Genomic DNA, 143,128 nt, shown 5'->3' on the forward strand with positions numbered 1-143,128 from the left:
ACAGCTGCCTTTAAACAGCTGATGTATTTCAAGACCTACCTTCAAACCCAGTGCCTCTATGCTTGACAACATGGGACAATCAAAAGAAACTGCCAAGACCTCAGAAACAAAATTGTAGACCTCCACAAATCTGGTTCATCCTTGGGAGCAATTTCCAAACGCCTGAAGGTGCTACGTTCATCTGTACAAAGAATAGTATGCAAGTATAAACGCCACAGGACCACGCAGCCGTAATATCGCTCAGGAAGGAGACACGTTCTGTCTCCTAGAGATGAATGTACTTTGGTGCGAAAAGTGCAAATCAATCCCAGAGCAACAGCAAAGGACCCTGTGAAGATGCTGGAGGAAACAGGTACAAAAGTATCTGGATACGGAGTAAGGCTCACTCTTCAACCTACCATCTCCCTTTTTTCTGACATCTTCAACAGATTCACCCTCTGCCCCCCTCGCTCTCTTCAACCTCCACCTCTCTCTCTTTCCCAACATTCTTCCTCTGTATTCCAAGTATACGTCTCCTTTGTAATAATATTGTATTTCTCCTAACATACATTGCGTTCTTGCCCTCTGAAGGGACACAATTTCCTCCTCCCTCGATCAATCGGAACTTGGTCGCTAATGATAGCTAGCCAGGCCAGCTAGCTTTATTTTCAGTGTTGGCCACAGTGGTGGACTGGGACACAAATTCAACCCTGGCATTTTGGCCACACCAGCCCACATCACTGTGTACGCAGACGGCAACATTCAAACCTGTCCAGTATTGCCATAATTTCATTTGTTTTATGTACTGGTCTATCTGGAGTGCTCAAAGAGTAGATTAAAGAAGTGATGTAGACAAACTGCCAGTGTTTTGAAGTTCTATGAAATGAGTCTGTGTAGTTGCTAACCCTTGTGTTGTGGCAGGTCCTTTTCTTTAACCGCCGCCCACTTTTAGAATAGTTTTATTCCCCCGTTGTACTGCACAGTACGTGTATAAGTCATATGTACACAGTGTACACAAAATTAGGAACACCTTCCTAATATGGAGTTGCACACCTTTTTGCCCTCAGAAGAGCATCAATTCTTCGGGGCATGGACTTTACAAGGTGTTGAAAAAGTTCAACAGGGCTGCTGGCCCATGTTGACTTCAATACTTCTCAGTGTCAAGTTGGCTGGATGTCCTTCGGGTGGTGGACCATTCTTGATACACACAGGAAACACCCCCCTGTCCACATCGATGGAACAGTAGTGGAGAGGGTAGCAAGTTTTAAGTTCCTCGGCATACACATCACAGACAAACTGAATTGGTCCACTCACACTGACAGCGTCGTGAAGAAGGCGCAGCAGCGCCTCTTCAACCTCAGGAGGCTGAAGAAATTTGGCTTGTCACCAAAAGCACTCACAAACTTCTACAGATGCACAATCGAGAGCATCCTGGCAGGCTGTATCACCGCCTGGTACGGCAACTGCTACGCCCTCAACCGTAAGGCTCTCCAGAGGGTAGTGAGGACTGCACAACGCATCACCGGGGGCAAACTACCTGCCCTCCAGGACACCTACACCACCCGATGTTACAGGAAGGCCATAAAGATCATCAAGGACATCAACCACCCGAGCCACTGCCTGTTCACCCCGCTATCATCCAGAAGGCGAGGTCAGTACAGGTGCATCAAAGCTGGGACCGAGAGACTGAAAAACAGCTTCTATCTCAAGGCCATCAGACTGTTAAACAGCCACCACTAACATTGAGTGGCTGCTGCCAACACACTGTCATTGACACTGACCCAACTCCAGCCACTTTAATAATGGGAATTGATGGGAAATTATGTAAATATATCACTAGCCACTTTAAACAATGCTACCTTATATAATGTTACTTACCCTACATTATTCATCTCATACAGGGCTCCGGGCAGCCGAGCGGAAATGGAGGAAAACTCGCCTCCCTGCGGACCTGGCATCCTTTCACTCCCTCCTCTCTACATTCTCCTCCTCTGTCTCTGCTGCTAAAGCCACTTTCTACCACTCTAAATTCCAAGCATCTGCCTCTAACCCTAGGAAGCTCTTTGCCACCTTCTCCTCCCTCCTGAATCCTTCTCCCCCTCCCCCCCTCCCTCTCTGCAGATGACTTCGTCAACCATTTTGAAAAGAAGGTCGACATCTGAAAAGAAGGACGACATCCGATCCTCGTTTGCTAAGTCAAACGACACCGCTGGTTCTGCTCACACTGCCCTACCCTGTGCTCTGACCTCTTTCTCCCCTCTCTCTCCAGATGAAATCTCGCGTCTTGTGACGGCCGGCCGCCCAACAACCTGCCCGCTTGACCCTATCCCCTCCTCTCTTCTCCAGACCATTTCCGGAGACCTTCTCCCTTACCTCACCTCGCTCATCAACTCATCCCTGACCGCTGGCTACGTCCCTTCCGTCTTCAAGAGAGCGAGAGTTGCACCCTTCTGAAAAAACCTACACTCGATCCCTCCGATGTCAACAACTACAGACCAGTATCCCTTCTTTCTTTTCTCTCCAAAACTCTTGAACGTGCCGTCCTTGGCCAGCTCTCCCGCTATCTCTCTCAGAATGACCTTCTTGATCCAAATCAGTCAGGTTTCAAGACTAGTCATTCAACTGAGACTGCTCTTCTCTGTATCACGGAGGCGCTACGCACTGCTAAAGCTAACTCTCTCTCCTCTGCTCTCATCCTTCTAGACCTATCGGCTGCCTTCGATACTGTGAACCATCAGATCCTCCTCTCCACCCTCTCCGAGTTGGGGCATCTCCGGCGCGGCCCACGCTTGGATTGCGTCCTACCTGACAGGTTGCTCCTACCAGGTGGCGTGGCGAGAATCTGTCTCCTCACCACGCGCTCTCACCACTGGTGTCCCCCAGGGCTCTGTTCTAGGCCCTCTCCTATTCTCGCTATACACCAAGTCACTTGGCTCTGTCATAACCTCACATGGTCTCTCCTATCATTGCTATGCAGACGACACACAATTAATCTTCTCCTTTCCCCCTTCTGATGACCAGGTGGCGAATCGCATCTCTGCATGTCTGGCAGATATATCAGTGTGGATGACGGATCACCACCTCAAGCTGAACCTCGGCAAGACGGAGCTGCTCTTCCTCCCGGGGAAGGACTGCCCGTTCCATGATCTCGCCATCACGGTTGACAACTCCATTGTGTCCTCCTCCCAGAGCGCTAAGAACCTTGGCGTGATCCTGGACAACACCCTGTCGTTCTCAACTAACATCAAGGCGGTGGCCCGTTCCTGTAGGTTCATGCTCTACAACATCCGCAGAGTACGACCCTGCCTCACACAGGAAGCGGCGCAGGTCCTAATCCAGGCACTTGTCATCTCCCGTCTGGATTACTGCAACTCGCTGTTGGCTGGGCTCCCTGCCTGTGCCATTAAACCCCTACAACTCATCCAGAACGCCGCAGCCCTTCTGGTGTTAAACCTTCCCAAGTTCTCTCACGTCACCCCGCTCCTCCGCTCTCTCCACTGGCTTCCAGTTGAAGCTCGCATCCGCTACAAGACCATGGTGCTTGCCTACGGAGCTGTGAGGGGAACGGCACCTCAGTACCTCCAGGCTCTGATCAGGCCCTACACCCAAACAAGGGCACTGCGTTCATCCACCTCTGGCCTGCTCGCCTCCCTACCACTGAGGAAGTACAGTTCCCGCTCAGCCCAGTCAAAACTGTTCGCTGCTCTGGCCCCCAATGGTGGAACAAACTCCCTCACGACGCCAGGACAGCGGAGTCAATCACCACCTTCCGGAGACACCTGAAACCCCACCTCTTTAAGGAATACCTAGGATAGGATAAGTAATCCTTCTCACCCCCCTAAAAGATTTAGATGCACTATTGTAAAGTGGCTGTTCCACTGGATGTCATAAGGTGAATGCACCAATTTGTAAGTCGCTCTGGATAAGAGCGTCTGCTAAATGACTTAAATGTATATGCATACGTATATACTGTACTCTACATCATCGACTGCATCCTTATGTAATACATGTATCACTAGCCACTTTAACTATGTCACTTTGTTTACTTTGTCTACACACTCATCTCATATGTAGATACTGTACTCGATACCATCTACTGTATGCTGCTCTGTACCATCACTCATTCATATATCCTTATGTACATATTCCTTATCCCCTTACACTGTGTATAAGACAGTAGTTTTGGAATTGTTAGTTAGATTACTTGTTGGTTATCACTGCATTGTCGGAACTAGAAGCACAAGCATTTCGCTACACTCGCATTAACATCTGCTAACCATGTGTATGTGACAAATAAAATTTGATTTGATTTTGATTTTGAAACTGTTGAGCGTGAAAAACCCAGCAACGTTGGGTTTGACACACTCAAACCTACTACCATACCCCGTTCAAAGGCATTTAAATATTTTGTCTTGCCCATTCACCCTCTGAATGACACACAATACAAAATTTGTCTCAAGGCTTAAAAAGAATGATTTAACCGGTCTCCTCCACTAAATCTACACTGATCGAGGTGGATTTAACAGGTCACATCAATAAGGGATCGTAGCTTTCATCTGGATTCACCTGGTCAGTCTGTCATGGAAAGAGCGGGTGTTCCTAATGTTTTGTACACTGTGTATATCACACCAACTGACTCTGTTCTTTGGATGCTGTTCACACAGGAGGCCGTGTTGAGACACACTATGGTAATCCTATTGTTTGTTTCTCACTGTGAGAGAACTGTGCAGAAGAAAGGGAGCATTATAGATTGTTAGCCTCTTTACTCCACTGATCAGTGTGTTTTGTTAGCTTATATTGCAAAGACGTTTACATTTCCTTGGATTGGCCCTTAAGGTTGAATACCCTCTGAGGCTTCACACATTAGAAATAAGTAGACCAGAGATAGCTGTTATTGGGCAGTTTCCCATTGAAGAAAATTGTCATGGTTCCTGTCTGCGTAAGTGGGCATTCTCTCTCTCACGTGACCATCTTGAGCATGCTTTCCCATGTCAGAGCACAGCTCACTCAAAAGAGGGAACGCATACTTACACAGACAGGAACCTTGACCATTTCTTTCATTGGGGAAAAAAAACATTTATGCAACATCTTCATTTATTCACCATCTTTGATATACAGTGCATTCGGAAAGTATTCAAACCCCTGGACTTTTTACACATTTTGTTACATTGCAGCCTCGATCTAAAATGGATGAAGTTGTTTTTCCCCTCATCAACCGACACACAATACCCCATAATGTTGAAGCAAAGACAGGTTTAGACATGTGCAAATTTATACAAAAATAAAACATTGATAACACATTTACGCAAGTATTCAGACCTTTTACTCAGTACTTTGTTGAAGCATATTTGGCAGCGATTACAGCGTCGAGTCTTCTTGGGTATGACGCTACAAGCTTGGCACACCTGTATTTGGAGAGTTTCTCCCATTCTTCTCTGCAGATCCTCTCAAGCTCTGTCAGGTTGAATGGGGAGCTTCGCTGCACAGCTATTTTCAAATCAAATGAAATTTTATTGGTCACATACATGTGATTAGCAGATGTTATTGCGGGTGTAGCGAAATGCTTGTACTTCTAGCTCCGACAGTGCAGAAATATCGAACAAATGACAAACACCCAACCCACACAATTCTAAGTAGGAATGAATTAAGACTATATACATATGGACGAGCGATGTCAGAGCGGAACTGACTAAGATACAGTAGAATAGTATAGAAAACAGTAGATACATATATGAGCAATGCAAGATCACTTAGTGAGCTGATAAAATATGCTGCTAGTGAATTAGATCAAAATAAAGAAAGAAAACACTTCAAACAACATGGGTTGATTAGGATTCCAACCTTCTCTCAGACAGCTAGTTAGTTCCAAGCCACAGCAGGTACAAGCTGCAGCTAGCACTGACTTGTACGTCATTCTGCCTTTGAGCTCGTCTGTGGGTGCGTCCCAAGTGTCACCCTATTAAAAAGTAGTGCACGACAATGAAGGGAATTACGGTGCCGTTTGAGGTACACCCCTGTACCTCTGTTTTAGCTGCCATGTCGTCACAGAGAGACCATCAACACCAGATATCAGGGATATCTAGATGGGTATCAGACCAGGGTTCAAATACATGTGCATGTAAGGATTTGTTATTTAAATACATATGTGCTGTGTATTTGAGAATGTTCTGTTCATTTATTTAACCTTTATTTAACCAGGTAGGCAAGTTGAGAACAAGTTCTCATTTGCAATTGCGACCTGGCCAAGATAAAGCAAAGCAGTTCGACACAGAGTTACACATGGAGTAAAACAAACATACAGTCAATCATACAGTAGAAACAAGTCTATATACGATGTGAGCAAATGAGGTGAGATAAGGGAGGTAAAGGGGATAAAAAAAAAATTTAAAGGCCATGGTGGCAAAGTAAATACAATATAGCCAGTAAAACACTGGAATGGTACATTTGCAGTGGAAGAATGTGCAAAGTAGAGATAAAAATAATGGGGTGCAAAGGAGCAAAATAAATCAAATAAATACAGTAGGGAAAGAGGTAGTTGTTTGGGCTAAATTATAGGTGGGCTATGTACAGGTGCAGTAATATGTGAGCTGCTCTGACAGCTGGTGCTTGAAGCTAGTGAGGGAGATAAGTGTTTCCAGTTTCAGAGATTTTTATAGTTCACAGAGAACTGGAAGGAGAGGCGGCCAAAGAAATAATTGGTTTTGGGGGTGACCAGAGATATACCTGCTGGAGCGCGTGCTACAGGTGGGTGATGCTATGGTGACCAGCGAGCTGAGATAAGGGGGGACTTTACCTAGCAGGGTCTTGTAGATGACATTGAGCCAGTGGGTTTGGCGACGAGTATGAAGCGAGTGCCAGCCAACAAGAGCGTACAGGTAGCAATGGTGGGTAGTATATGGGGCTTTGGTGACAAAACGGATGGCACTGTGATAGACTGCATCCAATTTATTGAGTAGGGTATGGAGGCCATTTTGTAAATGACATCGCCGAAGTCAAGGATTGGTAGGATGGTCAGTTTTACAAGGGTATGTTTGGCAGCATGAGTGAAGGATGCTTTGTTGCAAAATAGGAAGCCAATTCTAGATTTAACTTTGGATTGGAGATGTTTGATGTGGGTCTGGAAGGAGAGTTTACAGTCTAACCAGACACCCAGGTATTTGTAGTTTTCCACGTATTTTAAGTCAGAGCCGTTCAGACTAGTGATGTTGGACAGGCGGGCAGGTGCAGGCAGCAATCGGTTGAAGAGCATGCATTTAGTTTTACTTGTATTTAAGATCAATTGGAGGCCACGGAAGGAGAGTTGTATGGCATTGAAGCTTGCCTGGAGGGTTGTTAACACAGTGTCCAAAGAAGGGCCAGAAGTATACTGAATGGTGTCGTCTGCGTAGAGGTGGATCAGAGACTCACCAGCAGCAAGAGCAACATCATTGATGTATATAGAGAAGAGAGTCGGTCCAAGATTTGAACCCTGTGGCACCCCCATAAAGACTGCAAGAGGTCTGGACAGCAGACCCTCCGATTTGACACACTGAACTCTCAGAGAAGTAGTTGGTGAACCAGACGAGGCAATCATTTGAGAAACTAAGGCTGTCGAGTCTGCTGATGAGGATGTGGTGATTGACAGAGTCGAAAGCTTTGGCCAGATCAATGAATACGGCTGCACGGTAATGTTTCTTATCGATGGCGGTTAAGATATCGTTTAGGACCTTGAGCGTGGCTGAGGTGCACTCACCCATGACCAGCTCTGAAACCAGATTGCATAGCGGAGAAGGTATGGTGGGATTCGAAATGGTCGGTAATCTGTTTGTTGATTTGGCTTTCGAAGACCGTAGAAAGACAGGGTAGGATAGATATAGGTCTGAAGCAGTTTGGGTCTAGAGTGTCCCCCCCTTTGAAGAGGGGGATGACCGCAGCTGCTTTCCAATCTTTGGGAATCTCAGACGACACGAAAGAGAGGTTGAACAGGCTAGTAATAGGGGTGGCAACAATTTCGGCAGATGATTCGGCAGCCTTGCATTAAATTAACTACTTCTATAGAAGTGTTTGAAAATATTTTTTAACATTTCCTTTAAATAGCCTATGATTTGAAAATATTTTGAAATACTTCTTCTAAAAACATCACTTCAAATAACCCTAGAACTGAACAGACCTGGGGCAAATGCACGGGATTGAAGTGCCTTTGAATGGGGTACAGTAGGTGACAGGCATTTCTGTGTCAAGAACTGCAACGCTGCTGGGTTTTTCACTCTCAACAGCTTCCCATGTGTGTCAAGAATGTTCCACAACCCAAACGACATCCAGCCAACTCGACAACTGCGGGAAGATTTGGAGTCAACATGGGCCAGCATCCCTGTGGAACGCATTCTACACATTGTTGAGTTCTTGCCCTGACGAATCGAAGCCGTTTTGAGGGCAAAAATGGGGTTTTGTGCACTGTATGCGTGCATACATCCCCTCTTATGTCAACATGAAGCAATTTGACACGAGGTCCAGCTGGCTTGCAATCTTGTTTCTTCAGTACTCAAACCTTCAAAATGTAGAAGCTAGAAATGATTCACTCCCTCTTGAACACCTATGCACATTCACACATTTTGAAGTGAAATAAAGCTAGCCAGGTTTTCGTGTACAAATCTTTAATGGCTTAACACAAAACCATCGCCATTTGCCTTGGCTCTGATAAATATAACACGTATGTTTGTGAGAGAAAAACAAACTGCAGTGATGAATCTGAGGGATAAAAACATGCTTTGTGTGTGGACGACTCGACTGTTATCAATACCGTTCAGATAAATCAGTCATTCAATGATTACAGTGACAACAGTGATGATATGTGAGTTACATCCGGATCCTATCAATTTAATGCAACAATTAGATGGAATACCTCTCTTCCAGGACAACAGAGCTCCTGACAAACAGTTTAGCTCAGACCCAAGACAATCTCTCCCCCCGAACACTATTCTTATCAATACTTTTAATGTATACATTTCTTGTTAGTACTGACATGTCAATATAAATCTGTCTGTGTGACTGTTGCGAACAGCTATTGTATTAACACAACCCCCTGGCCGCTAGGTTCACTGATTGTAAAAAAAAAAAAAGGGCAGAGAGGATATATTCCTGTTTCAAGACATCAAGTAGAGGTCAATCAAGAGCATCTCAGCCTGTTCATAGAAAACCACTATGACTAAGAGGATAATAGCCATCCAAGTTCATTTGGACTTATTTATACAGCCTAACACACAAAACCATGCACTTAACATGGAGAAATTGTACATTGCACAGTTTGGGGGTTAGTGTTAACCCTCACAGTGTCGTCAAATAGGTACAAACAATACTACTGCAATACAACCTTACTCCTTATAGCGTTACATCCTTACTAAGTTGACACCTTTACTAACTCATATTACACACAGATAATAATTTTAGAAGAGTCAGTAGGGTACAGGGGTTGCCAATTGGAGCCCACTAGGGTACAGGAGACCCGACCTCCAGCGGGTCATCATAGTAGGTTGGCTGAATCTACAGAGACCAACAGAGAGGGGGACGTGTCCACCAGCTGCCAGTCTCTGTCCTACAAGGTCTTCCCCTCTGATGGGCGTCTTCATTTCCCCCAGTGGCAGTAAAGCCCCCCCTTCTCCTCCCTGGAACAGAAATGCAGCAGGATGCACAGATGTCACATTTATTATGCTCCCCGTCTGTGTTACGCTTTCCTTTTATTTATATCCTAAGGGACACGTGGTAAAGGGAGTTCACAGCACCTTAATACCCATTAATATGGCTACATAAGTGAAAGACAAATACCGGTGGAAAGAATTATAACAGTATGAACTAATATTTCCGTATAACACTGAACTAGAAACACTGGTTTTATTCTCAAATATTACTATTTGCCCATCAATGTTTTATATATATTAAATATACACACACACACACACAAACGAAAGATTCAATTATCTTCTCAATGTTAAATCTATAATTCAATAACTACAGAGCATTAGAGGCCGACTTCTTGCAATACAGAATTCTTAGTATAAAAAGGTTTTAATCTGTGTGCGCTGTTTACCATTGTCAGCGATGGGTACCGCGGATGCAGGAGAGGCTCGCCATATCCCCGGCCCGTCCACCGGCTGGGACCAAAATCCGGACACACATCATAACATGTAAATGATGTAGGATAGGAAAACGAGTCCCATGATGGCGAAAAACATCAACACTAAAATGTCCAACATGATGAGAATGCCAGAAAAACGGAGGATGCTGATGTATCGCTAGAATACACGACGACGAAATAGGCAGCCTCAACACCGGCGCAGATCGGCGGATTCCGAAAATAGCCGGACCAGAATAATCGCTTCCCTACATGAAACCCCTCCCGTCAGATACGTTGTATAATATTTCCCGCGTGGAAGCATACCCGTAGACATTAAAACCAGGGTGTGAAGTAGCGTAAAACAAGGGACATTTATTTTTTCCAAGGGCCCAGTCCCATATACGTTTAATACATGCAATCTGCGTTCAGCAAACTCGTAGTCATATAGCCAAGTAATCACACCGAATGAGGAAGCATTCACATCGAATGAGGAAGCATTTTACACCGAAGGAAGCAAATAATACTGGACGCTGAGTAAAAATGACATTTTATTGAATCTGTAGAATGTTTAAGTACAATTCGAAGTGCTGTAACAGGGCAACATTATGCTTTTCTCAGGTCTTTAAATTAAAACTGGAGTCTGTTTTTTTTTAAAGAATGTCAATATATGCATGTTAAAAAGTAGTAATAACAAAAATGCTATCAAAACAAAATCATTTTTTTTGATGGAATGCACAACATCGGTCTGAATGCTAGGTCAGTGTTTGGTTGATGCGATTTATATACCAGTATCATACAAAAGCAGGGAAGGATTGATTCATCAGAAGCATAGGACATAGGAGTCTATAATTGGGGAAGAAGGTTTGAGGACTCTTGGCCATAGGACTGATAGGACCATATACATTGGGGGAGGAGAACAAGGTGATGATATGATATGTGATACAGCAGAGTTTAGGAGTGATACCAAAGCAGAGGAGCATATTGGTCTCCTGGCAGATTCAAAGTCTTACCTTGCACCCCCTCTCTCAGGTTTGGGGGGGGGTATAGTAGTATGTGTTAACAGCATCTCTCTCTCCCCTAGCCCCATCCAACCCAATACAGACTATAACATGGTACAGTACATGTCCATGCCTTGCCACTGTGGTCTATCATCACTCCAGTCACACAAAAACACCATTATCTTGTCGTTGGCCACTTTGGATTTGTTTCCCACCAATCAACGATCACAGTCATTCACCTCCCTCCTAAATCTACCTAAAACAACTAAAACAAATCCACATCACCTCGAAGGAAAGCTGCGGCAGCCAACGTGGGCTTGGTTCATCCCCCATCTGTAAAAACACACCAAAGCCTCCAAGTAGCCAAGGCAATTTTCTTTTGAGAGGCATTGACTGCAGATACTGTGCAAGGCAATTCAAATTCATACAAACTCCAAGAACACTCCATTCACTTCAAGCCAAACCGCCTCCTCACTCTTTATTCGGTTACTGAAGCAAAGCAACGAGACTTCAATAGCTCGGGCCCAAAACTGCCCTTCATACAATGTGAGAGTTTAAAAATGTCCAGTTGTCAAGTAGAGAGGTCTTGGATGCTATAAATGCAGGCCTAGACTTACCTTTTCATCTGCATGGCAATCTGATTATCTAGTCAGGTTGAGGTGTGTGTTGTGTTCATTCTAGTTCAATTTAAAACATAGCATTATAAAAGTTGAAGCCAGAATTATTGTCCAACACGTTCCACCACACTGGTATTAAAGTGGGTACCGTTTACCCTTCATACAGCCCCTCACCTCATTAAATCAAATCATTCCACACTACATCTTTAGTCTACAGGCAAAGCCCCTTGCCCAGCCCCATGACCTATAACCTAAAACAACTGTACAATATCATCAAACTACGTGGTGAGCGTATTGTTTTCATAAAGCTGAACATGATTTTTAATCCCATGTTGTCGTCCCCCCTCCCCTCCTCGTCTGTGACCTGTCACAGTGAAGAGAAATAAACAGTAGGGTGGCAAAGAGAGAAGTAACAGAGGTCCAGGAGGAGAAAGAGTTCACCTCGACTGAAACCACGTCCCTCTCCAAGCCTCACGCGGTCCCGTAGGACATGGAATGTACAACGATCGTCGTCACTGGAATTATCTGCCCACGATGGGACAGCCAGACGGATCTCGTAGCTACCACTACGAAAGTTTAATTAAGTCATTGTTGCATAACATTTCTCAGATTTTCCCGTGCCAACAAAGGAACACAGGTTTGCCACTATATTTGGTAGGGAATGTCCGACCCATAGACTGTCAGAAATATCTATAACGCAGGCGAGAGGGCGGGGCCTAATGTTACTATGAGCCATGACAACTGCTCATTAATGAGCATGTGAATATTCATGAGCCAGTGGCACTCCAGAACATTGCTGTCCACTTCTCAAGAGTTTCAAGGACAAGAGAACTGGGTGAGATAGACCAGTCACGAGTTGGCACAATAAAACAGGAAAATTGGCTTGACGATTATCAGGCAATTACATAACCCAGGAGGTTGATGCTTGATTTACCCCATGGATCTAAATCTGTGGGATTGCTAACTCAGCATATGCACACGTCTAGACAAACTAGCGTGCTTTATTGGTTCATAAATCGAGTTGCCGTTTTATTTCTGAAATGTATTTGATACATTGACATTTTTAGAATAAGCCTCTTACAATACCAAAAAAAAAAGCAAAAGGAAAATAAAAACAGCATGATATGACGTAGAAACAATAACATTTACCACAGCCTGGATTTCTGACCTCAGTTCCACACTTCTCATGAGGATTGGAATGTTAAACAACCAAAACAAATGAGAAAAAAAAAAATGGACAATACAGAATTGTTTTGAGATTTGCGTTTGACCTTCGCGCTTACGATCTATCAACTCGGATGTTGGTCATCTTGGAATAGGGGGCAGGGCCTGATCCCCGCCCCCTCTCTCCTCCCCAAACCCCCCCACTCCAACCATAACCACCATCACGTCACTCATCTTTCTGTAAGACTGTCGGAAGGCATTTGAGTCTGCGGGCGGGAGACAGCAAGAATGAGGAATATCTTCACACTCACTGACTGAGGTGATGACATGATTGTAAGATGATTGTAACCACGTCCCCTAACTAACTCGTCCCTGATCCCTCCTGTACTTCAAATGCCTGAACTTGAGGTACAAGGCATGGGCAGGAGGTGTTCTTCAGTTAAGATAGGATTCCAGTTTAGTTTCAGAACAATACCCACAATGCAGTGCAGGACAGGGTAAGACAGGTGAGGGAACAGATAAGTAATATTGATAAATGCGCACGTGTGGTAATAGAAATATATAAGACCTCTCTGGTAAGACTGATACTGCTCACTGACTGGCTGATGCGACAACAATGGGGTATTGATAGGTTAATGGAATGTACACAAGTCAAATATTCAAGCTTAGTTCTAACTGCCCAGATACAGTAATATTCTTCACTGAGCTTCCAGTCAGGCCAATTTCAGACAGTTTCAAAAATGGAAGAAAAAAAGAAAGAAGAAAAGAACAAAACCTTCTGAAGATGCCACACCCACATTCTCGTGACCACATTGGCCTCAGTTCTCTGCTGTCATGGCAACTTGATTGACGAGGTGGGGGGAAGGGTTCATATCGTTTTTGCATCATAGTTTGCTGGAATATGAAGTGCTGTAGCTAGGATAGTGGTCATACACTGTATGACCCCTGACGTGTGTGTATAGCCTGTAAGATGGAGGTATGATACTTCTGTAAGACTTAAATTCCACTTGGGACAGCGCTTTTAGTGGACCGAAGAATTGGGACAGAGACCGGCAGACAGACGACAGCACAGACAGAGACAGACAAGGCAGACAGACAGAGACATTCAGACAGAGGGAGGGAGTCTGTCGTTGGAGGAAAGCAGACCAGGGGTATACCGGGGGAGGTTGAAAGGAGAGATGGGGGAGGAAGAGGGGGTCTTACAGGACAGATCAGAGAATGAGTGAAAGAAATAGAAAGCGGCATTAAGATGAGATGGCACTGGGCTTTTCACTTGCTTCTCTCACCCCCCGCCCCCCAACTCCCTCTTTCTCAGATCAGATGGCCTCTACATAGTTAGCAGGCAGCATGCCCTGCTGGCCAGTGCGCTCCACACGGCCGTACATCCAGCCCTCGTCGATCACCTGCGCGTCTACGATCACGTCTCCCTCCAGGAAGCCCACCTCGTCCTCGTCGGCTGCAGCATAGTCATACACCGCCTGGTACCGCTTCTACACACAGAAAGAGGGAGGTGGGGGGGTAAAGGGAATAGGAGGGAAGGGAGAGAAAGAGAACACCACATTCAACAGAGACAGTAAGAGTCTCTGCTAACGAGACAAAGCTACAAGGGCGGGTCATGTGGATACTGCCAGGCACAGTGGAGAGAACAGACCGTGCAGAGAGAGCAGTGCATCCCAAATGGAGAGAACAGTGCGTCCCAAATGAAACCCTATTCCCTATATAGTGCACTACATTTGACCAGACCCCAATGGGCCCTGGTCAAAAGCAGTGCTTTAAAGTAGGGAATCGGGTGCCGTTTGGGACAGACCCTAACACAGTAGTGAGGAGGGTCTCTCTGCCTCACCCCGGAGCTGGGAGGGGGGCGGCGGCCGCCTGGCGGACTGGTCCAGGAGCCGCAGCCGGCTCATAGTTGTAGTTCTTAGATGCAGCAGGGGGCTGGTGGGGAAGCTGCTGCTGGAACACTGGTGAGAGAGGGGAGGGGGGAGGAGAGAGAGAGAAGGAAGGAGGGGGGAGGAGAGAGAGAGAGAGCGAGAAGGAGAGAGTAATGTGAGAGAGGGAAGGAGAGAGAGAGAGAGAGGAGAGTAATGTGAGAGAGGGGAGAAGGGGAGAGGAGAGAGAGCGAGAGAGAAGGAGAGAGTAATGTGAGAGAGGGAGAGATTGAATGATTGAATCAGAGTGAAAGATAGACATTTCTGGCTATTCAGTCTGACAAACGGATCCCCCAGTCCCTGGCACTCTGAAAACAACCCCACCTGTCTCTCATCTCCTCCTGCTGTATTCCCCTCTATCTAACTGGCATCCTATTGGTCAGCCCCAGGGCTCTGAATTCCACAGCTGAGCAAGTCAAAACTTGCAGCCATCATTTAGCGCCTTTCAGTTAACTATTGGCGCCTTTCAGTTAATTATAACAATGACTATGTTTGTGATATTGAAAGGTGATAACATGTACACAGTGAATGCACAGGTTAACCACTGGCTCACAATCATAGTGTGCTGAAAACAGGAGCTGTCCACAGAGCAGAAAGATCAAACACATTTTATGACCAGGGATAATGTAACCATTTGTCTACTCACTGGTGTTAAAACAGCAAAATGTAACAGAATTCATAACAACATGTGAGTTATAGATTTGTCATTCTCATTAAAAGCAAGTCTAAGTGGATGATCTGTTCTATGTGCGCTATTTCTATGCTTCCCGTTATTCTGTCGAGCTGAAAACACAATATTCTTTGTTGTGAAAAATATATTTTAGATGGTACAATGATTCAACACTACTTGCTTGTGGAATGAGGCAAACTATTCGAATTTTAGCGACCAAGAAAATGGCATAGTGAATTTTTAATAAACGCATAGTCATAGTGTGTGTGTGTGTGTGTGTGTGTGTGTGTGTGTGTGTGTGTGTCTCAGTGTACCTGGATTGGGGCTGTTGGGCTGGGGAGATGGGATTTCTCCTCCCATCCTGTTCTTCTCAAACTCCTCATGGTACTTAATCTGTACAGACAAAACACACGTGCGAAAATAAGACACTTTATACTCTCATTGTGACACTTCGCTCATAGAGTGACTAGATATATCACCCAGATATCATGTATGGCGCTGCTTTGTTTGATAAGAAAACCCCGATTGCATCCTGTCGACTCTTCAGTCCAGCAGATAGCCAGTTAGAGAAGCAAAATAAAATACAGTTCCTGTTGTGTCCAGTAGGTGTCTCCAGATCCCTCCCCAGGCAGGCAGGCAGGCTGTGTGTAATAGGTGGGGGCGCTACAGTGCTAGGCTACACGCTGCTGTTTTTCTACAATAGGGCTGCTGACACAGAGGAAATGACATCGCAGCCAGGAAGTTGGGTGACCTCAGCGCTGCCTAACAACCCTCGCTGACACATGAGGAACGAACACGAGAGAGACCCAAAGCAAGTGGGTGAGAATGGCTCCTTGTTTATTCAGGTAAATCAAAGCGGCATCAACACCAGCCCTAACATAATAACCCAGCCAACATCACAGAGAGAGACAAGGACAGCATTCATCTCCAAATGACCACCAGCCCATAAAACCCGAGACAGATCCGTTACTGCAGCATAAGAGCCCTACTCACGTTCCCAGCCTGACTGACTGATAAAACTGACACACACACAGCCTAGATTCTGCCCCCTCCCTCCCTCCCTCCCGGCTGGGTGAAAGAGGCCTGTGTGTTCAGGGTGTTAGAGAAGAGTGTATTCACAGACTGACTGGAGTAGATGCCAGTGTTACGTGTGAGCGAGGACATTGCGTTTGGCGACGGAGAGACAGAGCGAGCAATGTGTTTCAATATGCTATGCGAGAGAGGCGCGTCTGACTTGACTTCTGTTTGTCTGGAAGGCGAAGGTCGCTCACAGATGGCGTGTGAGTGCGTGAGGCTGAACAGGAAGAGCCCAGCCCTTGCCAGACCCAGTCCAGGACACAAAAGAGCCCCCACCCCTCTTAACCTTCACTACATGAATCAGGAGAAAGTAAAAGGAGGTAGGAAGGAAGGGAAAGAGAGGGATGGAGGAAAACAAATAAAAGTTCAAAATAAAATAAATGTCAATTAGAGTCATATGACAGAGAGATAAGAAGAAGAAAGAAAGAAAGAAAGAGAGAGAAAGAGAGAGAGAGAAAGAGGGACTAGAAAGACAAGTCCAGACAGACCGCTGCGAACGAGAGGGGGCTGGAGTTGGAAATCTCACATTTCAAAGGTAGCTGGACAGGCTGACATGTCCGTCTCTCGCCGGACTACTGAGCGTGTGTGCAGCCGAGGTGGGACAGAAAGTGGGGGAAAGGAGGAGGGAGAGAAAGTTGGGGAAAAGGAGGAGGGAGAGAAAGACTGAGATAATCAACCGCGCCCCTTGGCTTGGTCTGTCCACACATACTCTTAACAGCTGGGACGGTTGCTACGGACTTCTCAAAACACGCCATGGTGTTTCTCTTCTCGCTGCATTTGCCTGGGGTTGTAGAAGTGTTGATGTGTGTGACACACAGAATCTGTTCCATGTAGGAAAGCAGTAATTAACCATCACCCTCCACACACTCATTAAGTCATTAGAGAAGACCGAGCAGGGCAGCTGTGTGCTGTGATGTCAGGGGGTGTGTCCTTGGTCTGCCAGCGCAAGCAAGGCCCTGGGCAGCGGCCTTCTGCAACAGAGGATCACAGAGGGAGGTAGTAACGTAACCCCGTGCCCAGGCTTCACTCAGCCTAGATAGATACACTGTACTTCTGGACTGAGAGACAATCTGCACATCAATAGAGTGGTAAGGACACACTATTTCAGCCACACCCATTGCTGACACCATGCGCAATAGTGCCATTACTCTAGAGCAGTGGAAACGCCTTCTCTGGAGTGATGAATCTCACCTACCTGCCCGAACATATAGTGTCAATTGTCAAGTTTGGTGGAGAAGGACTAACGGTCTGGGGCTGTTTTCATGGTTCGGGCCCCTTAGTTCCAGTGAAGGGAAATCGTAACGCTACTGCATACAATAACATTCTAGACGATTCTGTGCTTCCAACTTTGTGGCAACAGTTTGGGGAAGGCCCTTTCCTGATTCAGCATGACAATGCCCCCGTAAAGGCCTCCCGGGTGGCGCAGTGGTCTGCTGCATCGCAGCGTTCGAGCCCTCTGGGTTCGAGCCCAGGCTCTGCCGTAACCGGCCGCGACCAGGAGGTCCATGGGGCGACGCACAATTGGCCTAGCGGCGTCCGGGTTAGGGAGGGTTTGGCCAGTAGGGATATCCTTGTCTCATCGCGCATTAGCGACTCCTGTAACTGGCCGGGCGCAGTGCACGCTAACCAGGTCGCCAGGTGCACGGTGTTTCCTCCGACACATTGGTGTGGCTGGCTTCCAGGTTGGATGGGCGCTGTGTGAAGAAGCTATGTGGCTTGGTTGGTTTGTGTTTCGGAGGACGCATGGCTTTCGACCTTCGTCTCTCCCAAGCCCTCCACGTGCCTGTATGACCTCCCTACAACGCCTGGGCATGCTCCTGATGAGGTGGCGGATAGTCTCCTGAGGGATCTCCTCCCAGACCTGGACTAAAGCATCCGCCAACTCCTGAACAGTCTGTGGTGCAACGTGGCGTTGGTGGATGGAGCGAGACATGATGTCCCAGATGTGCTCAATTGGATTCAGGTCTGGGGAACGGGCGGGCCGGTCCATAGCATCAATGCCTTCCTCTTGCAGGAACTGCTGACACACTCCAGCCACATGAGGTCAAGCATTGTCTTGCATTAGGAGGAACCCAGGGCCAACCGCTCCAGCATATGGTCTCACAAGGGGTCTGAGGATCTCATCTCGGTACCTAATGGCAGTCAGGCTACCTCTGGCGAGCACATGGAGGGCTGTGCGGCCCCCAAAAGAAATGCCTCCCCACACCATGATTAACCCACCTCCAAACTGGTCATGCTGGAGGATGTTGCATGCGTTCTCCATGGCATCTCCAGACGGTCACGTCTGTCACATGTGCTCAGTGTGAACCGGCTTTCATCTGTGAAGAGCACAGGGCGCCAGTGGCGAATTTGCCAATCTTGGTGTTCTCTGGCAAATGAAAAACGTCCTGCACGGTGTTGGGCTGTAAGCACAACCCCCTCCTGTGGACGTCGGGCCCTCATACCACCCTCATGGAGTCTGTTTCTGACCGTTTGAGCAGACACATGCACATTTGTGGCCTGCTGGAGGTCATTTTGCAGGGCTCTGGCAGTCTTCCTCCTGCTCCTCCTTGCACAGAGGCGGAGGTAGCGGTCCTGCTGCTGGGTTGTTGCCCTCTTACAGCCTCCTCCACGTCTCCTGATGTACTGGCCTGTCTCCTGGTAGCGCCTCCATGCTCTGGACACTACGCTGACAGACACAGCAAACCTTCTTGCCACAGCTTGCATTGATGTGCCATCCTGGATGAGCTGCACTACCTGAGCCACTTGTGTGGGTTGTAGACTCCGTCTCATGCTACCACTAGAGTGAAAGCACCGCCAGCATTCAAAAGTGACCAAAACATCAGCCAGGAAGCATAGGAACTGAGAAGTGGTCTGTGGTCCCCACCTGCAGAACCACTCCTTTATTGGGGGCGTCTTGCTAATTGCCTATAATTTCCACCTGTTGTCTATTCCATTTGCACAACAGCATGTGAAATTTATTGTCAATCAGTGTTGCTTCCTAAGTGGACAGTGGGATTTCACAGAAGTGTGATTGACTCGGAGTTACATTGTGTTGTTTAAGTGATGTGTGTGAGTGAGTGAGTGAGTGAGTGAGTGAGTGAGTGAGTGATCTGCAGTGCTGGCTCCTTTCAGGCATACCCCAGTACACAAAGGCTGGGCACTTGTGATGATTGGCACCCACTCAGAATATGAAGTGGATGGGCAGTGTCGGGCTGAGTCCCAAATGGCACACTGTTCCCGATAGTGGACTACTTTGACCAGGGTACCATTTGAGACAACCTGAGAGGGAGGGGGAGGGGGAGAGAGATGGACTGGTTGTTGATCCCGTTCTGTGATAGGTACGGTGTGTGTGTGTGTTGACAGATAGACGTACGTTGCTGATATGGTCCTGTGTTTTCTTGATTCTCTGCATCTCTGGCGTGTCGGCCACAGCACTGAAACCTTTCCCTTTGTTCTTCTCAAACTCCTCCTTGTACTGCACCTGGAACACACAATCACACCCGGTAAGACCACACTGTATAGTCATAGTAAATCGTAACACACACACACCAAGAGTCAAAAAAGAACAGTGAAATGCTTCCTTACGGTAACACAATGAGTAACGACAGCGTGGCTATACGGGGTAATTGAGAGAGCCATGTACATATAACTAGACACAAATGAAATTTAAAAAAATATATATAGAGATAGAGAGAGCGAGACTTCCTGTTGCCAGGGCAGTGAGACCATACACACAGGATGTGCTGACATAGCCTTATAAGGTCACACCAAGAGATGTGTGCACAACAGAGAGGGTGTGTATTAATGCACATGGATATATGGTATATGCATAGCAGGGATTCCATTAGGAAAACGTGGCACTGGACATTTGACCAGCAGCCTTTTAGTTCTACTGGACATTTGATTCTACTGGACAATGGACTGGACCCATATGCATTGGTAGCGTAACCTGGTCAGAATGCCAGATATCCCATTTTAGATGGTAATTCATACAAACAGAACATGCAAGTTGGGGATGCAACGACGTGCACAGTCCCCTTCTTGACGAATTGTGATCTACAGTCGTGGCCAAAAGTTTTGAGAACGACACAAATATTAATTTCCACAAAGTTTGCTGCTTCAGTGTCTTTAGATATTTTTGTCAGATGTTACTATGGAATACTGAAGTATAATTACAAGCATTTCATAAAAAGGTGTCAAAAGCTTTTATTGACAATTACATGAAGTTGATGCAAAGAGTCAATATTTGCAGTGTTGACCCTACTTTTTCAAGACCTCTGCAATCCGACCCTGGCATGCTGTCAATGAACTTCTGGGCCACATCCTGACTGAAGGCAGCCCAGTGTTGCATAATCAATGCTTCGAGTTTGTCAGAATTTGTGGGATTTTGTTTGTCCACCAGCCTCTTGAGGATTGACCACAAATTCTCAATGGTATTAAGGTCAGGTTTGCTGCCCTTCTTGACACCCTGCCATCCTCCAAAAGTCTTTGTCTCACTGTGCATGCAGATGCACTCACACCTGCCTGCTGCCATTCCTGAGGAAGCTCTGTACTGGTGATGCCCCGATCCCGCAGCTGGCACTTCATGGACTTTCTTGGGCACCCTGGAGCCTTCTTCACAATAATTGAACTGCTATCCTTGAAGTTCTTGATGATCCGATAAATGGTTGATTTAGGTGCAATCTTACTGGCAGCAATATCCTTGCCTGTGATGCCCTTTTTGTGCAAAGCTACGATGACGGCACGTGTTTCCTTGCAGCTAACCATGATTGACAGAGGAAGAACAATGATTCCAAGCACCACCCTCCTTTTGAAGCTTCCAGTCTGTTATTCGAACTCAATCAGCATGACAGAGTGATCTCCAGCCTTGTCCTCGTCAACACTCACACCTGTGTTAACGAGAGAGTCACTGACATGATGTCAGCTGGTCCTTTTGTGGCAGGGCTGAAATGCAGTGGAAATGTTTTTGGGGGATTCAGTTCATTTGCATGGCAAAGAGGGTCTTTGCAATGAATTGCAATTCCTCTGATCACTCTTCATAACATTCTGGAGTATATGCAAATTGCCATCATACAAACTGAGGCAGCAGACTTTGAAAATTAATATTTGTGTCATTCTCAAAACTTTGCCACGACTGTACTATCCCCCAAAGTAAAAACAAAGTTGACCTATTCTATTGGTCAGTTTGTTGAGAAAGAAATGGCCTATTCCAAACAGATTCTGGGACAGTTGCGGGATGATAGATCCCAAATTCATACAACCAGTAGGTCAATTTGTTAAAAAGCAAATGAGTCTGGTGAAACAGATCAGAACATTTAGCTTAACATGTTGATACTATTCCTTCTTCACATTATAAAATGGCAGCAATGCACACAAGGCAGAAGGATACGCACGAATGTTCGTTCCATAATGCAATTTGCGGGAAAACACAACATGCGCATGCGAGCGGTTTCATGTGAAAGATGAAAACAGCCGTTAAGACATTTAGAAAGGGGGAGATCTAATATGCAACAGCTAGGATGGGTTGTTAATGACTCAAATTGTGCCTTTGGATACTGGATCATTTAAGTTAATTTAAAATAATTGCATGATGTTGTCTAGGCTACTTTGAAAACAAGGTAAGACACGCCTCATAATATGTAGTAAAACGTTCAGCTTTCAAACAATGAAGTATATTTTTTCCAGCTCATTGCAAAGTGGTGTGTGACACGCTGATGAAGCCTGCCTTCCACTGCTTATTGCCGCGTTCAGAACAACTGGGAAATATCGGACTTCAGTGCGTTCGAGTCAACTGGGAACACTGGGAGGGAGGGATGGGGATAAAATTAGAAACTAGCTCCGACTGGGGAAACTAGTTTTGAACAGTCATCCAACTCGGGAATTCCAAGTCTGGAACTCGGCCTCTTTCTAGAGGTCCGACTTTCCGACCTGAAGTTCCATGTTTTGAAAGCATCATATCATATCAAAAAGCATTTGAAAGCATCATAATTGCATTATTTCGCAATTCGATTTTTTTTCTTCCCCCGGACAATTGGCCGGGTGCCAATTTTATTAAATCGACGTTCCTATTTATATTGCAAAACAAAAGAAAAATTAAAGCCAAAAGCCAGCTATTTACCGGAAACCCTGATGCATAGGTCTGTCTGTGTGTGTGTGTGTGCTTACCCATCCCTTCCCTGTGTGACCCTCAGTATGACAGGAAGTGACCAGCCCATGTAATCAGATGGGTATCACTCTAATGACAATACAGCAGTCACACACAGCTGGCCTACTGTACCGATGATGCAACACTTGTGGATTCATACACACATTCATACACACAAAGTATCAACCCATACACACACAGAAGTACATACACACTCAGGTTCCCTATGAAACACAATACAGGCCCGGTGACAGGTCAAAAATGACAATCACTTCCCTCCCTCTCTGGTGCTAGACTGCACCAATAAACTAATATCCGTCTGCCTGCCCACCCCTGGAAGAGCCTGCTGCCATAATCCATTGCCAAGCAGCACCCCATCCAGTCTCACACTCAGAAATACAATATCTAGATTAGGATAGATATTGGAATTTCTATGACTACACTCCTCTCCTCTGACAGCCAGCCAGCCTGACTGTTGTTTTAAGGATTGGGCAGTACCACACCCTACGTGTTTGATTGGTTTATTGGTCGACAGGAAAGTGGAGAGAAGACCGGAAAGTAGGGAGAGGTGCACTCTGGGCCAGAATGGAACCCATGCTGACTCATGTTGGTCGGGGTCTGTGGCTCTAAACGCTCCTTGACCACAGGTCACCTGACTGCTGTTTGACTGACAAAGCTCTACAGAGTGCTGACCTGTCCTCTACCCCACACACATTGTGAGGATAGGCAGGAGATGACTGGGCCATAATTCACAATATGTGTGTGTGACGTGTGTGTCCCATTTGTGTGAGTCTTAAATTTAGCACTAACTCTTTTCAACAACATTTGATCTTTCTGGTTCCACCCATGTTTAAGATAAAGACAGAAAAAGTACATCATTTTTTAAATTTCTGGCCATACAGTGCATTTGGAAGGTATTCAAACTCAAATCACTTTTTCAAAATTGTTATATTACAGCCTTATTCTAAAATGGATGAAATCATTTCAGTCAATCGACACACAATACCCGATAATTACAAAGAGCAGACAGGTTGGGGAAATCGTTGCACATTTATTAAAAATAAAAAAAACAGAAAGAAATTACTTGCCGAAGTATTCAGACTAGAGGTCGACAGATTATGATTTTAACGCAGATACCGATTATTGGAGGACCCCAAAAAAGCCGATACCGATTAATCGGCAGATAAAAAAACATGTTTTTATAATAATGACAATTACAACAATACTGAATAAACACTTATTTTATCTTAATATAATACATCAGTAAAATTAATTTAGCATCAAACAAAATGAAACATGTTCAATTTGGTTTAAATAATGCAAAAACAAAGTGTTGGAGAAGAAAGTAAAAGTGCAATATGTGCCATGTAAATAAGCTAACTCTATATACATTGTGTGCAAAAGGCATGAGGAGGTAGGCGATTAATTACAATTTTGCAGATTAACAATGGAGTGATAAATGATCAGATGAACATGTGCAGGTAGAGATACTGGTGTGCAAAAGAGCAGAAAAGTAAATAAATAAAAACAGTATGGGGATGAGGTTGGGTGAGCTATTTACCTATAGACTATGTACAGCTGCAGCGATCAGTTAGCTGCTCAGATAGCAGTGGTTTAAAGTTGGTGAGGGAGATAAGTCTCCAACTTCAGCGATTTTTGCAATTCGTTCCAGTCACAGGCAGCAGAGAACTGGAAGGAAAGGCGGCCAAATGAGGTGTTGGCTTTAGGGATGATCAGTGAGATACACCTGCTGGAGCGCGTGTTACGGGTGGGTGTTGCCATGGTGACCAGTGAATGGAGATAAGGCGGTGCTTTACCTAACATGGACTTGTAGATGACCTGGAGCCAGTGGGTCTGGCGGCGAATATGTAGCGAGGGCCAGCCGACTAGAGCATACAAGTCGCAGTGGTGGGTGGTATAAGGTGCTTTAGTAACAAAACGGATGGCACTGTGATAAACTGCATCCAGTTTGCTGAGTAGAGTATTGGAAGCTATTTTGTAGATGACATCGCCGAAGTCGAGGATCGGTAGGATAGTCAGTTTTACTAGGGTAAGTTCGGCGGCGTGAGTGAAGGAGGCTTTGTTGCGGAGTAGAAAGCCGACTCTAGATTTGATTTTAGATTGGAGATGTTTGATATGAGTCTGGAAGGAGAGTTTACAGTCTAGCCAGACACCTAGGTACTTATAGATGTCCACATATTCTAGGTCAGAACCATCCAGGGTGGTGATGCTAGTCGGGCGTGCGGTTGCAGGCAGCGAACGGTTGAAAAGCATGCATTTGGTTTTACTAGCATTTAAGAGCAGTTGGAGGCCACGGAAGGAGTGCTGTATGGCATTGAAGCTCGTTTGGAGGTTAGATAGCACAGTGACCAAGGAAGGACCAGAAGTATACAGAATGGCGTCGTCTGCGTAGAGGTGGATCAGGGCATCACCCGCAGCAAGAGCAACATCATTGATATATACAGAGAAAAGAGTCGGCCCGAGAATTGAACCCTGTGGCACCCCCATAGAGACTGCCAGAGGACCGGACAACATGCCCTTCGATTTGACACACTGAACTCTATCAGAGAAGTAGTTGGTGAACCAGGCAAGGCAGTCATTAGGAAAACCGAGGCTACGGAGTCTGCCGATAAGAATATGGTGATTGACAGAGTCGAAAGCCTTGACCAGGTCGATGAACAACTCCAAGTCTCAGAGCGAGTGACGTTTGAAACACTATTAGCGTGCAGCCCGCTAACTAGCTAGCCATTTCATATCAGTTACACCAGCCTAATCTCGGGAGTTGATAGGCTTGAAGTCATAAACAGCTCACTGCTTGAAGCACTGCCGGCAAAGCGCACCAAAGTGCTGTTTGAATGAATGCTTACTGGTGCCTACCATCGCTCAGTCAGACTGCTCTATCAAATCAGACTTAATTATAACATAATAACACACAGAAATACGAGTCTTTGGTCATTATTAATATGGTCGAATCCGGAAACTATCATCTCGAAAACAAGATGTTTATTCTTTCAGTGAAATACGGAACCATTCTGTATTTTATCTAACGGGTGGCATCCACAAGTCTAAATATTCCTGTTACATTGCAACCTTCAATGTTATGTCATAATTACGTACAATTCTGGCAAATTAGGCGGCCCAAACTGTTGCATATACACTGACTCTGCGTGCAATGAACGTAAGAGAAGTGACAATTTCACCTGGTTAATATTGCCTGCTAACCTGAATTTCTTTTAGCAAAATATGCAGGTTTAAAAATATATACTTCTGTGTACTGATTTTAAAAAGGCATTGATGTTTAGGTACACATTGCTTTTTTTGCAAATGCAAGACAGTCCTTTGTTAGGAAGAAATAGTTTTCGCGAGCCAATACGCACCGATTATATGCTTTTAAGAAAGGCGTACACAGGACACACTAGATAAACTAGTAATATCATCAACCATGTGTAGTTAACTAGTGATTATGATTGATTGATTGTTTCTTTTATAAGATACGTTTAATGCTAGCTAGCAACTTACCTCGGCTTCTTACTGCATTCGCGTAACAGGCAGGCTCCTCGTGGAGTGCAATGTAATCAGGTGGTTAGAGCGTTGGACTAGTTTTATTTTATTTTTATTTTTTATTTCACCTTTATTTAACCAGGTAGGCTAGTTGAGAACAGGTTCTCATTTGCAACTGCGACCTGGCCAAGATAAAGCATAGCAGTGTGAACAGACAACACAGAGTTACACATGGAGTAAACAATTAACAAGTCAATAACACAGAGAAAAAATGGGTAGTCTATATACAATGTGTGCAAAAGGCATGAGGAGGTAGGCGAATAATTACAATATTGCAGATTAACACTGGAGTGATAAATGATCAGATGATCATGTACAGGTAGAGATATTGGTGTGCAAAAGAGCAGAAAAGTAAATAAATAAAAACTGTGGGGATGAGGTAGGTGAAAATGGATGTGCTATTTACCAATAGATTATGTACAGCTGCAGCGATCGGTTAGCTGCTCAGCTAGCTGATGTTTGAAGTTGGTGAGGGAGATAAAAGTCTCCAACTTCAGCGATTTTTGCAATTCGTTCCAGTCACAGGCAGCAGAGTACTGGAACGAAAGGCGGCCGAATGAGGTGTTGGCTTTAGGGATGATCAATGAGATACACCTGCTGGAGCGCGTGCTACGGATGGGTGTTGCCATCCGTAGCACGTAAGGTTTAACTGTAAGGTTTGCACGATTGAATCCCCGAGCTGACAAGGTAAAAATCTGTCATTCTGCCCCTGAACAAGGCAGTTAACCCACCGTTCCTAGGCAGTCATTGAAAATAAGAACGTGTTCATAACTGACTTGCCTAATTAAAAATCGGTCGACCTCTTAATTCAGACCCTTTGCTACACAACAAGAAATTGAGCTCAGGTGCACATCCTGTTTCCATTGATCATCCTTGAGATGTTTCTACAACTTGGGAGTCCACCTGCGGTAAATTCAATTGATTGGACAGGATTTGGAAAGGCACACGCCTGTCTATATAAAAAGGCCGCACAGCTGACAGTGGATGTCAGAGACAAAAACCAAACCATGAGGTTGAATGAATTGTCCGTAGAGCTCCGAGACGGGATTGTGTCGACGCACAGATCTGAGGAAGGGTACAACAACAACAACAAAGTCTGCAGCAGTGAAGGTCCCCAAGAACACAGTGGCCTCCATTATTCTTAAAATGGAAGACGTTTGGAACCACCAAGACTGACAGAACTCCAGAGTTCCTCTGTTGAGATTAGAGAACCTTCCTGAAGGACAACAATCTCTGCAGGACTCCACCAATCAGGCCTTTATGGTAGAGTGGCCAGACAGAAGCTAATCCTCAGTAAAAATGCATGTCAAGCCTGCATGTAGTTTGCAAAAGGTCACCTAAAGGAAAGGACTCAGACCATGAGAAAACAATATTCTCTAGTCTCGTGAAATCAAGATTGAACTCTTTGGCCTGAATGCCAACAGGAGGAAACCTGGCACCATCCCTACGGTGAAGCAGGGTGATGGCAGCATCCTGCTGTGGGGATGTTTTCCAGAGGCAGGGACTGGGAGACTAGTCAGGATCAAGGCAAAGATTAACAGAGCAAAGCAGAGATCCTTGATGAAAACCTGCTCTAGAGAGCTCAGGACCTCAGACTGGGGCGAAGGTTCACCTTCCAACAGGACAACGACCCTAAGCACACAGCCAAGACAATGCAGGAACGGCTTTGGGACAAGTCTCTGAATGTCCTAGAGTGGCCCAGCCAGAGCCCGAACACGATCAAACATCTCTGGAAAGACGTGAAAATAGCTGTGCAGTGACGCTCCCCATCCAACCTGACAGAGCTTGAGAGGATCTGCAGAGAAGAATGGGAGAAACTCCCCAAATACAGGTGTGCCAAGCTTGTAGCATCATACCCAAGAAGACTCGACGCTGTAATTGCTGCCAAAAAGGTGCTTCAACAAAGTACTGAGTAAAGAGTCTGAATACTTATGGAAATGTGATATTTAAATAAATACACTACCGTTCAAAAGTTTGAGGATCACTTAGAAATGTCCTTGTTTTTGAAAGAAAAGCAACATTTTTGTCCATTAAAATAACATCAAATTGATCAGAAATACAGTGTAGACATTGTTAATGTTGTAAATGTCTTGTAGCTGGAAACGGCTGATACTTTATGGAATATCTAGATAGGTGTACAGAGGCCCATTATCAGCAACCATCACGCCTGTGTTCCAGTGGCACGTTGTGTTAGCCAATCCAGGTTTATCATTTTAAAAGGCTAATTGATCAGTAGAAGACCCATTGCAATTATGTCAGCACAGCTGAAAACTGTTGTCCTGATTAAAGCAGCAATAAAACTGGCATTCTTTAGACTAGTTGAGTATCTGGAGCGTCAGCATTTGTAGGTTTGATTACAGGCTCAAAATGTCCAGAAACAAAGAACTTTCTTCTGAAACTTGTCAGTCTATAATTGCCAAGAAACTGAAGATCTCGTACAATGCTGTGTACTACTCCCTTCACAGAGCAGCACAAACTGGCTCTAATTAGAATAGAAGGAGTGGGAGGCCCAGGTGCAGGTTTCTCTAGTTTGAGAAACAGACGCCTCACAAGTCCACAACTGGCAGCTTCCTTAAATAGTACCCGCAAAACAACAGACTCAACGTCAATAGTGAAGAGGCGACTACGGGATGCTGTCCTTCCAGGTAGCTGGGAATAAAATCTGCCGTTTCCAGCTACAATAGTCATTTACCACATAAACAATGGTCTACACTGTATTTCTTATCAATTTGATGCCATTTTAAAAATGGACAAAAACAAGGACTTTTCTAAGTGACCCCAAACTTTTGAACGGTAGTGTACATACATTTGCAAACATTTCTCAAAACTTGTTTCTGCTTTGTCATATTGGGATATTGTGTGTAGATTGACGAGGGGGAAAAAACTATTTAATTCATTTTAGAATAAGGCTCTAATGTAACAAAATGTGGAATAAGTCAAGGGGTCTGAATACTTCCCGAGTGCACTTTATGTGATCATTAGTCGGGAAACCAAATGGTTTTACTGACGACTGCCTTTCAGATCTTCTACTGTGTACATCCCCACTCTCCTGTTCTAGCAGTATGACAAACCAATGTATTTTCCAGACAGTTTTATTAGGGCCAACTGGCTCTCATAACCTTTCACCACCAGTCTAAACACTCCCAGCCCCCCCACACCCCAAATCCATGTCCAGATCTCCCAGCAGCCCCCAGGCCTCAGACCCTGGCCAATAGAAATCAGCCTTCCATCACAGGATGTACCAGAATAACAGTCTATTTGGAGAGGGGAGAAAGAAAAAAAACGGACCAAAACTGGGTCACCTGTTATTGCTATAATAAAGATGAGATTTGAGATATGCTCTCTGCACACTAAAGAGTTGGTGGTGTGTGTGTCCATTTTAGAACTACTGCATGTTGTCATATGATGTAGGCTGTGTGTGTTGTTTACACGTAGCAGAGATGTGGAGCTGGTTGATCTTCTCTGTAGGTTGCTGCTGGAGATACTAGGCTCCAGCATCTGTCAGTGGTCTCATTAGCCTCCTCTGAGAATGTGTGTGTGGCTGGACTCTTATCTCCATGTGGCCATGTCGCCTCGGTCTGTTTGTTTACTGGTCTTCTAGGATCCTCCCAGTCCTCTTGGAGGCCCCTGGGAGCTGGTGGACAGACTACATACACTGAGACTGTCAGTCAGTATGGCTGCTAATCCACAGCTAACCCCAACACACACACACACACACACACACACACACACACACACACACACACCCCCTCCCCTCTGCATGTAATCCGGATTGGCGGTGGTGCTATTAACGAGCATGGGTCCGGACTGTGATGGCCATTTCTCCAACTCTAGTCTTCTAGTCATCCTCTCACTTTATACAGAGAAAGAGATGACACGAGAGAGACCAGTGAGGGGGCATCAGACTACAGTTTCCAGTCCACATGACTCTTGTGGCAACAAAAAAAGAAAGAAGAGCTGTTGGGAGAGATCAGAGAGAAAGACGGGCACAGATGGTGTTGTCTGCATGGGGTGTGTTAAGTCTGCTCAACCCACAACAACTAATAACCAGTCCTCCGAAATACATATCATAGTCACACATATGAGAACATGCTTATTAATATATACTAAAGGATGTATGTATTTTTTAAATGTAGCCGTGTGCGAGTTGTGTAAGTGTGTGTGTGGGGAATACCCCATGTAATTGTGGCTGACTAGGGGCCTTTGTGAGCATCCCATAGATGTTTCCTGAATATACTGTGTGTGTGTGGCCGGAGCACAGAGGCCCTGTCATAGATTATTGGAGGAGAAGACAGGAAATAGGCTCGGAGTCAAACTCTCCGTGTGTCTCGGAAACCGTCAACATCCAAGTGTGTGTGTGTGTGTGTCTGTCTAACTAGCTACTGTACATCCGTGTCCATGCTAGCTCATCATTTGAGTGTGTGCGAGCGGCGAATGGAAGTTGAGGGTGCGTGTGGGGAACTGGGGCCGCTTCTCCTCTGTCCCCCTCACCACTGCCTGCAGTGTTGCCACGGGAACCCTATTGCTATGGTAGCAGGGTAGGGAGGTCCGTCACACCTCATTACAATAGTTTACGAGAGGGAGAGAGGAGAGAAAGGAAGGCACTGACACAGGAAGAGGGAGGAGGGTGGTCGAAGGAGGAAGAGATAAGTGAAATCTGAAGAGGAAGGAAATGAGAGGAATGCAAAAAAAGAGAGAAGCGGAGACAGAGGATCTTCGTCATAAAGAGGGGGGCGCTCTATTGGCCTGGGGGGTACTTTCTGTCTGGAGGAGGTCAAATATGAATGAACAAAAGAGAGGAGAACAGTGGGAGGGGAAAACACCGAAGAGGAGGAAAAGGAGAACCATGAGTAGAGGAGAATCAGCGATGACACAGGCAGAGAACAGAGCAGGAAGATGGAGAAAAATGGAGGATGACTATACGCAAACATGTGGGAGAGGGAGAGAATGCACATAAATCCTCGCAGTTTAAAAGGAGTGTCTCCACAAATAGGCCCGAGCGACATAGGTCATTAGAGCGTCATAGGTCATTAGAGCCAGAGCATCATAGAGACATTTCAATATGAGGATCAGTGATGAGGCTTCGTAAGAATCTGTAATTACTTCCACACTGACGGCGTTATGAGACCTGTGGACCGGGATTATCTGTGTTCTGGTGAGTAGGTAGGTACCTGGCTCTGCATCTTGCTCTGCTGTTTGAGGCGGAGGTTCTCAGGAGTGTCGGCCACGCAGGTAAAGTTTGTCTTGGGGTAGTGTCTGTAAAAAAAAAAAAACACACAGGAGAGGAAAACATTAGCACAGGGCATTCACACCATCTAGAACTGTGGTTCACACACACACACACACACACACCTTTTAACCCGCTGTAATTACAGCCATAAAATGGTGATGCATTTTCAGTGTAGACTTTTTGTTTGGTAGATTGTACTTTAAGCACAGAAACAAACAAGAGTTCTAAGCCTGCGTTTTGAACTGAAAGTCATTCACGTTAGCAGCCAATATGAACGAGAGGTATCAGGTGACTTCCCTGGAGTCCAGGCCAAGCAGGATCATACAGCCTACACGTATGCAGGGGGGGGGTTACAGGATCAGATGGAAATCAAAGTCAGTCTGTCGCCTCGCTCTTCCTCACAAATATCATCATTCATTTGCCAGAATGTTACACCATCGCATAAGGATGGATGGTTGTGTGATGTAACAGCTAGATTTACACATACAGCCAATACCACCTAGTAAGGTACAGTGGGGCAAAAAAGTATTTAGTCAGCCACCAATTGTGCAAGTTCTCCCACTTAAAAAGATGAGGCCTGTAAACTATGACAGAAAAAAAGAAATCCAGAAAATCACATTGTAGGATTTTTAATGAATTTATTTGCAAATAATGGTGGAAAATAAGTATTTGGTCACCTACAAACAAGCAAGATTTCTGGCTCTCACAGACCTGTAACAACTTCTTTAAGAGGCTCCTCCGTCCTCCACTCATTACCTGTATTAATGGCACCTGTTTGAACTTGTTATCAGTATAAAAGACACCTGTCCACAACCTCAAACAGTCACACTCCAAACTCCACTATGGCCAAGAACAAAGAGCTGTCAAAGGACACCAGAAACAAAATTGTAGACCTGCACCAGGCTGGGAAGACTGAATCTGCAATAGGTAAGCAGCTTGGTTTGAATAAATCAACTGTGGGAGCTATTATTAGGAAATGGAAGACATACAAAACCACTGATAATCTTCCTCGATCTGGGGCTCTACGCAAGATGTTACCCCGTGGGGTCAAAATGATCACAAGAACGGTGAGCAAAATCCCAGACCCACACGGGGGGACCTAGTGAATGACCTGCAGAGAGCTGGGACCAAAGTAACAAAGCCTACCATCAGTAACGCACTACGCCGCCAGGGGCTCAAATCCTGCGGCGCCAGACGTGTCCCCCTGCTTAAGCCAGTACACGGCCAGGCCCGTCTGAAGTTTGCTAGAGAGCATTTGGATGATCCAGAAGACTATTGGGAGAATGTCATATGGTCAGATGAAACCAAAATCTAACTTTTTGGTAAAAACTCAACTCGTCGTGTTTGGAGGACAAAGAATGCCTACTGTGAAGCATGGGGGTGGAAACATCATGTTTTGGGGCTGTTTTTCTGCAAAGGGACCAGGACGACTGATCCGTGTAAAGGAAAGAATGAATGGGACCATGTATCGTGAGATTTTGAGTGAAAACCTCATTCCATCAGCAAGGGCATTGAAGATGAAACGTGGCTGGGTCTTTCAGCATGACAATGATCCCAAACACACCGCCCGGGCAACGAAGGAGTAGCTTCGTAAGAAGCATTTCAAGGTCCTCGAGTGGCCTAGCCAGTCTCCAGATCTCAACCCCATAGAAAATCTTTGGAGGGAGTTGACAGTCTGTTGCCCAGCAACAGCCCCAAAACGTCACTGCTCTAGAGGAGATCTGCATGGAGGAATGGGCCAAAATACCAGCAACAGTGTGTGAAAACCTTGTGAAGATTTACAGAAAACATTTGACCTCTGTCATTGCCAACAAAGGGTATATAACAAAATTACAGGCCTCTCATCTTTTTAAGTGGGAGAACTTGCACAATTGGTGGCTGACTAAATACTTTTTTGCCCCACTGTATAAAATGACAACCCACCCAAACTAGGCCTATCTGAAATAGGAAAATGATCAATGAAATCACCTAGGAGCCTTATTGCCGTGGTAGATTGCTAAACTGTATTTTAAATGTGGATAATACACACTACCGATTAAATGTTTTTGAACACCTACTCAATCCAGGGTTCTCTTTATTTTTTACTATTTTCTACATTGTAGAATAATAGTGAAGACATCACAGCTATGAAATAACACATATGGAATCATGTAGTTACCAATAAAAAGTGTTAAACAAATAAAAATATATTTGCCTTGATGACAGCTTTGCACACTTGGCATTCTCTCAACCAGCTTCATGAGGTAGTCGCCTGGAATGCATTTCAATTCAATTAATTTGTGGAATTTCTTTCCTTCTTCATGCATTTGAGCCAATCAGTTGTGTTGTGACAAGGTACGGGTGGTATATAGAAGATAGCCCTATTTGGTAAAACACCAAGTCCATATTATGGCAAGAACAGCTCAAATAGCAAAGAAACAACAGTCCACCATTACTTTAAGACATGAAGGTCAGTCAATACAGAACATTTCAAGAACTTTGAAAGTTTCTTCAAGGGCAGTCGCAAAACCCAACAAGCACTGATTAAACTGGCTCTCATGAGGAACGCTATAGGAATGGAAGACCCAGAGTTACCTCTGCTGCAGAGGATAAGTTCATTAGAGTTTACCAGTCTCAGAAATTGCAGCCCAAATAAATGTTTTGCAGAGTTCAAGTAACAGACACATCTCAACATCAACTGTTCAGAGGAGACACCACTACTAGACATAAATAAGAAGAGACTTGATTGGGCCAAGTAACACAAGCAATGGACATTAGACAGGTGGAAATGTGTCCTTTGGTCTGGAGTCCAAATGAGTGATTTTTGGTTCCAACCACAGTGTCCTTGTGATACGCAGTGTGGGTGAACGGATGATCTCCGCATGTGTATTTCCCACCATGAAGCATGGAGGTGGTGGTGTTATGGTGTGGGCGCTGCTTTGCTGGTGACACTGTCAGTGATTTATTTAGAATTCAAGGCAAACTTAACCAGCATGGGTACCACAGCATTCTGCAGCGATACGCCATCCCATCTGGTTTGTGCTTAGTGGGACTATCATGTTTTTCAACAGGATAATGACCCAACACACCTCCAGGCTGTGTAAGGGCTATTTTACCAAGAAGGAAAGTGATGGCGTATCCCCCGACCTCAATCAAATTGAAATGGTTTGGGATGGGTCAGCTCCGCAGAGTGAAAGAAAAACAGCCAACAAGTGCTCAGTATGTGGGAACTCCTTACAAGACTGTTGGAAAAGCATTACAGGTGAAGCTGGTTGAGGGAAGGCCAAGAGTGTGCAAAGCTGTCAAGGCAAATGGTGGCTATTTGAATAATCTCAAGTATAACATTTATTTTGATTTGTTTAACACTTTTTTTGTTTACTACAGGATTCCATCGTGTGAAGGTTTGATAGTGAAGGTTTGATGCCTTCACTATTATTCTACATGTAGAACATAGTAATAATAAAAACAGTCCCTGGTGAGAGGGGAATTCTTTTTAAAAAGCAATGGAGCTGGCTTCGAGGTCCAGATTTGACTTTCAGGGGGCTAGGATTTTAAGGAAAGCAAGGCAGTTCAAATAACCCTCAGCCATTTTTTAAGAGTTTGTCTCCAGTGTGAATTAGGAACCCCTGCAGACAGATGACATCTCTAACAGAACACAAAAAGTCTGTTTCTATGGGGCCCCTGTCACCGTCAACAGAGGTAGGGGGGTATGGATTGTGGGGAGCTGTTTCTTTCAAGGTTACTAAATGCCTGTCCTGTCCCCCCCCCATGGAGGACAACTGGAAGAGTAACAGAATGCAACACAGGGAGAGAGAGAGGGCCAGGGAGAAACACAATCACAGGGAAAATTGTCATGGTTTTCTCCTCCACCAGAGCATGAAAACAAAGCTCTTCTTGAATGGGTTTTTGGGGGATTTCTGGTCTGGTCAACCACACACACAGAACCGAGCCAGCCAGTCCCACCTCCCACTGCCCTTGAAAAACGCTCTGCCTCAAAAGCATGCTTCACAGACCAAAACACATTCTACATACACACCGGGCACAATTCCAAAAGCCCCGTACTGCAGACTTGCTTGCTTGATTCCTGATCTGTGTAAGCGATGCGTACAAGTATGTTTTTATACACCAGAGCTTTTCCTGCTAAACTCAGCTGCACTCCTCCTTATGCTGCCTGCCAGTTCACTCAGTTGTCCTGAAGGCAACGAGAAGCACAACGAGGTTCAGGTCAACACAGAGAGGGGAAAAAAAAAAAAACTGAATCTAGCTGCTCATATGGACTCCACTACCCAGCATGCCCCAGGGGGTGGGACGACCACAATCTCCCCCCTCTCCATGCCTCGGGGTATCCCAGTTAGGTAATATGTTTTGTGTTTCCTTGACGACCTGGTAAACACATTGAATTTCCATTTCAACTTATGTAGAGAGATGGACGAGCTCTAAGCCTCAAACGACGAAGGCCTTCTGAAGAACGCGGTGCAATTATCTACTACCAGGAATGAGAAACTAATTAACAAGCACTTTTAAACCCACACACAGCTCAAACAGCAGAGGGGAAGTGTGAGCCCATAGTACTGTGAAAGTGCTGAACAGAGCACTTTACAGGCTCTGTGTGATATTAAGACTACTTTCCTGGTCAATTACACACGAGGACCAACCAAAATGTGACTTCTGCTTTTAACCCAACCCCTCCGAAAGACACACACACACAGGTTTTTGGAGAGGTGTGGGGGGCTGCCACACCAAGCTGTTGTTATGTGGGGGTCGAGGGCCTTGCTCAAGGGCACAACGGCAGGCAAAGGCATCTAGGATTTGACACCAGCAACCTTCTGGTTGCCAGCTCACGTCCTGGGCGATTTTTCCTGTCGGACCCGGGATTCGAACTGGAAACCCTCTAACGGCTAGGCTACGTGCAACCCTCCTTGCACTCGAGCACGCAAGCGCACACACAGCACAGTATGCTCAAACACACGTTCCTGAAGAGGCAGAGAGGGTGCTGCTCTCAGATCCCATTCAAATGTGGCGGTTGGCCGTGCTAGTGGCAGCTTCGATCAGGCTGAGAGAGCTGAAGCCTCAGTTTGCCATCGTCATGCGGTACGTTTGGTAGCAGCATCCTGTGGTAGCCTGCGGCGCTGTTCCTTAGCGCACGAGGAGTGTGACCGGGCGGCTCGGATAAACCGATTGTTTGTAGGTTTTGTTTGGGGACACGGGTGTGTCTGGTTGGTTTGTGGCGGTGGCCAGCGTGTGCTCTACAGAGCACCTTTGTGCTTTAGGCTGCTGCAGCGTGGAACAGAGACAAGTGTGCAGCTGGCACACAGATACCCGATACCCATTGTGTGTTTGAGCTTGTATTGGTGTGCAGTTTGTGTGTGGACGAGTTTAACTATACTCGTTTGTCCCAGAAGTCCCCACAAGAATAGTAAACAAATAAAACGGGAACATTTTGTTTGTCCCCACAAGGTGAAATGCTATTTCTAGGGGGTTTGGGGTGAAAGGTTAGAACTAGTGTTAGAATTAGGGTTAAGAGCTAGGTTTGGGGTTAAGGAAGACAGGATTTTGAATGGGACTGAATTGTGTGTCCCCACAAAGTTAGACATACAAGAACGTGTGTCCCGCGCGCACGAAGGCTATGTAATGCCTGTACATGCGTGAGTCTGGAGTCAGTAGCCGACAACACTCCTCTGTCAGGCTGCAGTGTAACGAGGTTAGGAGTCACACACGGCCTCCCCCTGCTCATCAATGACAGCCACAAACACACACTACTGCTCTGTAACAGTCAACATGATGGAACAGGAACTAACCCACTGCCCAGGAGAGAGTGAGGGCTTTTAGCATAGTGGAACTAGGAGCGGGCGGAAAAATAACTTTCTGGAAGGCCACACCCACTCCTGTCCATAGGGGGCACTGAAGGACAAAGTAGCTGATCTTGGATCAGTTTACCCCCCAATGCTAAATTAATTAGCCTAACCCTTAAAATGGGATGAGAAAACCTGATGTGACCCTGGATCACGGTTAGGCAAAACGTCAAATGGCAGCTACTCTGAGGTAGGTTGGGGCAGAGTACGATAGAGTAGATCTCTGGTAGTAAAACTCTGGTTTTTAAATCGGTGGGACTGAGCTGGTGTAGACAGCTCTGTGTTCTGCTAAGACCGAGCCGTTGCGAATTCTCGTCTGACTGACGTCCACACAGGGAGACCGACAGAAGCCATTAGACCGAGTCTAAAATGCTAAAACATGTCTCTTGGCTGAGATGTTTTCACTGACTGGGTTCTTATCCAACTCCGTTTCTATCAACACCTGCCACTGAGCACTTGGGCAAACTGTGGAAAGTACCCTGTGCTGCGACAACACTGGGATTATGTTATTCTCTCTGAACGAATGGCTGGTGTTGACTTCTGTTAAATCATTAACTATGCAGTTGCACACAATTTGAAAGTAAAACTACTGTGTGACTAGAGAACAGGGCTCTTCAAATCTGAGCCTGGAGGTCCGGAGTACTGCTGGGTTTCTGTTCTGCCCCTCCTGATAATTCATTGCACCCAAATGGTGTCGCAGTCAAAGATAAAGAGGGGGAGATTGATAATCAGCCGTAGTACTTTGACTCAAAGTAGCGATTTGTAAATATAAAATAATAATACAAACGGGTGGAGTTAGCTAGTGCTACTCGGCTGTACCTGCGCCAAAATGCCGGTCACTCTCATCCAATACCTTGTTCTCCATCTTTTTAAACAGTGAGCCAAGATGTTTTCAGCACTGACTTCCATGACGGATCAAAACTCATTTCCCCCCCCACACACTCTCTCTCTCGTCTCTCTGCAGCAGACATACAGAGCAATCTTTTTGGAACATAAAAAAATCGGTATTGAATCGCAATGCATATCGTACAGGCACCTAAGTACAGTGATAACATCGTATGGTGAGATCCCTGGCAGTTCCCGGGCTTAAAACAACAGTGGAACGGACTTGGGAGGTCCAGATTTGAATTTGCCTGCTATAGAACATGGTGAGACTGGTCACGGTGAAACTGCCTCTATAAACACTATTGATTCCATTAAAGGTTTGGTTTGCAGCGTCCATGAATCCAGGGGTCATGAGAACAACAGCGGTATGACAGTAGCTTGCCCAAGGCGCGCTCTCTCTCTCTCTCTCTCTCCCCTCTCATACTCCATTGAAACAAATCGGCAATCTGTCCGTCCTCCTAAATCTCCCGCAATCCCCCTTGTGAGCTGGCCGACTAATCAGGGTACAGGGATTCTCAGCCCAGCTGTGGGTGGGAAGCGTTCAGTGAAAACAAACAGGCGTCTATCAGCTGCTGACAGACATAAAGCTCTGATGATAGCATAGTTTACCACAGTAAAACCACAACACAGCGCGAGTGGAGTTAGAGCCAGCATTCCTTCCCTGGAGAGGGAGTCTCCTCCACGGGTAGGGGTTTACTCTTGACGGGTAGGGGTTTACTCTTGACGGGTAGGGGTTTACAGAAATGGAAAGAAGAGCAATACACAGTCTGGAGGGGCCTTGTTCCTGAAGGAGGGATAGCGAGAACGGAGGTCTGAGGAGAGAATAGAGATGATCCTGCCAAAGGCAAAGCCGCATGATCTCTCTGAAAGATCGGGATCTAAGAGCGACTGGAGAAGTAGGAAATTCGTGGGAAAATCCCTACTCTCCAGTATTCAAAATGAACGTGTGTGTGTGTGTGTGTGTCTGGTTGCATTCTGGGCAGAAGGACAAGCATATTGAGAAGCGGAGGAGAAGTTTGCAAGGGTGTAACATTAGTAAAATATAGTTTGTGTTTTTCCTGGCATGTATATATTAAGTGCATGCATGTAACTAACTGTGAGTACGTGAGAGAAGGGGGGGACGGACGACTAACTGTGAGTACGTGAGGGAAGGGGACGGACGACTAACTGTGAGTACGTGAGGGAAGGGGGGGGACGGACGACTAACTGTGAGTACGTGAGGGAAGGGGAGGACGACTAACTGTGAGTACGTGAGGGAAGGGGGGACGGACGACTAACTGTGAGTACGTGAGGGAAGGGGACGGACGGACGACTAACTGTGAGTACGTGAGGGAAGGGGGGGACGGACTAACTGTGTGCACGTGAGGGAAGGGAGAGAACTAACTGTGTGCACGTGAGGGAAGGGAGAGAACTAACTGTGTGCACGTGAGGGAAGGGAGAGAACTAACTGTGTGCACGTGAGGGAAGGGAGGGAACTAACTGTGTGCACGTGAGGGAAGGGAGGGAACTAACTGTGTGCACGTGAGGGAAGGGAGGGAACTAACTGTGTGCACGTGAGGGAAGGGGGGGGACTAACTGTGTGCACGTGAGGGAAGGAGGGAACTAACTGTGTGCACGTGAGGGAAGGGAGGGAACTAACTGTGTGCACGTGAGGGAAGGGGGGGGACTAACTGTGTGTACGTGAGGGAAGGGGGGACTAACTGTGTGTACGTGAGGGAAGGGGGGACTAACTGTGTTTACGTGAGGGAAGGGGGGACTAACTGTGTGTACGTGAGGGAAGGGGGGTACTAACTGTGTGTACGTGAGGGAAGGGGGTACTAACTGTGTGTACGTGAGGGAAGGGGGGTACTAACTGTGTGTACGTGAGGGAAGGGGGACCAACTGTGTGTACGTGAGGGAAGGGGGGACTAACTGTGTGTACGTGAGGGAAGGGGGACTAACTGTGTGTACGTGAGGGAAGGGGGGGGTACTAACTGTGTGTACGTGAGGGAAGGGGGGTACTAACTGTGTGTACGTGAGGGAAGGGGGTACTAACTGTGTGTATATGAACAGAACATGAAGACACGTCTTCTTTCCCCAAACACACACAGTGAAGAAGAGGCAAAAATGAGAGGGGGATTCCAAGGATTCCTAACCAGCCGTGGGAGCGTGGGCTTGAGTGGGAGTGTGTGTGTGAAGCGTGAGTTGGCTGGTGTGCGTCGCTGCTGAGGAATTTCTGGAATTTCTCTTGTTGACCCAACAGAGAAGGAGGGGGGGGTGTAAAGCGTGCTCTTTTCCACACCACACGCAGCCCTTCTCTTTGGTGAGCCAAAGACACAAATGGAGGCAAGGAGATAAGGAAGGGAGCCTCCACACTGCTCTAAAGTACACACAGTAGGGTCTGTAACATCACACACACAACCTTGGGTCAGTCTCTGAACCAGTCTTCTGCAATAGGCTAAATCGGCCAATTCTGTTTGGTATGAGGGATGAGCACCTGAGCCTTTTGTGAACATCTATTACCTTTCTCAAACATACACACTTGGGGACAACTTACGCATTGCAGTATGGTCTCTTTTCAAAGCCTTTGTAATTCTTCATGTTTAGAGTCATTTTGCAGATCTCGCAGCTGAAGCATCCTTTGTGCCAGTACTGAGAGAGAGGGAGAGGGAGAGAGAGAGAAAAATTAGACATTTGTTTCACTGTTCTCAATGCTACCATGGAGGACCTAAACCACACAGCATATTCACACCAGGAAGTGACATATTTGGATGAATAAGGCCATAACCATTTTAGCTGGAGGAAAGAGGGAGAACGGAGAGAGAGAGGTCTGTTTGTCGAGGCGCAAAGGGGTTAAGGGTCACCAGACCACTTACTCTGGACCTCTCTACACGGTGGTTATTTATAAGCCATGTCAGGGGGACGTGTGGCAGTGTGCGGAAAGCGAGCGAGAGAGACTGAGGCGAGCATGTTTGCAAAAACCCATGCGTGAAGCCCAGCGGCTGACTAGACACCGTTTAGAGCACAGAGCCACGTCCACTTTTAGAGAGAACTGCCAACTCCCACCGTGGCACCCCACCCGCCGGCTCAGCACCCATCTTCGGTAAAAGTTAACTCCCTCATAGAACAAAGCAGCATTGAGGATCCCTGAACAGTTTCGATGGCGTTTTAGTGATGAAACCTGCTCGTTTGAGCAGCCTGTAAGAAAGCCATGCCGGGGTGGATGGCGAGGCCGCTGTTTGCAGTTGGAAAGTCATTCCAACTGACCCAGGCATCCAGCACACCTCCATATTCCATTAACGCCACTCGGGAAAAAACGGTCAGCCAGGTTTCACAATGATGCGAGCGGCTGAGGATAAACACGGTGTTAAATTAAGAGCCAAATGTCCCGGAAAAAGGTTGTTTAACCTATTTGGCAGCATAATAAGGGCTTCAAAGTCACGACCCCTTGATATTCCTGGCCTTGTGTGGAGATCTAACGTTACTCAGAAATACGCACGGGTCACACACACATCTAGTGACTGAACCAGTTTCCCTGCCCTGCCCCTATTCACCCATAGCCATACGCAACACTGCCAACAGAGCACATTGAGCTCCCCTGATTGGACGACTACTGGAGAAGACCCGTGTTCAGTTTGATTTGACCCTCTCTTTCTCTTCCTGTCTGTCCATCTGTTCATCTCTGGAAGCCTGGGTCTGCTTCTCTCCCTCTAACCATATTCACAACAGCCCTATCCTTCTTAGTCTCACACCCCCCCCACCCCCTCTCTCTCTCTCTCGACAGCAGGCTGATCTGTGGCCTAAGGGTTCAGAGGGGGACCGAGGGAGGCTGGAGGGAAAGAGGAAGGAGCATGAAAGGAGGGAGAGGGCGAAGGGAAGGAGAGAGGGGTGGATGAGAGCAACGCCAGGGAGTGAGGGAATGATCTGGCCCGTTCCTGCCATCAAGGGAAGGCAAAAGACGGAGGGAGGAAGAAAGAGGAAGATACCGTCCTTATTAACACGGCTCAGGGGTATTCTCTACTCAGCCACCCCCCGTTTCTCCCTATTCCTGTCTTTCTTTCACTGAACATTCTCCACGCACAAATAAGTCAGTGCACTGAAGCAGACACACAGAAAACAGAACCATTCAAACACACACAGTAAAATCGTGCAGTGTCCCTGTCGTGTGAAAAGGGCATTACGGCTGGGGGTATCCATCAGGTCCCTGTGTGTTCTACAGAGATACAGGCTGGGGGTATCCATCAGGTCCCTGTGTGTTCTACAGAGATACAGGCTGGGGGTCTCCATCAGGTCCCTGTGTGTTCTACAGTGATACAGGCTGGGGGTCTCCATTAGGTCCCTGTGTGTTCTACAGTGATACAGGCTGGGAGTCTTCATTAGGTCCCTGTGTGTTCTACAGTGATACAGGCTGGGGGGTCTTCATTAGGTCCCTGTGTGTTCTACAGTGATACAGGCTGGGGGTCTTCATTAGGTCCCTGTGTGTTCTACAGTGATACAGGCTGGGGGTCTTCATTAGGTCCCTGTGTGTTCTACAGTGATACAAGCTGGGGGTCTTCATTAGGTCCCTGTGTGTTCTACAGTGATACAGGCTGGGGGTCTTCATTAGGTCCCTGTGTGTTCTACAGTGATACAGGCTGGGGGTATCCATCAGGTCCATGTGTGTTCTACAGTGATACAGGCTGGGGGTCTCCATTAGGTCCCTGTGTGTTCTACAGTGATACAGGCTGGGGGTCTCCATTAGGTCCCTGTGTGTTCTACAGTGATACAGGCTGGGGGTCTTCATTAGGTCCCTGTGTGTTCTACAGTGATACAGGCTGGGGGGGTCCCTGTGTGTTCTACAGTGATACAAGCTGGGGTCTTCATTAGGTCCCTGTGTGTTCTACAGTGATACAGGCTGGGGGGTCTGTGTGTTCTACAGTGATACAGGCTGGGGGTCCCTGTGTGTTCTACAGTGATACAGGCTGGGGGTCTCCATTAGGTCCCTGTGTGTTCTACAGTGATACAGGCTGGAGGTCTCCATTAGGTCCCTGTGTGTTCTACAGTGATACAGGCTGGGGGTCTCCATTAGGTCTCTGTGTGTTCTACAGTGATACAGGCTGGGGGTCTCCATTAGGTCCCTGTGTGTTCTACAGTGATACAGGCTGGGGGTCTCCATTAGGTCCCTGTGTGTTCTACAGTGATACAGGCTGGGGGTCTTCATTAGGTCCCTGTGTGTTCTACAGTGATACAGGCTGGGGGTCTCCATTAGGTCCCTGTGTGTTCTACAGTGATACAGGCTGGGGGTCTCCATTAGGTCCCTGTGTGTTCTACAGTGATACAGGCTGGGGGTCTCCATTAGGTCCCTGTGTGTTCTACAGTGATACAGGCTGGGGGGGGTCCCTGTGTGTTCTACAGTGATACAGGCTGGGGGTCTTCATTAGGTCCCTGTGTGTTCTACAGTGATACAGGCTGGGGGTCTCCATTAGGTCCCTGTGTGTTCTACAGTGATACAGGCTGGGGGTCTCCATTAGGTCCCTGTGTGTTCTACAGTGATACAGGCTGGGGGTCTCCATTAGGTCCCTGTGTGTTCTACAGTGATACAGGCTGGGGGTCTTCATTAGGTCCCTGTGTGTTCTACAGTGATACAGGCTGGGGGTCTCCATTAGGTCCCTGTGTGTTCTACAGTGATACAAGCTGGGGGTCTTCATTAGGTCCCTGTGTGTTCTACAGTGATACAGGCTGGGGGTCTCCATTAGGTCCGTGTGTTCTACAGTGATACAGGCTGGGGGTCTCCATTAGGTCCCTGTGTGTTCTACAGTGATACAGGCTGGGGGTCTCCATTAGGTCCCTGTGTGTTCTACAGTGATACAGGCTGGGGGTCTCCATTAGGTCCCTGTGTGTTCTACAGTGATACAGGCTGGGGGTCTTCATTAGGTCCCTGTGTGTTCTACAGTGATACAGGCTGGGGGTCTCCATTAGGTCCCTGTGTGTTCTACAGTGATACAGGCTGGGGGTATCCATCAGGTCCCTGTGTGTTCTACAGTGATACAGGCTGGGGGTCTTCATTAGGTCCCTGTGTGTTCTACAGTGATACAGGCTGGGGGTCTCCATTAGGTCCCTGTGTGTTCTACAGTGATACAGGCTGGGGGTCTCCATTAGGTCCCTGTGTGTTCTACAGTGATACAGGCTGGGGGTCTTCATTAGGTCCCTGTGTGTTCTACAGTGATACAGGCTGGGGGTCTCCATTAGGTCCCTGTGTGTTCTACAGTGATACAAGCTGGGGGTCTTCATTAGGTCCCTGTGTGTTCTACAGTGATACAGGCTGGGGGTCTCCATTAGGTCCCTGTGTGTTCTACAGTGATACAGGCTGGGGGTCTCCATCAGGTCCCTGTGTGTTCTACAGTGATACAGGCTGGGGGTCTCCATCAGGTCCCTGTGTGTTCTACAGTGATACAGGCTGGGGGTCTCCATTAGGTCCCTGTGTGTTCTACAGTGATACAGGCTGGGGGTCTTCATTAGGTCCCTGTGTGTTCTACAGTGATACAGGCTGGGGGTCTCCATTAGGTCCCTGTGTGTTCTACAGTGATACAGGCTGGGGGTCTTCATTAGGTCCCTGTGTGTTCTACAGTGATACAGGCTGGGGGTCTCCATCAGGTCCCTGTGTGTTCTACAGTGATACAGGCTGGGGGTCTCCATCAGGTCCCTGTGTGCTCTACGGTGACAGGCTGGGGGGTAAGTCAAATCATGCAGCACACTACTAATTATTATTAGTAATATTATAATATTGATATTGCACACTATAAATCGTCTTCTCTCCTCACTGTCCTGAGAGGGTCAGGATATCCACCACGACAGCCGGGGATACACATTAAAAACACTATAGAACAGAGAAGACAACCACAGTGACGAGGGGAGGATTGCTAAACCAGGAGTGTTTCCAGAACATATAGCAGGGTTTCCTGGAAGCAGTTAATCCACTACAGGACAAAGGCATTTGGCTTAAATCCATGACCCCTATTCACTCTGATACCTTTTCAGAATTCTAGTCTGGTCTGGTGTGTTCTCACACTGGCCTTTACGGACGGACCACCCAGGGCTGTGTGCGTGTGCGTGTGTGTGTGTGTGTGAAGCTGCTGACCAGCAGAGCCGGGCTGAGGCAGACAAAGGAGTGGGGGCTCATTCTGGACACCGGCACTGAGCCCTGGTCAATGGAGCTCTGATCCAGAGCCAGCCAGCAACACTGGGCCAAACCTACACCCCAACCACACTACCCTCTCTGTGGCTGTGCCATGTCAAATCCCTGACAGTTTAAACATAACTACCCGCACAGGGGATTCCATTTCTACTAAATCTAAGCCTCAGCTGTTTCCGGATGCGGCGGCCATTTTTAGTCTGTCCACCTGTCTACATATTCATCCCGATCTGATGTCTAAACTCCCGTCTCTCTCTGTTACCATACTCTTGACATTCCCTCTGGGCATCGCCCCTAATCTGTAATCCCAATGTGTGTTATGGAGTAGTGCTGGATAAACAAATGGAACAGAGGGAGGGCTGACAGAGGGGTGTGCGACTGCGGGTCCTAATGCCTTCAAGCGGAGGGGTAAAGGTGAGCTGAATGGCAGCAGTGGACTTTGATCCTGTGTTTACCAGGGTAAACGCAATATTGACCTTGGGCGAATCCCAGCGCCATAGAGAACAGGCTTGGATTGCAGCAGTGTCAAAAAATATTATACCCGGCCTTCACCCAACCTGCTAACCCACATACCACCAGGTCAGAACCACAGCACTCGCTAAAGTATGCACTTAACACTCATCCACAGACCACTTGGTATGGTGTGTGTGTGGATCTGCTGTAGTGTGCTTAGACACCGCCTGCCCGGCACCAAACCATTCTAAAATCCCTGACTGTGGAGAGCCGAGACAGCCCCTTTCCCCACGTCGCCCGAACGGCCCCTTTCCCCACGTCGCCCGAACGGCCCCTTTCCCCACGTCGCCCGAACGGCCCCTTTCCCCACGTCGCCCGAAAGGTCCCTTTCCCACAGTCTCATCCTAAATCCTCCATCTCACACACAGAGAACAGGAGAAACAAAATCGCTCTGTACTCCTATTAATAGAGCCATAGTATTGAGAGCAACGGGTGTCCCAGTTCCATAGACACATACAGAGCACAGAACCTCAGGTGACTGACTTTACCATGGACCCTGCCCCTGATCTGAGTCACAATTGGAGGCGACTGGCTGGAGGGGAAGGGGGGGGGGGGTGCTCACCCTTCGGACAACATGAATCAGCTTTTAAATATAATCCACCCACATTTTGCCAGCCCGTTTCAAAAGGCCTAATCTCATTTCAGTAGGAAACCATTTCTAGACACTACCAGTGAATTACACGACTCGTTTGTCTGATCAGACAGTATCAGAAAGGCCTATTTGAATAAGATCAACTGACAGATCATCAGTGTTAGCCATTGACGCAGTGTATTTGAATGAGCCTGTTATAAACAGTGTCTGTAGAAAGGTCCGGTCAGTGCTGGCAGGCAGTAGGCAGACTAGCGTGCAGAGAGTTGGCACTGTTGATCCTGATGAGATCGCCAGGAGGGGGCTATTTGGGGGGGGTTGCATATGATGAGGCTTGTGCCTGTGGGCGTGTGACTGGACATGATTCAGTTTACATGGGAGTCGGGTTTGACCTCTCAGCTTTTCTTAAAAAGATGGTGGTATCTCTGTTGGTTCAGAGTCAGGTTGCATTCTGACCTTTGACCTAACTAAGACTGTTGTGCACTGTGTACCATGCAGAGATGTTTCTGGATCAAAAGGGGTTTAAGGTGGTGGGTGTGTCAGGGGGTGCAGAAGATTGTTGAGACCTCCCCCATTACATTTTAGAGGTCCCCCATCTTGGCGGCATATAAAGTAATTTAGCATTCTTAGCGAATCTCCTGAAATTCTACACGTCCATAATCTTTTCTACATACTTTATACATTTGCTTTTACTTGTTTCAGTTGACACCGAAAGCGTTTTCCCCAATTTAATGATTATTATTTATTTTTCTTTACAGTTTGGACTTAGGCAACCCGAAGAAAACAAAATGACCCAACGCAAGGATTTCAATGAGCGAAAGGAAAAAAAAACAGTCATGGATTAATACAATACACTGGTCATTACAGATGAGACACTCCTCTCTGTTCCTGAAAGGTCATATCATAAGTGTTTACTAGATAGAACACAGAGCATCAGACAGCTGTGCTGGAGCCACACAAATCTTAATCGTATCCTCCAGGGCTCTATTTTATAATAATATCTGTGATTAGACCTAACCAATACCATATATATATATTTTTTTTTTTTTCTTCTTCAAATGTATGAAAAGGCACACAATTTGATCATCTAAAAACACACCTTGAAGGCACCTCACTGATGAGGTGAGCCTTCCTTCGCCTGTTTATGCATATACTTTACATGGCTGCATTTTGTCCAGTCTTGTTCATTTCAATCCTCTGCCCTGAATTTACACAGGAGCAAAATAAGCTACAGCTTGTATCTAGAAAAATCTGTCAAACTGAAAGTCCTAAACCAAAAATCCAAGGCTGTGACTTTTTATGATCTTAAAAAAAAAAAAGAATAATACATTAATCGAGTTAGCTTATCGACGCGTCCCGACATGTTACCTTGCATGCTAAGAGACGATATTTGAGCCGGGACAGGGGGGGGGCTGCTTTTCAAGGAGGAGGGGAACTTATCTGTGAGCTTCTTCCCTCCCTTCCCCTGGGCTGCTCTCACACACATTGGAAGCCACAGAGCAGACGTACAGTGGTATGCATGTCACAATAAAATAACGAAATATTGATAAAGCAGAGTCCTTGCAGAACGGGTTGCGGATAGAGAGAGAGAACGTCCATCAAAATTAAATATTTTTTTTAAAAAGTATAGGTACAAGTAACAGACACACACAAAGGCACAGTGTAGAATATTGAGTACGTGATTACCTGTATACAGAATCTCCCACACGGGAAAATCATTCCATCAATGTAACAGAGACTCTCAGAACACAGAACCAATCATCATCTGTCTAGTACTTGCACGCAGTCAAACAAGTTCAGTCTTTCAAATAGGAATACACGCACACAGCCATGTATCCAGGCTTGGTTAAACCAGTTTTGCATATGGTGGACAGTCCGGCACTCTGGTTATGAATAAACCTACTATCTGGCAAAATCCCACCTCCTGCAGTTAACTTAACCCTTACAGTGAGGCTCCAGATGCTCAACAGCACACATCTGCTTCGATAGCTAGGAGGACTTGTCAAAAAACCTCTGAAGCACAGTACTGCATTACTAACAGGCAACGTCCACATATTGAAGGCAAGACAGATGAGTATGCCTACTCTCTTTCGTCTCACATAACATTCACTTCCTGACTTTACCCCTCATCCTCAGGTGCCCCCTTCCTCCTGCAGATCCCCGTCCCACTATAATGAAATGCAGAGCGGCAGACAAACTAGCGTCTGTGGCCCAGCTTCTCCACAGCACAGCCCCCATATAAATTACACCAGAAGACAGTTTGTCAGGTAAGCAAGTATTCAGCGGTCGCCGAGGAAACCGCACGCTGCAGCCTTGACTACCTTCGCCTGAACCAGACTGGGGAAAACTGCCGCCCTTCGCCGGTCGGCCTCGTCTGGTTTAAACAAACGAGAAGGGCAGCCGGTGCCCAGGAGGGGAATAGGGAGGTTGTTTTCGTGTGTCTGAGGAGGAGAGCGCTGATGCGGAATAGCAGCTAAGACAGACGCTCCCTGGGCTCAGAGCCTGTGTGTAGCTCAGAGGGGGAGGCAGGCAGCACAGCAGGCCTCTGACAGAGCACATTTTTATGAGAGTGTCTGTCTGCAGGAATGTGCGCTGCTTTCGGCATGATTTTCCAGAGAACACGGTTGCGGTCCGGCTTGTGTTCAGTTCACCTGATATCTAGCCACAACACCCAGAAATAGTTCACATGAATGTGTAAGGTATTGTTTTATTTTGAGCTCTACATTTTAATCCAAGGCAAGGGTTGTCAATTTCATCTCCATCCTGTTGGACAACAATAACAAGGGCCTTCTACTTGCACAACAGAGAGTATGATGAGTTCAAACCCATTGGCTTGCAGTGTACACAAGTATTGTCTCTTTCTGATAATGTGCTCCATCGTCTCTCACCAGACGCTCCCATCTATCGACCCAAACGGATAACACCCACTTACAGCGATCGGCTCCACAAGGCCTTCCCAATACCCATTAGACAAATTATAAGCTCGGCCCCGGCATCACTAGACTAGAGTGTGTAGGAAATGCCAATGCATCCTTCTCTCACCACAAGAGGTGACCCCGCCCACATCCTCCACTAGAGTCATGCAATGTGCTCAGTGCGCTCTGGCAGCAAAAGTAACGGACGTTCAAATTACAAAAAGAGGGACCACGTGAGAATATATGATTATTATAGCCCTGGTCTACCCAGTGGGCAAAAAGAAGTGGCGACAGGGATTGTGTGGTTCAGCCTGATTGACGTGCCATAAAGGTAGTGTTGTTTCAGTTGGCAGCAGAACAACATGCTGCAGAACGTGTTACTGCAGTACTGAGTGGCAAGAGACTAAACAGACAAGACCACGATAGCACAGTGACTGTTTTCTAATACACTCGCTAGCCTACGCATTCACACAAAGCCCACACAGATGGATGTTGTGATAGACATTGTGTGGACTTTAATTTTTTGTTTTTGTTTTAAGAAGTTAATTTCACTGAACGTGGGAAGCATGGCTCTGTTCCCTTGGTGTTTTTCTTCTTCCACACCCTGGTAGATTACACTTCCTTATCCGGGGTAGCTTGTGTGAGCTGCTAGCAAACACTGGATTTTGATAAGGCACTACTGCAACTGAACAACCCCAAATTATTGTTTAAACTTTTAAACAGCATCCTGAAAAACCAAGATGTTTAGCTTGAGTCAAATTGACACTGATTTAAATTACACAATGAAGCTTTGGCTATGAAATTGGCGATGGGAAGTCATCACACATGTTAATTTCTGGATTTGGGGAGAACTGAAACTGACTTTAGCTAAATAACTTTGAAAGCACGAACATTCTATTTAATCTCTCCATCTTGCTTGGTAACGTTACGTTAACTGAAATCATCAATTTGGACTAACCTCGTAAGGTGGATTTTACAATGCAATGTAGTAGACGTTAATCTTTAGTGACCAGCAAACTAGTTAATCATAATTGCTCGTTGTATGCCACCAATCACAATCTGATACCGACTACTCTGATGTTTCGGCTGATGGAAATGCTAACCACATTCCTGTCTTTGATAACGTTAGCTAAGCTAGCCCATACGTTAACGCAGCGAGTTAAAACTGGCTTGTTTGTGGTGAAAACAGGAAACGCTTCGTTCAAGAATTCAAATCTGTTTAAATCCAACGTGGCAAATGTAAGATTAAAAATCAGATCATTTAAAAAGACTAGTTATCTAGCAAACCTAAGTAGCTAGCTAGCTAAACGTTCAACAAATCAAAAAAGAGAAAACTAGCTAACGTTAGTCTTTCACAATCACATCCACACAGGCAGGTAACGTCTAGTGAATGTTAGCCTACCTGCCCGGGCATCACAAATCATTAACAAACACACTAAAGAAAATTCTATTGATAACGGGATGTATAATACACAAACAGAAGCAGGTGACTGCCAATTCAAATGCCTGGTTGCAATTTTTTTTTTCCTTACCTTGTCCAGACAATTCACTTTTTCCGTCGGGTACACGATTGTGCCACATCTGCCACACGACGGATTCATGTTTGAGGAATGCTGGATAAATTAGACGATTAAAAAAATAAGTAAGTAAACGTGTTCTTCCCAAACAATACGGGGTCGAGTTTGACGGCTGGATTGATCAAAACCCAGAGATTGTTGTCGTTCTAATCGCACAGCTGGCTGTCAGTACACGAACCAGAGACGTAAAGCGCGGGCACGGCGCCTCTCTTTCCAATAACGCGCTCCCGAGGAGAAAGGAAAGGGGGCGGTCTCATAAAGAGACGCTTGATTTCAAAGGCGGCGTTTATAATTGAATAAATCCTGTGATCAGATATCAATCCATGGAGATCGATCAGCGTGTACTATATTTGATAGAGAAATCCATCACTAATAGCAATACTCAATGCTTTTTTAAGTTGGTTGATTCCATGGAATGCGGAACTAGATTTATCACACCACCATCACTGGTCGTCACTAGTTACCACAGCCACACAATCTTAAACCCCGCCCATTTCGGCATTTTATCTTCATAAAATGTGATTTTAAACCTAACCCAAACATTAACCACACTGCAAAACGTATGTCTAGCCCTAATATTAAATTAAGACCAAAAATAAAATGTACGTTTTTGTTAGTTTTTTCGATAGAGACTATTTATTTTGTGGCTGTGCTATCTAGTGGAAACCACAATTACCGTGGAAGAAGCGCATATCAAAATCGTGTATATGACATATAGAAAATGTATCTAGAATACACGCCAACCCTTTTTATTCCGCATGATGATCATGCCATCTGCTACAATCTGTATGTAGGCTACTGTGAAGGCCTACATGGAATAAAGTTGCAAATATATTTGGTTTGGGTGACATCTGCTGTCGCAAATCAGAATTGGTTTCACTGGTCAGGGTGCAGAAATCATGGGCCCACTATAATTAAATTACATTTTATGGTTGACATTACAACTAAACATTATTCATTCAAATGCCTTTATTCTTTGAAAGTACTGTATTTCAAAACATGATCCTCCATCTGGGTTTAATTTGTAAGGTCAAAGTCTTGTATGAAGAGCACTCTGCTGTTTTGAAGTCATTGAATTGCCTCTGATCAATTTATGAAATACATTCTTGGCATGTACAGTACCAGTCAAAAGTTTGGACACACCTACTCATTCAACAGCTTTTCTTTACTTTTACTATTTTCTACATTGTAGAATAATAGTGAAGACCTCAACACTATGAAATAACACATATAGAATCATGTAGTAACCAAAAAAAGTGTTAAACAAATCAAAATATATTTTATATTTGAGATTCTTCAAAGTAGCCACCCTTTGCCTTGATGGCAGTTTTGCACACTCTTGACATTCTCTCAACCAGCTTCATGAGGTAGTCACCTGGAATGCATTTCACTTAATAGGTGTGCCTTGTTAAAATGTGTGGAATTTATTTCCTTCTTAATGCATTTGAGCCAATCGGTTGTGTTGTGAAAAGGTAGGCGTGGTATACAGAAGATAGACCTATTTGGTAAAAGACCAAGTCCACACGAGCAATAGACATTAGACTGTTGGAAATCTGTCCTGGTCTGATGAGTCCAAATTTGAGCTATTTGGTTCCAACCACCATGTCTTTGTGAGACGCAGAGTAGGTGAACAGATAATCTCAGCATGTGCGGTTCCGACCATGAAGCATAGAGGTGGAGGTGTGAAAGTATGAGGGTGCTTTGCTGGTGGCACTGTCTGTGATTTATTTAGAATTCAAGGCAAACTTAACCAGCATGGCTACCACAGCATTCTGCAGCGATACGCCATCCCATCTGGTTTGCGCTTAGTGGGACTATCATTTGTTTTTCAACAGGACAATGACTCAACACACCTCCAGGCTGTGTAAGGGCTATTTGACCAATAAGGAGAATGATGGGGTGCAGCATTAGATGACCTGGCCTCCACAATTACCCGACCTCAACACAATTGAAATGGTATGGGATGAGTTGAACCTCAGAGTGAAGGAAAAGCAGCCAACAAGTACTCAGCATATGTGGGAACTCCTTCAAGACTGTTGGAAAAACATTCCAGGTGAAGCTGGTTGAGAGAATGCCAAGAGTGTGCAAAGCTGTCATCAAGGCAACGGGTAGCTACTTTGAAGAATCTAAAATATTGATTTGTTTAACACTTTTTGGGTTACTATATGATTCCATATGTGTTATTTCATAGTGTTGATGTCTTCACTATTATTCTACAATGTAGAACATAGTAAAAATAAAGAAAAACTGTTGAATGAGTTGGTGTGTCCAAACTTTTGACTGGTACTGTACATTAAAAAAAGCAATACAGGAACAAAACATTAAAACATTAACTATACAATAAAAAAGAAGTTGCAGAGATGATCATTGAAGAACATCCACAGCTGGTCTTTGTTCTTGTCATGGAAGTGCAGGGATACAGAATCCTTTATAGTGTTTTTTCCATGGTTGTTGATAGTCATAATGTATCTCAGTTTATTCCAGTTACACACACATCCCATGGAGGTGTGTGGTAAATGGTGAGAAACTTGGAACTCATCCACACCCATACTGAACAAAGAAATTCTAGCAAAGCCTAAAAGTGGCCTCTTCCCATTTGTCCCGTTCCCTAAAACCTGAGTAGCGGACGTTTAAAAGAAGAGTAGAAGACTTTGTCCGCCAAAAATTATATAAAATGCCACCCACTTTTTAGCCAATAAAGACAGGGACTATATTGAGGTGATTATTGAAAAATGAATGAACAGAAAAACATTATTTGTGTAATGGAGTAAGGGATGTGTGTGTAGCTCTAAGCTCACTCCATCCTCTCCTGCAAACTCATTTTTATCTCCTCATCATCCAGTTGCTCCTCAGTCCGGTCAGCACTGGCCAGCTTCCATGATTCCCTCCTTCTCATGACCTTCGACCTCCACCTCTGCGTAGCTGGAGTGGAATCCCTGCTTCCTGAACTTCATGGATGGCCAGTAGCTGTTGCGTCGCTATTGAAATTAGATTGTTTTGAAAAGGTTAAAGAGAATGGGAGGAGATGTCTACATTTAACAGGACAGGGCTGGTTGAATGTGAGCCCTGATAGTGTTTCTAACCTGTAAGAAGTTGAGGGGTGAAGCAGCAGAAGGAGGAGAGTTGACGTAAAGAGCCAGCAGTGTCAGAGCCAGCAGTAGCACCAATGCAGCTACTACACCTGCTATAACTCCTGTGTGAGCTGACCCGTCGTGTTGTCTCGGGGGGCCTGTCTTCACGTCTAACCAGGAAAGAGAGACCATGTACAATCAAAATCCTGTAAACATGGCTCCATACACACAATTCAAAGTGAATCAAGATCCATCTGGAGGAAGCTCAAATGTAGGATCAGTTTGAATATTGAGCAGTTAGGACTCAAACTGCTTCCATTGTTATTTTCCTGAACTTAATTTCCGTGCAATTTCTTTGCATGTTCTAAGAACACTCAGATTACTGTAGGCACCGGCTAAAGACAGACACTGAGCTCTAGAGCATTACTATGCAGGGCCTTCTAGCTCTGTTTAACGCTGCTGCATGCACAGTTGAACTCTGATACTCCGATATAAACCCTCCCAGGCACACTCATTTACACACTTGACTTACTCTCCGTGGCAGGGCCTTCTAGTAGGGGCCCAAGGGGAGTGGTGACCTCAGAGTCTGAGGGAACTGAAGGGTCAATGGAGCTGTCTGGTCTCCCCATGGAATAATCCTCACATCTAACATCTTTGGCCTGTCCATATAATGGATGGGAATTGTGGTTTTAACAGAGGAAGCTGAGACTGTGATTTACATTTGATGTACAGTACATGTAAAGTATGTGAACGTTCATTGACATTGCCCAATTCTACCTCTTCTGAACAGGCGTAGTCCAGCCACTCCTGCCTGTGTCTGTCCATTCCGTCTGAGCACCTGAAACAGACACAGATGTCAAACACAAAGGAACAAGGACTCCTTTATTCAGATAGCGACCTACACTCCTCTCCTGCTCACCTCTGGAGGATGTTGCACCAGGTACAGCCAGAGGTTAGGTTGGATGAGAGGCAGAGTTCACAGCTGTCATGCTGCAGACAGGCTGGACAGAGGGAGGGAGAGACAGAGAGACCTGGGTTTTGATTCTGCAGCGACATGATTGGCATTGGCATTAACATCATACTAAGCTGTGCCTGTGACTGGTTATTGAGGATGAAATGTCTGAGAGGACTGTATGAGGGATAGAGATTAGCTGCTTACTAGGCAATGCAGTGAACTCAAAGGCAGAGTTGTTGGTGATCTTAGTTGTATCGATGTCCAACCGATGGTACTCGTAGAGCCGACGTTGGGCATCTATGTGAGAGATATCATTTCAGATCATTTTAGCAAAAGTTTTTCACATCAAAGATTTGCCAAACTGGATAACTGTGGGTTAGGGTTAGGGAACCCTTTGGTGCTAACCTGAGGATTGAGGGGATTGCAGGTTTACCATGAATGCATCTGACAACCCTGCCTTCACTTGGTGCTCAGCAGAACTTATCACCTCCACTGGCAAAGGTATCTGAAAGAGCAAGATTGACAGGTAGAGAAAAATGGACAGAGAAACCGAAAAGTGTGACTGTGTTAAGATGGAGTACATTAAAATCAAAGACGTGTTGAACAAGGTTCATAAGTGTGCATGTTGTAAGTCCCACTCACATCTCTGTAGCTGAAGGTGATGGTCCCCGTGAGGTGCAGGGCAGCCTGGAAGGTGTATGCCCCCTCTGCTTCCCTCCCATGGAGTCTCACCCGCTCCCACTGCACCACAAACACCTCACCTGTGGTCAGTACAGGACAGGTCACACAGAGGTCAACCAAGGGTCAAAAGTCAAATAACAAGCGCTGTCTGAATGTTACTCTATGGCTCACCATTGTCCAGGTACTGCACAATAGACTCTTTGGAGAAGCTGGGGTCAAAGTTGGCCATGAGGGGGGCGATGTACTGTGTTGCTGTCAGCATGCGGTGTGTGACCTCTCCCATGAAAATAAACCCTGGGGAAGGTCAGAGGTCAGGGTTCTATGGAGATGCATGGCAAGTAGCAACTGGTAGTTACAATAGTTCATTCATTCTAGGCTTAACGTAAGTAACAGGGAGGGAGTAGAAAGGAAGCATTATGATAAGTGGCTCCATCTGAGTTTGAACAACTTGCCATGTGTCGGAAGAATAATGAAATATACCTCCTGTTGCTATGGTAATCTGCCTCAAATAATGTCCGTAGAAGGGGAAGTCAAATGAGAGGGCGACCTTCTGGAATACGAGGAAGAGAGAGAGGGAGGGAAATGAGATGCGCGTGCACGTGCGCGCGAGCGTGTGTGTGTGTGTAACTGTGTGTATGACTCACCGCAGCCTGTCTGTGTGTGTTGGACAAAATGCCATGCATTCTGACTTGGCCATGCTCTAGGTCGTTTAGATCTACCCAGAGTTCATCTGTGCGCTGGTCATCAGGGCCAAAACTACGCCACGAGTAATACTTACCAGCGTCCTCCTGTTATAGAAACAGTAGAGGTGAGTGCAAGAGGAGAAGTTGAGGGATGAGATGGGAGAGATGGAATAATGGTGTGAGAAGGGGCGGAGGGGAGATGTTATAATGAACAACAGCAACAAGCAGCATTTGAATGCAGGACCACATAAACAAACAAACAAACAAACAAACACACACTCTACATTGAGTTCCAGTCTCCAGTTTATTACATAGTATTACAAGAGAGGGATACTAAATATAAAGAATGCAGGTTGCATACTACATAAGCTAAAGGGATACGCTTTTAGAAACCTTAGGTTATCCTTGAATGTCTTGGACTGTACATTTCAGCAGCGAGGTTAAAATGATTCACTGCAATTTGATTGGATCTGCGTTGTTCAACTCTTTTCAATATACTCTCTGCAGTCTAGTGCAGAGGGTATGTTTTGTCTAAGGCCAGCAGGGAGCAGTATTCTACCACCACAACTGGAACAACTAGAACAAGCGAATCTCGCATCTTGCCCACACTAGTGTGTTGTTGGACCATTGACCCAGCGCCACTCACCACTAAGTGTGTCATGTTGTCTGGTAGGGTGTAAATGGTCAGTCCTCCTCCCTGTACTTCCCTGGCCACCCTGGCGTCACCCAGCCACGGCTCTCTGGGGGTCCTGTGTGATGGCTTCTCATGCTGCTGTCCATTCACATGATACCGCATCTCTGTCCAAAACACAGTGAGTCAGTGACACAGATCAAGTCAGTGTCAGTCAGAAGATTCATGTTTGAACCCACTCGGTCAAATTACAAACAAATCAGGCATTTGTTTTAGGCAGAGTTGGGGAAGTTTCTCTGAAAATATTTAACCCAGAAACCAATTACTTCTCACTGGTAGAAGTTAAGATACACTCAAGCTAGCCTTAAGAAAAATATAGCTTACTTAACTAAAGTTACTTTGAAAAAGTAGTTCACTACATCAACACTACTTTGTGAAAAATCGCTCTGGAGTCAGATGTCAACAGAATGTGTAATTTAGCACATTAACACAAATCAGTTTAAAGTGAGAATTAGGCAGGTCTAATGCTGAAAAAAGAAAGGACATTCTTGCCTACATCACCCAGATGTTCTTTTTGCTAAAAAAAAAGTAGTGTGTAGTTCAGTAGTTAGCTACACCCATGGCAGAAAAAAAGTTATTAACTACTGAAAACACTACCAAGATTAGAATTGAGTTCAACTACCACAAAGCTACTGCAAAATGTAGTTAGAGTACTAGTTGAACTACATGTAGTTCACTACTCCCCAACACTGGCTTTAGGTTACTGCATAGCCCTGAACCGAGTGTGTATTTCTCAATGCAATGGTTTGGATACTGTGGGCTGAAAGTGAACATAGCATTAACATATCTCTGGCCATGAGGGAATGCTGACATGCATTTCAACCTCTGAACAGGTGCAGGAGTTCCTACACCTGCACCTGCACCTGCATACACCCACGCATGCACCTGCACACACACACACACACACACACACACACACACACACACACACACACACACACACACACACACACACACACACACACACACACACACACACACACATAAAAATGTGTGATGGCTGGACCACAGTCTAATCACAATACAACAAACTAGAAAGGCCTTGGGGATTTCTTGTTTGTCTGCCACTTTACTTTTCTCTCCTCCTCCTCCGCCTCCTCCTCCTCCTCCTCCTCCTCTCCTTGTCTTGCATATCCCACGGACTGCAATGTTCTGTCTCTCGGAGCCAAAGTTGTGAGCAGTTCCCAAAGCAACTTACAATGCAGCATATGTTCCACAACATTCTGCTAAAACATTATCCAAACTAATAACTCAATGTGGATTTGAGATCATCTGGGATTAGGAGAGACAAATCTCTGAGGACCTCCGTTGTTATCAGATAACACACGTCCCCACAGCATTCTGCTTGAGGCCACAACGCATCTGGTTATACTGCTTCTCAGGCCGCAGCCACATAGGGATTTTCTGTCCGGAAATGACCGAAATCACTGACTCAACAAGAATGCATATAGGACCCCCCCCCATATTTCTTCTAAAGTACTTCGAGCAGGGGGCGGGAAGCAGGGAGTGTTTTGTTCAGTTTGGGACACTTCTCAGTGCAGTGCAGTTGCTGTCATTTTTGTTTTTGTTTGTTTATTCTGGCTCTGCATGGCAATTGCTTGTGAGTTATTGAGATGGTTAGTTGCCAGTTCATCTAGCTAAGTCAGGAGGTGTTTGACATGAGTGGTGTTGGAGAGGTTGTCAATGTGTGGCGCTGGGGATGTTGTTGTCTATGCTCGCTACATTCCATTGCTAATTCTGCTGGCCTTTCGCCATCCAGTGTCATAAAGATGCTGGCTAGCAATGTTTGCAACATCCAAGCCTTCTCGTTTATGTCAGCAGTGTTGTGTTTTATGTGCACAGAGCATTGTACGTGCATTCTATCTTTTATAGTGCACTTCTGTATAGAATATAGTTGCGAGATAACGTTGTATATCAAGCTCTATCTTGAAAACTTGACTGCTGATATTTTGGGGGGATTGTATTCATTGCACTAATGACCAAAAATATACGTTTTGAGTGAACTATACCTTTACAGCTAGAATCCTTAGTTGCTACATAAATTCATGGACAAATGAATGATATATAGCCATTATATCCTGAAGAATATAATTTATAAATACCTCATGAGTATAGTTCAACTGTTGTACCCCATCAGAACCTAATACAAGCGTGTTTTACTCCAATCGTTGTACATAATGGAAATGGAAACCACCAACAACTATACTTTTGATATCATGGATGGACAGTCCTTGCATCCATAGCTCTGACTATGAATTTGAGAGTGGTTACATTTCTCTAGGCCCATTCCTCAGCCTTCAGAAAAAAAAACATGTGGCAAGGTCAACTTTAAATAGGCTCGGTAAAAAAAAGAAACGCCCTCTCACTGTCAACTGCGTTTATTTTCAGCAAACTTAATAATAATAATAATATATGCCATTTAGCAGACGCTTTTATCCAAAGCGACTTACAGTCATGTGTGCATACATTCTACGTATGGGTGGTCCCGGGAATCGAACCCACTACCCTGGCGTTACAAGCGCCATGCTCTACCAACTGAGCTTAACATGTGTAAATATTTGTATGAAAATAACAAGATTCAACAACTGACACATAAACTGAACAAGTTCCACAGACACGTGACTAACACAAATGGAATAATGTGTCCCTGAACAAAGGGGGGTCAAAATCAAAATGGACAGTCAGTATCTGCTGTGGCCACCAGCTATATTAAGTAATGCACCAGATTTGGACTGCACCAGATTTGCCAGTTCTTGCTGTGAGGTGTTACCCCACTCTGCCACCAAGGCACCTACAAGATCCCAAATATTTATGGGGGGAATGGCCCTAGCCCTCACCCTCCGATCCAACAGGTCCCAGACGTGCTCAATGGGATTGAGATCCAGGCTCTTCGCTGGCCATGGCAGAACACTGACATTCCTGTCTTGCAGGAAATCACGCACAGAATGAGCAGTATTGTCACGTTCTGACCTTAGTTCCTTTGTTTTTGTCTTTGTTTTAGTATGGTCAGGGCGTGAGTTGGGGTGAGCAGTCTATGTTTGTTTTTCTACGTTGGTTTTTGAGTTCGGCCTAGTATGGTTCTCAATCAGAGGCAGCTGTCAGTTGTTGTCCCTGATTGAGAATCATACGTAGGTAGCCTGGGTTTCACTTTTGGTTTGTGGGTGTTTGTTTCCATGTGAGTGTTTGGGCCACACGGTACTGTTTTGTTTTGTTCACATCGTTTATTGTTTTGTTCCAGTGTTCAGTTTGTTTATTAAAAAGACATGAACACTTACCACGCTGCACCTTGGTCCTCCTCTCTATCTCCAGACGACATCCGTTACAAGTATGGCTGGTGGCATTGTCATACTGGTCATGTCAGGATGAGCCTGCAGGAAGGGTACCACATGAGAGAGGAGGATGTCTTCCCTGTAATGCACAGCATTGAGATTGCCTGCAATGACAACAAGCTCAATCCGATGATGCTGTGACCCACCGCCCCAGACCATGACGGACCCTCCACCTCCAAATCAATCCCGCTCCAGAGTACAGGCCTCGGTGTAACGCTCATTCCTTCAACGATAAACGCAAATCCGACCATCATCCCTGGTGAGACAAAGCCACGACTCGTAAGTGAAGAGCACTTTTTGCCAGTCCTGTTTTGTCCAGCGGCGGTGGGTTTGTATAGGCGACGTTGTTGCCTGGTGAGGACCTGCCTTACAACATGCCTACAAGCCCTCAGTCCAGCCTCTCTCAGCCTATTGTGGACAGTCTGAGCACTGATGGAGGAATTGTGCGTTCCTGGTGTAACTCGGGCAGTTGTTGTTGCCAACCAGTACCTGTCCCGCAGGTGTGATGCTCTGTGTAACAGTATAGCTTCCATCCCTCTCCTCGCCCCAACCTGGGCTCGAACCAGGGACCCTCTGCACACAGACAGCAGTCACCCTCGAAGCATCGTTACCCATCGCTCCACAAAAGCCGAGGCTCTTGCAGAGCAAGGGGAACCACTACTTCAAGGTCTCAAAGCGTGTGACGTCACTGATTGAAACGCTATTAGCGCGCACCACCGCTAACTAGCTAGCCATTTCACATGGTTACACTCCGATGTACCAATCCTGTGCAGGTGTTGTTACGCGTTGTCTGCCTGTCTGTTCTTTCTCCCTGTAGCGCTATCTTAGGCGTCTCACAGTACGGACATTGCAATTTATTGCCCTGGCCACATCTGCAGTCCCCATGCCTCCTTGCAGCATACCTAAGGCACATTCACACAGATTAGCAGGGACCCTGAGCATCTTTCTTTTGGTGTTTTTCAGAGTCAGTAGAAAGGCCTCTTTAGTGTCCTAAGTTTTCATAACTGTGACCTTAATTGCCTACCGTCTGGATTTGGATTTTTACGAATTATCTTTGAAAGACAGGGTCCTGAAAAATGGACGTTTCTTTTTTTGCTGAGTTTACTAACATGTTTTTTGTTTTGTTATCTGCATTGGACTATTTTGCTTTATCATACAGTACATCTCAGTTATTATCTGCGTCATCATTACATTATTCGTTTTTTTCTGGTGAACCTGTCTGCCTGATCCAGACAGCTTCAATGTTGCGCAACTTTTAGGAATATTTCGTCCTTCTCAAAGATGGGGTGTGTTCATGACGTCACACGTACTATATAAATCTCACCGCACGTGTTTTTTTTTTCGAACAGAGACTTTCTTCTAACCCTACATTTATGCGCTTTCCTGTACTACATGTTTACTGTTTTGTCTCTTGCTTTCAGTAGACGACAGGAAGTTTTCGAATATCGGTAGGCATATGGCAAACAAAAAAGCAAAGAAATTCACTCTGTGACGCTCATTCTTCCCAGTGGCATCACCATGAACATGCCGTGGTCAGTATGGCTGCCGCGAAGAGTTCGTCTCTGCTGCTCTGGTGATTTTCTCTGGAAACAACTTGTTGAGCAGATCAAACTGAGCTGGGTAACAGGCGGAACTAAATTATGATTCTGGTCGAAAGCCCGTGCTCAAACATTTTCTATATTTTACCAGTTATAAAATGTGCAGTCTGTTCGCGTTTGAATGTGCTTGCTAGGTCAGAGGGATCGAGATGTTCGTTATTTTCGGATACAGGATGTGATAGAACTCCGACTCAGAACACGGCATTCTTTTGTTACTAGATTTTGTTGCACTAACTGGGTGGAATCAACCCTGACTGGCACAGGCATGAATGTTATATTACCAGTGCCCTTACTGAATCAAATCACTTCATTCATGTTAACTCTTCAGAATGTTTAGGTATATTTAACCCTAAATTGAAGATTGCTGTGTCACATCCGGCCGTGATTGGGTGTCCCATACGGCTGCGCACAATTGGCCCAGGCTGGGTAGGGCGTAATTGTAAATAAGAATTTGTTCCTTACTGACTTGACCTGATTAAGTAAAAATAATCTGGTGCTTGACTAACACTAGCCAACAGTTTGTACATGTGGCTTGTTTCTGACATCTGAAAAGAAGCCTTTGTTTAGCATATAAACAGAAACCTAAACCAAACACTGAAATAACCTGCAAGTGGAATGTGTAGAGGGAGCTAAGGGGTGTAGGGAGCAGGGCTGTAGTTGGCCGGCTCTGATCAAGTTAAGTGGTCTAGAATAAAACCCTCAAGGCCATCGGTACTTAAATCACTGGCTAATCAACAAGACAAGAGGAGCCTGCCTGTCTACAGGACTTGAGAGGATGGCAGGAGGTGGAGGAAGAGATATCACTTCCTAATAGTAAAGGACTGTTGTGGTAAAGAGCCACGCTTCCATCCAGACTGTTTTGCATGTCCTACGCTAGTAGGATGATTGTTGGGAGCAGGGAGTGAAGAGGGTTTACATGCAGTTAAGGTTCACCCCCCATATCTCAAATAGACTCAGGAAACCAAGGGTTTATCATTCCATCATATTTGTAAATCATAAATGTCTTATTTTATCGCCATTATCACTTGACATTCCTACATGGTACACTCTGGTCTATTTCAAATGAAATGTGCAGTGTAGTACATGTTTGTTTCTGCACTGTCCAACTGGATGTATATAACTGATATCGAACCTATAAGTCACTGTTAAATTCCTATGCATTCTATAGCCTGGTCCCAGATCTGTTTGTGCTTTTGCCCTGCTCCGTTGTCAAGACAAACTTATATGTTTGGTAGTCAGCTCGTGTATTTGAACCAGCAACCTTGTAGTTAGTTACTGTCCCAACACTCTTAACTGGTAGGCTACTTACTGCCTGCTTGGCCATTTCTTTCAGCTGGTCAGCTCGGGTATTTGAACCAGCGACCTTTTCAGTTGCTGTCCCAACTCTCTTAACTGGTAGGCTACCTACTGCGAGCAGAAACAAACCGACGAGCACCACGGCTAGTAATTATATGGAATAACCCTACAGACTATTATACCCAGAGCAGGGGGAGACTAATTAAATACACCAAGAGGCTTCAAGTTGAGATGAGTATATAGAGGGGCTGTGAAGGGGGAGATAGGAAATGGAGGGGGACTAAAGGACAACTAAAATGCTAAAAGAGTGTGAGAGGCCAATGATAGTGGGTAGTGTCAGGAGGGAGATTTGGTCCTAGATTTGTTTTGTATCCTTGCTCTTTTTGAGGTTATGTACAGGGATGGTCTGCAAAATAAAATGAAAAAAGTCTAATTGGATCTTTGGTGTCACGCTTTCCTCATAGACGTACATTGCAGCGTGTCTCTGGGGAAATGAGGTGTGGTATGGTCAGTGATGTGAAACATATCGGACCGTTCTATTTCTATGGCTACAACTTCCAATTCTCTTGTGAACTCAGTTTCAGCACAGTACTACAATCCAGGGTCATCTCCCCAGATGGGAGAGAGAACACAGAACGAGTCTGAAGAATCAGGCATGTGTGACTATGGTGTTCGAGAAGGTCTGTTTTTAAAATCAACAGGCGGAGGTGATATATCATGTATTGCAGTGGCTCCCAAACTTTTTCACTCTGCCCCCCCCCCCTTCCATCATTGGTGAATGTCCTGTTGTTTGTTCATGTGGTCTCTGAGTGACTCAAACATTACAACAAAATCAATGGGCAAAAAAATCTACCTAAACAACGTTAGCTAACATGGGCTAGTTGATCTGGACATTTCTGACAAGTTATAATAAATATCTCTCTACGGTCTGCGATGACTGACACTGCAGGAGGAAAACTGCAAATACACTACCCAATTTGGTGTGTTCTGCTATTACAACTTTTAAAAGTAAGTTGAAAGCCTAACTGACCCCTTGGCCCCACAGTCTGGGAACCACTGATGTATTGGAATGCCTGATGACAGAGGACAAATAGGATATGACAAGTGAGAATACCATTATAACATAAACACCTCTTCTGTTAGAATATAAGGCTCACACAGACTGTCTGGCCTTTATCACAGGCAACTGTCACTTAGTCACAGACCTCAGGCATTCATTTGATATGAATTGTCTAAAACAATTGGAGTCCAGGTATGCTAAAATACTATTTTAAATTACCAAAAGGATAGAACTAGAGGCCAAACTAATTTAACGGGAGGGTCATCTGCCCCCACCCTCTCTCAGGCATAAACAAGGTAAAGTTTAAGCTACCGCTCATAGGCAGATAGACAGTCAGTCTTCTGGCCTGAGCACTAAAGTCACCCTGATGCTATGAAACCACTCAGCCCATATTTCCAGGCCTGTTTCTGTGAGTGGTCAGTCAGACCGGGAGGCAAGAGGGCACACCCTTTCCTGCATGGGAGAGGCTGATAAGGCTGGCTCAGGATCAGCCGGATGGCACATTACTTCCACAGCTCAACTCAATGTGGCTGATCATATGAACATGAGTACCTTCTTTTTTCTTTTTGTTTTGCACTGTCTCCATGCACACTCACAGAACTCTACACACTCACAGAATTCTTCACACTCACAGAACTCTACACACTCACAGAATTCTTCACACTCACAGAACTCTGCACACTCACAGAACTCTGCACACTCACAGAACTCTACACACTCACAGAATTCTTCACACTCACAGAACTCTGCACACTCACAGAACTCTACACACTCACAGAATTCTGCACACTCACAGAACTCTGCACACTCACTCACACTGACATTCCAGCACACACACACATTCATATTGACTACACACTCACATACAATGATCATATGCACTGCTGTTACTCTGTTTATCATATATCTTGATATACCTCTATCACTCCAGTATCCCTGCACATTGTAAATATGATATAGACACTGACCCTTTATATAGCATACTTACTTTCTCGTGCTCTTGTTTCTATTTCTTGTGTTTTTGTTCTACTTTATTTTATAGCACTGCAATGATATTGATTAGGAAAGGCAATTCACTGTAATTGTGCACGTGACAATAAGAACTTGAAACTACAGACCCACGGCAAATTATCATCGATACCTAAATTATAATGTGAACTATTGATCTAATATGGGAAAAACATAGTTTTGTTTTTGAAATATTGCTAAATAAAAAAAATTCCAGACATTCTTATGATGAATTATTGTAATGTATGGTCAGTATTAGGCTTTGTGTCCAGGTCAATGGCATTGCCTTTCAAGATTTTCTATTCTGAAAATACACCAAGATCTCTTCTATGAAAACAAGAGAGCAGTGATGACCTCACACTTCCTCTGTTATGGTGAAACCCAATCTCTCAGTGGATGAGGTAAAGGAATTAATTCTGGTTTTCATTGTATGATTAGACAAAGCCCATAACTAACTCAGTCAGGCATCTCAATGAAGATCAGGGCTGAACCATGTCTTATTCCCCAATGCCAACATCACGCCTCGTCATCCAAGAAATCACTTTCTTTCATTCGAACAAAGAATCGAAGGGCAATTCCACCACTCTTCACCCTCATTCTCATTATTTCCAGAACAATAGCGTTGTCTACATATGTCAAAACGGCGCATTTATACACTTTGTAGAAGAAAAATGTCATGAGGGTTTTAAAAATCCCTGTTTTATTTTGTTTCTTTTAATCCTATATCAAAGAGAAGCACATTTTAGGACATTTCTTCTTATCTCTTTAACCCCAGATCATAGAAACGTGACGATAACACGTATGTGCCCACTGGTACGTTGCTGGAGATAATGAATATATCAATTTGTAAGTCGCTCTGGATAAGAGCGTCTGCTAAATGACTTAAATGTAAATGTAATGAATATGCGGTTGAAAAGTGGCAGAATTGCACTTTAGGATTGTAGGTTCTTTGTCTCCCTCCCTGCCTCTCTGTCCCTACTTCACGGATCCTTCTGTTCTCTTGGAACTTGCCAGAAGTGTCTGTATAGATGTCACAATGACCCTTGCTGTTGCCGATCCAAATCTCCACGACAGCGAAATCACATCTATGGATGTCATCCACACAGATATTTACTATATCCAGATTTATCCTTTCCATTTTTATTCTGTTCAGGCTTGGCCCCAGTATGGCTGGACCAGACATAAGTCGTTTGTTAAATGAAATTCTCAAAAGGACAAAGAACAGAGCCAAGCTCTGAGGTCAGCAGCCTCACAATTCATTTTCATCCCTCAAGCTGTGTTTTCCTAATCTGCGTTAGCTGCTGCAGATAGCTCTCAAGGGGTAGCTCTATTTCAAACAGCTTTTTTACGCTGCATGTAAAAAAATAAAATCATCTAATTTTATTCTGTGTAAGATAAACACGAAAAGCAATTAATTTAGCTCAGTGAAGAGCTGTTGCTGTTTTGAAGGTGGTAGGTAGTATCAGGGAAGAGCTGTTGCTGTTTTGAAGGTGGTAGATAGTATCAGGGAAGAGCTGTTGCTGTTTTGAAGGTGGTAGATAGTATCAGGGAAGAGCTGTTGCTGTTTTGAAGGTGGTAGATAGTAATCAGGGTAGAGCTGTTGCTGTTTTGAAGGTGGTAGATAATATCAGGGAAGAGCTGTTGCTGTTTTGAAGGTGGTAGATAGTATCAGGGAAGAGCTGTTGCTGTTTTGAAGGTGGTAGATAGTATCGGGGAAGAGCTGTTGCTGTTTTGAAGGTGGCAGATAGTATCAGGGAAGAGCTGTTGCTGTTTTGAAGGTGGTAGATAGTATCAGGGAAGAGCTGTTGCTGTTTTGAAGGTGGTAGATAGTATCAGGGAAGAGCTGTTGCTGTTTTGAAGGTGGTAGATAGTAATCAGGGTAGAGCTGTTGCTGTTTTGAAGGTGGTAGATAGTATCAGGGAAGGAGAATGGGATACATCTTCCTTTCTCGTCTGAATATTGGAGCAAACCAAAGGTCACGAGGGGAATACACTCAGCAAAGAGTACTAGGTGAAGGGAAATCAAATGTGAATTTGGGAGCAGAGATTTGGCTAATAAGGCTTACAGGATTTATTGAGAAGTGAGGAGGTCATAGAGGAGTGCAGAGGTGGGACAGGGGGTAGTGACAAATCTAAGTACTCAATCTCTGATAAAAGGCTTTATATGGCTAGGAGAAACACATCGCGATGCATCCCCCTCCATCGGTCCACCAGCATTCCTGTCACACTCCAAGCCCTCAGAAATGCATACACTTTTTCAACACACGTACAGACAAACACACATGTAATATGTCATTGTTGTACGGTATGTGTGTCTACAGTTTTGGTCAATGTTGTGTTTGTGTATGTAAGTTGTTTTGTCTGAAGCTTTGTTCCTCCTGATGCTGTTGGACCAGGTATCTCTTGAATTTTTTTTTTTTTATCTCGATGAAAAAAAAATAGATTACATTTTTAAAAAAAACATGATTCATCAAGCTACCACCTTTTTGCCTACATTCCTCGATCGTTTTGTTCTCTCTGTCTTGTCCCCTCTTCTTTCCCACTCTGGACTGCCCTACTTTTAGGCCTAGCAGAGTGGCAGGGAGAAACGTGTCCAAATCTAATTTTAGACAGAAGTAATGCTGTTTTGTGGGTTGTTGTTCTGAGTCATTCTGGAACATGGTGTTTCTTTATGGTTACACTTTCATTGCAAACTAGGTCACTAACCTTTCTGCACAAACAAAAAGTATAAGGGTTTGCCCATTTCCAAACACAGTCATGAACCTGCACCGTTTTCCATATATAAGTAAATTAGTTTTTAAAAAAAAACAGTCTTCAAAGACATCTCTACGTAGTTCATTGAAACCATGAGATATCAAAAAAAAGAGTGCCATGACACACACACATCTTTTTTATGTTAAATACAAAAGTTATTATTCCATGTGATCATAAATTGCTGTGACTGACGTGTTAGGATGGAAGCATGCGAGAGAGAGAGGTGGACAGATGTAAATGGAATATATTATGTAAATAAAGGATGATTCTGGGATTTCTTTTTTAAGTAGAGAAGAGTCTGGATGAGGTTACTATTGTACGTCAGAAAGTACAACACCTGATTGACCTGAAGAGAAGCTGTGTGAAGCTGTGTGAAGCATTGGAAGCTGCTGAAGGGAAGACGGCTCATAATAATGGCGCGAATGGAATGGCATCAAACACATTGAAACCATGTGTTTGATACCAGTCCACTAGCTCCACTCCAGCCATTACGACAAGCCCGTCCTCCCCAATTTAGGTGAGACCAACCACCAGTGTAATGGAGAGAGTGATCCATGGGGGGGACATGAGGAGAGAGGAGACAACAGGTGAAAAAAGGTGATGAAGTACAGTGAGAAAAGAGAATCAGGATGGAAAACACAGGAGAGGTAGGGGAGAAAGAAAAGCTTACCTGTTTGTTCTTGAGCCCAAACTCTCCCCAACTCTGCCTGGGAGAGACAGATGAGTAGCAAGGCACTGAGACACATGTTGTTTAGCAACAACAAAAACACACAGCTCTCTCTTCACTCTCTTTTCCTTCTTCTCCCTCTCTTCTCTTTCAACTACACGGTTTCTCCTGGTCCCAGTCACCCTGTAGCTCCCTCTCCCCCCCCCTCCCTCCCTCACATGCTCTCTCCCCTTACACACTCTCTCTCCCTCTACAACACCCTCTTAAAGCTGTCCTTCCGTTGCCATGGTGATTACAAAGCCAGAGGGATGATAAAGGAGTAGCAGCTGAGGAGATGAAAGTGTTCTCTCTCTCTCTGCATGTCCTGCCTCTCTCATGTTTTCTATCCATCCTCTTTGCTTTGATGTGCCCCACGTTCTGTCTCTCTCCCTCCATATTTTGACTGGGATGCTAGTGAAATCATCTGGAATCACAGTGGAGCCCTCTCTCTTATCTCTTAGGGCGCTCAAGAGTTGAGGCGTACACGCATGCCATGGCATCTCCTAGCCCTGGACAATGATATAGTCTCTCTGTGTTCAGACATGGCTGCTGTAGAGAACTAAATGAATGCAGTAAAAACACTACAATCTCTTCACGGAATCTGTCTATTGACCTTCTGGTTATAAACAGATGAACGAACAGTTAACAGCACTTCTAACCATACAGCCACCATACCAGATAATTACCACAATGACATTTACAGGTACTGTCCATAAGAGCTTTAGTTTTGGCATTCCATGTCCGCTGCTATGAATGTTTGGTCAATGGTGAGAATGGTCAATAAAAACAACCCTATTGTCTGAGTATCGAGCATAGGTTTTGTGGGTCATATGAAAAAGGGGCATGTCCTGTTTTGTTTGGCTACGGTTTAATTTCCAGGCACATGCGATAGCAGCTCTGCCTGTTATCCTGTTCAAATAAGCGTTGCTTTACAAGCACTGTGTGGTCGTCTCCACCATCACCCCGCTTCTCTCTCAGCTGTTCCATTACAATCAGTTCCACATCGAAGAATCAGGCTAGAGAACGCTGGTGAGGAAATGACAGTTGAGCCTTTACGAGATTCACTGCTGGAAAATGTAGCCTACATATGTAAGTCGCTCTGGATAAGAGCGTCTGCTAAATGACTTAAATGTAAATGTAAATGTAGGGCTAGGGACATATTTTAGTAGGGCGTGATACTCAGAATGTCATTGAACATTGACATTTTACAAGAGAACTGACTATTCTCTTGCACAATGAAAAGATACATCTCGGTTTTACTGTAAACAAATTTCTATAAGCATGTTCTGAATAAGCTCCGATAAGCTCCCACATTTTAATTTGCTTACACTGGTCTCTACTGGTCATCTGGGGAATTACAACATTAACATTGACTTGAATTGAAAATGACTCACATTATACTGTAGTCAGTATGCGTTCAGGCTTTTCCACGGGTCAGTCAGATTCAAAGAGGTCAATAACATGTTGGATCTGGATGTAAAAATACACACTTCAGAAGAATGTCCTGCTGTCCCAGTGTCACTCATTTCAACCCAAACTATTTCTCATATTCAGCTCCTCTCCTGTACTACAAACACCCTCTCAGTTCTGTACTCTTTCCCTCCCATTTAACACAGCTCTCTCTCTCTCTCCATCTTCCTCGTTCCCTTTTTTTTAATAGCCTTTTTTTTTACCCGCCTCCTCTCTTATTCTCTCTCTCTTCCTGGGACCCAGTCTCTCTCTCTCTACATGTTTCTGTTTATATCTTTCATGCGTCTGTACATCTGATCCCCCTGTGCTCTGCAGCCAGCTGGGTAAATATTGGCTCTGTGTTCTGGATGCGGTGCGTGTGTTACTGAAAGTAATCCGATTATGTTACAAAATGTGGGTAATCCAAAAGTTACGTTACTGATGAACAATTCTGGACAGGTAACTAGTAAAAAATTACATTTAGAAGGTATCCTTACCCAACCCTGCACACACACACACACACACACACACACACACACACACACACACACACACACACACACACACACACACACACACACACACACACACACAGCGGTCTAAGGCACTGCATCTCAGTGCTAGAGGCATCACTACAGACCCTGGTTCGATTCCAGGCTGTATCACAACCGAGTACAATAGGGCGGCACACAATTGACCCAGTGTTGTCCGGGTTAGGCTGTCATTGTAAATAAGAATTTGTTCTTAACTGACTTGCCTAGTTCAATAAAGGTTAAATAAAAATAAATAAAACATACACTTTATAATTACAATAATTTACAATAATTGTTCTAGTAGCACTAACCTATAAAACACTTACTCAGAACATTTACTAGAAGACCTCCGGTGCCTAGGTTCTATATCAGGGGGTATAGCTCAGTGGTAGAGCATTTGACTGCAGATCAAGAGGTCCCCGGTTCAAATCCGGGTGCCCCCTCATTTTCTTTGTAACGTATTGATCACAGATCTAAAAGTTGTTATCAATGGTGGGTTGGTGAATCGTGAAAGGTGACTAACTGGGTAGGTAAGGCCGAGATAAACAAGGTTCTGTTTCCGAAACGAGTTAAGCGCACATAAATGGAGCTTAATCCCCTTTCAGTAGTTCTCCCTCTACGTATATTCTGAGTTTGAGAATAGCATGCTGTTCACCTGCTATTTCTTTTGGGTGGAGATCAAATAAATGTTGTGGTGAAAATCTGTCTACAAATGTCTGGATTCTGACCTTAACTTAATTCCCTAATATTGCCACCATCTTTGCGCAGAAGGAAACCACGAATAAGGTCTAGAGAACCTAGCGGTTCCAAGTTGAAAAAGCATCTGCTTATTTTTTTTCTGATAGACATACAGTAACACCATTCATCATGCACTGCAATTTACAACTTGATAAGAGCCGTTGATAGCAGTTTAGGTAAATGAGTAATCCGTTTGGAGAAGGGAATTGTAAATATATATAGATATATTTTTGCCGTATTATCGCGAGAGACAAATGTTGAGCCAGTCACATGGCAGCAAACTGAAGCATATCAACTTTCCCACAGTAAAGTTAATGAAATGCTGTGCGGTTATGCAGAATTGTAATTGTACAGCATTTTATTGTACGTTTCAGGGATGGGTACTCTCGAATGTCTTAATTATAGGCTAACCCTGTTTCCTATTTATATCATGTTAAATATTAGCCACCATCAGTATTGACCGTGAGTAGGCCTAATAACAACAATTTACTGTTAGTTCTCTTCAGTTGGTATAGCCTACATTATCATTCTATTTAATTACATTGTTTCGTTTACCCTCATCTTCTTCCTCTGTAAGCGCCGTCACGGCCATGTGGTTGTTGCTGAGGATCATTAGTAACAGCTGATAATATATATATATATATATTTTTAAATGACATGTAAGCTAATTCAATCGTTCTGGAGCTGAGCGCCGGCCAAGCCACAACATTTTGTTGGCCGTGTCATCACACAATTCCACGGTTAGTGCAGGCAATAGACGAGGGTATATTGTACACTATTCTCACTATTATAATTCTACGTACAATCATTTTCCAACATTACCATCGGTATAAGAACTGAATGTGCCAATTTTCTGAAGGAATCAAACCACCTTGTTCTTTCCTTCGTGTGTAAAGGCTCTCCAAACCATTTTTTTATGATTCATAAATACTTTTCTAACCCCTAAATACGATCAAATCTAATCATGCTTCGTAAACAACAGGTGTAGACTAACAGTGAAATGCTTACTTAAGGGCACCTTCAAAACAATGCAGGATACGTTCAACAAAAACAAATGATAATAGATAAAAAAATTGTAACTTGGAATAAATACACAATGAGCAATGATAGCTTGGCTATGTACATGGGGTACCAGTACCGAGTTGATGTGCAAGGGTACGGGGAAATTGAGTTCGATATGTACATATACTGTAGAGGTAAAGTGACTCTGCAACAGAAAAGATAAGACAGTAGCAGCAGCAGCAGCATATGTGATGAGTGTGGAAGTGTGTGTATGACGACAGTGTGCCTGTGTGTATGTGTGAATGTGTTGAAGTGTGTGGGAACGGTTCCGTGTGTGTGCATAAAGTCAAAAAGAGTGCAAGAAAGAGTGCAAAAATACTCAATGCAGATAGTCCAGTTAGCTATTTGGTTAACTATTTATCAGTCTTATGGCTTGGGGGTAGATGTTGTTCAGGAGCCTTTTGGTCCTAGACTTAGCGCTCCGGTACAGCTTGCCGTGCGACAGCAGAGAGAACTGTCTATGACTTGGGTGGATGGTGTCTTTGACCATTTTTAGGGCCTTGCTATAAAGGTCCTGGATGGCAGGGAGTCCAGCCCCAGTGATGTACCATCTGTAGCTCCTTGCAGTCCGATGCCGAGCAATTGCCATACCAAGAGGTGATGCAGCCAGTCAAGATGCTCTCAATGGCACAATTGTGGAACCTTTTGAGTATCTGCGGGCCCACGCCAAATCTTTTCAGCCTCCTGAGGGAGAAGAGAAATTGTCGTGCCCTCCTCACGACTGTGTTGGTGTGTTTGGACCATGATAGGTCATTAGTGATGTGGACACAGAGGAACTTGAAGCTCTCAAACTGCTCCACTACAGCCCTGTCGATGTGAATGGGGGCGTGTCCAGCCCTCCATTTCCTGTAGTCCATGATAAGCGTGACCTCCTCCCTATAGGCTGTCTCATTGTCGTCGGTGATCAGGCCTACCACCGTTGTGTCATCGGCAAACTTGATGATGGTGTTGTAGTCATGTGCCACCACACAGTCGTGGGTGAACAGGGAGTACAGGAGGGTACCAAGCACGCACCCCTGAGGGGCCCCCGTGTTGAGGGTCATCGTGGCGAATATGTTGTTGCCTACCCTCACCACCTGGGGGGTGGCCCATCAGGAAGTTCAGGATCCAGTTGCAGAGGGAGGTGTTCAGTCCCGGGACCTAACATGCTGACCAGACCGCATGCGCCATCACACGCATGTTGATTTTATCCCCTCCACATCAGATGCGATCAGGACATGCAGGTTGAAATATAAAAACAAACTCTGAACCAACTATATTCATTTGGGGACAGGTTGAAAAGCATTCAACATTTATGGCAATTTAGCTAGCTACCTTTTGCTCGCTAATTTGTCCTGGGATATAAACATTACGTTGTTATTTTACCTGAAATGCATAAGGTCCTCTACTCTGACAATTAATCCACAGATAAAAGTATAAACGTTTGTTTGCAAGTAATCTCTCCTGCTTGAGGCTACTTCTTCTACTTTGGACTTTGTATGGCGGTTGGCAACCAACTTTAAGGTGCATTACCACAACCGACTGGACCGGAGTGTGGGCCTCAGTTCATCTTTCAATCACCCAGGTGCTCTATGCTCTTAAAAGCCAATGAGGTGATGGCACGTGGGTATATTCTACTATAAACCAATGAGGAGATGGGAGAGGCAGGACTTGCAGTGCGTCGAGCGTCACAAATAGAACCAAGTTCTATTTTAGCACCTGGCTACGCAGACGCTCATTGATGCATGCGAGCAGTATGGGTGCAATGATTGAATAACATGTATGTGTACATTTATTTTGCAAAGCTCGCGCATGCGTCACATGCGGCCTGGTCAGCATGTTAGCATAGTGATGAACTTTGTGGGCACTACGGCGTTGAACGCTGAGCTGTAGGTGTTCCTTTTTTCCAGATGGGAAAGGGCAGTGGGGAGTGCAATAGAGATTGCGTCATCTGTGGATCTGTTTGGGCGGTATGTGAATTGGAGTGCGTTCAGGGTTTCTGGGATGATGAGGTTGATGTGAGCCATGGCTAGCCTTTCAAAGCATTTCATGGCTACAGATGTGAGTGCTACAGGCAGCAGTCATTTACTTGATGTTCTTGGGCACAGGGACTATGGTGGTCTGCTTGAAACATGTAGGTATTACAGATTGGGTCAGGGAAAGGTTGAAAATGTCAGTGAAGACAGAGTAATTTTAAGTCTACCAATTGGTGCTGAAACGACAGATGAATATGCATATATTTAGATGTTTTTCTTTAATTGATCCCTAATATTCTGAACCCGTTCGCTGGATATATTGTATTGAGTCTGTCATCAAACTTCAAACTAAAAGGACCACTGTATTTTGGGTTTAAGATAAATGTACTGGAAACCCTGTTTAAATGAAAACTCAACGAGAAAATCTGTTGGCTAGGAAGTTAGAGGGTTTCAGCGTTTCAACTACATTTACTCAGCGTGAAAAAAAACCTTACGCACCTTCATAAGGTAAGTCTGAATACCAACTACTGAGAAGTGCGTAGGAAAGGCTTACTACTTACATAAGAAGCATAATCTTAGGTCAGTTAGGATCACCACTTTATTTTAAGAATGTGAAATGTCAGAATAGGAGTAGAGAGAATGATTTCTTTCCTCTTTTATTTCTTTCATCACATTCCCAGTGGGTCAGAAGTTTACATACACTCAATTAGTATTTGGTAGCATTGCCTTTAAATTGTTTAACTTGGGTCAAACGTTTCGGATAGCCTTCCACAAACTTCCCACAATAGGATGGGTGAATTTTGGCCCATTCCTCCTGACAGAGCTGGTGTAACTGAGTCAGGTTTGTAGGCCTCCTTGCTCGCACACGCTTTTTCAGTTTTTCAAATGTTCTATAAGATTGAGGTCAGGGCTTTGTGATGACCACTCCAATACCTTGACTTTGTTGTCCTTAAGCCATTTTGCCATAACTTTGGAAGTATGCTTGGGGTCATTGTCCATTTGGAAGACCCATTTGCGACCAAGCTTTAACTTCCTGACTGATGTCTTGAGATGTTGCTTCAATATATCCACATAATTTTCCCTTCCTCATGACGCCATCTATTTTGTGAAGTGCACCAGTCCCTCCTGCAGCAAAGCACCCCCACAACATGATGCTGCCACCCCCGTGCTTCACAGTTGGGATTGTGTTATTTGGCTTGCAGGCCTCCCCCTTTTTCCTCCAAACATAACGATGGTCATTATGGCCAAACAGTTCTATATTTGTTTAATCAGACCACAGGACATTTCTCCAAAAGTACGATCTTCGTACTTCCCCATGTGCAGTTGCAAACCATAGTCTGGCTTTTTTATGGAGGTTTTGGAGCAGCGGCTTCTTCCTTGCTGAGCGGCTTTTCGGGTTATGTTGATATAGGACTTGTTTTACTGTGGATATAGATACCTGTTTCCTCCAGCATCTTCACATGGTCCTTTGCTGTTTTTCTGGGATTGATTTGCACTTTTCACACCAAAATACGTTCATCTCTAGGAGACAGAACACGTCTCCTACCTGAGTGGTATGGCGGCTGCGTGGTCCCATGGTGTTTATACTTGCGTACTATTGTTTGTACAAATGAACGTGGTACCTTCAGGCGTTTGGAAATTGCTCCCAAGGATGAACCAGACCAGACCAGGTCTTGGCTGATTCCTTTTGATTTTCCCATGATGTCAAGCAAAGAGGCACTGAGTTTGAAGGTAGGCCTTGAAATACATCCACAGGTACACCTCCAATTGACTCAAATTATGTCAATTAGCCTATCAGAAGCTTCTAAAGCCATGACATCATTTTATGGAATTTTCCAAGCTGTTTAAAAGCACAGTCAACTTAGTGTATGTAAACTTCTGACCCACTGGAATTGTGATACACTGAATTATACGTTTTATTTTATTATATTATTATTATATATTAATTATAAGTGAAATAATCTGTCTGTAAACAATTATTGGAAAAATTACTTGTGTCATGCACAAAGTAGATGTCATAACTGACTTGCCAAAACTATAGTTTTGTAAACAAAAAATGTGTGGAGTGGTTGAAAAACGAGTTTTAATGACTCCAACCTAAGTGTATGTAAACTTCCGACTTCAACTGTATGTACAGGTGTAGTGTAGAGTACTGGTTGGCAGCCGGCTAGGGACAGCGTCTAAGGTTCAGGGCAGGGTACTGGGCGGAGGCCGGCTAGGGACAGTGTCTAAGGTTCAGGGCAGGGTACTGGGCCGAGGCCGGCTAGTGATAACTGTTTAACAGTCTGATAGCCTGGAGATAGAAGCTGTTTATCAGTCTCTCGGTCCCAGCTTTGATGCACCTGTACTGTCTTTGCCTTTTAGATGGTACTGGGGTGAACAGGCCGTGGTTCGGGTGGCTGAGATCCTCGATAATCTTCTTGGCCTTCCTGTGACACTGGGTGCGTGGGTACGAAGACCCGCAAGCAACTGCGGCCCCTCGTGATGAGTTCCGATTTTTTTGTTGCCCCCTCCCCCATCAAAGTTGCCCATCCCTGCCATAGACAAACAGAACCCTGGACAGGTTAATCGCCCTCGTCTCATTTACCCCTTATATATACACAACAATAAGCGTTCGATATTTGTTTTTAAAATGTTGTTACGTTACAATAACATTTTATTTGAAGCAATCCCTAATATATACAAGACAATCACAATATGATACACGATAGGCACAAAAGTCAGCCCATATACTAACCCGGGGCATTTTCTTCTCACCCACATAGTACCTTGATTCAAGTATTTTACTCATCTTTGTTTCCTTATGACAATGTATAAGTAGTACCACAACCTGTCCAGTAGATGGGGCAATTTAATTCTTACCCACATACTGTAGACATGCTACTATTTAGCAATTTTTTTGTGAGAAAAAAATATGGTTATTAATTTCAAGTTCTTTGGAAGACTAATCCAAATAATGACAGAAACCCAACTATTCCAAAAATGTTTCTTTCCCCATACCGCTCTCAAATCCGAAAGGAACAATTTTGGTTTCACTCCATCTCAGTGGTGGAAAAAGTACCCAATTGTCATTCTTGAGTAAAAGTAAAGCTCCCATCATAGAAAATTACTCAAGAAAAAGTGAAAGTCACCCTGTAAAACACTTCTTGATTAAAAGTCTAAAAGTATTTGGTTGTAAATATACTTAAGTATCAAAAGTAAATGTATAATCATTTCTAATTTCTTATATTAAGAAAACCAGATGGCGCCATTTTTTTTTCATTTCTATTTTTACAGATAGCCAGGGGTACACTTCAACACTTAGACATCATTACAAATTAGGAATATGTGTGTGAATTGGACAATTTTCCTGTCCTGCTAAGCATTCAACATGTAACGAGTTATTTTGGGTGTCAGGGAAAATGTATGGAGTAAAAAGTACATCATTTTCTTTAGGAACGTAGTGAAGTAAAAGTGAAAGTTGTCAAAAATAGAAATATTAAAGTAAAGTACAGATATCCCCCAAACTACTTAAGTAGTACTTTAAAGTATTTTTTACTTAAGCACTTTACACCACTGCTCCTTCTAGTGGAATAGTTGTGGTTATCCCTGGCCAAGTTAACGTAGTTACATAAGTATTCGGGGAACACACAGTGGACAATCTTAAGTACAAGACACAATTTAAAAGACAATAGCAATAGTAGCTCATAATATTAGCTGGCAGTCAAAAACATGTTACCTGATCATAACTGTTACAGTAAAATGGTTTGGTTTATTACTATCAGATATTGTTGCCGTCATACTATTAGGCCTATATTTATTATACACGGTATAACCCATAGGATTTATCTCTCACTTAGAACTAACTAGCTGTTAAAATGATACCCGTTCTTTCACATCCCTTGTTGAGGAAGTGTTTGAGACATACCTGATGGAAGGTCATGCATTGTATTGCAGGCCTATTGTATTGAAGTCAGAGTCGTTCTCTCGTCATTCACACGTTTTTATCACCACCAGATTTACTTTTGAAATTCTGAGGCACACAATGTCCTTGTCGTGATGCAAATAAACATCAATGTAATTTCAAGTGGCTGGGGTGTAAAATGGCCTGCAGAGCTGTTTTTTTTCCATTGTCTTCCCAACAGGCCTTTTCCCACGTTGTTTGGTTTCCGCGGTCTCGATTTTAACAACACTCGGCACCCTTAATTGTCTCATCAAGGCGTACCCTATACACACCATAAACTGCTCATCGAAATGAACTTAAACTGGTCGAAATATGTCATGTAAGCTGTTGTTGTTGTCGTTTTATGGCAAATGCACGAATGAAATGCACGACAGGACTAGAGTTTTACTATCTGAGGTTTACAACGGTGACCAAACCCATATTTTTATCTAATGTGTTTAGGGTGCACGCATGTTCATAAAAATATATATATATATCACTGGGCATGTATGAGAACCGACTGATGTTGTTACTGACAAAAAGATACAAAGACACACTAACGTTCTTTCCCCCCTTGATAGCCTATATAAAATATTGTGTACTGTACAGTACTGACAGCACCCAGGAGACACGTGTATTTGGCTCCTCCTATTGGAGGAAACGAATGCACTGTATGCACTCTCCTAACAGACGAACACATCTTGAAAAACGTCGATAAACCGTTAAATACATCAATATTTTTTCCCGATAAAAAAGATACCTATATATCTATAAATTATAGTTATATAGTTATTATTAACATAATTGACATTATCCTTCGAATAATTCGTTTTTATTTTCGTAATGAAGTGCAACGGGGGTATAGCTCAGTGGTAGAGCATTTGACTGCAGATCAAGAGGTCCCCGGTTCAAATCCGGATGCCCCCTATTTTGTAGACGCGAACGCGCGAGCTATTAAGTGTAGTTGTTAGAAACAAGTCGGTATATAATATCACCCTTGGATTGCTGACGCTTTGTTTTGGCAATTCTAAACTGGGTGGTTTGAGCCCTGATTGGATGACTTCCGTGTATATGGTGTATGGCCAAAATACCACACCCTTATGGCTTAATTATAAACTGGGTGGTTTGAGCCCTGAATGCTGATTGGCTGACGTATGTGGTATATTTAAGCAATAAGGCATGAGGGAGTCTGGTATATGGCCAATATACCACGGCTAAGGGCTGATCTTAGGCGCGACGTATGGCCATATACCACAAACCCCTGAGGTGCCTTATTGCTATTTTAAACTGGTTACCAGCGTAATTAGAGCAGTAAAAATAAATGTTTAGTCATTCCCGTGGTATACGGTCTGATATACGATGGCTGTCAGCCAATCAGCATTCAGGGCTCAAACCACCCAGTTTATAATTAAGCAATAAGGCCTGAGGGGGTGTGGTATATGGCTAATATACCACGGCTAAAGGCTGTTCTTACGCAACAGTGTCTGGACACAGGTATATTGGCCATATACCACAAACCCCTAAGGTGCCTTATTGCTATTATAAACTGCTTACAAACGTAATCAGAGCAGCAAAAATACATGTTTTGTCATACCTGTAGTATACGGTCTGATATACCACGGCTGTCTGCCAATCAGCATTCAGGGCTCGAACCACCCAGTTTATAACAGACTATATACAACTGGTATGACAAAACATTTATTTTCACTGTTCTAATTACGAGGGTAAACAGTTTATAATAGCAATAAGGCACCTCGGCATCCCTACAAAATGTACATAGAAATGTGAGTTATAGACCTGTCATTTTTATTGAAAGCAAGTCTAAGAAGCAATACATCTGCACTATTTCTATGCTTCCTGTTCTTGAGTTTAGTTTTTTAGGCTTTTAAGTTCGGTTTTGTACAGAAGCTTCAAACAGCTGAAAATACAATATTTTTGGTTACAAAAAATATATTTCACAATGGGTTGGATGGTACAGTGATTCTCCAGTTTCAAACAACTGAAAATACAACATATTTGGTTATAAAAAATATATTTCACAATGGGTTGGATGGTACAGTGAGTCTCTATACTATTCATTGCTTGTTTTAGCAAAGGAAAATGTTTAGCTCCATAATTATAAAGTATGCATTAAGGTGTATGTAATAGCATAAACAAATGTAGACATTAATAAATGCATTTCTATAGCTTCCAAAATATTTTTTACAAAGGTGGGGGAGTGCAAAGATGGAGGTTGCTTCAAAACAGCGCCCCCTGTCAGTCATGTAGTGCAGTGGTTCCCAACCAGGAACACACTAAGCCTATCCACAGGGGTACTTGAGAATATTATTTTCATTAGCTGTAATAAAATATCTCAGAAATTTGCCTATACACAAAAAGCTTATTCCCACACAAATTTGTTTTCATCCCTGTTAGTGAGCATTTATCCTTTGCCAAGATAATCCATCCACCTAGACAGGTGTGGCATATCAAGAAGCTGATTAAACAGCATGATCATTACACAGGTGCACCTTGTGCTGAGGACAGTAAAAATCCACTCTAAAATGTGCAGTTTTGTCACAGGACACAATGCCACAGATGTATCAAGTTGTGGGAGTGTGCAATTGACATGCAGGAATGTCCAACAGACCTGTTGCCAGATAATTTAATGTTTTTTTTCTCTACCATAAGCCACCTCCAACATCATTTTAGAGAATTGGGCAGTACACCCAACAACTGCAGACCACGAGTTACCACGCCAGTCCAGGACCTCTACATCCGTCTTCTTCACCTGTGGGATCGTCTGAGAAGGGGGGGAGGTACTGAGGAGTATTTATTTTAAAAGCCCTTGTGGGGAAAAACACATTCTTATTGACTGAGCCTGGCTCCCAAGTGGGTGGGCCTATGCCCTCCCATGGCTGCATCCCTGCGCAGTCATGTGAAATCCATAGATTAGGCCCTAATTTATTTATTTCAATTGACCAATTTCCTTCTATTAAGTGTAACTCAGTAAAAACTTTGAAATTGCTGCATGTATATTTCTGTTCAGTATATAAATCATTGGTTCAGACATTCCCAATTTATTCCATCTGTAATTCCCCTACTACAAAGGCAGCCCAGTCACAAGTTTATCAATAATAACATTTATTTGTACAAAAAATATTTTGTACACCGTAAAATACTGTATATGTATAAAAAAAAAAATACACATGATTAACCTGTTTTAAATCAGACAATACTCGTTTGTCATCTTGCTTTTTTAACAGAAATCATGATGCTATTTTTCACTGTCAAGCAACCACCTTTTTCCTTCTTTGATATAAATACTTCCAAGTAATTTGTGCATTGATAGCTTAGAAGGCTGAGCACCAGTCTGATCCCCATTCGGTCTGGCCTCTTAACATGTGTACTGTGGCTTTCTTCAAGTCAGAAGTACAAAACTGTATGTTAAAGAAATCCAATGCAACCTCTCATTCCATCTCTGTGGAGTTCATAAGGACAGGAGGCTTAAATACTGTGACAGGTCCCTATTCAGCTTATGTCGGACATACTGTGTCACCCTCATGGAATCAGGTCTGACAGGTAGGATTCTTATGTAAACATGGTGGGCATCTAGAACAGAGTCTCACACACTATAACACACACACCCATGCTAACGCAAATGCACAATGGCATACCCTGGCATGCCTAGTTGAGGTTCTGCCAAGTTCCTCCAGGCCTCTTCTATCGCGATGCAGATCTGGACCCTGGTCAGCCCTTGCAGACACAGTAAGGCCTGGGTAAGGCATGCGGGTGACAGGGCAGGTCTGGGGCCAGCCCTGGGACTCAGAGGGGCAGCGTCACAACAGATAGTGGAGGTCCTGATCTGGGCACTGTGGCTTCAGCTGCAATGTCTATGAGGTTGTGTTTGTTGGGTCAAAAGATAGCTGTCCTGGTTCAAATTGGGATGAGCCCACGGAAGGAGTTCTAACTGGCCAGGACACGAGACCTCATCCAGTCCAGACTGGCAGGTAGTCTGGAGGAGAGGAGAAAGAGATGGAAATGGTTTTGAAAATTAAACTGTGTTTGAGTGACTTAAGGTTATTTATGATGGGAATGTTATAACACACACACACACACAGGGGAGGCCTAGGTGTGTCTGTAGTTATGCAGTGTACTCACCCCTCCCCTGTGAGGGCACAGCAGGCCTGTACATGCCAGGAGTGGGCTGTGATGGAGCTGAGTGTGAGGCACTGGGAGATCTCTGCCACTGTCATAGAGTCCTTCATGTCCTGCTTGTTGGCCAGAACTAGAATCGCAGCATTCTGTAGGTCCTAAACACCAGTCAGAAGACAGGACAGGAGAGATGGGCAGGGTTAGATTCTGTAGGTACAACACACAGCAGTCAGAATGGACAGGAAAGAAGAGAGAGAGGCACAGTTCTCTCTTGTTTTTATATTCAACATATTTACACGTGTGAGCGTTTCCTGTGGTAATCTACAGAATGTCACCGCGGTGACGTCTCAGATAATAGAAACGAGCAGCGACCGTGGAACAGAAACTGAGCAGCTCAGCAGCCGATGCACTGATTCACACAGGGGAAATGTTGAAACAACCCATCATGGTTTTGCGATCAGTTTGTTTGCTCTGTAGTGGTGATACGAGTCATCTTGAAAGCATGAACACAGCTCACGAGTCAACATGTCAAAGCTACAATGTGTCACTTGTTGGGCAACCTGATCAAATTCACATAGAAACGTGAGTTACAGATCTGCCATTCTCATTGAAAGCAAGTCTATGAAGCAAATTTATACACCAGCGTCAAAAGGCTGAAAATACAATATTTTTTGTTATCAAAAATAGATTTAAAAGCGGTTTGGATGGTACAACAATTTTCTACACTATACACTGCTTGTTTAATTACATCACTGAAATTAGGTGAACTATTGGAATTTTAGCAAACAGGAAATGGCAGAGTGAAAAAAAACGCTCTACAACAAAGCTTTCTTAGTGTCCAACAAGTTTCTCTGCCATTAACCTTGTTCTGAACACCTCCAAAACAAAGGTCATGTGGTCAGGTAAGAAGAATGCCCCTCTCCCCAAATGTGTGATTACAATCTCTGAGGGTTTAGAGCTTGAGGTAGTCACCTCATACAAGTACTTGGGAGTATGGCTAGACGGTACACAGTCATTCTCTCAGCACATATCAAAGCTGCAGGCTGAGGTTAAATCTAGACTTGGTTTTCTTTATCGTAGTCGCTCCTCTTTCACCACAGCTGCCAAACTAACACTGATTCAGAGGACCATACGACCCATGCTAGATTAATGGAGACATAATTTATAGAGCGGCTAGATGTTCTTTACCATTCGGCCATCAGATTTGCCACCAATGCTCTTTATAGGACACATCACTGCGCTCTATACTCCTCTGTAAACTGGTCATCTCTGAATGCTTATTTATAAAACCCTCTTAGGCCTCACTCCCTACTATCTGAGATATCTACTGCATCCATCATCCTCCACATAAAACACCCGTTCTGCCAGTCACATTCTGTTAAAGGTCCCCCAAAACACACACATCCCTGCACATCGCTGCAGCTAGCGACTGGAACGAGCTGCAATGAACACTCAAACCGGACCGTTTTATCTCAATCTCTTCATTCAAACAATCAATCATGGACACTCTTACTGACAGTTGTGGCTGCTTCGTGTGATTTCTTGTTGTCTCTACCTTCTTGCCCTTTGTGCTGTTGTCTGTGCCCAATAATGTTTGTACCATGTTTTGCGCTGCTACCATGTTGTGTTGCTACCATGCTGTGTCTTCATGGGTTGCTGCCATGCTGTTGTGGTCTTAGGTCTCTCTTTATGTAGTGATATATCTCTCTTGTTGTGATGTGTGTTTTGTCCTATACTATTATTCTTTGTAAATATATATTTTTTTAAATCTTGCATTTGAAACTGGTCTTCAGAAAAAAAAGATTTAAACAGTAAGGTTGAGCGGACCCCCCAAAAAAAAAAAAAAACCAACAGGTGGTTGTTACCTCATGTTCAAGCATGCGGTGAAGTTCATCTTTGTTCAGAGTTAGGCGCTCACGGTCTGTGCTGTCCACAACCAGAATAACAATCTAAAGAGAGACAAAACAACTGAATACTCAGGCCAAAGGGGACCAACTTACTCACTTATCTGTACCCCAGGCTCCGAGTGCTCTCATCTCATCAACGTTTAACATGGCTTCAGTAACAGTCTAGTGTGTTAGAGGAATACTCAGGACAGCAGACTGATATGGTTAGTTCTGTAACAGATGATGTAATAGTGTTCCCATTCCTTATCAATGCCAACAACAATCAGCGGCCGGTTAAAGTGCAATAACTCAATGTTGGCCTGATCGTTGGACTGCTGAAAAACATCTCGTCTCCAGATGTAGCTATTCAGACAGTCTCGGAAGGAAAAGGGGAAGTTAAAGCTAAGTGTTTAGGCATTAGCACCTTCATCAGGGTTCTATTTCTACTCCAGCTGTAACTGGCCAGAAACCCAACACACACACGTGTACACACTTTCCTTCCATAGACTTGCTGCGGCACACACACCAACAGATCCGTACCTCTGTGTTGCAGTAGTAGGAGTTCCAGCTGGCTCTCAGGCTTTCCTGGCCTCCGACGTCCCACACCAGGAAGCGGGTCTTGCGTACAGAGATCTCCTCTACGTTACTGCCAATGGTGGGGGAGGTGTGGACCGCCTCTTTGGTAAGGCTGAGGGGAACAGAGTGATTGTTATGACGAAGTGGTTATACATATCATTTGCATACATGTTTGACTTTTGTGATCATGAATTGTACACATCTATTTTGAGATCACTCACAATTGGTAGAGGATAGTGGTCTTCCCAGCATTGTCCAGGCCCACTATGATCACTTTGTGCTCTGTGAGAGAAGGAATGAGGAAAGTCATTTACACACTTCTACACAACCGACATTGCCACTCACAGATCTGTGACCCTAAAGCTAATCAATCGTCACCATGACAACACATCAGACTGATGGACTCTCTTTGAAGGGTCTAGCTATGGATTCAAATACCAGATATGAAAAATATGGACAGACATTCTTTATTATCCAAAGGGGTCAAAACCTCGCTGTGTTTGTTTGCAGTGTTACTATTAGGTAAAACAAGGACCATTTGACCCTGATAGTCAACCCCAGCGACCTCTACCCTGCCGTCATCTCATCAACGAGGTAAACAGTACTGATTGACAAAATGTTATTGGTTGCATAATATTACTGCAAGTCACTACCGCTACATAGAAAACAAGATAATTACACGGGACACGTGTGCAGAACGTTGACACAGGGAACAGAACACGCAGTACGGACTAGCTCACGTCCCACAGAAATTAACCGGTTATTGGAAGGTGCCCGGTGTAGTTTTATGAACTAAGCTGGCTCGGCTAATTGAAGCACACCGACTTAGGCTATGTCGAAATTGTCCATTTTTTGAAACCGTCACGTTATTGAAAATCACGTCTAACAGCTTTTCTTGCGGTTTCTCATCATTTACACCCAGTCCATAACAACACCGTGCTACAAAGCAGCTAACGTTAGTAAACCAAGCAAGCAGAAATGATCAGGCACTGAGTGAAGATTATTATTATTATATATAAGATTACTTAAGAGCAACAATAACAGCAGTAAGTTAGCTAAATGTATCCAGGCAGGCAGACAAATGATTACCTCTGTCTCCGAAGACAGTCATCAGCTTGGTAAAAAGTAGTCCCATATCCACCGGTGATGAGAATGAAGGCAACTCAAAGTATGAAAATATTTCCAACAAGAGCAAATCAGAAAAGCCGTTAACGTTAGCTGGCTAGCTAACACAATAGGCACCCCACAATTCGAGCTAACGTTAGCTAGCTAAATTACTGTACTGATAACTAACCCTGTGCTGTGCTTCGTTACTTTTAAGCCCAGCTACCTGGAAAACATTAGGTAGCACAGTCTAGAATTATTAAAAAAAATGTACGTTCATCGACACAAACAAAACTAGATATGTGCCCATGTGTTGTCTATCGATACCAAATTGATTCTGAGATCAAAATAGGCGATGCATTCTTTTACTTCGCTAGTTAGATTTTCGGGGGGTGACTGGAGCGAGTCACGGAAAAAGGCGGGGCAAAGGAATGCCTCAGCTTAAAGGAGGCGTGGCCACGCAAAACATGACGCAAATATGACGAATGAGGACAACGCAAAACGTATGGACACGGAAGAGCTCTATAGTTCCTCAAGCGTCATTCCAACAGGGGAATTCTACATGTTTATTAATCGTGACCAAAAGTGAAACAATGACGGTGACATCTACCTGGAATGTCCTTTCTATTCCTGTGATCGAGATTGTGTTTATCATAATCTCCAGGGCATGACTTTCCCAATTAACCTCACCCATGAGCACACACTGGGTTAATCAACGTTGTTTCCACGTCATTTCAATTAAATTACATTAAACCAACTTGGAATACACGTTGAATTGATGTCTGTGCCCAGTGGGCAGGGTCACTAGCTGAGCCCCTTCAATCACATGAATATCCATCCATCAAATGTTTTAAAAACGGCACTCTGCACTAATATCTTAGTCTTCCCGTAAAATACTGTGTACTTTGATCAAGCCTCATTTCAGGGGGATTTACAGGTGATATTTATTGATAGCATCAACAAGTAAAGCCATGACTGTGACATTCCCCTGGAATTCCCTTTCTATTCCTGTGAATTAGAATGTGTTTGAATAAACTTCAGGGCTTGACTTTCCCAAGTTAAAATGTTCTCTCAACACTGGTCAATAGCACAATAGAAAAATCTATATACAGTGTGTGCAAATGGAGTAAGGAGTAAGGCAAAAACAATAGGTCACAGTAGCGAAGTAATTAAAATTGAGCAAATTAACACTGGAGTGATAAATGTGCAGATGATGATGTGCAAGTAGAAATACTGGTGTGCAAAAGAGCAAAAAAGTACATTAAAACAATATGGGGATGAGGTAGATAGTTGGATGGGCTATTTACAGATGGGCTATGTACAGCTGCAGCGTTCGGTAAGCTGCTCAGATATCTGATGCTTAAAGTTAGTGACGAGGATATGTCTCCAACTTCAGCGATTTTTGCAATTTGTTCCAGTCATTGGCAGCAGAGAACTGGAAGGAAAGGAGGAGTTGGCTTTGGTCGATGACCAGTGACATATACCTGCTGGAGCACGTGCTACGGGTGGGTGTTGTTATGGTGACCAGTGAGCTGAGATAAGGCGGAACTTTACCTAGCAAAGACTTATAGATGACCTGGAGCCAGCGACGAATATGTAGTGAGGGCCAGAAAAACGAGAGCATACAGGTCGCAGTGGTGGGTGGTATATGGGGCTTTGGTGACAAAACGGATGGCACTGTGATAGACTGCATCCAGTTTGCTAAGTAGAGTGTTGGAGGCTATTTTGTAAATGACATCGCCAAAGTCGATGATCAGTAGGATAGTCAGTTTTACGAGGGTATGTTTGGCAGCATGAGTGAAGGAGGCTTTGTTGCAAAATAGGAAGCCGATTCTAGATTTAATTTTGTATTGGAGATGCTTAATATGAGTCTGGAAGGAGAGTTTACAGCCAGACACCTAGGTATGTGTAGTTGTCTAAGTCAGAACCGTCCAGAGTAGTGATGCTAGTCGGGCAGGCGGGTGCGGGCAGCGATCGTTTGAAGAGCATGCATTTAGTTTTACTTGCATTTAAGAACAATTGGAGGCAACGAAAGGAGTGTTGTATGGCATCGAAGCTCGTTTGGAGGTTTATTAACACAGTGACTTTGGGTCATGATGTGGGCATGAGGGAAAGCCTGAAAAACGATGCAACATATGATCTCAGATTCAGGAAGAGGGACCACCACACCCAAACTTCTGGATATTTAGTTAACTACTTCCTCCTATAGAACATTATATGGTTCTAACTTCCTTTTAAAATGTCTAGAATTCAAAAATATATATATAGTTTCCTCCACAGTGTAGGCATGACAGTCCAGGGCATGCCACGCGCTGCGCTGAGTCCTGCGGCTGTTGTGTTTTCAACCAGAGATGAGTCAAAAACCACACGTTCTTAAGAAGCTTTCTTCTTTTTTCCCTTAGTAAGCGAAACAGAAACCATATTTTAAGCCACAGTTTATGTAACAAAAGGTGAACTACAGCAAGCTTCAGCTATCATACGTATTGTTATGCCATGTACCGGATGAGCTTTTCTGTTATTTGACAATGGCTTCAATCACCAATATACTTAAATTACTGTATGGTTTTGGGTTGCATTGCAAGAACTGAGTGATTGTTTAGATTAAAGTATAGCTCATTTAAATGGCAAACTAATGTATTCAGTCATACAGCCCTCTAGGTGTGGAGGATGTGCAAGTGTGTGTCCCTGATAATCATCAGTGATTATCAGCCCCCTCTGCTGTTTTCGTGGACTTCAGGAAACAGCAAACGGAGCACCGCCCTAAGTTTTAAATTCCTCTGTGTACACATCACAGACAAGTTGAAATGGTCCACCCACACAGACAATGTAGTGAAGAAGGTGCAAGAGTACCTCTTCAACATCAGGAGGCTGAAGAAATGTGGCTTGCCACCTAAAACCCTGACAAACTTTGACAGATGCACAATTGAGAGCATCCTGTCGGGCTGTATGTTACGAGCCTCCTAACAGAGGGAGGTGCAGGAATCAGGAGCAGGAGAGCAAGAAATCCCAGTGGCGAAATAGTTTAATGAGCAGTCCCAACTCAACTACAACATGGAACAGAAAACACGCCCAAACGAGGTTGCCACTCACACAGGGAAATGAAGCGCTACACACGGAGGAGAAACCTCTACTCCTAAACACAAGAGCAAACGGCACAACTGCCTTGCGAAAAGAAACCCTGTGGTGCAGACACGCACCCCTCAATAACGTAACACCAGAAAACAATCCCGCACAAAGACTAGCAGGCAGCGGAGGTAAATATACCCACGAAATCAACTAATAAGACACAGGTGTAAAATATACAGACAGACACAAACAAAAAGGGAAAATTGATCGATGGCAGCCTAGTAGGCCGGTGACGACGACCGCTGAGCACAGGCCCGAACAGGGAGAGAAGTCGTGACACTGTATCACCGGATGGTAAGCAAGTGCACCGCCCTCAACCACAAGGCTCTCCAAGAGGGTTGTGCGGTGTGCACAACACATCACCGGGGGCAAACTACCTGCCCTCCAGGATACCTACAGCACCCGATGTCACAGGAAGGCCAAAAAGATCATCAAAGACAACAACCACCCGACCCACTGCCTGTTCACCCCGCTACCTGGGACCGAGAGACTGAAAAGGCCATCAGATTGTTAAACAGCCATCACTAGCACAGAGAGGCTACTGCCTACATAGACTCAAATCATTGGCCACTTTAATAAATGGATCACTAGTCACTTTAATAATGCCACTTTAATAATGTTTACATATCTTACATTACTCATCTCATATTTACATTTACATTTACATTTAAGTCATTTATGCATATACTGTATCTTATACCATCTATTGCATCTTGCCTATGTCACTCGGTCATCCATATATTTATATGTACATATTCTTATTCCATCCCTTTAGATTTGTGTGTATTAGGTAGTTGTTGTGGAATTGTTAGATTACTTGTTAGATATTGCTGCACTGTCGGAACTATAAGCACAAGCATTTCGCTACACTCGCATTAACCTCTGCTAAACATGTGTATGTGACCAATAAAATTAATTTGATTTGATCAAAGGAGTGACACAATGAAATTCCCAAGCATCTTTTTTTTTTCCTGATGAAAATTTTAATTAAAATACGAATTTATCCACAGATTAAAAATGAAAGGCAGAAAAAGCTCAATGTAGCTACAATCAGGCACCAATTATAAATGTTCTTCCATCTTTTTAACAATTGCAATAACGCAACAATAAACATTATTTACGAATCCTTATTGAATATTTATTTATTTGACTGAAGAAAGGTGTGGGCAGAAGGAGCCCACCAAAAACATTTGTGGATCCTCCATTTAGAGTCAACTGAGTTGAAGACCATGTTGTGTACCTATCCCCGCCCCCCTTTACACTCTTCTCACTAGGGCTAAATAACTGAAGACCTTATAAAATACAAATGTCCACAGGAAAAACGACACTAAAGTCAGTCAGAAATCAAGAAGGGAAGTGCATGGCATCTGACATTCAGACATGCTAGCTGTTTGGTTGAACATTTGAAGTGATTTACCACGCAAAACAACTCGTATATAACTGTTAGTGTGCCCTACAACAAGTAAACGACACAAAGCTGGTGCAGAGAAAACAAGATGGTGGTGGACATCGTGCTGGAGCAACAAGGGTTGGCTTCAGTGCAGGGTAGTAAAAGCCAAGAAGACACATACAGTAGAGACACACAGATATGAAAACAGCGAGTGTGACAAGAGTTAAGACATCCCGCCATGACAATGGTGGACGTGGCTTGGCGAAACATTCCGGCACTTGTGATTGGAGTTTTCTTGAAGTAAAGTCTGACGGTGTGAGAGACAATTAGGTAAGATATTTCATTCACGCGACGACTACTGTAGTGCGGCTTATGAACTGTACCACATTCGAAAAGACAAATGTATACTACACGAGCGAAGCTATCACCCACAGACAGACAGTATCCCTAAGATAGCAGGAAACAGATGTGGAAAACCAGACCAGACAAATACAGTTCTATTTAAATGCTATGGCTGAAGCCGGTTAGGGAAGAAGAAGTAGTATCTTTGGGGTGTTTCCTTTTATTCGTAACATTAAGGTAAGCGTCAAAACGAATAAAACCAATTATCTCAATAAACTATTCTAAAGACATTTATGGCAACTTTTCCATCCAGATAGCTTTTAAGGTCTGGGTGATGAGGAATCGGAGGAGAGGGACTCAAAAAGCTTAGGATCCATCCTGAAAGTGTCTGAATCCGGAAGCTGAGCCTCTGAAGCTGTGGGGATAGAGACCCTGATGCTCTGTACTGTACATGGGACATACAACCCTGTTTAAGACGACAGAGGACAGACACGACAGACTACAGCTCTATCAGCCTTCACATTCTACACTACAGAGATTGAGCCATACAGATCACAATCATAAATTCACAATCATAATGATAACTGTCCTCGTGCTGTCAGTTCAGTAGGATTCCGTGGTATTCATGCAGTAGTACTAACAAAATAAACTAAAAAGAGACCCTCCAAACTGCTTTTTTTCCTCAAAACATAAATAAATTGAATATAGCTAAAATAATTGGATGAGGTGTATGGCATCTGGCAGTAGTTTTTTTCTTTACAGCGTACTCAACAATGAGAAAAGTACCTCTTTAATAAGGGTTGTAAACAGATTAATTAATGGGCTTCTGATTGGCATGGCCCCCAAACCCACCCTCCTCTCCCCGCTAACCCCCCTAGCCCTAGCCCTAACCATGAAACCCCTTTCCTCCCTCCCTCCCTTCCCCAGTCTGTCCATCAGCCTCCTAGCCCATGCGTCATGGTGTGTGTTCAGCGGATGTACACGTCCCTCCCCCAGTCCTCCTGGTTCTTGTTGCGGCCCATGTTTGCCCCGGTGTCCCCGGGTTCCTGGCAGTACCTCTCCCTTAGCTTGGCCCGGCTGTGTTGCTCAGGCTGGGTGTGGGAGGGCATGGGAGGGTGGTTGAGGTTCTCCTGATCCGGCTCGGCCCCCTCGTCTTCCCAGGAGGCCTGGCGGCCGTGGTGCTGGGCCAGGTGGAGGCGGCTGCCCCCGCCCCCTACCCCGCGGTACATCTCAGACTCCTCGTAAGGGTCGGTCTCAATGTCCATGCAAGAGTCCCCTGCTTCAGTGTAGGCCGAATCCCGACTGCCCTGCGTCTCTGAGTCAAAGGTGTCCTGCCGGGACAGGCCCCTCCCACCCCCTCCCCGTAGGTGGCCCCGAGAGGAGTGCAGGTAGGTCTGCTGCTTCTGCTGCTGCTGCTGTTGCTGCTTCCCTCCCTCACTCTGGTAGTCATGGAGACTGCCGCTGCCACCGCACTCCGAACGAGGCCCTTCCCGCTTCTGTTCTCCGTGCACCAGGTATGGCCCCTGCAGCGAGCCACGCCCACACCACACGACACGCCATGCAGAGACACAGTGAGACAGACAGAACAAGGCCCAGGCAGTGGTTTAGTCAACAGGGTTAGGACAGGTTAGGGTGCAGTTAGATAAAAAACAGGATGTGAGTAATGTCAGACAGTCAGTTCACAATGCAACACAAATAGAGGTTCACAGTATAACAATAAATGTATTTATGCGGTACTTAAAAGCACACGGCTATTGCATTGTTATTGCATTGAAATCATTACTTGGTCAAAGTGACATTATTTGTTGTATTTAATACATGCACACAGACTCTTTTCCATAGACTACAGAAATGTGTTCATTCATCACCTGTAAGAGAAACAGCCATGCAGTCATTAGGCAAGCAAAACACCATGATCAGCTCCTGGCTGCAAAACCAACAGTGCCCTCATCTGGCTGATATTTCACAGCAGCTACAATGATGTTTCAACTAATTGTGATATCTCTTTTTCATTCACAAGCATGTTCCTCATCCTAAAGTAGTAAGTATTACATTTGGTTTAAACTCAGCACAATTAACAAGACACTTTTTAGAGTTGGGTCAAGCCACCATTTGGCTGATCCTTGCTAATGACTTTTGAATAGGCCGGAGCTTAAAGTCACACCCATTGACAGTAAAACAATAACTGAACAAAATCTCCTCCGTCTGAACGAATTCTAATGAATCTATACAGCCGCCATTGTCTTATGTCAGATCGCGTTACTCGTAGGCGACGCTCGGCCCTCCACCGAGACAGATCAGTGCAGGCGGAATCGATGCGCTGTGTCTGACGTAAGGCAATGTACAGCCAGCCGCACCATATCAAATACGACCTATTGTATCAGAGCAAGCACTGTTCATAATAGTGCAGTTATGTCTAACTGAACACGATGCAAGCAATTCTGTGGGTATAACTCATTGATATATGGAAGCAGCTTGGACACTTTTACAAGGTCTTGGACTATGACAGTCATGAGTCATGCTGTATGTATTTGGCTGAAGCCAGTGGCTGATTGTAGATGAGACCCAGATGATCATTTTTCTGCTGGTTAGAGTTTCCTGTGTGAATTAATGAAATAGGACATTCCTATTAGTCATGGCCCACATCACTTCACACACGCGCGAGCTCACACATATGCACGCTCACACGCACACAGCCCATCCCTGCCACGCCACACAAATCAGAAAACTAGAAATGATGCCACAACAACAAGGCACACATTGGCCAAGCCGCCGAGATGACTCGCTCCTTTTCATGGACGGTGCCATGGAAACACGGAGAAGGGAAGTAAACTGGACACCGTTTCCCCGACGATAAAGGAGTGCTGAAGAAAGGAGGTCAGGCAGGGAGCCCCGAGGTTGGGTAAGGGGCACACAATTATCTCTACCAATTACAGTAAATAGGGAATAGGCAGCAGACCAGAGACAGAGGTACTTCACTGACTGATGGATGGATGATGGAGGATTTTCACTTCTTCCAATAAGTGCCCCTATCAATTCATTTCACAACTTCAATGTGATTGTGTGTGTGTTATTCTCACTGAAAACCCAGTGCTGGTGTGGTCTGGATCCAGTGTCCTGCCCATATAAACTCTCCTTTGCTAATTTTGCTGTGTGTGTTGCTCTAAGATACTGTCATTTGCAGAGAGGTTTTCTTGAAGAGGACGAAGCTCTCTGCTTGTCCTCTCGGTGTTTGTGTGTGGGTGTTTTCTAAAGCAGAAGGATTTTTACAGTAATGTGTGAGGCCTATATTGTTCCGAGTACTCTGATGTGTGTGTGTGTGTGAGAATATGAATGTCTGTGTAAGTGTGTGTATGTGCTATTGAGTTGTATCCAGTGTGATGGACCCAGAATACTCTCCAGTAAACACCCTCCTCCCTCTCTCCATGTACGTGGTGTTCCTCTACACAGTATTATGAATGAGAACGGGGTCGAAACATAATGTGATTAGGTTCTTTCCTTCTTTCAGGTCAAGGGGAGGGATGGAGAGTGGGAGGATGGGGGGAAGGTATATCTGGAGTGCAGGCAGCCGGGTTTGGAAGGAGGTATTGCTCCCCCTGAGCCCCCCCCCCACAGCTGGCCTTTAGAGGGCATGCTCTGCCACCTTCCCGTGCTCGGCCCCGGGGCCATCCAGGCCGGGCCAGAACTCCAGGTTGCGGCGCAGGGAGGTGAGCACCTGTACCTGCAGGTTGGAGACGGGCTCTGGGGAGGCGGCCAGGGCGGCCGTGGCCATTGTGCGGTTGAGGAGGGGGTTGGGGGGGTTACTGCTGGGGGGGTGCGTGGCCTTCCAGTAGGCCTCCAGGTAGTCAGCCAGATGCTCACAGGCGTCCTCCAGCTGGTTCTCATCCAGGATGATGTCAAACAGCTCCTACATACAACACAGAGGGACATGATGTTAGTGTCTCACCTTTCAACTTCAGAGATTCAGCCAACTACCTAAAAGGGCATTAATTTCAATGTTAAACCAATGCCATTGTTCAGACTGGTCATTGTGAATGAATTTGTTCAGGGCAAACAGCATGTAAGTAAGAAGATGTGCCTTTCAGGCCACAGAATCCAAGGTCACAGACAGACACTCACAGGGGGGCACTGGGCCAGCTTGTCTGCTGCCACCATCTGCACGTTCAGGTGTTTGGCCTGGGACTTCCCCCGGGATTTAATGAGCCTCTGGAGGACCTGAAGGGAAACAGGCAACAACATACCGCTGGTCACTGACAGAGATGTCACATCTACAGACATGTCAGTCACATACATGCCATCTCAGTAGGAAGTGATAGAGGAAGTCAATCGACCACAAGGTCATTCCGCTCAGAGGGTACCTTCGGTGAGGCTATTTTGATGTAGACGATGATAGGAGCCAGGGAGGTCTTAGCCAGCTGAGAGGGGTGGTTAATGGTGTCTGCGTCTAGGGCAACCAGCTGCAGGGTGCGGGCCAGCTCAAAGATACGCTCAATTTCACTCTGCACCTCCGCTATGTGGTAGAGAACAACATGGAAATGCAATAAGTAACAGGGTGTATGTAGTAGGTGTCTGAACACACAGAGTATACAACTTGAATTGGTGGTCAAATCCCAATTCTGTCCACATTTAAATCCCTTCTGGAGGAGACAGGAGATCAGTGTGACTATTGCCACTTTGCTAACTCATATTTCACACACTTACCATTTAAAAATAAAATAAAAAAACAGGATACACACAAGCACATGCAAACGTGGCATGTTAACACTGTATCATGCATGTCAACGTTTTGGCAAAAGGTTTGGTGTGCATGTGAAACAGAACCCATCGTACTAGATGGTCAATTTACACACCGCGAAATGGAACACTGGGGGAATTCTCATTCTGTTGCCACATTCCAACGCGCAGCGACTGATGTTTTGCACGGGTAAATGTGATCTCTCTGACACAGGTTTTTATATCGACTCACACTCGGGACGGAAGGAGGCGTGTGAGAATGAGATGCCTCCTGGCAGCACTTGATGTACTGTTCTGAACACATCGATGAACACAATAATCGCAAAGTGATGAAGTGTAACTGCATTCGCTGTTAGAGCACATCAGGCATTGCAAGCGTATTAGTCTGTTTGGATGTTCCGGCTTTGTACACTCTCGTTCTCCTTTTGGGTACGTATGGGAGGGGGGTTGTTCCAGCCACAATGACATAACAGGGGACAGGTAATCCGCAGACGGTCTCCCTCCGAAGGGCTGAGGTAGAAAGGGAATTAAACCTGCAGGCGGAAGGCAGCGACCAGAGGCTCCACAGAGAGATGAGGGAAATGAACTTGACCTAAAACGATGAAAACCTAACAACCTGTCCTAGTTTCTATTAACCTGCAAATGTCCTCTATTTACACTGCATCTCTGTGAGGAATGTGATCCCTGTATCAGAGATTGGTAGTAAACAATGATGGACGGTATATAAACTGGTGAATATATGAACGTCTAATTGTGTATGCGTACAGGCTCTTTGTAAGTAAAGTGTTATTACATGTTGCTTTACAGTAGGGTCCCTGATTCTGGGTCACAGGGTGGGAGGCAATGGAGGATGGAGGGGGGAGTATCAGTTTCCCCTGTACACTCAATCCCTGACTACAGTTGTCCCCCCCAGCCCCCCCCCTATCACATTTCCCCTGAACCTCAGACAGACAGACAGGCAGACAGCAGGCAGATGCTCAGCTGAGCAGCCAAGAGCCACCAGAGCCAACCAGCCAACTCATTCGGCTGTGTAATTAGTCTCCTCTTTCCAAGCCTTAGTTCAAGTTGTTTTATTACTGCAAGCAACAGGCTTTCACAAACATGTGTGAGGAACAGACAGGCAGACAGATGCATGAGGGATGAGTGTATGAGGGGATGAGGAGAGTAGTGAGAGACAGACAGGGGAGGAGGTCAGAGGGAAAAAAAGCTCTCGGTTGTTCTCCTCGTGGGGTTGAGAGCATACGTACCCAGCACGTCTGAGAGACGTAGAGCGAGTGGAGGGAAGGAGAGTGGTGGGAGAGAGGGACAGGTGGGTGGAGGGTAGGAAAAGACAGGATGGAGAAAGAGAAGAGGCCAGGTCAGAGAGGGACAATGAGTAATAAAGCTAGAAGGCTGACAGCCCTTTCAGGGTTGTCAGGCTACACTGCCCCTCTCTGCTCAGCTAGCCTCTCCTCTAGAGGAGCCTTCCTGTTCTGTGCTTAGCCCTACTCACTGATATTGAAGACGATCCACGCCAAATGGAGTGGATTGATGACCTTCTAAGTAAAAACATTTGTGTAATTCAATTCCATTTCAATTCACTGGTTGAATGGGCGACTAGGAGGCTCCCTACTGCATGTTGTCAATAGATGCTAACATCCAATCAACCAATAATCCCGGACCTTTTGCTGACCAGGTAGCTATTACCAACAGAAACAATACTTTTAAATATTTCTCTCCCAATACTAGGAGACAGGTAAACACCAGTCTTTGTCCAAGTACAAACTGGTATTTCATTTAGAATCGGGCAGGTCATCAGCAGGATCAAATACTTACACAAGCTAAGATGGATATATGAAAACACTGATCGTGAAAGGTAACAACACAATAGCCCAACGGATGATAAGAAACATGAACTAACAAAGCTTTTTGACATGTATCAAGTGGGTGTGTGTAGGAAAGGCACAGAGCCAGTCCTGGCGCTTATTGCGATCAATGGTTTTCTTTTAGGTACAAAGATGACTTGCCCTACAAGGTCCTGTCTTACCCAGGCTGGAGCGGGTGCTGGAGCGCTCGATGATGGTGTGTTTACTGGGGTTGTTGAGGACCGAGCGCTTGGCAAGGGAGATGTCTGCTGTCACCCGGGTGATGGATATCCTGGAAGAAACATTATCAACCAATCAGGGCTGAGAACTGGAAAAGTCTTAAAGCAGGTTAAACTAAATAACTAAGTTGAAGACATTTTCAACCTTTACTAAATATGGTCAATATTTCAGTCAGGTTCTCTGGCTGGCCTGAAACTCACCTGCCCTCAAACTTGTGCTTGAGAAAGTCAAAGAGAGCCTTTTGCATCATGTCAGTCACCTGGTGGGAGACGAGGAGAAGAACAACCGAGGCGTGGGGATATGACCGGTATAATAAACCATGAAGAACGTTGGGGAGATTGAGCTACACAGTAGACTTACCTCGTAGCCCTTCAGTGACGGCCCCACTAGAATGATGGGTCTCATGGAGGGGACCACGTCGTACGGGGGGACATGCTCCATCTGAGCCAGACAGGAGAGCACCAAGAGTGGGGTGAGACACTATAACCTCTGTGTCTGAACACAGACACGCACGCGAACAGAGCTCACGCATACTCTGTGACGCACAATCTACAGCCACGTTGTACGCACGCGTCTGGAGCTACACAAGCGACTGCCACAGAAACACACACACACACAAATCAACATTATGTCAACACCAACTCTTCCTCTCTCTCTGTACAGTAGACTACAGTCAGAATGATATGTAATGCATTTCAGCATTTCAGACAGAGGCCATTTATTATCTTGGAGAGGGTAAAAGACCAAGCTCAACCATTTTCACAGAAAGCACTAATTTTCCATTTCTCAGTCTGCTCTCCCAGTCATAGCAAATTAAATAAACCATAATCAAATTGGATCAGAATGAGCTACGGAGAGTGGTAAGGGCCATTATTGATAATAATATATATATAGAAGAAATCTCAGGGGCTTTCGTGCAGCCAAAGGCTCATGTGACTGCAGTTCCAGTCGAAGATAACACTCTCTCTCCTACTCTCTCGTAGTATGTATCTGTGTGTGGTGGACCCCTCTTGCTTTAGAGAAAGAAGCCAGATAGACACCGAGCCAAATGTTTTTTTAGGCCCAGAGAAAAATGGACAACAAGCGCACACACTAAACCTACAAAAAGATACCCCTCATTTTGAACCAACATACAGAGAACGTATTTCCGACACTTACTCAAACACTCAAATCACATTGAAAATGGAAACATACACAACACTCTTACGCAAAACATCCACACCCAGTCAATCAATATTCCAACAAGTAAAACAAATGCATACATTAACATTTCATCAATATGAATCATGAGAAGCATCTGGCCGACAACGCATCTATAAGCATCTGTTCTGTTATAGAAAGCGCCCCGTTTTGGAGTGACAGGTGAGGGGAGAACACTAAGTAAACCCCTCCCATGGTCTATCCACTAACAGATAGGCAGGCATTAGGAGAATACAGGTGAAGGATCTTCATTTGACCTATATTGTCACGACAAAAATAATCCCGCAGCAACAGGTTTTGAACGTTTAGTCCATAGTGTTGGTTGATCCGTGGTTAGGCCATTAAAAGTGCAATACTGTTAATATAACGGTGTGTTTGTGTGGGTTTTCAGTAAATGTATGTAAATCACGAAGCTCATTTGCATTTCCTGCAGGACAATTCTCAGCAACAAAAAGTGATCACATTAAGATCCTACACCCGTAGGATGCTAGCGTGTGTTCGGTGTCCGCTCTCTGTATTCCCAGCACGCCTTCTCCTCTGTATTCCATGCAAAACTTTAGTGCACTGAGAGCAGTAGCATAGAGGCTTGAAGAGCTCTCCTCCACTAAAGGTACGTTACGTTACATAAAGCCACACCTCCACGACCAGGCAGTGGACTCAGTTCACCCCATTACAAATTCACTACATCTAAAAATACACTTAAGAACTTTTCCAAATGGTGCTCATCACTAGAGGTGCAGTGCTGGGGGAAGTGTACTGCGTATCGCCATTCATCTCTCTCTTTCTGAATGACATGAACTTTCACGTAATCTATAGAGAGTGTTTTTGCTATTGGAGGACAAAGCGTGCCTCTGCCTCCACAGTCTCCTGTATCTACGGGATCAAAGCTGTGTTGACAGCTCTGATATGGCGAGGGATAGCGAGGCGGGCTGATGACAGGCTGTCAGTCAAAGCAGCCGTCCAGAATGGGCATGAAAACACATCAGGGAGCATTAACGTTCACCAGAAGTGTGAGTGACAGGGGCCGTGACACGCCTGCACCTGCTTACTGGCAGCCCGTGTTTGCCCAATCAGCTCTGACTGCATGCTGACAGCCCGTGTTTACCCAATCAGCTCTGACTGCTTACTGGCAGCCCGTGTTTACCCAATCAGCTCTGACTGCATGCTGACAGCCCGTGTTTACCCAATCAGCTCTGACTGCTTACTGACAGCCCGTGTTTACCCAATCAGCTCTGACTGCTTACTGGCAGCCCGTGTTTACCCAATCAGCTCTGACTGCTTACTGGCAGCCCGTGTTTACCCAATCAATCAGCTGGCAGCCCTGACAATCAGCTCTGACTGCTGCAGCCCGTGTTTACCCAATCAGCTCTGAGCATGCTGACAGCCCGTGTTTACCCAATCAGCTCTGACTGCATGCTGACAGCCCGTGTTTACCCAATCAGCTCTGACTGCATGCTGACAGCCCGTGTTTACCCAATCAGCTCTGACTGCTTACTGACAGCCCGTGTTTACCCAATCAGCTCTGACTGCTTCCTGACAGCCCGTGTTTACCCAATCAGCTCTGACTGCTTACTGGCAGCCCGTGTTTACCCAATCAGCTCTGACTGCACACTGGCAGCCCGTGTTTACCCAATCAGCTCTGACTGCATGCTGGCAGCCCGTGTTTACCCAATCAGCTCTGACTCCATGCTGACAGCCCGTGTTTACCCAATCAGCTCTGACTGCATGCTGACAGCCCGTGTTTACCCAATCAGCTCTGACTGCATGCTGACAGCCCGTGTTTACCCAATCAGCTCTGACTGCATGCTGACAGCCCGTGTTTACCCAATCAGCTCTGACTGCATGCTGACAGCCCGTGTTTACCCAATCAGCTCTGACTGCATGCTGACAGCCCGTGTTTACCCAATCAGCTCTGACTGCATGCTGACAGCCCGTGTTTACCCAATCAGCTCTGACTGCATGCTGACAGCCCGTGTTTACCCAATCAGCTCTGACTGCATACTGACAGCCCGTGTTTACCCAATCAGTTCTGACTGCATACTGACAGCCCGTGTTTACCCAATCAGTTCTGAAGACAGAGACAAATGGAAGCCCTGCTTGCATTTGGGGGTGGAACTAACATTTCCATTCCTACAATTCCTCCCTATAATTCCTAATTTTCCATAATTTATTAATTGATCATTTTGGAACACAATATCCCTGGGGACAACTGCCACACGGAAATCTTCTTCTTGGGGCATAAGTGAGGAAATGTTCAAATCCAGTCACCTCCCACTCTCTCTAGCATAAGCTGACATGAGAGCAGACTGAGGAACATGGAGAGACAACAGAGAGGAAGAAGAGGAGGAGGAGGAGGCAGAACAGAAGGTAAAGGTCAATTAAAGGTCAGCACCGACTCACCGACTTCTGTTTCTGTTTAGCCGGACCACCTACAGTATCATTCCGCACACAACCCCCACGAGAAGACAGAGCAAAAGGGACAACAAGCACAAAAGACAGAGGACGTGTTGTTATTGACAGGTGACGGTTAGTTGGGAATTGGGAGTGGAGCTGTTCAATAGGACAGCGGAGACCACACCCACCGTAGTCTGATCGATAATGACATTTATTGTTTCGGGTTGCACCGCCGACGAATATTCATACATTGCTTTTGCACCGGCGAATGTATGAACGTGGTCAGGTTTCGTCTTTAGCTCAGCTCAACCCCTCCCCCAGTTGGCCAGCGCAGAAACACACAGGCAAACAGAACTCAACGTCACCGTGGTGACCAGAGACTGAGGGGCCAATCGGGATTAGGGAGTCAGACAGGCGCTGGCTAGCGGCGGGAACGGTGGGTCAGTTGAGTGCAGTAAGTCGGAGACGGTAAGGGTAAGAGGGGCTAGTGAGGAAAGACAGAGGTTATTAAAGCCTAGGACTGGGCCATAGCTTCGTGCAGAAGGGGGGTTTGGTTTGAAGGGAGGTGGGGAGGGGAAGCAGCCGTGGTGCCTGGGTCCCCTGGAGGGCTTTACCTTCTTAAAGAAGGGCAGGCGGTGGATTTGGCCCTGGGGGGAGGTGACGCTGCCTGCGCTGCCTTTGGGGGAGCGAGGGTCACCCTGGGGCTCAGGGGGCTCCTCGGCATCCAGGTCCAGGGGGTCAAGGTCAAAAGCCATCGTGGACATATCCACATGAGCTGAGGGGTGGGGTGGGGTAGAGAGAGAGAGAGAGAGAGAGAGAGAGAGAGAGAGAGAGAGAGAGAGAGAGAGAGAGAGAGAGAGAGAGACAGAAAGAGAGAGACAGAAAGAGAGAGAGAGAGAGGGACAGAGAGAGAGAGACAGAGAGAGAGACAGAGAGAGACAGAGAGAGACAGAGAGAGACAGAGAGAGAGAGACAGAGAGAGAGAGAGACAGAGAGACAGCGAGAGAGAGAGACAGAGAGAGAGAGAGACAGAGAGAGAGAGAGAGAGAGAGAGAGAGAGAGAGAGAGAGAGAGAGAGAGAGAGAGAGAGAGAGAGAGAGAGAGAGAGAGAGAGAGAGAGAGAGAGAGAGAGAGAGAGAGAGAGAGAATATCGAGCAATAGTGAAAAGAGGAAGAAAAAGTGGAGATGTATACAGAGAAATGAGGAAAGAGGAAAAAAGGGAGGACAAGAAAGGCAATCAAAAGCAGAGAGAAGGCCAGACACAGATCTGAGATCGAGAAATGGGAGAAATGACAGAGTTCTGAACCAGAAATAACAGTGCTGAAATAAAAGTCAATAGGTGACTAAGTAAAGAATAAATGCTTTTGGTCACGACGAAGTCAGTGCATGAGCAGGTCAGAAAAACAGTGATCGCAAACAGAACAGTGAGTAAGAGAGAGATGCGGAGAGAAAGGAGGTGGAAGAGCGAGCTATTCACTGCTGAAGAAGAAGGTGGCGGAGACGAGAAAAAGAGAGAGAAAGAGAGAGCAGAGAGAGCAGAGAAGACTAGGTGCTAGGAGGTGGAGGCAGAAAAGGGGTTGTAGCTGCCCTGAGGAGGGTTTGCTGTGTGCTGGGACTGGTTAAGGTGGTGAGGGCTCTGTGTTTTGGATGTGGGTAGGGGTGTTTTAAGCTGGCACAGCCAGGCAGGAAGAGGGGTTTGGTATATCAGTTCAGGTACAACAAATAGGCTTGATAAAGAGAACCATACTATAACTGTCATGTACTAATGTAACACATCCATCAACGGAGAAACAACGTGTCTGATCTCGTCCGTCTGTCTTCAATTCAATTATTCAATTCAATGAATTCACTCCCAGGCGGCTCTTATCTAATAAAAACATGTATATATTTCTGTCAATCTTTCCTTCGGTCTCTATGCCAGTCTATTTATTTCCCTCAGTGACTCGTACTGTCTATCCAGCAGTGTGACTGAACTGAACTATCCCGTTGCTGCCCGGTGCCAACACTCTTAAGGTGTGGGCTGCGTCTCAAATTGGGAATGAAAGTGCATTACCTTTGACCAGGGCCCATAAGGCTTTGGTCAAAACTAGCGCACTATGCAGGGAATAGGGTGCCATTTGGGACGCGGGCCTGGTCTGGCCAAGCGTAGTGATCAGATTTGACGAGAGGAGCGCTTATATCCTCAGCTGTGTTTCAGGCTGGTCCTGTTAGCCATGCTAATGACAAACCTGCTATAGGACCCCTCTCTTTCTCTCCGTCTGACTCTCACTCCAGCAGCAGCAGCAGCAGCAGCACCAGCACCCACCCAGACGCTCCCCTCCACACTGCAGATATCTAATTCGTCATGGATCACTAACTATCCAACTCAAATCTGCACGAAATATTAGCGACAGGCCGCGGCAGAGGGCTATATCTATAGCTATCGTGTGTGTCTCTTCTAGCCAGCCGAGCTGTGAAGATGACCCCCTACCCCTGACCTTACCTGTGCCAGGAGGGGTGGGCCTGCGTGTTCCCGTGGCAACGTCCAGGCTGGAGCTGCCACCAGATTTGCTGTAAGAGGGAGGAGGAGAGAACAATGAGTGGATGGTTACTGGTAGGTGAAAATTGAAGTGGATTGAAAAAAAATGTAATTGAAAATAAATGGAACTTTTCCCATTTTTAATTGTGAAGTAGTGACTGTTGTGAAGTGGTGATTGGGTGATCATTGTACTGTATTATGTTGCATGCATTGTGGAAGCTAATTGGATAACAGGGTTGGCTCAATTCAAATTGAAGGCAGTCAATTTAGAAAGTAAACAAAACTTCCAATTCAAGGGCATTTATTTTCAATGACATATCAATAAACTGACAAGTAGATGCTACTTATTTCAAAAGTTTAAAAAAATATATAATAATTCAATTCAAATGACTATCTGAATTAACTGCCTTCAATTCGAATTGAGCCCAACCCTGTTGGATAACAGCTCTGACATGACGGTAGCTGACAGGTCTACGTTGCTGTAAAGTGACTGGGTGATGGGTGCCAGGGGACGTGGGTGTGGGCAGCAGCCAGTACCTGGAGCTGAGGCGGTTCTGTCTCATCTTCTGCTCCTGCAGTAGCCTGGTGTTCTCCAGTTTGACTGGGCTGGGGATGAACCCCACCTCACAGCCCTCCTTCACCAGACGCCCGATCCACCAGTCATTATTGTACTTCTGCACAGAGCACACGGACAGACAGACAGACACGTAAATGCTACCCAATAATACACACACCAGTCTTCTCCTCCTCCCTCGCTCACAGAGCCCCTGCTGTGTGTTGCCAAGGCAACCGCCGCCGCCATCGTAGCTTGCTTATCGACACATCAATCAGATATAAATATAGAACCGGATGTTTATATTATAACAAAATGCCACTTCACCATATCCCACTGTCTTCGTAAAGCTCCCGGGTGACGGGGACTAAATCATCTTCAGAAATGATCTAACAATAAGAAATAAGAAGGCCCAGTGTTGTTTACGCAGCTCCGGTACCTCTTTGATGTGTAGGAAGTCTTTGGCTTCAAAGGAGATGGCCATGCCCTGCACTGGGACGTCGTCGTTGGGCCCAGAGTTGTAGCCCACATTCGTCCGCACAGCAAAGGCCACCGGTTTGGTCTGGAGGGGTTGAAGCAAGAAAGAGAAAGCCCGAAAGAAAGAATGAGAACGGAGGACATGAGGGCGATAGAGCGGACAAGACGGGGGGGTGAGATATTACTCAACTTGTCATGTCGCGCGATGTCTATATTGTCACAAAGACTGTTATTGAATGTTAATTGGCTGGAAAGACAGGCTATAATATGTGTTAACCGTGTACCTAAAACATCAAGGGGACACTGTTAGCGAGATTAGTCAGGTGTATAGTTAGGGTCAGGGCGAATGGTTAAAGACCGGGCTGTTCTGTATGGCGGCTGTATGGGGTACTGTATAACAGAAGGACAGGGCCACAGGGAAGGGCCATGGTGACACCTGACCTTAGCTTTCTCGAGGGTGGCCAAGGCCTGTAGGTCTGCCTCCTTCCTCAGTGCCTCTGGGTCCTCCTCCAGGGACACATCTGAGTCCGACGGCCGGCTGGTGTAGGAGTCGGCAGAGCCCTGCAACACACACACGCGCACACACACACACACACACACACACACACACACACACACACACACACACACACACACACACACACACACACACACACACACACACACACACACACACACACACACACACACACACACACACACACACACAGACAGAGTAGGGAAGTGAGAGTGAGTGAGTGTGTGTTTATGTGTGGGAGAGAGAAAGAAAGAGGGCAGAGAGATTGGAGGTATAGAGAGAAGGAAAGAAGGAGAATGTGGGAGATGGTGGCATGGTCATTTTTTTTTCTAGCGTGCTGTATGTTTGTTCAAGCGTGTGTGTGTATGTTTGTGTGTGTGTGTACACAAGCGTATTATATGGCATGACCACATAAAAACCCCTGTCCTTGAATAAAAACCCCTGTGCAATAAAGACAGCAACAGTACTACTGGAACCCACACACACACACACACACACACACACACACACACACACACACACACACACACACACACACACACACACACACCTCCCCATAACAACACCAACAGACAGACAGGGAGGAGAGAAATTAGTGGAATGTAGAGGAGTGTGTGGAATAACACAGTCAAAGGCCTTGTGCCCAACGTGATAATCTGGGATCTCTCTCCCTCTCTGCTTTATGTCTCCTTCACTCGGTGCCTCTCAGTCTCTTCTCTCAATATATTATTTTCCACTGCCTGTCTTTTCACATCTCCCTATGCGTTGCTCCATCTCTGTTAAATCTTAAAAATCTTATGTACTGTAGTGTGTTCTGTCCATCTCTTTTTAGACCATAATATGTACTGTAGTGTGTTCTGTCCATCTCTGTTTAGACCATAATATGTACTGTAGTGTGTTCTGTCCATCTCTGTTTAGATCATAATATGTACTGTAGTGTGTTCTGTCCATCTCTGTTTAGACCATAATATGTACTGTAGTGTGTTCTGTCCATCTCTGTTTAGACCATAATATGTACTGTAGTGTGTTCTGTCCATCTCTGTTTAGACCATAATATGTACTGTAGTGTGTTCTGTCCATCTCTGTTTAGACCATAATATGTACTGTAGTGTGTTCTGTCCATCTCTGTTTAGATCATAATATGTACTGTAGTGTGTTCTGTCCATCTCTTTTTAGACCATAATATGTACTGTAGTGTGTTCTGTCCATCTCTGTTTAGACCATAATATGTACTGTAGTGTGTTCTGTCCATCTCTGTTTAGACCATAATATGTACTGTAGTGTGTTCTGTACATCTCGGTTTAGACCATAATATGCACTGTAGTGTGTTCTGTCCATCTCTGTTTAGATCATAATATGTACTGTAGTGTGTTCTGTCCATCTCTGTTTAGACCATAATATGTACTGTAGTGTGTTCTGTCCATCTCTGTTTAGACCATAATATGTACTGTAGTGTGTTCTGTCCATCTCTGTTTAGATCATAATATGTACTGTAGTGTGTTCTGTCCATCTCTGTTTAGATCATAATATGTACTGTAGTGTGTTCTGTCCATCTCTGTTTAGACCATAATATGTACTGTAGTGTGTTCTGTCCATCTCTGTTTAGACCATAGTATGTACTGTAGTGTGTTCTGTCCATCTCTGTTTAGACCATAGTATAACCTGTAGTGTGTTCTGTCCATCTCTGTTTAGACCATAGTATGTACTGTAGTGTGTTCTGTCCATCTCTGTTTAGACCATAATATGTACTGTAGTGTGTTCTGTCCATCTCTGTTTAGACCATAGTATGTACTGTAGTGTGTTCTGTCCATCTCTGTTTAGACCATAGTATGTACTGTAGTGTGTTCTGTCCATCTCTGTTTAGACCATAGTATGTACTGTAGTGTGTTCTGTCCATCTCTGTTTAGACCATAATATGTACTGTAGTGTGTTCTGTCCATCTCTTTTAGACCATAATATGTACTGTAGTGTGTTCTGTCCATCTCTGTTTAGACCATAATATGTACTGTAGTGTGTTCTGTCCATCTCTGTTTAGACCATAGTATGTACTGTAGTGTGTTCTGTCCATCGTCTGTTTAGATCATAATATGTACTGTAGTGTGTTCTGTCCATCTCTTTTTAGACCATATGTACTGTAGTGTGTTCTGTCCATCTCTGTTTAGACCATAATATGTACTGTAGTGTGTTCTGTCCATCTCTGTTTAGACCATAGTATGTACTGTAGTGTGTTCTGTCCATCTCTTTTTAGACCATAATATGTACTGTAGTGTGTTCTGTCCATCTCTGTTTAGATCATAATATGTACTGTAGTGTGTTCTGTCCATCTCTTTTTAGACCATAATATGTACTGTAGTGTGTTCTGTCCATCTCTGTTTAGACCATAATATGTACTGTAGTGTGTTCTGTCCATCTCTGTTTAGACCATAATATGTACTGTAGTGTGTTCTATACTACTGACTGGTGCCTACCTCATTCTGAATGGCTCGAGGGCAAATATCCCAATCACCTATAATTGTCATCAGGTCCACCTCTCTGTGGTATTTATTTTGTTTCACCCTTTATTTATAACCTGGAGGCACAAAGGGAACCTGCCTGCCTGGCTGCCTGACTGGCTGCCTGCACTCAAGCCTACTCCTCAAATACACACACATTACTGTCGGGCACAGAACACTTGGCTGGTGTAATATGGGTGTGAAGTGGATGCATCAAAACACATATGCAAACCTGAATCACATCTGATCAGACGCTTTGATGTGTTTAACACCCAGTGTCAACAGATTCACTGAGTGTGGGCGTGTCAGAGAGAGAGGGGGAGATAGAGAGATAAAACAGTCTATGGCCCGGATTTAATATTAGCACTGATATATTACTCATGAAGTGGCTATGGTTTTGTCCACTTCCACCACCAGTGATCAATGGTAACCTGAGCCTCTCTGGCTGACCCTAATCCACCCATCCACACAATAAAAACCCTGGCATGGCCTCCTCTCCTAGGGGGCTCTGCTCAGAGCGGAGCGTTCCCTGCCTGGCATACTGTACACCACAGCCCAGCACTGGTAGTACAGCCTGGCTCACTTGTAAAGTGTTTGAGTGTTCTCTTTATGTAACTATCCCACTTGTTCGGTTTTTCCAGGTGTCAGACTCTCTCTCGCTCGCTTGCCGCATACACCCGTGGGAGGTGCAGACAAGAATGTGGACAGCTGAATGTGCGAGGCAGAATGAGTGAGTCATTAGGTGTGGGGTTTTAAAATAGAGGTGAGAATGTGGTGAGAATTGACATCCACCATATGTAATGACTTGAAATAATTCCCCGGTGAGAAAATGGGGAGTTCAAACACGTAGGTATTTGGTAATTAGCACATAAGTATGCGTTTAAGCAAAAGTGCTTTTTAAAAAAATGGTGCGATCTCAAAATCAGAAAACTTCCCGACTCCCTATTGGTCTCTCGGTCTCTGCCTGTTAACACAGCAACTGCAGGTACTGTTGCTACGTATAGAGCCGTGTGAAAGAGAAGAAGAAATGAAAAGGAGGGTTGAGTCCCAGAATGCCCCAGAAGGTAGCACGGGTCAGGGGTCGGAGGTGAAGGTTCAGCGGCTTCAGCCCCCATCTCTACTCCAGAGCAAATAGAGGCCAGACAGGACTTGAAGGACTAAATATACACAAGGGCAACCTGTCACAGACAGACAGAAATACTGTATGTGAGTGAGAACTAGGCACTTTGATATTTATTGTGCCACTTTATATGGTTGGAATTAATAACAAACAGAAAGTTGATACTTGTGCTGACACCTTTCCCATCAAAATCAATCGGTGGCTTAGCAATGCCACGCCCGGTAACAAAGGCAACAGGTAGCCACTTCCAGGGGAGCAACCCCTGACCTTCCCTACTTCCTGTTTCATTAACACAACACACCCACCCTTGCCCGGCTCCCCGACACAGACAGACATGCAGCGTTTCATAATGATGATAATAGCCGTTGCCACTTACCGGCTCTGAGTCATCCTCTAACCCATACAGGTGCATCCCAACATGGAGAGCTGATTATTACAGAAAGGTTAATTAAGATAGATGGGAAACCAAGAGGACTGTGTCTGTCTAAGAGAGAGAATAAAGAGGAGAGAATAGCTTACTGCCTCCTCAGAATAACTCTCACAGAACAGCAACTCCCTGACTGCTGCAACAGGTCCGTGATGCAGTGAAGCGAGAGGGAGCAAGAGGGATGTGTGTTAGTGTGTGTGTGTGTGTTAGTGTTTGTGTGTGCGCGCGCGCGGAGTGCGTGTGTTTACAGTATGTGTGACTCACGCACTCAACCTGGTCACACCACATGACAAACCAGCAGAATAGAAAAAAGACAGAGACGGGAGTGAAATCCATAGAGAGAAAAAGAGGGTGAGACACAATTAGGGACTTAATCAATCCTTTACTAAAGGAGTGTGAGGCAGGAACCAGGGTGATACCCTGTAGGCAGAGCTGGGCAGAGCTAGTAGGCAGGGCTGGGCAGAGCTAGTAGGCAGGGATGGGCAGAGCTAGTAGGCAGGGCTGGGCAGAGCTAGTAGGCAGGGCTAATAGGCAAAGCTAGTAGACAGAGCTAGTAGACATAGTTAGTAGGCAGAGTTAGTAGGCAGAGCTAGTAGACAGAGCTAGTAGACAGAGTTAGTGGTTAGAGCTTATAGGCAGAGTTAGTAGGCAGAGCTAGTCGGCAGAGTAAGTAGGCAGAGCTAGTAGACAGAGCTAGTAGGCAGAGCTAGTGGGCAGAGCTAATAGGCAAAGCTAGTAGACAGAGCTAGTAGGCAGAGCTAGTAGGCAGAGCTAGTAGGCAGAGCTAGTAGACAGAGTTATTGGTTAGAGCTTGTAGGCAGAGTTAGTAGGCAGAGCTAGTCGGCAGAGTAAGTAGGCAGAGCTAGTAGACAGAGCTAGTAGGCAGAGCTAGTAGGCAGAGTTAGTAGGCAGAGCTAGTAGGCAGAGCTAGTAGGCAGAGTTAGTAGGCAGCGCTAGTACACAGAGTTAGTGGGCAGAGCTAGTAGGCAGAGCTAGTAGGCAGAGTTAGTAGGCAGATCTGGACATAGTTAGTAGGCAGTCGGCAGAGTAACCTCTTCTCCCCTCTCTCCAGGCAGAGCTAGTAGACAGAGCTAGTAGGCAGAGCTAGTAGGCAGAGTTAGTAGGCAGAGCTAGTAGGCAGAGTAAGTAGGCAGAGTTAGTAGGCAGAGCTGGTAGACAGAGTTGGTAGGCAGAGTTAGTAGGCAGAGCTAGTAGGCATAGTTAGTAGGCAGAGCTAGTAGGCAGAGTTAGTAGGCAGAGCTAGTGGGCAGAGTTAGTGGGCAGAGTTAGTGGGCAGAGTTAGTAGGCAGAGCTAGTAGGCAGAGCTAGTAGGCAGAGCTAGCAGAGTTAGTAGGCAGAGCTAATAGAGTTAGTAGGCAGAGCTAGTGGGCAGAGCTTGGCAGAGCTAGTAGGCAGGGCTGGGCAGAGTTAGTAGGCAGGGCTTGGCAGAGCTGGGCAGAGTTAGTAGGCAGAGCTAGTGGGCAGAGCTAGTGGGCAGAGCTAGTGGGCAGAGCTTGGCAGAGTTATTCAGCAGGGCTTGGCTTGGCAGAGCTGGGCAGAGTTAGTAGGCAGCAGAGCTAGTAAGCAGACCTAGTGGGCAGAGTTAGTGGGCAGAGCTGGGCAGAGCTAGTAGACAGAGCTAGTAGGCAGAGCTGGGCAGAGCTAGTAGGCAGGGCTGGGCAGAGCCGGGCAGAGCTGGGAAGAGTACTGTATCATTTTAATCAATAAGATTTTAGTCAATAAGATTCTTTTAAGCCTTTTCTGTAGCCATCCCTGTTCTCTTTTACAAACGCTCCACCGCGTGGCCGCGGCCAGTAGGCAGGGCTGGGCAGAGCTAGTAGGCAGGGACGGGCAGAGCTAGTAGGCAGGGCTGGGCAGAGCTAGTAGGCAGGGCTGGGCAGACTCTCCAGTAGGCAGGGCTGGGCAGAGCTAGTAGGCAGGGCTGGGCAGAGCTAGTAGGCAGGGACGGGCAGAGCTAGTAGGCAGGGCTGGGCAGAGCTAGTAGGCAGGGACGGGCAGAGCTAGTAGGCAGGGACGGGCATAGCTAGTAGGCAGGGACGGGCAGAGCTAGTAGGCAGGGCTGGGCAGAACTAGTAGGCAGGGCTGAGCAGAACTAGTAGGCAGGGCTGGGCAAAGCTAGTAGACAGAGCTAGTAGACATAGTTAGTAGGCAGAGTTAGTAGGCAGAGCTAGTAGGCAGAGCTAGTAGACAGAGTTAGTGGTTAGAGCTTATAGGCAGAGTTAGTAGGCAGAGCTAGTCGGCAGAGTAAGTAGGCAGAGCTAGTAGGCAGAGCTAGTGGGCAGAGCTAGTGGGCAGAGCTAATAGGCAAAGCTAGTAGACAGAGCTAGTAGACATAGTTAGTAGGCAGAGTTAGTAGGCAGAGCTAGTAGGCAGAGCTAGTAGACAGAGTTATTGGTTAGAGCTTGTAGGCAGAGTTAGTAGGCAGAGCTAGTCGGCAGAGTAAGTAGGCAGAGCTAGTAGACAGAGCTAGTAGGCAGAGCTAGTAGGCAGAGTTAGTAGGCAGAGCTAGTAGGCAGAGCTAGTAGGCAGAGTTAGTAGGCAGCGCTAGTACACAGAGTTAGTGGGCAGAGCTAGTAGGCAGAGCTAGTAGGCAGAGTAAGTAGGCAGAGCTAGTAGACAGAGCTAGTAGGCAGAGCTAGTAGGCAGAGTTAGTAGGCAGAGCTAGTAGGCAGAGCTAGTAGGCAGAGTTAGTAGGCAGAGCTGGTAGACAGAGTTGGTAGGCAGAGTTAGTAGGCAGAGCTAGTAGGCATAGTTAGTAGGCAGAGCTAGTAGGCAGAGTTAGTAGGCAGAGCTAGTAGGCAGAGTTAGTGGGCAGAGTTAGTGGGCAGAGTTAGTGGGCAGAGCTAGTAGGCAGAGTTAGTAGGCAGAGCTAATAGGCAGAGCTAGTGGGCAGAGCTAGTGGGCAGAGCTAATAGGCAAAGCTAGTGGGCAGAGCTAGTAGGCAGAGCTAGTGGGCAGAGCTAATAGGCAAAGCTAGTAGGCAGAGCTAGTGGGCAGAGCTAGTGGGCAGAGCTTGGCAGAGCTAGTAGGCAGGGCTGGGCAGAGTTAGTAGGCAGGGCTTGGCAGAGCTGGGCAGAGTTAGTAGGCAGAGCTAGTGGGCAGAGCTAGTGGGCAGAGCTAGTGGGCAGAGCTAGTGGGCAGAGTTTGGCAGAGCTAGTAGGCAGGGCTGGGCAGAGTTATTCAGCAGGGCTTGGCTTGGCAGAGCTGGGCAGAGTTAGTAGGCAGAGTTAGTAGGCAGACCTAGTGGGCAGAGTTAGTGGGCAGAGCTGGGCAGAGCTAGTAGACAGAGCTAGTAGGCAGAGCTTGGCAGAGCTAGTAGGCAGGGCTGGGCAGAGCCGGGCAGAGCTGGGAAGAGTTAGTAGGCAGGGCTGGGAAGAGCTAGTAGGCAGGGACGGGCAGAGCTAGTAGGCAGGGCTGGGCAGAGCTAGTAGGCAGGGCTGGGCAGAGCTAGTAGGCAGGGCTGGGCAGAGCTAGTAGGCAGGGCTGGGCAGAGCTAGTAGGCAGGGCTGGGCAGAGCTAGTAGGCAGGGACGGGCAGAGCTAGTAGGCAGGGCTGGGCAGAGCTAGTAGGCAGGGACGGGCAGAGCTAGTAGGCAGGGCTGGGCAGAACTAGTAGGCAGGGACGGGCAGAGCTAGTAGGCAGGGCTGGGCAGAGCTAGTAGGCAGGGACGGGCAGAGCTAGTAGGCAGGGCTGGGCAGAGCTAGTAGGCAGGGCTGGGCAGAGCTAGTAGGCAGGGCTGGGCAGAGCTAGTAGGCAGGGCTGGGCAGAGCTAGTAGGCAGGGCTGGGCAGAGCTAGTAGGCAGGGCTGGGCAGAGCTAGTAGGCAGGGCTGGGCAGAGCTAGTAGGCAGGGCTGGGCAGAGCTAGTAGGCAGGGACGGGCAGAGCTAGTAGGCAGGGACGGGCAGAGCTAGTAGGCAGGGACGGGCAGAGCTAGTAGGCAGGGCTGGGGAGAACTAGTAGGCAGGGCTGGGCAGAACTAGTAGGCAGGGCTGGGCAGAGCTAGTAGGCAGGGCTGGGCAGAGCTAGTAGGCAGGGCTGGGCAGAACTAGTAGGCAGGGCTGGGCAGAGCTAGTAGGCAGGGCTGGGCAGAGCTAGTAGGCAGGGCTGGGCAGAACTAGTAGGCAGGGCTGGGCAGAACTAGTAGGCAGGGCTGGGCAGAGCTAGTAGGCAGGGCTGGGCAGAGCTAGTAGGCAGGGCTGGGCAGAGCTAGTAGGCAGGGCTGGGCAGAGCTAGTAGGCAGGGCTGGGCAGAGCTAGTAGGCAGGGCTGGGCAGAGCTAGTAGGCAGGGCTGGGCAGAGCTAGTAGGCAGGGCTGGGCAGAGCTAGTAGGCAGGGCTGGGCAGAACTAGTAGGCAGGGCTGGGCAGAGCTAGTAGGCAGGGCTGGGCAGAGCTAGTAGGCAGGGCTGGGCAGAGCTAGTAGGCAGGGCTGGGCAGAACTAGTAGGCAGGGCTGGGCAGAACTAGTAGGCAGGGCTGGGCAGAACTAGTAGGCAGGGCTGGGCAGAGCTAGTAGGCAGGGCTGGGCAGAACTAGTAGGCAGGGCTGGGCAGAGCTAGTAGGCAGGGCTGGGCAGAGCTAGTAGGCAGGGCTGGGCAGAGCTAGTAGGCAGGGCTGGGCAGAACTAGTAGGCAGGGCTGGGCAGAACTAGTAGGCAGGGCTGGGCAGAACTAGTAGGCAGGGCTGGGCAGAACTAGTAGGCAGGGCTGGGCAGAGCTAGTAGGCAGGGCTGGGCAGAACTAGTAGGCAGGGCTGGGCAGAACTAGTAGGCAGGGCTGGGCAGAACTAGTAGGCAGGGCTGGGCAGAACTAGTAGGCAGGGCTGGGCAGAACTAGTAGGCAGGGCTGGGCAGAACTAGTAGGCAGGGCTGGGCAGAACTAGTAGGCAGGGCTGGGCAGAACTAGTAGGCAGGGCTGGGCAGAACTAGTAGGCAGGGCTGGGCAGAACTAGTAGGCAGGGCTGGGCAGAACTAGTAGGCAGGGCTGGGCAGAACTAGTAGGCAGGGCTGGGCAGAACTAGTAGGCAGGGCTGGGCAGAACTAGTAGGCAGGGCTGGGCAGAACTAGTAGGCAGGGCTGGGCAGAGCTAGTAGGCAGGGCTGGGCAGAGCTAGTAGGCAGGGCTGGGCAGAACTAGTAGGCAGGGCTAGTCAGCTGACACCACTGAGACATGGAGGTATGAGAGGTGAGAGGCTGTCATTTTCACCAAGCAGCCCTGACTGCCTTTCTTCTCCTGCTCTCTTCCATCTGCAAAGTGGCTTCCTTCCACTGGGGTGAATTCACACCTGCTTAGCTCTGATATCGAACAAATTGGGGGAGAGAAGGGGGCGGGGGGGGCGAGAGAACGAGAGTGAGGAAAGGGAGAGAGAGAGAGAAAGAGGGAGAAGAAAAAGGAAAGAGTGGGAGTGTGAAAGACAAGAGCGTTGAATAATGAGGGGAGAAAAGCGTTGCCTTGAGGGGATAAATTATGTTAATGATGTTGTCTCTTCTGATGAAATGAAGGCCTAACCAACTGTTCCAGTACATGATGGCACAACGGAGGAGGGAGAATGGTACAATACTGTTATGGAGATGTGTACATTGCGTCTACAGGCTACACCTTAAGTTATAGATGCATGATATTTGCACGTCTGTAACTTTCTCACTCTTAATTATTTACGATGAATTCCAGATTCTCCGTAATCAAGGTAGCATCCACATTAATGTAGAAGATTTTCAAAACATATTCTATTCTTATTTACAATAAAAGTGACAATACTTCATTTACCATTCGTTTCTATCGGGCACAAAGTAATCTGAAACACAACCAAAACAATCAGGAAATGCATCTAACAAATTTGTAGAGTCACACGCTTGATGTAATCATTTCATGCTAGGAACATGGGACCAAATACTTAAACTTGACTACTTTAATAGACATAAATTAATTTGTCCCAATACTTTTGGTCCCCTGAAACGGGGGGACTATGGACAAAAAGTGCTGTAATATCTCAACGGGTCACCCGACGATATTGATGAAAATACAAGTCAAATTAAAGCTGACAGTCAGCACTTTAACCTCATTGTATCATATCAAATCCAAAGTGCTGGAGTACAGAGACAAAACAACTGTCCCGATACTTTTGGAGCTCACTGTATCCAGTACGGGTGGATGAACAGTATAAGCATCTATCTAGTGTCCTCCTTCGTGACTGTCGGAGGAAGTATAACACGTGCTGTGAAGTCATATGCCTTTTGCCTTGATGATGGTATAAAGATCTACGGATAAAAACAGACTACGATTCAAAGTGAGAAGGCGGCGTGTGTGGGACAGAGTGAAATAAGATCGAAAAGATACCGAAGTGAAATACAAGAATGGTCTAAAACACTCGTATGATTGATTATGGCATTCTAATCCTGACAAGATCACACTCTCTCGCTACTCCCCTAGGCTGTATTTCTGCCTATCTCCTCCTGCCCTCCCTCTCTACTCCCTCCTGCCCTCCCTCCTGCCCTCTGTGTGATCGGAGCAAACAGTCTGCCCAGCTGTAATCACAGTCAGAGACAGGGCAAACACACTCAGACAGACAGCAGAGAGGGCGACGGACAAAATCCATGATCATGCCCAGGCTCAATCCCTATATTCTACAGGGTTTTCACGTCCCACAACTGCAGCACTGGCATAAACAGTAGTCAGCGGTGAAACTGGAGACCAACAAAGCAACACTCTTCCAGAGGATTAAAAAGCAACAGGTATTGAGAAGCAGGGAGCCAGGTTTGGACTAAAGAGAGGAGCGTTTAGACATGTCTCGCGGTGGCCCAGTGGCGCGTCCCAACGTCTAAATGGCCATGTGCCTTCTTGGCACACGATGCGTGCCCGTTGGCATGACAACGGGCCCGGACGACGGACATCCGTGTCTTCCGTGGCCTGCTATCTAAAAAAAAAAATAAAAAAAAGGCCCTGCGGTGCTGAGAGAGACAACAAAAAGAAAACGTGAGTCGTGTACAGACCTCACCGGAAATACACAGAGGTGTGATTCAGCTCAAAGTGGGCACTAATTAAGTAATATCAACAATAACTTTTGAAAACGGACAAGCTAATGGCAGACTTGTACAACTAATTATACCGTTGAGACATACAGCGTTTAAAAAGGTACTTTGAAACCAAAACAACAATACGCATAGGAAATGTAACATTGAAAAAGCACTAAAACGTCGGAAAATATCCTCCTAGACGTCCACCTATCAAGAAATCAGCTACATAAATATAGCACTCTGTCTGAAATTTGTGGAGGTCAAAAACCATTCCATTCACGTGTTAGGAAACACTGACGTTACGGACTATGTGATCGGCATCTCTGGGACCAGCCTGGATCCCCAGAGATGCCGATCACATGTTTCACAATAGAGGGGGCCTCATAAAATGGCTGTAGGGGCTAGGGTCTGGGACAGTGAGGCTGGCGGGTCCCTCGGCAGGCAGGCTGCCTACCAGGGGGACTGGAAGTCTAATTAAAAACCCAGCTCCTTTCCTGCAGCTGTGGCCCAGCCCAAAATGGAATCACACAACGCAGGCGAAAGAAGAGGATCAAAGAGAGCGAGAATGAGAGAGAATGAGAGACACCAGGAAATGGCTCATCCAAAACTTTTTTCTAAGTTAATGTGTTCTGTCCACCAACTTAAATTTCAAACCTCTCTGACACACTCGCCCACATAGTCTCACAGACACACTCCAACACACACACTCCTACAGTACGACAAGGCGCCCTTTCCGGACCGGGTGCCAAAACAGACTCACCAAAAGTGTAAAGCGTTTAGCTAGATCTGTCTTACCATGCCGGGCCTGCGATACCTGTCAGTCTGCTCCATACCGCGTTTGCCACGTTCGCCACACCACGGCAAAGCAGAGGGGCAAAGCCACAGTCCACACCAACGACCAGCAGTGTGTGTGTGTGCGTGTGTGTGCGAGAGAGAGAGAGAGACAGAGAGAGACCGTGCCGGCAAGTGTGTAAGTCCAAAAGTACGTGTGTGTGTGTCTCTGAAAGAGAGAGAGCCAGAGAGAGAGTACTGTATGTGTGAAAATAGGAGAGTGCTCTCCTAAACCTCCTAACACACACCCCCACCTCCAAGAACCTGAACCTTGTGTATGAGAAAGGGAGAGGGGAGTGAGAGAGCTGGGACTGGTGGGTGGGGGGTGAGGGTCAGGTTGCAGGACTTGTGCTACATTTGCAAACTTGGGGAATTATATTTAGCCCTGGCAGGACAGAAACAGGACCGTGAACGCAACGCAACGAGCCCCAGAAGGAGGCTTGGTATGCAGCCGTCAGTCATTCAATGCCCCAACTGACGTGGGAGAGAGGCTGGGGCAGGGGGGAAAAAACACACAAAAAAAACGTTCCTCTATCCTGCTCTCTGTCTCTCTCTATACCCGGAACGGGGACATCAAACAAGGGGATGATATGGGGTTAGAGGGGCGGAAGTGACCAGATGGGGCGGGCGTGAGGAGGGAGGGGTGAACAGTGTATCAGCGGCAGCAACAAGGGCTTCCAGTGCACAATAATATGACAGCGCACTTGGAACCAGTCAGCACCCAGGAGGTGAGTGTCCCTTAAAGACAAGGGAAATAAAACGGACACTTTTCAAGGCCACACAGGCTTGTTCTAAAAATCTCTTTGATTAAGTTCAGGCAACAGTTGGCATTCCTGTTCCAGCATCACAAACTGGATACAATTACCTACTAGCTTTCAGTTCTAATGTGTTGCACTTCAATGGATTATTCCAGCTTCTACTATCATGATCATACTTCCTTGTGTAATGATCATACTTCATTATGCGATGATCATACTTCCTTATGTCATGATCATACTTCCTTATGTGACAATCATACTTCCTTATGTAATGATCATACTTCCTTATTGTCACGAGTCCGGCCGAGGGTGTTTCCCCTTCCCGGGCGGGTGGCGCTCGGCGGTCGTCGTCACCGGCCTATTAGCTGCCACTGATGGTTTTTCCTCCCCCTCCTTGTATGTTTAGTGGTAGCACCTGTTCATGTTGAATTAGTTTGTCTTTATTAGACAGCCGGGCCTGGTTGTTGTGCAGGATTATTTCAATGTAACCTTCGGCTCTGTTGTAGAGGTACGTGTTAGTGCCTGGTCGTGATTTTTTTCCATTGTACATTTTTGATTCCCTGCGGTTGGGAACGTAACTTTTGTGAGCACCCTGTTGGTGCGTTGTTGCTATTAAAAGACAGCACAGCATTGAACTCTGTCTCCTGCATTTGACTCCACACCCACGACACCCGGAGCATTACACTTATGTAGTGATCATACTTCCTTATGGTGATGATCATACTTCCTTATGTAATGATCATACTTCTTCATCAATCCGAAAGCAGATACTTAAATCAATTCAAGTAGTCAGCAAATAAGTGTTAAAGCCAGCGTTTAAAATGGCTCCAGCCTGCTAAACTAAGGGCCCGATTCAATCATATCTGCTTTAGTTGACATCCACATAGCTGATATTTTTACATGTCGGAGGTGGGGGTGTGTTAGAGCTGTCCAACCCACAAATGGCTCCTCGCATTATACTGTACCTAAAGCAGACATTGCCATTGGCTGCACGGAGTCGCAATAAGAGAAATCCCATGGAGACTGTTTACAAGTCCGAACACTGGGATGTGCGATGTGATCTACACCTTGATTAGGCTGAAAGAAATCCTCATTATTTTGTTTAATGATTTTACATTCGAGTGTCATTATTTCTATATGTCCTACATTATTCTTGTTCTCCTATATATCCTTGTTTTTCATTTCTAATGCGAGTGGAATGGATGTGGCTTCGTGACAACGACCACAAGAGCAGCTGCTCATCGATTTTGACAGTTCCAACGCAGTTCCAACTCTGACACCGCCAAAACATCAGCAGTGGCGTAGCAGTTTAGTCAGTTTAGTCACAAGACATTATTTTTCAATTAATATCCATTATTGCCATTTGTATTTTATTTTTTTAAACACTTTTTTGGAGAGTTTGAAATTGGGATCCTTTGCATTTCCAGGCATGGAGCCGACATGGAAATCACTATTATTGAAGGTAGTTTGAAAACTCTAAATATATGTACATTTTAAGCTCAAATAACGCAACAAAATAATTGTTTTAAACTATAACGTTTCCCTGCCGGACAAGGATCGTCCCAGCTTTCAAGAATCCCTGAGCAAATGTCCTACTATTCTACACATTTTGCCATGAGACTAAGATAAAGTGTTTATTTCTCAAGTGAATTTCCTGTAATAACAACAACAAAATTCGTGTTCATGTATGTTTTTTTTTAAGGGGGTGGGGTGGGGGGTGGGGCTCGGGCTGTATGCTACATCACTGTACATCAGCTATGTGGGTGTTTTACTATCGCTGGTTAACGCTTGATCTGATTGAATCTAGGTCTAAGCTAGGAGAGCAAGGGGTTGAAGGCGGGGTGGAGGGGAGGGGAGGGGAGGGGAACGCACAGCTCTGGTGTCTCTCTATTCCACCAGCAGAGGGCAACCTCTGACACTGTGACAGGTGCCTCGCCATGGCGGACCGCAAGGAGTGGTTGACTGACTGGTGATGAACAGGCAGCCAGCCAGGCCACAGCATGAGGAGCAGATTGCCAGAGACAGGCAACCAGGCAGCCAGGCAGCCAGGCAGGCTAGTATTCTCAGAGCCACTCCCAAGTGTCAGCCACTCAGACTACTGTTTGGTTCCCTCTCCTCAAAGAGAAGCAGCCGACTGCCAGGCTGCACTGACAGAAGGACTGATGACATTTTCTCTTCCAATGGAAAGGGAACATACACTCTAGCAGGATTTCTCTCCCACACAGCTGAGGAAAATCCCAAGGATGAAAAACAATGAGAAAAAATGACTAACTGCCACTCAGATGGAGGAAACTGTAACTATCGGTTTATCAAATTCTCCTCACTCAAATGAGAAGAGGTGATTTCAGGGTGTATTATTAAAGATTGGCTTCATCCTGTGAACATTGTGGTCGCAGAATTTCATTTGTTTGTCCTGAGCTTGGAGCAGCCTTATTTTACGTAACACAACCCCCTCTGTTGTGAAACAGCCAATTGACCTGACCCTGGTGCCGTCAAAAAATAATATTCTGTGATTCATCGTGACCTAATAGCGTTGGACTGACACAGTAGCTCTAAATGGAATGGCAAAAGAAGGAAACTGAACCCCTGCGAATGAGCCCCCAGGGATGCCAGAGTGATTATGGTCCTTCACTGACTGTGTTGTGTAGGGGCTTAGCTCATCTCATGTCTCTATGGTAGTACAGCTGGAGGCCATTGCCAGACAGTCCACTGTATTGATCACAAAAACCCATCTGAATGTGTGTGTGTGTGTGTGTGTGTGTGTGTGTGTGTGTGTGTGTGTGTGTGTGTGTGTGTGTGTGTGTGTGTGTGTGTGTGTGTGTGTGTGTGTGTGTGTGTGTGTGTGTGTGAGGGAGGGAGGGAAAGAGAGAGAGAGAGAGGAGAAAGGATAGAGAAGAGAAATAGATGGATAGACAGAGAGAGAGAGAGAGAGAGAGAGATGTAGAATTGAATCCTCAAATCATCTTCAGTCAGCCCAGACATTGTACCAGCGATGAACAATTCCAAAGAGGCAAAGGAGGGGACAAGAGGTGCATCTGATATTCATCTTGTGTCTTTCACATCCATATTGCCTCTTCTTTCCCAGGTTACAATCACAGCTAGTAATAGTGCTCATTACTACATGCCTGCCACTCCCTGTGTATCTAAAGTACCCTATTCTTGTGTACACACACACACACACACTAATCCATCTAACCATCCTCTCCTCCTCTCCATCCCACTGCGCCTGCACACAGAGGGGAGATTCAGTGTGCCGGTTGCTATGGAAACCAGGCAGTGTACGAGCTCCACCGCTGGCTGATTGTGTGACAGTGTGCGTGAGACTACAGCTTAGAAAGAGGGGGGAAACATAGCTAGCTGCATTCGTAGACGTAACATAGCCTGCCGATATAGTAAATTATGACATCTAAATGCAGCATTTACCGCAAATTCAGGATGTGTACAGGATGTATACAGGTTGGTAACCGGCTCAGAGCAGACTTACAGAGAGTTAATGAGGAGATGTGCCAGTGAGTAGGGGGGGGGGTGCCACCGAGGATGAAGTTAGCTAACCTTTAGAATCCACAGGAGGGCTACACTCCCTGTGTTCACTGCCAAGAGAGGGGAGTTTTTTAAGGTTAATGTCATCAGACAGGGGCGAAACGTTTCAGGCTCAACCGAGAGAAGTCGAGGAGGAAAAGGGGACGCATGGTGGCATGACACAGGGCCCCTTTAATAAAATGTCATGTCCGCATGATGAGCTGTGATGGAGGTGACACACGTGTGTCACCTTAAACCCCTTCCCCTCTCTCCAGACCCCCGGAAAGGAAGTGCCTCTGTCTGGTACCTTGTGTTCATTTCCTCCATGGGAAAGCTGGAGAATAGCAGGCTTCCATGGGCTCACCCTGACACAGTGTTGATCAATGCACCACGGGGAACCGGGGAGGGCGTGCTGGGGAGGGTCTGAGCCCGACATGAGGACCCGGAACCAGGATTGTCATAATCAGGATTGTGGAGATCTATCTCCTGGAGTCCCTACGATACACTCTCTCACCCTCTGTCTTGTGCTTATCCAAGCTGCATCAGTCTGCCCAGTCTATTGTTGATTCATAGTGAAAAACCTTGAGTCCTGGGTAGGTGAGGGCATCCACTGGGGAGGACTGCAGAGGCATCAATTCTGATCATGGGAGCAACATAAATGTGGGGCGACAGAGATAGGTCAAGGGGGGAAAAAATGAACAAGACAGCTATTGCACAGCGAAGGAAGGGAAAGGGGGAGGAGTAAGAGAATAGCAACGTGTAATGTAAGTACAACTGCAGAGGGCTTTGACGGCCGCGTGCGAGTGGCCATGCAAACGCGTTTGGGTTACTTACATGAGAAGGCGCTAACAGTGCTGCCGCATGGCGGGCTGTTCTCACCTATGAATCTCTTCAACTTATCACTAGAGGAATCAGGCTGTACAATACAAGGTACGGTATAGGCACAAGAATAAGGCAAACAAAAAGGGGTCTTACCTGCCGGACAAAGCTGTTGGAGGTGGTGTCAGAGGAGGTGCTTCCATCGGAGCGCTTGAAGCGGCTCTTCCGCTTGGAATACTTTCCCTAGAAGGAAGGAAGATGAGGAGACAAGAGACCAAGTATAGACATTAGGGCAAGCTTCGCAAAGCAAGTCTTAATAAAGAAAAGTACACTTGAACAGAAGTTATGTTCACAAAACATATTTTCTGTTGAGAGAACATTACGAAGCCGCCCAGCGTTGTTCTCGCGGTAAATTCATCTCAAGACCACAAAATTAAATTGTTTATGATACTGGGACTCTGTGATCAGGAGAGCTTCAGGGACATAGAAGACGATGACCAGAACAGATGGAGCGCTGCCAGAGATGGGAGTTAAGAGGAGACAATGTGTCCTGATCCTCTCCCAGCACCAGTGTACTCCACCCTCTTAGCTCGGCTTCATGTTCAACCTCCGTTACTTGTCATTATTCATGTAGGTTGGGACCCCGTAATGTGATTGGCTGATTCCTGGAAAATTGCCTATCCGGCCTGGGCAGGGCCCTCCATTGCATTAGAGCCCACCCTGGTCACGTCACCATGGATACGCAGTGCCGGCTAATTGCATTTGTTGGCAATCAGGAAGACTGGTGGGCTCTTGTGTGTACAGATGTGTGTGTACAGATGACTGAGCGGAGGCCACAAGAATAGTAAACAGGAACATACAATACACACACACACACACACACACACACACATACTGTATGGTTGAATATGTGCAGGGTTCAAAAGTAGACACCCAAAAACATTATCAACCTCTCAGAGCCATGTTCTCGTGCATGTACAAAATCATGCTCACATTGAGCACAAACTGTACAGTTTGTCGCCACACACCTGCTCCCAGCAACCCAAGCCAACCACCTCCACCTTCACCCACACACTCACACGCAGGCAAGGCCATGCGTACACGCACGCACACACCTGCACCCACAGCTATGACCAACTTTAACAGACACCCACTTGACTAGAGTTCTAATCAGAATACTCCTCAGTGTGAGCTACGGACCAGCTGTTAGAGAGTTTGAGTCAAGCTCGAGGTCCGGTCCAGCTGTCGTCCAGCTCCCCCTCTCATCATCACTGAGCCGGGGCACCGTAGTCCCCAGAGGTATGGCTCTGCCTGTGCTTTAAACAACCTTTGGGGAGAGTCTGGCTACAGTAAAGGCCAGGGAAATGCCATACCGGGGAAGTAGGGAGGGGAGGTTTCCTGTTGGTAAACAACCTTCAGGGCTAAGTGACTAATTAGAGGGGGGTGTGACGCGAGCGCTGCTCTGTTAGACAGGAACTGTAAACTGGGGAGGGATGGGAGGACCAGCCTGTGGTGTGTCGCCGTCTTCCAGCTTAAACAGAGCACAGTCGAATATTCTCCAGGCAATCGTACAGCAACAGCCGGTGCTGCTCGCAGAAGAACAAACACAATCTATCATCTGAGTTATCGTTTACCAGGCTTGATTTGGATCAGTTCAGGATTCATCGGCTGCCTGCTCATATATTTCCATCTCTGTTTGGGTCAGTTGTTGCCATTCAGTGTTGCTGGGGGGCCTTTCCTCCAGGAGGTTACAAATGGCACCATTTTCTCTATATAGTGCACTGCTTTTGACCAGGACCCACAGGGCTTTAGTCAACATCGGTACACTATGTAGGGAATACGGCGCCATTTGGGACGCATCCTCTAAGCGCGGTCCCCCGGTCGTCACTCCACCGCCGAGTTATAAATATGCCGGCGTAACCCGCCCGCAGGTACGTGTGAACTTTATATCTAATTGATCCAAGTGCCACGCACAAACCCTTCCCCGCCACAGGACACAAGGAGGGGGGGTCCATCTGTCTCTCAGCACAGCGCCAACACGCAAGGGATAGAAATCTGACAGCTAAAAGAAACAGTCAGAGAGAGCGATGGAGAGATAGAAAGAATGATGGGGAAGGGAGAGAGAGATGGAGAGAGAAAGAGTGGGAGAGTGAGGCGTGCAGGAAGCACACTTGGCATGGCGTGAGGTGTTTGGGTTGTAATACAGCCTGTGTTGTTTTTCTGTGTTGTTTTTCTGTGTTGTTTTCCTGTGTTGTTTTCCTGTGACGTCCTGGTTTCCGTGGAGAGACAATGATGGAGCTTAGCGTGGGCGGGTTTGTTCTGGTCATTCTCCTATTTACTTCTCTTCACTCAATTGTACGTCCAATCGTGCCCATGTAACCAGTGATATCATATACTGTACCTTCCTGAGTGCCATTTATAGCTACAGAAAAAGTTACATTCTGAAACATTTCGAGTTCTAAAAGAACAACAGCCAATATGCTGTTTTTTTTTTGGAGGGCAGAATAGGCGTGGCTATAAGGGAGGGCATTTTAACACATGATATGATACTTATGTGTGATCTTATTCCATTAAATGTGTCTGCCAAGGGGAGTATGCCATTCATCCCCTATCATTTCAGAAAAAGTTTGTTAGCGATCCTCATCATTAATCCGCATCATTTTGATGCCATGACGGTTCCTGTCAGCAAAGGAATAACAGTGCATGAGTATGAGTATAAAGCCATTTAAACAGAATTCGGTGTCCTTACTCCTGCATGAAGGCAAAACGGATGAGAGACGAAAATTGTGTCCACTGTCCACACAGGCCATTAATACGTGGGCGTGGCTTGCATCCCTTTGGGGACTTCATCCACCTAGTAACATGTGGCACATTGCGCTAATTGCAGAAAAAAAAGACATCAGAGTTTGTTACTCAAAAATCATTTAGCATTAGCCTGCAATAATAGGCAGGCAGCTTTGTGGAATGATTGCATTTGATTTACTACACAATGAAAGCGAACCAGCAAATGGTCAAAACAAAAATTGTCATGTCATACAACACATAAATTGTAATAAAAAAAAATATATGAAAAAAAAAGGTCATAGCCAATCATTCCTGTGGTTTTATTTGGAAGTGAAACAGCAGCAGCTGGTAACGAGAAACAGAAGAAGGAAATCCATCCAAAGGGACACACAGGAGCCACAGTTAATTACCATATTAGTGGCCCTCTGTGACCAAACCAATGCTTTTACTATAATAGATGAAGAATACATGCATTACTTGGTTATTACACTGATACAGTTCACATAACGTTTTTTTGTTTTTTTTTGCTCTGGGAATTATAGCCTACTCCACGAAATCTTATCCGCAGCTGGTTTAAAATCGTTCACCTGCTTTCCTGCTTGTATCGTTCCTGCTATGACAAGTGAAACTGTGGACTGTCAAAATGTCTAAACAAAAGCTTCAGCAACAGGCGGACTGGCTAATCAAACCTACGATGAGATTTCACGGGTAGAATTAAGTTGTAGCCTATACTGCTTACCTGTGTGTGAGGATGTTGATCAAACATGTCCATTTGGATCTCCTGGGTTGAGGTCGAAGGCGTCCTGGACATACTACCTTTCTGTACCATTGATTTACTTTTTCAATTCTATTTTCTCATTCATATATTTATGATGATATCGCTATAGTCATTGTCAACGAAGATAATTTACTTGCCGTTGTTTCCCAGAGGGCGCTTCCCGAGTGGAGTACAAAAGCAACAGCTGCGTCGTCTACAGCCGCCGAGCTCACCACCCTCCGTTTATTCGCGCAGACAATTCGGACGGTGCGCTCCACTCGAGATTCCAGATGCGAACGGAAGAGGCCCACGCCCCATTGACCAGGCCCCACCCTCATCACTGATCAATCAATGAGAGACCATCACGGAAGGGATGTCTTGTGGTTGGGTAATGGGTAAGGTAATTAGGCTAGGTTGCAACCTGATCGAAGCACAGATGATATCCACATTTTTAGATGCTCGCCTCTTTCCATGTGTCGCTGTAGGCACTTGTTGGCAAGTGGTACATCAACGAAATTGTATCTGTCTCATCGCTCATTTCATCTCCACACAGAGAAATATGAAAAGCATCAATATAGTCCTGATGATGATAATTATACTGTACATGTATTCCAATTGTACACAGATAAGGTAACATTACATTCAAATCATGAGACATTAGAATAAATTGTAGATTCCATTTTAGTTTCCCCATATGTTCCCTTTCAGCACGTTAGTCTCCTGAGCACTACATTGTTATAATGGTCATAAATACAGTACCAGTCAAAAGTTTGGACACACCTACTCATTCCAGGGTTTTTCTTTCTTTTTACTATTTTCTACAATGTAGAATAATAGTGAAGACATCAAAACTATGAAATAACACATATGGACTCATGTAGTAACCAAAAAAGTGTTTTAAAAAAAATATATATATTTTATATTTGAGATTCTTCAAAGTTTCCACCCTTTGCTTTGATGACAGCTTTGCACACTCTTGGCGTTCTCTCTACCAGCTTCACCTGGAATGCTTTTCCAACAGTCTTGAAGGTACTGTGGCCATCTAGGTTAATCTAGAACTTCTTACTATGTTCTTACTGAATCTGACCACCATCCTTTTTGTGTATTTATCAACTTCACTTCAGTATATATTACATTTTTACAAATACATTTTCCCATTAATACATCTTTAAAAGCTTAATGAAAATGTCCCTTTTTTAAATAAAAAAATAGCAGTAGCAAGAACGAATATAAAAATAAAATAGAGAGGGGGAAATCCTGTCTGAATAAGTAGTCTTCTTCAATATGTCCTCATTGGGGAGCTTCATGAATCTAAAACACACACAGGTATGTATTGAATGTTGATTGGTTTTCGTCCACTTCTTCTGTCCAGTGTAAAGTATTTATGTGAGGTCCTCATGCAAGGAATGTCCCTTTATCAGTGCAGTTCTGTGGTGTGTGTGTGTCCTGAGTGGAAGTGTGTACATGTAGGTTATGTGCTTTTATAAACTGGATGGGTCGAGCCTTGAATGCTGATTGGCTGAAAGCCGTGGTATATGAGACCATATAGCACGGGAATGGCAAAACATTTATTTTTACTGTTCTAATTACGTTTGTAACCAGTTTATAATAACAATAAGGCACCTCGGGGTTCGTGGTATATGGCCAATATACCACGGCTATGGGGTGTATCGAGGTACTCCACGTTGCATTGCCTTCTCAATAAGAAGAGAGATGTCAGTTGCATTCTATGCTGTTGGGTAGCCTGAATGGCTTGGAGGGCATTTATGTTTAGGGCCCAAAAAATGGTCAAAGACTCCAACCACCCTAGTCATAGACTGTTCTCTCTGCTACCGCACGGCAAGCAGTACCAGAGCGCAAAGTCTAGGTCCAAGAGGCTTCTAAACAGCTTCTACCCCTAAACCATAAGACTCCTGAACATTGCCCCCCCTCATTCAACAATGAGTGGTTTGGAAGGAATCAGTGACAGTAGCTAACTGCAAGTATTAAAAAGCAATCACTAGCCTGCTATTCAGTGGAGTGGCTGTGTGGTCCCAAATCTGGGATTAAGTTTAATTTCCAAGTTTCCAAGTTTAAAATGATAAACATTCAACATTGGCCACGCTGTCAATGAAGCATTATTTGTGCCGCACACAAAACAACTGTTAACTTGGAACTGCGAAAAAAAGTGACTTCAGTGAGTTCAAGACAACTGGGAAGCCAGGAATAAACGAGGTCCGACTGGGAAAATAAGTTTTGAACGGTCATCCAACTCAGAATTGTAAATCCGGCCTCTTTCTAGAGCTACGACCTGAAGATCAATGACGTCATCATGATTCAACCTTGTTTTCTCTGAGTTCCCAGCTGTTTTGAAAGCACCATAAATCCAGAACGCCAGACTTTGATGACAAAATTTGTCCACAGAGGACCGCCGCGCCACCTTCCTGTTCAAGTGAGCACAGCACAACAAGGTGAGTCCAAAAATGTGTGGTATGCTGCTGCATAAAGGATGTAATATGCCAGGGAGATATGTATAATGTAGCTAAGAAAGTAATACTAAGTGTATGTTGTGTAGTAAGATGTTAGTAGCCCATGTGCCTCACCCTATTAATTTGGTCTATTTAGCCCTCTTACTTTCACCTGGTTAGCAGATGTTAACGCGAGTGTAGCGAAATGCAGTAATATCTAACAAGTAATCAATTCCACAACAACTACCTTATACACACAAATGTGTAACAATCTAAGAAATAATACATTGTTTCCTAAGTACTCGAAGCGAGGCGACCATCTCTGTCAGCGCCATCAGCAGGTCTGGTGTTGTGTTTTGTAGTGGCTTTGCTGGTATGCATCCACTTTAAAAAAAAAAAAAATTCCCCACCAAAATGTACATGCTAAAAGTGTCACTGCATGTGACAAATATAATTCGATTTGATGAATTAAGAATTGTTATTGAAATGTTTTCTGTAGCTGGTATATTGCCTGTTATTGGTGATCGATATCCCCATCTAGTGGTCTCTTTAGCTCCATTCTCTATTAAAATCCTGTGTTGTTTATTCAGAGGAAATGTTCACATGGTATATCTAAAAGCAATAATTGATGATATTTCTCAGTCCGCATTTGTACATTTTGTATATAATCTAGATCATGCATTATGTTGTACTAGGTACTGATTTATTGATTTTCTGATGTACCGCCTTGCTTGATCATATGCAATTATCCTTGAAATAGAAGCCAGGTGTGCGTGCTGCTGATGATTTACACTGAGGATGGCCTGAGGACGAAACGTTTGTGTTTTGTTTTCACATTCCATTCTTGATTTTTTTGGGCACCGTGATGTTCTAATAAAAATCTTTATTTTGCTTTCAAGCCTCAATTTTGGATGTATTACTTTTCTCGACAGTGTGTGGGTCTACACCTCTTTCAGTTCAGAGATTGCTACATTACGGAGAAATCATTTATGGGTGCTCTCGAGTGGCTAGATGTTCCTTACCATCCGGCCATCAAATGTGCCACCAATGCTCCTAATAGGACACATCACTGAACTCTATACTCCACTGTAAACTGGTCATCTCTGTATACCCGTCGCAAGCCCCACTGGTTGATGCTTATTTATAAAACCCTCTTAGGCCTCACTCCCCCCTATCTGAGATACCTACTGCAGCCCTCATCCTCCACATAAAACACCCGTTCTGCCAGTCACATTCTGTTAAAGGTCACCCAAAGCACACACATCCCTGGGTCGCTCCTCTTTTCAGTTCGCTGCAGCTTGCGACTGGAACGAGCTGCAACAAACACTCAAACTGGACAGTTTTATCTCAATCTCTTCATTCAAAGACTCAATAATGGACACTCTTACTGACAGTTGTGGGTGCTTTGCGTGATGTATTGTTGTCTCTACCTTCTTGTCCTTTGTGCTGTTTTCTGTGGCCAATAATGTTTGTACTATGTTTTGTGCTGTTACCATGCTGTGTTATGTGTTTCTGGCTTGCTATGTTGTCTTAGGTCTCTCTTTATTTTGTATTATCTTTTATTTCACCTTTATTTAACCAGGTAGGTTAGTTGAGAACAAGTTCTCATTTGCAACTGCGACCTGGCCAAGATAAAGCATAGCAATTCGACACATACAACAACACAGAGTTACACATGGAATAAACAAAACATAGTAAATAATACAGTAGAAAAAAAATAAAACAAAAAGTCTACATACAGTGAGTGCAAATGAGGTAAGATAAGGGAGTTAAGGCAATAAATAGGCCATGGTGGCGAAGTAATTCCAACATAGCAATTAAACACTGGAATGGTAGATGTGCAGAAGATGAATGTGCGAGTAGAGATACTGGGGTGCAAAGGAGCAAGATAAATAAATAAATATAGTATGGGGATGAGGTAGATATATGGGCTGTTTACATATGGGCTATGTACAGGCGCAGTGATCTGTGAGCTGCTCTGAGAGCTGGTGCTTAAAGCTAGTGAGGGAGATATGAGTCTCCAGCTTCAGTGATTTTTGCAGTTCATTCCAATCATTGGCAGCAGAGAACTGGAAGGAAAGGCGACCAAAGTAGGAATTGGCTTTGGGGGTAACCAGTGAGATATACCTGCTGGAGCTCGTGCTACGAGTGGGTGCTGCTATGATGACCAGTGAGCTGAGATAAGGCGGGGCTTTACCTAGCAGAGACTTGTCGCCAAACCCTCTGGCTACAGGTTATCTACGAGTATGAAGCGAGGTCCAACCAACGAGAGCGTACAGGTCACAGTGGTGGGTAGTGTATGGGGCTTTGGTGACAAAACGGATGGCACTGTGATAGACTGCATCCAATTGGTTGAGTAGAGTGTTGGAGGCCATTTTATAGATGACATCGCCGAAGTCGATGATTTATGTAGTGTTGTCTCTCTTGTCGTGACGTGTGTTTTGTTGGCCTTCATTGTAAATATACATTTGTTCTTAACTAACTTGCCTAGTTAGTTAAATAGAGTAAATCACACAATGCATGTCACACAAACTTGTCTTCAACTTTAGGGTCTCCTTCAAAGTTGTGGAAAAAGTACTCCATTGTCATACTTGTGTAAAAGTAAAGATACCTTAATAGAAAATTACTCAAGTAAAAGTCAGCTAGTAAAATACTACTTGAGTAAAAGTCTAAAAGTATCTTGTTTAAATGTACAGTGATGGGACAATTACTCAATTGCCATACTTTAGTAAAAGTACATGCTAAACATCAGATCTTTTCACATATGTTTTTCAGAGGTGATCTGATCAGTCAAAAGACCAAAACTATTGTAATTAAACAAGCAGGGAGCAGGTCTCGAACCCTCGACCTTCGAGCCCGAGCTCCGGCGCGCTATCGACTGTGCCGTAAAAGTATGCTCGTGCGGCAGAGTCGATTTTCGCGCATATAAACCCAGGGTCCTTACAATATAATTATTGGGCTACTTGTCTAAACTTTCCGTCTGTCAGTGTCAGTCAGCTGTCTTTGGCTTCAACATTGCTCTCTTGTGGTGGAGTAGTGAGTTGCATTTTATATGATTTTACCCACAATGCCGTGCGAAATCTCTCCCCACCGTTGGAATATACTATTATTCCCAGATAAGGGGAGAACATACTTTCTAAACACTTTATCTTATGATTTCAGACAATATCGCTCTCTCTAACTTTTTTTTTTACACCAATTAGTATTTTAATACGAAATCTTCACATGAAAAAAATATGATTTGTATTTCGTTTATTTCACAAAATAACTGGTGTATATCTAATTTTGGATTCTCCTGTAGTTTTAATGGTAGTGCCCTGTCGGTCTCGCAACCCTTCCTTTTTCTATCGCAATAGCAGCCATGAGGTAAGCATACATACTTTGTGCGAGTCTAAATTCTCATATATTAAATAAAATACGAATGTATTGCCCATTAAACGTTTACTACGGTTCCCCTAAAGTTTACGCGACACTACCGTTTAAGTCCCTTGTCATATTTTATTTTGGAAAAACGACATTTCATGTGAAAATGTGCCGCACGATGTACCAAGCCAGGGATGCCATGTTGTCAACCAATAATTCTGAGGCGAGAAATTCAGGCCTAACGTTAAACAAATGCGAGTTAAACGTCTAACATAGCTGAATAGATTATGATCGTTTAAAAAAAATCGGATTCCCTTATTGTTAGTATCAACAATATCTATGTTCCATATCTGAAAGTTGCCATTAGTAGCGTAGCTAGCAAACGTTAGCCTGTCTATCAAATTTGGTGTACCACATTTTGTTAGTATTGGCCATCTATAGTAGTAATGTTAGCTACCTACACCTACCTGGACACGGGTCTCACGATTTTGACTAATATTCCCCGTTTATATTAGCAAACGGGTTACTTGTGTTTTGTAAAATTAATTGTCAAACATGTCACTTTCTAAGAACAGAAACATAGTGGATGATATTTAGCTACACGACTAGTCAGATAACGTTACTATCCTAACGTCGAGTAACGTTAGCCCAGTTGCAACCAATGTAACGTTAATCATCAGCATCGAACTAACTTGGCAATAATAGCTAACAATCAACCCGGAGTTGTATTGGATAAATGGTTAATATGATGATTCTGAGAATGGTTTCGCAAACGATGCTGAACTGTGTGATGTCACGTTTCTCTTGGCTATCTGATTAACCCATGGTCACACTACACACGTTTAAGTTATATTGTTGGCAACACACAGTTATGCGTTAAAGTGTAATGCGTTAGCTAACTCTTCATCTCTAACCCAGCATGCTCAGGCTTCAAAAGAGGCTTGCCTCCAGCGTCCTGCGCTGTGGCAAGAAGAAGGTATGGCTGGATCCCAACGAGACCAATGAGATTGCTAACGCCAACTCCCGTAAGGATTCAGCCAATCTGTTTTTTACCACGTTATTTTGGTATTGTGTGATGGAGGTAATGTAGCCGGTGCATAATCTGGTTATTGATTTGTTGCTGTAAATTCATCTGCCTTGTCTAACCAATATCCCCCCACCCTCTCAGGCCAGCAGATCCGTAAACTGGTAAAGGATGGTCTTATCATCCGCAAGCCTGTCACGGTGCACTCTCGCGCCCGCTGCCGCAAAAACACGCTGGCACGTCGCAAGGGAAGGCACACAGGAATTGGTGAGTGAATGCTGTCCTACGTCTCATAGCTATATCGACTAGTGATGGCGAAACCCAATCAGGTAGTCATTTTATTTACATGACTGTTTTGTACTGAAAACAGGATACTGAATTTTGGGGTATAGTATTAATATCTCAGGCCTAACACCCTTCTCCCACCCTACCAGGTAAGAGAAAGGGTACAGCCAATGCCCGTATGCCAGAGAAGCTGTCCTGGATGCGTCGCATGAGAATCCTGCGTCGTCTTCTCCGTCGCTACAGGGAGTCCCATAAGATTGACAGGCACATGTAAGTTCTCCACATCCACCCATGAGTATAAAGATTCACAAGGCAACTCCTATTGGGTCCATTTCAAGGATGTCTGTTACACATTGATTATATTGAACTAACTACTAGCCTAGGCTAAACTAGCTAGTTATAATGGCTAACAAACAACCCAGGGTTATATTGGTAAAAAATGATGATTCCCTGAGAATGGTTTCGCAAACTTTGCTGAAATTTGTGATGTTATGTTTCTCTTGGCTATCTGATTAACCCCTGTTCAAATTCCTATTTGATTTAGGAAGGAAATTCAAATGTAGCTCATGGGTTGCTAAATTCTTTTGTTTATTGAATTGTTTAAAGCATGTACTGTTGATTGATTTGCTATTCTTGTTTTGCCCCTTTCCTTCCCGCAGGTACCACAGCCTCTACCTTAAGGTGAAGGGTAACGTGTTCAAGAACAAGCGTATCCTCATGGAGCACATCCACAAGCTGAAGGCAGACAAGGCCCGCAAGAAGCTTCTGTGGTACGTCTAAAACCAACTCCCATCTGCCTTAAGACTTTTCTATGCCGCATGTTTTGTAGAGTGGAGAAAGAACTGAGCTGATGAGCACTTAAAAGCAGATATTTATATGGGAATGTTTGTAGCTGGTAAGATGTACATTTGGGTTCAGCATTATTTTACCACTTTTCTCTCTGCAGTGACCAGGCTGAGGCCCGTCGTTCCAAGACAAAGGAGGCCCGTAAGCGCAGAGAGGAGCGCCTGGCAGCAAAGAAAGAGGAGATCATCAAGACCCTGTCAAAGGAGGAGGAGACCACCAAGAAGTAAACATCTTCTTGTCCCTGGCATACACCTGCTGTACCTCGCTCTGTCGAGTGCTGACAATAAAGTGTATGAAAGACAACCCGGTCTCCTGAGTCCACTCTTACTCGATCACACCTGTAATGTACACTAACTGACATGGTTTCATGGGTTTAACTGCCCACACAATTGATAAGTGGCATTGGGTTACTTCTATTTACAAGGATACACTATGACATTTACATTTAAGTCATTTAGCAGACGCTCTTTGTGTGATTGATCTTACTGTATTTTTCCTCAGTCCAGGTGTTTTCAAAAAGCTTGTAGGAAATTGATAGAACAAAGCCATTCGATGCAAAGTATTGTGCCCTGATTTTGTATTGTGCCCATGATGAGCTAAGAATCTTATTTTATTGATAAGTGGTAACTTTTGAAACTACATTGTTGGGCAATGAAAATATTTTGTAAAATTTTCAATGTCAAGGTGAGAGTGCTGTTCATCGACTACAGCTTGGCATTCAACACCATAGTACCCTCCAAGCTCGAGACCCTGGGTCTCGACCCCGCCCTGTGCAACTGGGTACTGGACTTCCTGACGGGCCACCCCCAGGTGGTGAGGGTAGGCATCAACATCACCCCGCTGATCCTCAACACGGGCCCCACAAGGGTGCGTTCTGAGCCCTCTCCTGTACTCCCTGTTCACCCACGACTGCGTGGCCACGCACGCCTCCAACTCAATCATCAAGTTTGCGGACGTCACAACAGTGGTAGGCTTGATTACCAACAATGACGAGACGGCCTACAGGGAGGAGGTGAGGGCCCTCGGAGTGTGGTGTCAGGAAAAGAACCTCACACAACGTCAACAAAACTAAGGAGATGATTGTGGACTTCAGGAAACAGCAGAGGGAACACCCCCCTATCCACATCGATGGAACAGTAGAGGGTAGTAAGTTTTAAGTTCATCGGCATACACATCACATACAAACTGAATTGGTCCACTCACACAGACAGCATCGCGAAGAAGGCGCAGCAGCGCCTCTTCAACCTCAGGAGGCTGAAGAAATTCGGCTTGTCACCAAAAGCACACAAACTTCTACAGATGCACAATCGAGAGCATTCTGGCGGGCTGTATCACCGCCTGGTACGGCAACTGCTCCGCCCACAAACGTAAGGCTCTCCAGAGGGTAGTGAGGTCTGCACAACGCATCACCGGGGGCAAACTACCTGTCCTCCAGGACACCTACACCACCTGATGTTACAGGAAGGCCATAAAGATCATCAAGGACAACAACCACCCGAGCCGCTGCCTGTTCCCCCCGCTATCATCCAGAAGGTGAGGTCAGTACAGGTGCATGAAAGCTGGGACCGAGAGACTGAAAAACAGCTTCTATCTCAAGGCCATCAGACCGTTAAACAGCCACCACTAACATTGAGTGGCTGCTGCTAACACACTGACACTGACTCAACTCCAGCCACTTTAATAATGGGATCTGATGGGAAATGATGTAAAATATATCACTTGCCACTTTAAACAATGCTACCTAATATGTTACCCTACATTATTCATCTCATATGCATACTTATATACTGTACTCTATATCATCTACTGCATCCTCACGTAATACATGTATCACTAGCCACTTTAACTATGCCAATTTGTTTACATACTCAGCTCATATGTATATACTGTACTCGATACCATCTACTGTATCTTGCCTATGCTGCTCTGTACCATCACTCATTCATATATCTTAATGTGCATATTCTTTATCCCCTTACACTGTGTATAAGACAGTAGTTTTGGAATTGTTAGTTAGATTACTTGTTGGTTATTACTGCATTGTCGGAACTAGAAGCACAAGCTTTTCGCTACACTCGCATTAACATCTGCTAACCATGTGTATGTGACAAATAAAATTTGATTTGATTTGTTTTGAATGTGATGAGGGTTGATGGTTTGGATATGTGGGCTATTGCCATCTAGTGGTTGTATGTGATACCTTATTGTCCTGTGACTGTTTCCCTACCCCTTTTTCAGCTGTACATCAGCTGATTTCCAAACCATTAGTGAAATTGTTTATTTGATTAAATTATCAAACATTTGCAAGTACAAAATGAAAAGCTTTACAATTTGTGCACTTTAAATCCTTTTAGTGCGCTAATTCTGGAGGCAGTAAGCCATTACAAGGTACAAATCTGTTCTGCCCCTGAACAAGGCAGTTAACCCACTGTTCCTTGGCCGTCATTGAAAATAAGAATTTGTTAACTGACTTGCCTAGTTAAATAAAGGTAAAATAAATAAATTACATCAGCCCTGGTATGCCTACCTGTTGGACAAAATGGCTCCTGTAGAATCATTGCTATGCTCTGGCAAATCTGCTGGTCATTTTTATTTAACCAGGTAGGCTAGTTGAGAACAAGTTCTCATTTGCAACTGCGACCTGGCCAAGATAAAGCATAGCAATTCGACACATACAACAACACAGAGTTACACATGGAATAAACAAAATAAAAAAAGTCTATATACAGTCAGTGCAAATGAGGTAACTTAAGGAAATAAATAGGCCATGGTGGCAAAGTAATTACAATATAGCAATTAAACACTGGAATGGTAGATCGGCAGAAGATGAATGTGCAGGTAGAGATACTGGGGTGCAAAGGAGTAAAATAAATACCAGTATGGGGATGAGTTAGGTAGATAGATGTGCTGTTCACAGATGGGCTATGTACAGGTGCAGTCATCTCTAAGCTGCTCTGACAGCTGTTGCTTAAAGCTAGTGAGGGAGATATGAGTCTCCAGCTTCAGTGATTTTTGCAGTTCATTGCAATCATTGGCAGCAGAGAACTGGAAGGAAAGGCGACCAAAGGAGGAATTGGCTTTGGGGTGTGGTCACTGTGGCACCCACAGCACTGATTAGCATAATATGATTATCAGTCGGGCAACTTTTCTATGCTATTTGAGAATGGTGCCCATAACATTTTTATTTAAGGGAAGGGACAAAGGCAGTGGATCATCAAGGCAATATTCAAATGGCCATTTTCATTTTGGATGAAAATTCTAATGGGCCAGAGACCTTTTATGCTGGTTTACATGGGCAGTTATATTTTAAAGGTCAGTCTGACACTAAGCAATTTTACATTTGAGTCCTTTAGCAGATGCTCATTTGCAGAGGGACTTAGTCCATATGTCATGTGTGCTTATGGTTCAATTGAGTCCTTTTCCCTCGTGCTTTATTTTGAATTGATTTACATAAGTGCTTTAATATTGTGTGTTGGGTTTTGGTTTACTTATGTGACTGGTTTTGAATTGGTTAACCCCGTTTGAACGTTTGTTTCGTGTGAATGAGTGTTAGTGACCTGAGCCGCACCCCGGTAAACCCTCTACAGGATCATTATGGTCTTTCTCTTGCATTTCAAAGATGAAGGAACAAAAAAACGTGATTATCTTTTACCAGATCTAATGTGTTATATTCTACATTCATTTTAAAATTCAAAGTGTGTATTTCAAATGGTATCAACAATATGCATACCTTGTTTTAGGTCCTGAGCTACAGGCAGTTAGATTTGGTTATGTAATTTTAGGCGAAAAAAAATGAATGAGGTGCCACTGCGCAAAGGCAGCCCTCAAAATTCAGTTCATTGTTATGACTAGTTGCCGAAGTTTTAACGAACATGAAAGAGGTTTTGTAGCGTGAAATCCTGTGGAGGTGGTTGGGCAACACTGGGCTGTGACTGGCGCAGAGATGGCTGGAAACGTAGGGGGGTTAGAGGTTGAGGATGACGAGGTGTAGTATAGTGGTGGAGTCGTGAGAGTAAAGGTTAAGAAGAGGACGCATGAGGAGCCGTCACAGTTCTTGTCCGGGAGAGTAGTGATGAGGGATGTCGGTTCGCAGTGTTGTACTGAGATAAGTGGAGTTCGTGGTGTTGGTGAAATGTAAGGACGAGGATGGGGTCACATCGGTGAGTCCGATAACGATGATTAGGGATTTGGAGAGAAAAGTAGGAGAGGTTGAGCCTGCTAAAGTTCTTTGTGATGGAAGTTTGGTGGGTCGTATCAATACTAAACAGTATGAGAAGGAGCTCAAACTCAAGCAGGTATGTAGTAAACGTGTGGTTTATAGTGGCATAACGGTGCTAAATATCCCCCTGCCAGAATGACCCCCCTTGCGTGACCGCGCACACACTCAATTCTTCGTTGCTGCGACTTGCTTGCTAGTTGAGATTTATGCTCTTCACTCCGTTGTCAATTTAGCCTACATTTCACACCGAGGCAAGGACAGTTTCAAGTTCGATATTCGACGGATATTCGCGCTTTCAAACCACTTGAGCCACAGACTCAAAATAAGTGTCATGATGTTGGAAAAGTTGCGCACAACATTGCACAGGTCTTATTGTCACGATTTAGACATTCATTTGCTTTCCAAACATAATAAACATGTGGAAATGTGAGCAGCGTTTTGTATTTCTAGTTGAATTAGTTAGGGAGCGTGAACAAAGTACAAACTTTTTACATTCAAATTTCAATAGCTCCTTGGTCATGTGACATACTTACTTCAAACAAGGTTCAGAATGTCCACGGACTACTCTTCTATATTGCACACCCTTTAGTTTGTCAATTTTCATCTCACAAGATTTTTTATTTTTCCAAATTAAGTTTTTTCCAAATGTAAAGTTTCATTAGTTTGCTCCTCAAAATGGTCATTGGTGGGGTCGGGCGGCAGGGTAGCCTAGTGGTTAGAGTGTTGGACTAGTCACCAGAAGGTTGCAAGTTCAAACCCCCGAGCTGACAAGGTACAAATCTGTCGTTCTGTCCCTGAACAGGCTCTTAAACTACTGTTCCTAGGCCGTCATTGAAAATAAGAATTTGTTCTTAACTGACTTGCCTCGTTAAATAAAGGTAAAATAAAAATGTGACCTAGTGACTTCAAACAAGGTTCAGTGTGTCCACTGACTACCCTTCTATACTGCACACCCTAGCTTGTCAATTTTCATCTCATGCTATTTCACTTAAGTCTGTAAGCTTTGCAAGGCCTTCATTTTACATGGGTGTTTAAAATAAAAAACTTAAGTCAGCCATTGCGAGGATGGAACATTTGCTATCTTTCACATGGACACTGAAAAGATCCGCAAATGGCTGTATGTGGAATGGATCAAGGACAAGAGAGGTGTTCGAACAGAGGTGCTTAAAGGAAGGCGCTCCGGTTGGCCTCAAGAAAAACAATGTTTCATATGCCCTTTTTAATCACAGTAATAGGCAGTGATTTGTCAGTCACAGTGATTTGTCAGTCACAGTGATTTGTCAGTCACAGTGATTTGTCAGTCACAGTGATTTGTCAGTCACAGTGAATTTGACAATGTGAAAGAATACCTTTCATAGCATCACTTTCATATACTGTACATTAAGACAAATCCTTCTACATTGAGTATTAGAACGCAGTTTACATGATATTTGAGTGCATTCACAACAAGCCACCTGCAGACAACTTACAAAATTTGGGGATTTGTTTTTCTGATGAAAAGAGTTATTTGATGGCATGGCCTACTATTTCTAACTGGAAAAATAAATTCCTACGTCTTTTGTGAGTAAAATCCTTTTTCCGATATTGATTTAGATACATTTTTGTGAAGAGCTATGAGGGTTGTGATATGGGTCATTTAATAGTGAAATCATTTCACGGATCAATACGTTTCTATATTGCTTCCCCAGTATCTGCATGAACCATTAGGCCAAGTGTTTTTGGTTGACCCTGCTGGACAGAAAGAGAAGGTGGAATCGGAACACGCTGCATTCAAATTCAGGTCTTAGTTATTCCATTGTACTGGATCTAATACATATTAGCATTTTACATACATTCAGAAGTCTAATACTTTTTTTCTAACATACTGTGAAAAACTCTCTTGGCGACTGGCTCTGTCACTTTCAGACATGCGCAGAGCAGACTTGAACCACAGGGGTTCTATGTAAAGAGATGAACCCAAAAGGCACAAACACACCCCTTGACTTTCAATTGGCACCGTTGACCTGTATGTATTCTCTCCTGATTGGCTCTGTGGTGCACAGTCTGGCAGTCTGACTAAAGTGCCAGAGGTATGAGGAGAAACATCCTCCTTTGTATTTATGGGAACAAATATTTCCTAACACTTTGGAGCCTATTTTTGGACAGTTAGAAGACACAAGGCATTAATGCAACAACAAAAAAGTATGACTAATTACTGTACATGAGTAACCTCAACCTTGTGGGTCTATGGGTGTTTGGGCCAATACAGTGCCAACTCAATTCTACCACTGACTAGTCTCTCATGCCCCTATGAACAGGGACACTGGGCAATAGTTTTTAATCTAAACCAGGCCTTTTTAATGGAGTACACTAACCCATAATTGGGGCTCTTTTCTTGACACATAGTAGCAGTTTACCAGATAACAAGTCAATTGTATTTTACCACTCATATCCATTCTGGATTCTGAGTGGTAAAATCATAGCTGAAAAATCAGCCCCCAGCTGCGCCCTGGACACCATATGTGAATTAATTGCCCCCCATTTATTTATCTTCAGAGTTTTAATGTTAGGTGACCTAAACTGGGACAACCTAAACTGGGACATGCTTAACACCTCGGCCGTCCTACAATCTAACATAGACGCCCTCAATCTCACCCAAATTATCATGGAACCTACCAGGTACAACCCCAAATCCGTAAACTCGGGCACCCTCATAGATATCATCCTGACCAACCTATCCTCTAAATACACCTCTGTTGTCTTCAACCAGGATCTCAGCGATCACTGCCTCATTGCCTGTGTCAGTAATGGGTCCGCGGTCAAACGACCACCCTTCATCACAGTCAAACTAAAACACTTCATCGAGCAGGCCTTTCTAATCCACCCGGCCCAGGTATCCTGGAAAGATATTGACCTCATTCCATCAGTAGAGGATGCCTGGTTATTCTTTAAAAGTGCTTTCCTCACCATCGTAAATAAACATGTCCCATTCAAAAAATGTAGAACCAGGAACAGATATAGCTACGGCTAGCTTTTTCAAACAAAAATTTACATCCTGTAGCACAAACTCCAAAAAGTTCTGGTACAATGTAAAATCCGTGGAGAATAAGAACATTTTTCTAAGGCTGGGCTTGGTTTTTACCTGGCTACCCCTACCCCGGTCAACAGCTCTGCCCCCCCCACACAGCAACTTGCCCAAAACTCCCCCATTTCTCCTTCACCCAAAACCAAATAGCTGATGTTCTGAAAGAGCGGCAAAATCTGGACCCCTACAAATCAGCTGGGCTAGACAATCTGGACCCTCTCTTTCTAAAATTATCCACCGCAGTTGTTGCAACCCCTATTACTAGCCTGTTCAACCTCTCTTTTGTATCGTCTGAGATCCCCAAAGATTGGAAAGCTGCCGCGGTCATCCCCCACTTCAAAGGGGGAGACACTCTAGACCAAAACTTTTACAGACCCCTTTGCACAACAGTATCTCTACTTGCACATTCATCTTCTGCACATCTCACTTGTGTTTATTTGCGAAATTGTAATTATTTCGCCACTATGGCCTATTTATTGCCTTACCTCCCTAATCTTACTTAATTTGCACACACTGTATATAGACTTTTGTATTGTGTTATTGACTGTACATTTGTTTATTCATGTGTAACTCTGTGTTGTTGTTTGTGTCACACTGCTTTGCTTTATCTTGGCCAGGTCGCAGTTGTAAATGAGAACTAGTTCTCAACTGGCTTACCTGGTTGAATAAAGGTGAAATACAAAATAAAAAAAATACTGTATGTGGTGTTGTGGTAATTTCCTGTATTACTAAACATTGAGAGAGCAAACCACACACAAGTCAGAGTTATATTATAAAGTCCATCTTTAATTATATATGACCTTCACCATAGCTCTGTGACTTAGAGATCAATTCAGTGTCTATAAATGAATTCTCTGAGAGTGCTTACAAAACAATTCTTAGTATAATTTATAGCCAAGACACACACACCCCTCTCAACTCACATGACGAATAACAGATCTTAGGAACATTACAAATGAAGACTTTTAATTGAGAGAGGAGTATCCCATAGCCAGACAGCATTAGCTATAAATTATTGTTAAGTTTGGTCTCTTTAGACGAGATTCCTATCTCGTTCTTGGTACCACTTAGGCCCAAAACATGACCTTATCCAATGGCATATATCAATTGTCAATTCTAGATACTCCCACCTCAAATACCTCCTGGACAAGCTCACGGAGACAGTGAGCCTCTTAGGTCATATACTAGGTCAAGATGAGGGCAACCTCAGAGGGGACATCAAATAGTTACAGACACATTCCCATAGGAAGACAAGCCTCCATTCTGTCCTCCCCTCTCTGGGGCCCAAGTGACTAAGCCCACATAAGCATACTTATGAAAATTGATAAAATCTTATTTATCGATGTTACCCAACTAATTTATCAATGTTACCCAACTAATTCTGATTCTGCTATGACATTGGGAACGTCTTATGTCTGTCCTACATGTAGTGTTGGTACATGGAATATTCCTCAACTGCATATATCATAAATTGCTATTGCCAATAGAAGTATTATGTTCAACAACTGACATTTTCAGATATTATTTTGACAAACACACTTTGGTGCTTACAATTAATTCTCGATTGTCATAGATTTGCTGGGCACTGTCATCTGTGATCTTTGTGATATGACTTTCTTTAAGCACGTACTGATGAAACTGTCACTTAATATTTTTTTTCTTGAAGTCTACAAATGCTTTACAGTCGTGGCCAAAAGTTTTGAGAATGACACAAATATTAATTTCCACAATGTTTGCTGCTTCAGTGTCTTTAGATATTTTTGTCAGATGTTACTATGGAATACTGGAGTATAATTACAAGCATTTCATAAGTGTCAAAGGCTTTTTTTATTGACAATTACATGAAGTTGATGCAAAGAGTCAATATTAGCAGTGTTGACCCTTCTTTTTCAAGACCTCTGCAATCCACCCTGGCATGC

At 45.0% G+C, this 143,128-nt stretch overlaps 6 protein-coding genes and 4 non-coding genes across 17 annotated transcripts in view; 6 read left to right on the plus strand and 4 right to left on the minus strand.

The window, feature by feature from the left end:
• Nucleotides 1-10,604: 10,604 nt before the first annotated feature.
• Nucleotides 10,605-51,290, minus strand: LOC118365237 (LIM and SH3 domain protein 1-like). 2 transcript variants are annotated; one of them, XM_052490836.1, is made up of 8 exons: nucleotides 50,857-51,290; nucleotides 40,694-40,788; nucleotides 31,383-31,467; nucleotides 19,879-19,986; nucleotides 15,761-15,839; nucleotides 14,692-14,809; nucleotide 14,656; nucleotides 10,605-14,338 (listed from the first exon to the last, which is right to left on the minus strand). In XM_052490836.1, the coding sequence occupies exons 1-8, from the start codon at nucleotides 50,923-50,925 to the stop codon at nucleotides 14,165-14,167; spliced, it is 729 nt and encodes a 242-aa protein (XP_052346796.1). In that variant the 5' UTR covers nucleotides 50,926-51,290; the 3' UTR covers nucleotides 10,605-14,164. The 2 variants fall into 2 exon arrangements, with proteins under 2 accessions (XP_052346796.1, XP_035603177.2); XM_035747284.2 differs by lacking the exon at nucleotide 14,656 and having other exon boundaries at nucleotides 50,857-51,275.
• Nucleotides 51,291-52,221: 931 nt separating this feature from the next.
• On the minus strand, nucleotides 52,222-70,371 carry LOC118365238 (plexin domain-containing protein 1-like). Of its 3 annotated transcripts, XM_035747286.2 has the most exons (14): nucleotides 70,127-70,371; nucleotides 68,697-68,733; nucleotides 56,938-57,089; nucleotides 56,253-56,396; nucleotides 56,089-56,158; nucleotides 55,780-55,902; nucleotides 55,570-55,688; nucleotides 55,333-55,432; nucleotides 55,132-55,224; nucleotides 54,892-54,973; nucleotides 54,750-54,810; nucleotides 54,505-54,631; nucleotides 53,985-54,142; nucleotides 52,222-53,879 (listed from the first exon to the last, which is right to left on the minus strand). In XM_035747286.2, exons 3-14 carry the CDS (start codon nucleotides 57,085-57,087, stop codon nucleotides 53,760-53,762), a joined length of 1,347 nt encoding a protein of 448 aa, XP_035603179.1. In that variant the 5' UTR covers nucleotides 57,088-57,089; nucleotides 68,697-68,733; nucleotides 70,127-70,371; the 3' UTR covers nucleotides 52,222-53,759. The 3 variants fall into 3 exon arrangements, with proteins under 3 accessions (XP_035603179.1, XP_035603178.1, XP_052346790.1); XM_035747285.2 differs by lacking the exon at nucleotides 70,127-70,371 and having other exon boundaries at nucleotides 68,697-68,865; XM_052490830.1 differs by lacking the exons at nucleotides 68,697-68,733; nucleotides 70,127-70,371 and adding an exon at nucleotides 60,258-60,869.
• Nucleotides 70,372-71,085: 714 nt separating this feature from the next.
• trnac-gca (transfer RNA cysteine (anticodon GCA)) lies at nucleotides 71,086-71,157 on the plus strand. Its single transcript has one exon. It is a non-coding gene; the product is annotated as a tRNA-Cys (tRNA).
• Nucleotides 71,158-79,246: 8,089 nt separating this feature from the next.
• Nucleotides 79,247-79,318, plus strand: trnac-gca (transfer RNA cysteine (anticodon GCA)). Its single transcript has one exon. It is a non-coding gene; the product is annotated as a tRNA-Cys (tRNA).
• Nucleotides 79,319-81,468: 2,150 nt separating this feature from the next.
• On the minus strand, nucleotides 81,469-86,514 carry LOC118365239 (ADP-ribosylation factor-like protein 5B). The gene is made up of 6 exons (XM_035747287.2): nucleotides 86,077-86,514; nucleotides 85,209-85,269; nucleotides 84,952-85,099; nucleotides 84,391-84,474; nucleotides 82,532-82,683; nucleotides 81,469-82,385 (listed from the first exon to the last, which is right to left on the minus strand). The coding sequence occupies exons 1-6, from the start codon at nucleotides 86,120-86,122 to the stop codon at nucleotides 82,337-82,339; spliced, it is 540 nt and encodes a 179-aa protein (XP_035603180.1). The 5' UTR covers nucleotides 86,123-86,514; the 3' UTR covers nucleotides 81,469-82,336.
• A 3,294-nt stretch (nucleotides 86,515-89,808) lies between these two features.
• On the minus strand, nucleotides 89,809-126,398 carry LOC118365240 (voltage-dependent L-type calcium channel subunit beta-1). Of its 5 annotated transcripts, none has more exons than XM_035747294.2 (14): nucleotides 125,944-126,396; nucleotides 122,577-122,663; nucleotides 105,351-105,470; nucleotides 104,872-104,994; nucleotides 104,417-104,553; nucleotides 103,844-103,911; nucleotides 101,368-101,396; nucleotides 98,128-98,208; nucleotides 97,968-98,026; nucleotides 97,710-97,819; nucleotides 95,308-95,459; nucleotides 95,069-95,164; nucleotides 94,671-94,856; nucleotides 89,809-92,472 (listed from the first exon to the last, which is right to left on the minus strand). In XM_035747294.2, exons 1-14 carry the CDS (start codon nucleotides 126,031-126,033, stop codon nucleotides 91,918-91,920), a joined length of 1,893 nt encoding a protein of 630 aa, XP_035603187.1. In that variant the 5' UTR covers nucleotides 126,034-126,396; the 3' UTR covers nucleotides 89,809-91,917. The 5 variants fall into 5 exon arrangements, with proteins under 5 accessions (XP_035603187.1, XP_035603183.1, XP_052346787.1 ...); XM_035747290.2 differs by lacking the exon at nucleotides 101,368-101,396 and adding an exon at nucleotides 101,976-102,136 and having other exon boundaries at nucleotides 125,944-126,364; XM_052490827.1 differs by lacking the exons at nucleotides 101,368-101,396; nucleotides 122,577-122,663; nucleotides 125,944-126,396 and adding exons at nucleotides 101,976-102,136; nucleotides 117,289-117,602.
• Nucleotides 126,399-131,716: 5,318 nt separating this feature from the next.
• Nucleotides 131,717-134,229, plus strand: LOC118365241 (60S ribosomal protein L19-like). Its single transcript, XM_035747296.2, has 6 exons — nucleotides 131,717-131,774; nucleotides 132,690-132,796; nucleotides 132,940-133,062; nucleotides 133,230-133,350; nucleotides 133,740-133,850; nucleotides 134,027-134,229. The coding sequence occupies exons 1-6, from the start codon at nucleotides 131,770-131,772 to the stop codon at nucleotides 134,151-134,153; spliced, it is 594 nt and encodes a 197-aa protein (XP_035603189.1). The 5' UTR covers nucleotides 131,717-131,769; the 3' UTR covers nucleotides 134,154-134,229.
• Nucleotides 132,512-132,591, plus strand: LOC118365812 (small nucleolar RNA SNORD53/SNORD92). The gene has a single exon (XR_004821810.1). It is a non-coding gene; the product is annotated as a small nucleolar RNA SNORD53/SNORD92 (small nucleolar RNA).
• LOC118365814 (small nucleolar RNA SNORD53/SNORD92) lies at nucleotides 133,515-133,596 on the plus strand. Its single transcript, XR_004821811.1, has one exon. It is a non-coding gene; the product is annotated as a small nucleolar RNA SNORD53/SNORD92 (small nucleolar RNA).
• A 3,809-nt stretch (nucleotides 134,230-138,038) lies between the features above and the next one.
• LOC118365242 (alpha-2,8-sialyltransferase 8F-like) overlaps nucleotides 138,039-143,128 on the plus strand; it is a 77,713-nt gene continuing 72,623 nt past the window's right edge. Inside the window, exon 1 of the mRNA XM_035747299.2 lies at nucleotides 138,039-138,221. Coding sequence (XP_035603192.1) covers nucleotides 138,160-138,221 — 62 coding nt within the window. The 5' untranslated portion in view covers nucleotides 138,039-138,159. The remainder of the gene's footprint in view (nucleotides 138,222-143,128) is intronic.

This window comes from Oncorhynchus keta, chromosome 32, assembly GCF_023373465.1.
Source record: "Oncorhynchus keta strain PuntledgeMale-10-30-2019 chromosome 32, Oket_V2, whole genome shotgun sequence".
Lineage (NCBI taxonomy): Eukaryota > Metazoa > Chordata > Actinopteri > Salmoniformes > Salmonidae > Oncorhynchus > Oncorhynchus keta.

Excerpts from the sequence above, each read along its gene's own strand:
- LOC118365237 (XM_052490836.1), bottom strand. The coding sequence starts at position 50,925 with ATGAATCCGTCGTGTGGCAGATGTGGCACAATCGTGTACCCGACGGAA. Across the intron at positions 40,789-50,856 it reads AAGTGAATTGTCTGGACAAG|TACTGGCACAAAGGATGCTT; the intron begins GTAAGGAAAAAA and ends CCTCTCTCTCAG. Across the intron at positions 15,840-19,878 it reads CACAGGACCATATCAGCAAC|ATTAAGTACCATGAGGAGTT; the intron begins GTACGTCTATCT and ends TTGTCTGTACAG.
- LOC118365238 (XM_035747285.2), bottom strand. The coding sequence starts at position 68,772 with ATGTGTCTCAGTGCCTTGCTACTCATCTGTCTCTCCCAGGCAGAGTTG. Across the intron at positions 54,811-54,891 it reads TGGTGCAACATCCTCCAGAG|GTGCTCAGACGGAATGGACA; the intron begins GTGAGCAGGAGA and ends TGTCTGTTTCAG. Across the intron at positions 53,880-53,984 it reads CACCCCTCAACTTCTTACAG|CGACGCAACAGCTACTGGCC; the intron begins GTTAGAAACACT and ends TAATTTCAATAG.
- LOC118365240 (XM_035747290.2), bottom strand. The coding sequence starts at position 126,033 with ATGGTACAGAAAGGTAGTATGTCCAGGACGCCTTCGACCTCAACCCAG. Across the intron at positions 103,912-104,416 it reads CAGAACCGCCTCAGCTCCAG|CAAATCTGGTGGCAGCTCCA; the intron begins GTACTGGCTGCT and ends TCCCTCTTACAG. Across the intron at positions 97,820-97,967 it reads AAGCACAAGTTTGAGGGCAG|GATATCCATCACCCGGGTGA; the intron begins GTGAGTTTCAGG and ends TGTTTCTTCCAG.
- LOC118365241 (XM_035747296.2), top strand. Across the intron at positions 133,063-133,229 it reads GGGAAGGCACACAGGAATTG|GTAAGAGAAAGGGTACAGCC; the intron begins GTGAGTGAATGC and ends CCACCCTACCAG. Across the intron at positions 133,851-134,026 it reads GCCCGCAAGAAGCTTCTGTG|TGACCAGGCTGAGGCCCGTC; the intron begins GTACGTCTAAAA and ends TTCTCTCTGCAG.
- LOC118365239 (XM_035747287.2), bottom strand. The coding sequence starts at position 86,122 with ATGGGACTACTTTTTACCAAGCTGATGACTGTCTTCGGAGACAGAG. Across the intron at positions 85,270-86,076 it reads GACTGTCTTCGGAGACAGAG|AGCACAAAGTGATCATAGTG; the intron begins GTAATCATTTGT and ends CTTCTCTCACAG. Across the intron at positions 82,684-84,390 it reads ACCGCATGCTTGAACATGAG|GACCTACAGAATGCTGCGAT; the intron begins GTAACAACCACC and ends ACTGGTGTTTAG.